We start from the raw sequence: 144,179 nt of genomic DNA, 5'->3' as shown, positions 1-144,179 counted from the left end.
AAATTTATCAAGCTGTCGGTATGAAAAAGTGGAGATGTTGCCTATAACAACCAATCAGATTCTAATTGTCATTGTGTAGATTATAACAAATAAACAACTTTGACAAGCCACACAGTGCATGAAACCTTCAGGAACCATGCCCTTTTCTGGTCAATATCATGGAATCAGAACACTGCATCCTGTCCTTATTAACTAAGAGTTGTGTGCTGACTTGCCTTTACTTCGAAGATCTTCATATTGCATGTGTCCTTCCTTAGAGTTATTGGAAAATGTAAGAGCCTAGACAGTTTCAGTCTCTACAGTGAACATGTTTGATAGACTTTTTTTCAGACAGGTTTCTCACAGTACATGTAGTACTTATTTTTGCTTTTTGGAAAGTGTTTGGACGGACACCACATCAGCTTTTCCATCTTCTGTGCCTAAAATGCTGCCATCAGGTTGAGAATTGTGTATAGAACAAGTCTCTGTGTTCTTTCTTTTTGTTACACTTCCCCACAAGGGTACATCCCCACTGCTGTTGTTGGTGTCTGAACCGAGCCCAGGGCCGGATTTCCCACTAGGCAACCTAGGCACCTGCCTAGGGCCTAGCGGCTCTCTGGGGGCCCAGATGGGGGGGACAAAACAGAAAAAAAATAAAATAATAATAATTTTTGGCCCCTCCCCCGACTTGCGACAAGATGCAGGGTTCCCCATTACGATGAACAGCGCTAATCGCGCTCACGAAGCAGGTCCTCAGTGATGGTACAATGCCGATTCGCGGGAGAGAGACGCCGTGCGTTCCACTTGTCATCGCCATAGGACTCATTGGACTCCATTTGACAGCTGGACTGTATGAGGTTGGTCTATGACTGTTCTCTAATTGGACCTCATTGCCCCATACTATGTTCCCTTGACCTGGTTGGACTGTAGCAGCCTCCACTGTTCCCCTTTACTTGGAACTCGCAGACCATGGCTGTTTGACCAATTACTATTGTAACAATTGCAGTGTCAGACTGCCATTCATATGGCAATTGTGGACATTCATTTGTATTATTTGTATGTAAACATTAAATGTTTTTTGTTTTAACCCCCATGCTGTCATTCCAACGTTATCACCCATCTTCTCTGCATATTCTTACCTAATTGCATTACAACTAATTATTTTCGTTATAAAACAATTTTGAGCGCTAATACTCTACCATATTACTACAGGGGGCATGTATTATGATGGAAGATGCAGGGCACAGGGGGCATGTGTGATGGAAGATGCAGGGCACAGGGGACATGTGTGATGAGAGGGACAGTAATGAGGGGCCGCATGGTGATGCAGGAGGAGCAGCGTGATGTGCGGCGGCACATAGCTTACCCTTCTACTTAACTATAGGAGTATATGCTGTGTTAAAAAAATATAGTGCTATGGATTGTTTTAGGGAGGCGGGGGGGCATGTGGGGGGCTCGGGGGCGCGTGTGCGGGGCTGAGGGGCGTGTGTGCGGGGCTGGGGGGGGACCCAAACCAATATATTGCCTAGGGCCCCATGAGGTGTAAATCCGGCTCTGACCGAGCCCCTCTGAAAGGGACATACTCAACATCACTGCTCTCTTGACTATAATCGGAGTCACTGCCAACACCTTTGACAATATCGTTACACCCCACTGGTCCTGTTTTCCTTTGGGCAGGAGAAGGCTGTGTTTTCTTCTGGCACACTGAAGATCCTGGTGGTTCTATGATGCAGAAGTGGACATATAACTGAATGTGTGTATGAGCCTTTCTATCCCTATGTCTCACTCCTCATTCCCTTTCTTCATCTTAATCCTCTATCCCACCGAAGCACATTCTGTATCTTCCATCTAACTCCTTATTGCCCATCTACTTAGCATCCTCATTGTCTCCCAAATCCCCTTCTCTATTTCCACCTTAAGCTCCTCTCCCTCCTAATCAGAGTAGTTTCACTTCCCTCTGCAAACCCCTCCATGCTCTTCCCCACCTCTGGTTTACATTCAATGACACACACACCCTCCCACCTCTCTACAACTACCACCATCCCCCAATTCTCACTTATCCCCTCAGCTGCAAATCTTCACACTGTCATTGTTGCAGCAGTTGTGGTGCCATCATTATGGAAGCCCAGAAGGCTCAAAAAAATTGCTTCTACGCAAGGTATTAGTATAATACTGGTGTGATGGAATCCTCTACTGATAATGCAGACAAGCACTTAAACGAATAACCCTGTGCTGCTTCTTGCATACTGGCATTTGGGGCCAGCACCAAGAAAACTGCAAAACCTGAGGGAGTGGGGTCCAGGGCATTTTCCAATGTAATATAAGGTGATACACAATTAGCTACAAGAAGTCATTAGTAGGGAAACCAGAGCACCCAGAGGAAAACAACACAAACATGGGGAGAAAATACAAACTCCACAAAGATATAGCCCAAAATATTACATAATGGATATTTTATGTAACTTTCTTACACCCCTACTTACACCAACTTGTGGCTGACATTAACAAGAAATCTTTTGCTCAATGAGTCCTATTAGTGTCTTTTTATTTTTAAATCTGGGATACAAATGGGATTTAAATTTTTTAGGCCTTTAAACCAATTTATTTTGAATCTAAATGAGGTAAAACTGAAATTGTGTAAGCATTTCCCATTTACCCTCTTAATTTGGATGATTCAGAAGTCTGAATTATCGGAAAATAAGTACAATTAGTTTAAGATGTTAGGTGGTAAAACACAGTAAAAAAATCACAGGGAAGAGTTTCAAGGAAAGAAGTACAAGTAAATCCTTTAGGGGGCAGTAGAGAGGAGGGAGGGCAAAGGAGAAGGTATAGGGCCTTTAAAGGTATAATGTTCCCAAGGCGGCCCCGATACAGTGAACTTGTATTGCTTTTTCATTTTTGCCTGATTATTGTTTTAGAGTATAAAATATATTGTAATAAAACAAATACAGTAAATAGTACAATCTAACAATTATGTTATAAATCTATGCTGCAACTTTCATGACACATAATATCTCTTCATGGCAAGACTAATGGTATTAAACCTTCAATTAACTTGTTAATTGAAGAAATCTTCAACTGTATTCAATTAATCTGTTAATTAGTGTAACCGTAGGTCGTTGCCAGGCCAAGAGGTCTCATCTCGGATGTACAAGGTTTAGATATATAAATTCCTTCTTTATTATCCAACCATATTTTCTGCTGTGATTTCTACATCATTTCTCCTCAAGCTATTTTCTCATGACATCTATTTTTATTATGTGACTTCTCTCACTCTTTGAAATCCCGCTTTACATATTTAATCATGTAGATTATATATTGCTTGTATCCTAATTATCAGGATTCCTCTTTAACAAAGACCTTATTTTCAGCCTGTCTTGGAAACACAATAAATGTACAATTTGTTGCATTTTCTTTTGAAACACAAATTGGGCTGTCAAGATTTTTTCCCCTACAATTGCAAATGTATTTTTTTATGCAGCTAAAGTATATTTTACAGCATATAATGTAGTATTTCAATCAATCATGTTTTACTTGAAAATACAGTTTATATTAGTAGGTTCAAACTGACATATTTAAAGTAAACAGAGAATTATATATTTTACTGAGGTTTTTAATGAAAACTCACCCATTAGTATCTTTGGAAAACATAAAAGCTCAAATAAAAGGTTGATACATAATTTTAACAAAATTCTGGTCAAATGTAAACATTTGAAATGACTCATCTGGATAAATTATTTCTAAGAAAAATATTCTTGTATGTATATGGTCTACTAAAATCCAGACAACACAGGCTCTATAGCCATAAATAAATATAAGTAAATATGACACTCATACATTCCTCTTTGAGACATCTTCTGAAAATATTATAATTTGCATAATTTCCCAAGTATATGGCTCTTTGGATTAAAAGATTTCCAGGAAAACTATAAATCAGGGAATCATGTTTGATTAGTCAAAGCAGTAACTACAGTAATTATAACTGCAATCTCGGGAGCTCATGCTGAGTTGGACGCATATGAGTCTAAAAGCCGGATGTAAAAATAGTGCATTTATGTCCATATGCTGAGTTGGAAGCATCCAAGATGGCTCCAGTCTTGCACAAGTAGCATATGTGTCAGATTTACATCAAACATACATCAGATACACTTACATCCAACTAGGTCTTAAGCACAAAAACAAATGTTTAACATTTGTTTTGATAGAGAAAAACACATTGGATATCAATGCTCTAATGTTTGATGTCTTTGCCGCAATCCACAAAACACCATTACATGTATAAACAATATTAAGAACATGGTAATAAATAATGACAGACAACCATTTTGCTTCTAGAAAAAATTGGAGGTCACAGTTTTATTAATTGATTGCTGCAGAAGAAATTGGTGGTAAGAATTATCAGAAGGTCAGTCAGCTAAAGCAGCTAACACTAAGAATAAATAGAGCTGGGCACATCCATGCTCTCCAATGCCTCCTAAGGCATGGAGCCGCTCCACCCCGTCCTTTGACTCAGTCAGAATCCCATGTAAAGCCCTGCATCTCTCCAAAAAGGCAAGTTCAACTCATATAGGTACTTTAATTAAGGTGGCAGTGCTCAGGAGCGCATCTCCTCTCAAGCCCTATGACACCAAAGTATTGGTTATTAAACACGGTTTTATCCCTCCAAATCAAGGTACACAAGCCAACCAAACTCTCTGAATATGGAGAAAAATTAGGCAAAGCCTTCTTGTCCCTGCTCAATGTGGCGAGTGAATAAACCTGGGTTAACTAACAGCAGGTAACAGTAAAGCTACAAAATCATTTATGAGGCCGAACATACTTTCTATAAGAATTGGAGCACCACCCCTACAATTGTTTTATAGCGTCCACTGAAAATCCCGCCTTTTCGATGGCCATAGTGGGCCCGATACATACAGAGTGAGTTCCCAAAGTCCAAAAGATTCAAGCCCAGATTTATTACGACTTTCTTAAACACTGCACCAAATTGGAACTACATAAAAGGGGAAGCGTTAGCCACACATGATCACCTGTGGGACAAATTTCCAAGTAAGCATAGCAGAATTTGTGTGTGCAGCCAATCGGACCCATCTCCCCTTACCCAATTGGTATGTTTTACACCTGTGAAACTTACAACTAATAGCAGACTCATGCAAAACCACATTCTTGTAAAATAGGCCAGATATAATCGAATTTCTAGAGGAAGCAACCAAAGCACCAGAGATAGCTATCACAAAGGCCCAGAAAAATGCAGTTTCAAAAATGCCGATGGCAGCACCCTCCAAACATGCCATAATATCAGACTCCCTGGACAAGGAGTCGGCTATAGAATTCTCAATACCTGGGGCAAACTTAGGCTGGAAAACAAAATTAAACCACAAACATCGCAGCAAGAGCCAATGCAGCACCCAAATTGCCGGCGGGGACAAGGCCCATTAATTGATGATAGCCCAAAGCCAATGTGCTCAGAGGCAGACAGTGACGACAATGGGAAAAAGCTTCAAAAATATCAAACAGCTGGTAAAGCCAGAGGAGACCCATTCAGAAGGCCGCGCTTCCATGCACCAATCACCTTCCAGGTAAGACCTAAACCCTCTGTAGCCAGCTAAAAGTTTCTTGCAGAAAAACCAGTTGAATGAAACCAACAGAGACTAATGTATGAAAGAGAGTCCCGCAATCACATCCGCAAGCTTCTTGTTACGTCTCGCGGGAGACGTCTATTAGTTACTGTTGACACAAGCCTTTCCAGGGCACGAAGTCTAACGGACCTCCCGTTCTCCACCGAGATCCCCCGCAAGGCGGGATGCGTTTTGCTGCCGGTGGCCAGCAGGTGGCGACCCCTAGGTTAGCCCTCTGACGTAATAGATGTGAAACCAGTAGATGGGAGATCCATCGGACAGACTCTGTGGTGTGTGGTGGTAAAGCTGGGAAGGATAATTAGATGAGAGTAACAGCACAGAATGAGGAGTCCTGACTTGTCTCAGTGAGGTTCAAGGTAGAGATGAGCGGGCTCGGGTATCTGAAATCCGAGCCCACCCGAACGTTGCCGATCCGAGCCGGATCCGAGACAGATCCGGGTATTCCCTCCAATTGCAAAACTGAAACCGAGGCTCTGAGTCATAATCCCGCTGTCGGATCTCGCGATACTCGTATTCTATAAATTCCCCGCTAGCCGCCGCCATCTTCACTCGGGCATTGATCAGGGTAGAGGGAGGTTGTGTTAGGTGGTCCTCTGTCCTGCTATATCTCGTGCTGTGCTGTGCTGTGTTCTGCTCAGTCCAGTGGTGCTGTGTCCTGTGCTCTGTTCTTCTGAGTTCAGTGGTGCTGCTGAGTCCTGTGCTGTATCCTGTTCAGTCCAGTGGTGCTGTGTCCTGTGCTCTGTCCTTCTAAGGGCATTGTTATTTCCCCATTATTCCCGAGTTATAAAAATTTTAAAAAAAAGTTATAAAAAAAAAAAAAAAATTATAAAAAAAAGAAATAAAAAAAAAATATCCAAAAACAATCCTGCAGTATAAGTCCATTGGTACTGCAATATTACAAAGTTCACTGATTCTGCAGTATAAGTCCATTGGTACTGCTATATTACAAAGTTCACTGATTCAGCAGTATAAGTGCAGTGGTACTCCAATATTACAAAGTTCACTGATTCTGCAGTATAAGTCCATTGATACTGCTATATTACAAAGTTCACTGATTCTGCAGTATAAGTCCATTGGTACTGCTATATTACAAAGTTCACTGAGTCAGCAGTATAAGTCCAGTGGTACTGCAATATTACAAAGTTCACTGATTCAGCAGTATAAGTCCAGTGGTACTGCTATATTACAAAGTTCACTGATTCTGCAGTATAAGTCCATTGGTACTGCTATATTACAAAGTTCACTGAGTAAGCAGTATAAGTCCAGTGGTACTGCAATATTACAAAGTTCACTGATTCAGCAGTATAAGTCCAGTGGTACTGCTATATTACAAAGTCCACTGATTCAGCAGTATAAGTCCAGTGGTACTCTCCTGTGCCACATATAATTTTTAAAGGCTTTGCCGAGTGTGTGTGGCTTAGGGGTATGCTCTCTTGTGCTACATATAATGGAAAACAAAAATTTGGAGGATAAAGTAGGGAAAGATCAAGACCCACTTCCTCCTAATGCTAAAGCTGCTGCCACTAGTCATGACATAGACGATGAAATGCCATCAACGTCGTCTGGCAAGCTCGATGCCCAATCTCCTAGTACAGTGCATGTAAAATCCAAAAAGCCCAAATTCTCAAAAAGTAGCAAAAAGAGAAACGTAAAATCATCTGAGGAGAAACGTAAAGTTTGCAATATGCCATTTACGACACGTAGTGGCAAGGAACAGCTTAGGCCCTGGCCCGTGTTCATGACTAGTGGTCCAGCTTCACCCAAGGATCTAAGCCCTCCTCCTCCCCCCCTACAAAAAATTTAAGAGAGTTATGCTGTCAGCAACAACAAAAATACAGCAAAGAACTCTGCCTTCTAAACAGATGACATCCTAAATCCCCAAGGCGAGTCCAAGGGTGTTGGTGGTTGTGAAGCCTGACCTTCCCATCACTGTACGGGAAGAGGTGACTCCATCCAGCATTTGCAGCACACCTTCTGCATATGTTGGAAGGATCACCCACAGTGTAGATCCAGATTTGGATAATCAAGGTGTCAATGTTGTACACCGGGAGGAGGCTATTGATGTAGCTGGCGCTGTGGAGGAACTTGATGATGAGGATGGTGATGTGGTTATTGTAAATGAGGCACCAGGGGGGGAAACAGCTGATGTCCATGGGATGAAAAAGCCCATCGTCATGCCTGGTCAGAACAACAAAAAATGCACCTCTTCGGTCTGGAGTTATTTTTATCCAAATCCGGACAACCAATGTATGGCCATATGTAGCTTATGTAAAGCTCAAATAAGCAGGGGTAAGGATCTTGCCCACCTACGGACATCCTCCCTTATACGTCACCTGAATAACCTTCATAGTTCAGTGGTTAGTTCAGGAACTGGGCCTAGGACCGTCATCAGTACAGGGACACCTAAATCTCTTGGTCCTGTTGTATACACACCACCAACACCCTCCTCGTCAACTTCCTCCACGATCTCCATCAGATTTAGTACTGCAGGCCATGTCACCAGCCAGACTGAGTCCTCTTCTATACGGGATTCATCCGAGGAATCCTGCAGCGGTACGCCTACTACTGCCACTGCTGCTGTTGCTGCTGTTAGTCGGTCATCTTCCCAGAGGGGAAGTCGTAAAACCGCTACGTCTTTCACAAAACAATTGACAACAGTCGTTTGCCATGACCACAAAATACGATAGTAGTCACCCTATTGCAAAGCGTATAACTGCGGCTGTAACTGCTATGTTGGTGTTAGACGTGCGCCCGGTGTCCGCCATCAGTGGAGTGGGATTTAGAGGGTTGATGGAGGTATTGTGTCCCCGGTACCAAATCCCGTCGAGATTCCACTTCACTAGGCAGGCAATACCAAAGATGTACAGAGAAGTACGAGCAAGTGTCCTCAGTGCTCTTAAAAATGCGGTTGTACCCACTGTCCACTTAACCACGGACATATGGACAAGTGGTTCTGGGCAAACGAAGGACTATATGACTGTGACAGCCCACTGGGTAGATGCATCCCCTTCCGCAGCAACAGCAGCAGCTGCATCAGTAGCAGCATCTACACAATGTCTGCTCATGCCAAGGCAGGCAACATTGTGTATTACAGGCTGTGAGGATACCACCCTTAGCTGGGATGGAAGTTACCCTCTGTGGGATTCAACTCACTCGGGTAGACCAGGATATATCCAAAATAAGACTTTATTACGACAGCACAACACCACAAGACGTTCACAAGTTACAGGGTAAATGGTAGCATGTATCCTCCAGCAATATTACCACTACCGTTTAGCAAAACAGTTATGGTGTCTCCTAGTCTGGGTTACTTGCTGCACCTTGTTATATTCTTGTAGCCGCCAGCACCTATCAATTCCCAGAGCCTCTGCGGGAAGTCTCGGTCTCCTGCTCCAGTAGCTACTCTGAGCCCTGCTGTCTAAGAGCCTTACCGACTGCCTTTCCCTGGTTGTCTGGGGTCCTGTCTGGCTACGCCTCCCCCTTCCCCAGTTCCCTTCTGCACTGGGATTACTCATTTCCCCAGTCTGCACCCGCTTATGCACAGGGTTCTTGCAGGAATCCTGCTGCACACTATCTCCTGCAGGGACTACTGAGAGTAACATCACGCAGTCATCAATGTCCTGCTTTCTATGCTGCCTTCTCCCCTCCTGTGTCCGAATGTCACTGTTGCAGCCCTGTCCTAACATATTCTTGCAGTCTGCACAGTTGGCTACGTAGCGGTCTACATCCCTCGCTAAACCTAACCACATGAACTGCTGTCTGAGCCTGGCTCGTGTTCTCCTTTTTCCTCTGTGATCGATACCCCCTTCCCCATGGGCCTGAGCTATAAACCGATCCCGATATTCGGGTGGGACTACCAACCTGTACTTATGATTTGGGCTGGACACCATATACAGTAACCCATCCAACCAAGCACAATTCTCTACCACCCCAGTCTTATACGACATATCTGCTAGTGCCCACATCCCTTCTAGATCTGGATCTAGTAGCTGGGCTTCTTGCAGTCTAGATTTATCCTCCTCCCCCAGGACTAACCCCCCCTCAGGATGGTCTTGGCTACTCACCCTCAGAGGCCCGGAGATGGTAAAGAGAGGTTGCTGATACCCGTTAGTTACTGGCGTGTAGAAGTGGTTGTTCTTCCTCTGCCTGGGGCTCACCTTTCTATGGGCTTTTCCAACAAAATACTTCCTGAGGTCTTGCCCCAAATCATTGCCCAAAATCACCTCATTGGACATTCCTGCCATAACTCCAACTTCCACCAGGTTGTTACAATGGCCCCAATGCAACTGGACTTGGGCTGCTGGAATCTCTGCCCATCGTCCATCCTCCATCCTAATTTTAAAGTACTTGTTGGGGATAATTCTTCTTGAATCCACCAACTCGGGGCGTACCAAGGTGATGGCTGCCCCACAGTCCCTAAATCCTTGGGCTTTTCTGCCATCCACCCATACAGGTTTCAAGTGCCTGTAAAGGTGTCCTCCTGTTGTTTGCCTCATGTCAGCCACAGCATTGCAAGTGGCCTTTACCCCCCTCGCCTCTGGCGCATCAGGGTGGTAGTGTTTGTTTTTCCGGGGGTGGCTCCTGCCAACAACCCCCGTGGGTGGTAATTGGTCTAATTGACCTCCTTTCCTGGGACACTGCTGTTGAAGATGTCCCTAGTATCCACATCGATGGCACCACTTCCAGACTTGTCCCAAGTGTGGTATTGCTTGTCCTTGGCTGCTGGGTCTCCTTGGGCCTTCACTCTGCCCCTTTTCTACTTTCTACCAGGACTGTGGGTTACACTTTGCCACCCAATCCTGAAGGCTGGGAAATATCTCAGTCAGCCCTGCTTTTACCAGCTCAAGCCTTTTTCTCCGGATCCACTGACCAAGGACATGCTGCAGCTCTTGACGAAGCTGACCATAGTCATAGCTTCCACTGTGCACTGCTGACTGGCCTGGGGTGGGGGATGTTTGTATTGTAGCTGCAATCTCCTGAATCCTTACTGGCTGTTTCTGGTCCTTATACAACTCCTTGGCTTTCAGGATTTCTGCAACATAAGTCTCAACTTGGGTGGCTTCCACTGCTGGGACGTCTGATATTTCCTTCCTGCCCGCATTATCGAGTAGGTACAGATCCCATTTGCGTAGTTTTTCCACTAGTTGTGGCCTGAAGTCATCCTGGGTAGTAGCAATTTCCCTTGTCTGGCATAATCCCCGGAGTTCATCCAGTTTTAGGGAGTTATACTTGTTCATGGTTCACGTTTCTTGCAACTCCTCTGATAGGCTTCCTCTGGGTGCTGTGTAGCCAGTGCTGTGCTGTACCTACAAGGCTCTTGGACCGCAACCGCATGCGTCCTTTGCAGCCTTCCCGGTTCTTGTGACAGCGGGCCGAGTGATCCCACTGCTGCCACAAAATGTGAGGATACCATCCTTAGCTGTGATGGAAGTTACCCTCTGTGGGATTCAACTTACTCGGGTAGACCAGGATATATCCAAAATAAGACTTTATTACGACAGCACAACACCACAAGACGTTCACAAGTTACAGGGTAAATGGTAGCATGTATCCTCCAGCAATATTACCACTACCGTTTAGCAAAACAGTTATGGTGTCTCCTAGCCTGGGTTACTAGCTCACACCAATCCTGTCCTGGTAGGGTTCCCTCCAGCGGCACCACAATGCCTGGCCCAGAGTCCTTTTCACTGATGTCTTCTACACCAGGATCCTCCAAACTAGCATAGCTCCCCTGGTATTCTCCTCGCCCTGTCTTATTTTCTGTATCCACAGGAAGTAGGGTCAAATGTCTCAAACCTCCCCTTTACAGAAGGGGTCTCCCAGTCAACAATTTAGCTACTAGACATACTGTCCCTGTTATCTTGATTAGAAAATAGAATGGCTTGACTCAATTAGCTGTTTTGGCTGGTTACACTACACATGGGGTTACAATAGTACATCAAGGAATGATACTGCACGCTTACATGGAACAATAAGACTTTTGACATATTATATCAGCAGTGTTACACAATATAAGTCTGTGATACCTTTTGATACAATTACATTTATATTGATACATTTCCCCATGCTATTTCAACCAATATATTACCGTGGAGGCACATTGCATGTCATTAGAAGTTCAAACCTCATTACCTATCAGGTTACCTGTTGACCTAGCTAATTAACATGGGCTGTCAACTAGTTAACTCAGACATTGTTCTGATTACAAACCACATCTCAGCTGCATCCCATACAATAGACATTTTAGACAAATAGTAATTACATTAGCTAGCACAAGCAAAATGACTGCTGCTGTTCTGATATTTTCACACAGTATGGCAATATTGTTTATATTTATACTACATACAATATCGCAGGTAATAATATGGGCAAAATGTATCTAATAACATGAAATAATAATACACATAATACACTGATGCTCTGGTGTATATACTTAGACTGGGCCAAGGATTAAAAAGTACCTTAAACCGTTAGAAATGGGTGATGAATACAAAGTTCTCAATCCAGTAGCAACCCGTTTCCTCACACATGCTTTAATAAGAGGCACAACGCTGACAACCTATTAGAGAAACTGAGGGAAATTATCTCCCAGTGGCTTACCCCACTTAGACTCTCATGGGGATTTGTGGTGTCAGACAATGCCAGTAACATTGTGCGGGCATTAAATATGGGCAATTTCCAGCACGTCCCATGTTTTGCCCACACCATTAATTTGGTGGTGCAGCATTACCTCAAGAGTGACAGGGGTGTGCAGGAGATGCTTGCGGTGGCGCGCAAAATTGCTGGACACTTTCGGCATTCAGCCAGTGCCTACCGCAGACTTGAGGCACATCAAAAAAGCATGAACCTGCCCTGCCATCACCTCAAACAAGAGGTTGTGACGCGCTGGAACTCCACCCTCTGTATGCTGCAGAGGATGGAGGAGCAGCAAAAGGCCATTCAGGCCTACACCGCCACCTACGACATAGGCAAAGGAGTGGGGATGCGCCTGAGTCAAGCGCAGTGGAGACTGATTTCCGTGCTGTGCAAGGTTCTCCAGCCGTTTGAACTTGCCACACGAGAAGTCAGTTCCGACACTGCCAGCTTGAGTCAGGTGATTCCCCTGATCAGGCTGTTGCAGAAGCAGCTGGAGAAAGTGAGGGAGGAGCTGGTAAACCATTGCGATTCCACCAAGCATGTAGCTCTTGAGGATGAAGCCCTTCGTACGCTTTGCCAGGATCCGAGGGTGGTCACTATTTTAAAGTCAGAGTCGGCGGACACAAGTCTACAGCGGTGCAAAGACCTGCTGGTCAGGAGATTGTCCTCTGAAGAGGACCGTGACATGCCAACAGCTCCACCCTCATTTTCTTCCATATCTGTGGCTGAGAGGAAAAATCTCAGTTTTCCTAAAAGACCCGCTGGGGGGGATGCTGATAACATCTGGTCCGGACTGAAGGACCTGCCAACCATTGCAGACATGTCTACTGTTGCTGCATTGGATGCTGTCACAATAGAAAAAACGGTGGAGGATTATTTTGCTGACACCATCCAAATAGACATGTCAGACAGTCCATATTGTTACTGGCAGGAAAAAAAGCCAGTTTGGAAGCCCCTGTACAAACTGGCTCTATTTTACCTGAGTTGTCCCCCCTCCAGTGTGTACTCGGAAAGAGTTTTTAGTGCAGCGGGGAACCTGGTCAGTGAGCGGCGAAGGAGGTTGCTTCCTCAGAACGTTGAAAAAATGATGTTCATAAAAATGAATTATCAATTCCTCAATCAAGTACAGCACTGCCCTCCAGATAGTACAGAGGGACCTGTGGTTGTGGAGTCCAGCGGGGACGAATTGATAATGTGTGAGGAGGAGGAAGTACACACTGTAGGGGGAGAGGAATCAGAGGTTGAGGATGAGGACGACATCTTGCCTCAGTAGAGCCTGTTTAGTTTATACAGGGAGAGATGAATAGCTTTTTTGGTGTGGGGGCCCAAACAAACCAATCATTTCAGCCAAAGTTGTTTGGTAGGCCCTGTCGCTGAAATGATTGGTTTGTTAAAGTGTGCATGTCCTATTTCAACAACATAAGGGTGGGTGGGAGGGCCCAAGGACAATTCCATCTTGCAACTCTTTTTTGCCATTATGTGACCATTCAACAGTCATTTGCCATGAGCACAAAGTAAAACAAAATTAAAACAAATTCAACAAATTTAACCAAAAGTAAAATGCCCTGTCATAATCAAAAACAAGAGGTATTGATATGCTAGAACTACTGTAGTGTTTCTAAGTTATAAACACTACACTTGAAAGCTTGAGCCTTTAAATGAAAAAGTCACTCTTCATTGCACGAATATTTGCAACAGGGACAGTTTTTTTGTTAACAAAGTCAACAAATAACACTTTGACGCTGTCTGTCTTTCACATACTTGATGGGATCTCAATGATGAATGCTCTGTACCATGGTCGTCTAAAACAAGAGTTATTGACGTGCTATAACTACTGTAGTTTTTATAAATTATAAACACTACACTTGAAAGTTGGAGGAGGTATTGTGGCCCCGGTACCAAATTGAGTACCGGGGCCACTCCACTATGCAGTCCAGATAGAGGCGTATCGGATATTAAACAACGTTGACTGTTGCTGCCAAATCATAAATTAATGAAAATGACCTTTAATCGTCAAAAAAACAATAGGTATTGACACGCTCGAACTACACCCTGTATATGCTGCAGAGGATGTAGGAGCAGGCAGCTGTGCAGTGTAATTCAGACCATTTGAAGGCGGACGTATTGTGGCCCCGGTACCAAATTGTGTATCGGGACCACTGCACTATGCAGTCCAGAAAGCTACCTCGGTGAAACGTTTTGGACTAAAAACAATATTGTGAGGTGTGAGTTGTTCAGAATAGACTGGGAATTAGTGGAAATGATTGTTATTGAATGTTATTGAGGTTAATAATAGCGTAGGAGTGAAAATAAACCAAAAAACTTGATTTTAACACTTTTTATGTTTTTTTCAAAATAAATCCGAATCCAAAACCTTAAATCCGAACCAAAACCTTTCGTCAAGTGTTTTGCGAAACAAATCCGAACCCAAAACCTCAAGCAAATCCGAATCCAAAACACAAAACACGAGACACCAAAAGTGGCAGGTGCACATCCCTAGTTCAAGGTCGAATACACTGAAGCTAACCACAGATAGGAGAGTGGCAGGGTTGGATACCCAGGAGCCGGGTTAGATACATGGGAACACGCTGAGAGAGTATAGGAAAAGCCGGGTCGGATACACAGTAATTTAGCCGGGTCGGATACACCAGGGAGTGAGCAGCAGAATGGTCAAAATGGATAGCCAGGTCGGATACACAGTAATTCAGCCGGGTTGGGTAAACCAGGGAGTGGGTAATTGAATGGTCAAAAGATAGCCGGGTCGGATGCACAAATGTCAGCCGGGTCGGATACACGGTGGACACAGGCAGCAGAATGGTTAAATAAACAGAGGAAATCAGCAGGAACAGCACAAGTACACAGAGAGGAGCCAGGTGCCAAGTAGCTACGCATTGCTCTGACACAGACAGTGTGTCAAAGCGTGCCAGAAATAGGAGAGGAGATTTCAAATTCCCCGTCTCCCGAGTCACATGATCGCAGCTGCGCACCTCCCGGAAGCACTGGGCATTGGCTGCGATCATGAGCAGTAATGAGGAGAGGTAAGTTCCTAACACTTCCTAAGCTTGTCGGTGGGTAACCAATACCCATCTGCTCATTTAAAATCCATTTAGCTGAAAGTGGAAGAATGGAGAAAGCAGAATCAATGTCCACCTTGGCCATCAACACTCCCTGCCAAAAATTACAGACTGAAAAATGTGCTGACTCAAATAACTAGAAATTGACCATTCTTATGGCGTCATTATCAGATCTGCCAATTGAATACAACAGGTGTTGCATCAACCAGAATTTATCCATGGCCCTCTTGGGCACTACTCTGACAGGCAAGACAAAAATATTGGGAAAATGTGGCTCGAGGAAAGGTCCACACATATGTCCCATTCTCTCCTCCGTGGCCACCTTCTAAGCCAAAACTTCAGGAAACTCAATGGCCGACTTTAGATTACCTGGGGACCCACACTTCAATACCTTACTGACAGGAAGATCAAAGCCATGTCAAAATACATCAAGCAAAAAGGCAGCAGTGTTCTCGATTGGGTACCATTTCTCCAATGGCTCGAATTTATTCGGGTATGGAGCATTGATTAGCAGACCAGTTAGAAGTCCAAAGCATCCATTTAATGCTAGTTAGGCCACAAAAGTAGTCCTGGCACAATGCTTGACAGGGCGGTTCCCTCCACAACGCATACAGTCGTTTCTGTACCTACAGGTGGTGCTCTTTGTGCACTGGGAACTATTGAATAAGAAACATACCCCTGCTAGGCTGTGTAACGTCTAACCACACCTTCACATCTTTGCATGCAAGTCAACACTACTAAACCTATCTTGCATTTTTTAATCAGTGATCATGTCATCTCCAAATAGCACCTTTGGATTTCTGATACATATCATTAATTAAGTGCAGGTATCACAAAAAATGAAAACATTCTGATAGCCTAGTCTCCAAGGAGCACGTGTCAAAAATGTAAGTGTCCCCAACCAATTCTTTTCGGACCTGTAAGTCTCCTCATTGGGTCTACCTGCCTCAGCCAGGGCCTTTTTCGCATGCTCTGTAATGGCGAATTCATGGTAATTCACGAAGACCACTCATGCAATCCTGTCTCTCCCTGTCTCCCTGATACCTCTCAAAATGGTGTGTTGGCACAGCGAATAAACTCAGACTTCTGAGACCCCTGGACCTCTGAGACCTGAGGGGCAATGGAGTAACTCCTCAACCAATGCTTTCCCTTCATGTGTAACTTGAGTAATCCTAGTAATTTACTAGGACATACCTTAGAAAAGCCCCCCTATAGCTAGATGTACCTGACCCAACAGACGTTTGTGAGCACAAATCAGACAGTTCATAATCATCGGTCCACCCTGGCAAGGACGAATCCAGAGTCATAGGGCTGGATCACAGTGCAATGAGACACCCACCACACATGCAAGTGAAACAGCTACTGAAAGCATATCTGCTTCTCAGTGGATCATGGGTCATTCTCAGTGTCCATTTATGCCATCCCATATCTCCAAAATTAAGGAGGTGGAACAATCAAATCTTCCTATAAACGTAGGAGTATGCATTTTATTTGTGAGCATGGGCAGTACAAATTTGTGTATTTTACTTGAAGCAAACGGACGTAAGCCCAACTTAGCATGAACCCACCAGTATTTAGGTAGAACTGTCAAAGTGATCTAATTCTTCAACAAGCACAGTAAATTGTAGAGATGAATGCAGTTGCGTTTGAATTTCGTGCAAACTGAATTTCACCTCAAAGCAGAGCATTTATAAAAGGAGCAAAGTTCAAGAGATGCAATCATCGAGATCAGTCTGCACTGTCCATGTAAAGTCTGCATTTTGCCGAATTCGTAGTACATACATAGACGGTGTCAGTTCCATCTGATCTCTAGAGTGATTGAAGTCCAAGTGGAACAAAGATGTTAGGGAAAATTCACCTGGAAAACTGTAGATCAAAGTCAACAGAAAATGTTCACTTCATTCCACGCCCAAATTCATAAAACAGTAAATTTGTGTTCACAGCTCACGATACAAACATACACATAGGAGATCTCTTTTAGAAAAATCTAAAAGCAATGACAATTTTTTTTATCACAACATTTTTAAAATTAAGGTTCTTAACCTTCTCTTACTGTGGAGGCCACTGTCTACTGAGTGAACTGCCATCTCTGAAGCCCTGGTGTTAATGACATTTCCGGGGGCTGGTCCTAAAGCCAGAAACTGTTTTGTTTTCTTTCTGACTCCATTAACACATCTCATTCTGAAAGAATGCTGGGCCTGATTCATTAAGGATCTTAAATGAAGAGGTATCTTATTTCAGTCTCTTGGACAAAACCATGTTACATTGCAAGGGGTGCAAACCAGTTTTCTGTTTTGCACATAAGTTAAATACTGACTGTTTTTTCATGTAGCACACAAATACTTGATAGCTTATTTCTACACTGAAATTTAAAGTTGATATTTGTGTGCTACATGAAAAAACAGTCAGCATTTAACTTGTGTGCAAAACAGAAATCTAGTTTGCACCCCTTGCAATGTAACATGGTTTTGTCCAGGAGACTGAAATGAGATACCTCTTCATTTAAGATCCTTAATGAATCAGGCCCGCTGTGTATTTCTAATGCAGAAGACACTTTGCTTCCACATTATAAAGAGAAACCCTTTGGACATTACATCATGAGATCCCCATTAGATCCAATTTTCATTCGATCAATAAGTGCCTAAAATAGTGCTTTTTTCTAGTTAAAACAAATAAAAAAATAAATACATATATATAGAGGAAAAGGTAAGAAAGTATAAACACAATCATACTCTTATTCCCCCATATATAGCTATATAAAAAATTGTATGCATATTAAAAAGGCACATATTTCTCATCCATGTACTTGATAAATCGAGTGTGGGGTAAATGAATTAGGTTGCCCTATTTTTATGAAAATAACAGTTGACAGAATTCAAAAACAGATGTTTTTTCCCTACATTTGCCCATGTTTCTCTGTATATTACAATAAAAATAAAACATATTTTTCACAAAGAAAGTTTTAAGTGTCCCACAAGACAATACAATTTTTGCTTGAGTAAAGTAAAATGTAAAAAAAAAAAATTTTCAGGCGAACCCTGAGCGCTGTTAATGAATGTGGTTCTGGCACTGAGACACATAATACCTGTAGTCATTCATGAGTTAAGATCAATACACAGTAATTGAAATGTAAAAATGTAGATGGTAGTACTAAGTGATATTATCAATTAAAGCAATAAAACTATTCCTATATGCATAGAATAATTATTTCCTATAAATGTTTACTTATTTTACAGTTTTAAGTATCACTGTTATATATATTGCAGGTTCCTAAAAAATACTTTGGAAAGTGCCATAGCTCATAATTTTCATCAATTACAATTTAACTAATTAGGACTAACCTTTATTGTAGATAGCCACACATTGCTTTTCTGATCCCTCTCTGCATGAATGAAAAGCTAGTGGATAATTACCGTATACTAAAAAATACAGGAAGACAGCCCAGTAAATTATAAACTATTTCCAAAATAATTTTATTGTGGTGCAAGGTAATTTCAAATGATATCACAAGCCATATAATTGATATTATATATTTTCTATAACTCTCTATAACTTTCTATATTCTCTGCCACGTGAACATGCATTATTTTTGCCAAATTTTGTGCAAATTTTGCAAGTTTTCTACTGTCAAATTACAATGCAGACACTATGTTTACACTATAAAACGCACTAAAAACTCCTATGCACTAAATAACTTGAATAGCAATATTCTTATCCCTCTAATATCAGACCTATTCTTATCCCCAATAAGGAGGGTATGCCGCCTCTCCTATTAAATCCCAGCACAAAAATAGCCAATTGGGGGGCAACAAAAATTATGTGGAATGAATAAATATGCTAATGTAGAATATGGTAGAAAAAGGATTTACTTCTATAGTACTCCTGGATTGCACAAATCAATATAATGATTTATTTAAAACATATAACATATGTAACATTCAAAAGCTTCAATAAAAATACAAATTTAGGTATATTGATTCTCTACAAAAAAAAAACTATTTCAAAACAATGCAGAGGTTCAAATTGAAATCTTAAGCTCTTACATTAAACTCCCAAAGTAAATGAATGTCTATAATTACAGCTGGCATTTATTGGAAGTCAACGGTGAGTTGCCAGCTCACCTAAATGCTCCAAAAAACAATCAATCCTCCCTCTTTTGCATAAGACCATAAAAACAAGTCTATTCAAATGATTGTACCTGGGTGGACCTACTGTCAAGCTGTAATGCGTATCCTGTCCATCTGGCATAGTGCTTTACTATGTATCAATATAGTAAAAGATTATTAAAAATTGTCAGAGTCAGGATGGGCCTCAAAGTCTTTGCTCAGGTGGATACTTCCCCCGGAGAGGCGCAAAGTCTAGCAAAAAAGAGGTTTCACCAGAGATCCCCGCGAAGGGATATGGGCTTAGTGGCTCTCTAACCACAGGTTGTGGTCCTCTAGGGGTCAATGAGCCTAGATGGATGGTCAGGAGATAAAGGTGGCAATGCAGATATGTTAGAGTGCTGAGGTGGGTCCAACAGGTAAGTGGTAGTTCTAGATAACAAGAGAGAGCAACAGTCTATGGGGTGTTGCTGCACCGAGGTTCTGGTGAACAGGATGGCACTGGAGTAGGATCTGAGGAGAGGCACACCGGTCTGCAGAGAGATAGCAGCGTCTAGACCACAGAAAAGGTGTGTCAGATATGCACAAAAGAGCAAGGCTGCAGGATGATGAAGTGCTGAGGTCCTGATGACCTGGATACCCTGGAGCAGGATCAGAGGTGAAGCACAACAATCTGCAGAGTGTCTGCAGCATCCTATCTGCAGAGGAGATATAGGTATACACAGGAGAGTAATAGGCTGCAGGATGGTGAAGCGCTGAGGTCTTGATGAGCTGGAAGCCCTGGAGCAGGATCAGAGGTGATGCGAATTGATCTGCAGAGTGGCAGCAGTGTCTTGACTACAGAGGTGATACAGAAGTACACAAGAGAGCAACAGGCTGCAGGATGGTGAAGCGCTGAGGTCTTGATGAGCTGGAAGCCCTGGAGCAGGATCAGAGGTGATGCACAACGATCTGCAGCGTGGTAGCTTTATCCAATGAATATCAAGGTAGAAGCAATAAACAGGAGCCAGAGGAAGAGACATCCTAACAGGTAAGGAGACACGAAGATCTGGCACCTTAGTAGGGAGGCAGGCGCTTTAAATAGACAGGGCTGACAGGCAATTACCCAATCAAGTGAATACAGGAAGTTTTGAAAAGACCAGGTGTGCGCATGCTCAGTTCAGACCAGCAAGTGAATGCAGGGAGTGAAAACCAAGGGAAACAGGTAAGAACAGTGACCAGAGTGAATGGTTAACTGGTGTGATGTGTGACAAAAATATTGTATATAAGAAAACAATTGCATATATGGAAACTCTCCTTTTAAAAATTTCTGTTGAATAGAATCCTAACTCAGCGATGAAGCAGGTCACTGATTAGGGAACTCTCATCCCCTTATTTTATTAATAAATCCCAATGTCTCTTGCTTTTATTAATATTCATATTACCGACACAGATTATTATTTGCAGGGAAGAAACAGGAGTTTATACCAGTGTATATTATTGTTCCAATCCCGTGCCCAATTACCGATGTGTGGATTATGTGTGTAATTATATCACTAGTCCACTGTAACATTGATGAAGGTTTTTTGGTGGATCAATATCTCAAACTGACGTGTTTCATTACTAACTGCTTCATCGCTGAGTGAGGATTCTGTTCATCAGATATTTTTCAAAGGAGAGGCCCTGTTCGCCTCTCAAATATCTTCTGTTGAGATAACCTCCTAGAAAATGATCTTATTTGTGATTGTTACAGGTAGCTCTTTTGTATAAACTACTTTGCGCTTCATAATTATCATTTATAAAAACAAATATAAATCAGCCTTTGCTATAGACTCTTATGCACAGCAGACACAGAATAAGTGTTTTAGACTTATGGGGAGGCACGTGCTTATGTAATAAATTTGTAATGTAAATGGGAGATATTCCATAACAATAGAGAAATCTGAACATGTTGGGCTTGATTAATTAAGGAGCGTCAATGGCGACGCATTGTGTATAATGTGCACAATTGCACTGTGCAAGCCCAGAACCGGACCATACGCCATAGAATACAACAACCTTCAATTCATCTTCAAGCACAAAGGACACTTACTACAGCCTATGATTTCAGGAGCGGAACGGGGAGGAGAATGGGCAGATGCACGTTGTCAATGTTCAGTAAGGGCATGCCAAGGTCGAGCGGAAGCAGCGGTGTTCGATTTAAGCTTTGGTTATCCCAAAGTTACGTGATTTTTAGTCATATCACTTGCACCAGCTACAGGTCTAATCTAAGTGCTGATTATTAGTGATAACAGTTGCATATACATGCTAGAACATGTGTTTGCAATCAACTGTAAAAAAGTATTGTATGGACAGTGGACATTAATTACATCCTAATAAATGTATTTCATAGAAAAAATGCAAACAAAAAATGAATGACTATATTGTTAACAGGTGACATTAATAGAATAGTTGTTTTTTTTATGACTTTATATTCCACATATGTATTGGACAAATCTTGCAGTGTCCTGTCTACTAGAGCAGAGCAGACCTCGACCCTTATTCATTACCAGACGTATCTTCTAGGGATGAGCGCACTCGGATTTATGAAATCCGAGCCCACCCGAACGTTGCGGATCCGAGTCGGATCCGAGACAGATCCGGGTATTGGCGCCAAATTCAAAAGTGAAACTGAGGCTCTGACTCATAATCCCGTTGTCGGATCTCGCGATACTCGGATCCTATAAATTCCCCGCTAGTCGCCGCCATCTTCACTCGGGCATTGATCAGGGTAGAGGGAGGGTGTGTTAGGTGGTCCTCTGTGCTGTTTAGTTCTGTGCTGTTTAGTTCTGTGCTGTTTAGTTCTGTGCTGTTTAGTTCTGTGCTGTTTAGTGCTGTGCTGTGCTGTGCTGTGCTGTGCAGTGCTGTGCTCTGCTGTGCTGTGCTGTGCTGTGTTCTGCAGTATCAGTCCAGTGGTGCTGTGTGCTGTGCTCTGTCCTTCTGAGGTCAGTGGTGCTGCTGGGTCCTGTGCTGTGTCCTGTTCAGTCCAGTGGTGCTGTGTCCTGTGCTCTGTGCTTCTAAGGGCATAGTTATTTCCCCATTATTCCCAAGTTTTTAAAAAATAAAAAAAAAGTAAAAAAAAATAAAAAATTTAAAAATAAAAATATAATAATTATAACCAAATTTGCAAAACCAATCCAGCAGTATAAGTCCATTGGTACTGCAATATTACCAAGTTCACACATTCTGCAGTATCAGTCCAGTGGGTCTGTGTCCTGTGCTCTGTCCTGCTGAGTTCCGTAGTGCTGCTGGGTCCTGTGCCGTGTCCTGTTCAGTCCAGTGGTGCTGTGTCCTGTGCTCTGTGCTTCTAAGGGCATAGTTATTTCCCCATTATTCCCAAGTTTTTAAAAAATAAAAAAAAAGTAAAAAAAAATAAAAAATTTAAAAAAAAAAAAATATATATAATAATTATAACCAAATTTGCAAAACCAATCCAGCAGTATAAGTCCATTGGTACTGCAATATTACCAAGTTCACACATTCTGCAGTATCAGTCCAGTGGTGCTGTGTCCTGTGCTCTGTCCTGCTGAGTTCCGTAGTGCTGCTGGGTCCTGTGCCGTGTCCTGTTCAGTCCAGTGGTGCTGTGTCCTGTGCTCTGTGCTTCTAAGGGCATAGTTTTTTCCCCACTATTCCCAAGTTTTTTAAAAATAAAAAAAAAGTAAAAAAAAAAAAAAAATTTAAAAAAAAAAAAATATACTAATTATAACCAAATTTGCAAAACCAATCCAGCAGTATAAGTCCATTGGTACTGCAATATTACCAAGTTCACACATTCTGCAGTATCTTGTGCTACATATAATGGAGACCAAAAATTTGGAGGATAAAGTAGGGAAAGATCAAGACCCACTTCCTCCTAATGCTGAAGCTGCTGCAACTAGTCATGACATAGACGATGAAATGCCATCAACGTCGTCTTCCAAGCCCGATGCCCAATCTCGTAGTACCGGGCATGTAAAATCCAAAAAGCCCAAGTTAAGAAAAAGTAGCAAAAAGAGAAACTTTAAATCATCTGAGGAGAAACGTAAAGTTGCCAATATGCCATTTACGACACGGAGTGGCAAGGAACGGCTTAGGCCCTGGCCCGTGTTCATGACTAGTGGTTCAGCTTCACCCACGGATCTTAGCCCTCCTCCTCCTCCCCCCCCTACAAAAAATTGAAGAGAGTTATGCTGTCAGCAACAAAACAGCAAACAACTCTGCCTTCTAAAGAGAAATTATCACAAATCCCCAAGGCGAGTCCAAGGGTGTTGGTGGTTGTCAAGCCTGACCTTCCCATCACTGTACGGGAAGAGGTGGCTCGGGAGGAGGCTATTGATGATGTAGCTGGCGCTGTGGAGGAACTTGATGATGAGGATGGTGATGTGGTTATTGTAAATGAGGCACCAGGGGGGGAAACAGCTGATGTCCATGGGATGAAAAAGCCCATCGTCATGCCTGGTCAGAAGACCAAAAAATGCACCTCTTCGGTCTGGAGTTATTTTTATCCAAATCCAGACAACCAATGTATGGCCATATGTAGCTTATGTAAAGCTCAAATAAGCAGGGGTAAGGATCTTGCCCACCTAGGAACATCCTCCCTTATACGTCACCTGAATAACCTTCATAGTTCAGTGGTTAGTTCAGGAACTGGGGCTAGGACCCTCATCGGTACAGGGACACCTAAATCCCGTGGTCCAGTTGGATACACACCAGCAACACCCTCCTCGTCAACTTCCTCCACAATCTCCATCAGATTCAGTCCTGCAGCCCAAGTCAGCAGCCAGACTGAGTCCTCCTCAATACGGGATTCATCCGAGGAATCCTGCAGCGGTACGCCTACTACTGCCACTGCTGCTGTTGCTGCTGTTAGTCGGTCATCTTCCCAGAGGGGAAGTCGTAAGACCGCTAAGTCTTTCACAAAACAATTGACCGTCCAACAGTCGTTTGCCATGACCACAAAATACGATAGTAGTCACCCTATTGCAAAGCGTATAACTGCGGCTGTAACTGCAATGTTGGTGTTAGACGTGCGCCCGGTGTCCGCCATCAGTGGAGTGGGATTTAGAGGGTTGATGGAGGTATTGTGTCCCCGGTACCAAATCCCCTCGAGATTCCACTTCACTAGGCAGGCGATACCAAAAATGTACAGAGAAGTACGATCAAGTGTCCTCAGTGCTCTTAAAAATGCGGTTGTACCCACTGTCCACTTAACCACGGACATGTGGACAAGTGGTTCTGGGCAAACGAAGGACTATATGACTGTGACAGCCCACTGGGTAGATGCATCCCCTTCCGCAGCAACAGCAACAGCTGCATCAGTAGCAGCATCTACAAAATGGCTGCTCATGCAAAGGCAGGCAACATTGTGCATTACAGGCTTTAATAAGAGGCACAACGCTGACAACATATTAGAGAAAATGAGGGAAATTATCTCCCAGTGGCTTACCCCACTTAGACTCTCATGGGGATTTGTGGTGTCAGACAATACCAGTAAGATTGTGCGGGCATTAAATATGGGCAATTTCCAGCACGTCCCATGTTTTGCCCACACCATTAATTTGGTGGTGCAGCATTACCTCAAGAGTGACAGGGGTGTGCAGGAGATGCTTGCGGTGGCGCGCAAAATTGCTGGACACTTTCGGCATTCAGCCAGTGCCTACCGCAGACTAGAGGCACATCAAAAAAGCATGAACCTGCCCTGCCATCACCTCAAACAAGAGGTTGTGACGCGCTGGAACTCCACCCTCTATATGCTGCAGAGGATGGAGGAGCAGCAAAAGGCCATTCAGGCCTACACAGCCACCTACGACATAGGCAAAGGAGTGGGGATGCGCCTCAGTCAAGCGCAGTGGAGACTGATTTCCGTGTTGTGCAAGGTTCTGCAGCCATTTGAACTTGCCACACGAGAAGTCAGTTCCGACACTGCCAGCTTGAGTCAGGTCATTCCCCTGATCAGGCTGTTGCAAAAGCAGCTGGAGAAAGTGAGGAAGGAGCTGGTAAGCCATTGCGATTACACCAAGCATGTAGCTCTTGTGGATGTAGCCCTTCGTACGCTTTGCCAGGATCCGAGGGTGGTCACTCTTTTAAAGTCAGAGGAATACATTCTGGCCACCGTGCTCGATCCTCGGTTTAAAGCGTATGTTGTGTCTCTGTTTCCGGCGGACACAAGTCTACAGCGGTGCAAAGACCTGCTGGTCAGGAGATTGTCCTCTGAAGAGGACCGTGACATGCCAACAGCTCCACCCTCATTTTCTTCCACATCTATGGCTGCGAGGAAAAAGCTCAGTTTTCCCAAAAGAGGCACTGGCGGGGATGCTGATAACATCTGGTCCGGACTGAAGGACCTGCCAACCATTGCAGACATGTCTACTCTCGCTGCATTGGATGCTGTCACAATAGAAAAAATTGTGGATGATTACTTTGCTGACACCATCCAAGTAGACATGTCAGACAGTCCATATTGTTACTGGCAGGAAAAAAAGGCAGTTTGGAAGCCCCTGTACAAACTGGCTCTATTTTACCTGAGTTGTCCCCCCTCCAGTGTGTACTCGGAAAGAGTTTTTAGTGCAGCGGGGAACCTGGTCAGTGAGCGGCGAAGGAGGTTGCTTCCTCATAACGTTGAAAAAATGATGTTTATAAAAATGAATAATCAATTCCTCAATGAAGTACAGCACTGCCCTCCAGATACTACAGAGGGACCTGTGGTTGTGGAGTCCAGCGGGGACGAATTGATAATGTGTGATGAGGAGGAAGTACACACTGTAGGGGGAGAGGAATCAGAGGTTGAGGATGAGGACGACATCTTGCCTCAGTAGAGCCTGTTTAGTCTGTACAGGGAGAGATGAATAGCTTTTTTGGTGTGGGGGCCCAAACAAACCAATCATTTCAGCCAAAGTTGTTTGGTAGGCCCTGTCGCTGAAATGATTGGTTTGTTAAAGTGTGCATGTCCTATTTCAACAACATAAGGGTGGGTGTGAGGGCCCAAGGACAATTCCATCTTGGAACTTTTTTTTTTGCATTATATGACCAATCAACAGTCGTTTGCCATGTTCAAAAAGTAAAACCAAATTTAAAAAAATACAAGAAATTAAACCAAAAGTAAAATGCCGTGTCATAATTTAAAACAAGAGGTATTGACGTGCTCTAAAACTACTGTATTGTTGTTTATATTTTATAAACACTACACTTGACAGCTTGAGTCTTTCAATAAAAAAGTAACTGTCCATTGCACGAATATTTGCAACAGGGACAATTTTAGGGTTAAGAAAGTCAACTAATAACACTTCGACGCTGTCTGTCTTTATAAACACTACACTTGGAAGTTGGAGGAGGTATTGTGGCCCCGGCACCAAATTTACTACCGGGGCCACTCCACTGTGCAGTCCATATTTAGGTGTATCAGATATTAAACAACGGTGACAGTTGATGCCCAATTTTTTAATTATATTGTGGCCTCGGTACCAAATTGTGTACCGGGGCCACCACACTACGCAGTCCAGATACTTGTTTGGTGGAATTCAGACCAGTTGAGGGTTTTATTATTATATTGTGTGGACCACTCTATCTATACCACACTACAACTCTATACCACTCTATTTCATACTTTAATTCTATTTCATACTTTAATTCTATTTCATACTTTAATTCTATTTCATACTTTAATTCTATTTCATACTTTAATTCTATGACTAATTACCATAAAGAGGAACAAAATAAACCAATTTTACCAAAAGTATAAAATGACTTAGACTTACAAACACTACACTTGAAAGATCGTGCCTTTAAATGAAAAAGTCAGTCTTCATTGCACGACTATGTGCAACAGGGACAGTTTTTTGGGTTTACAAAGTCAAACAATAACACTTTGACCCTGTCTGTCTGGGATCTCAATGACGAATTGTCTGTACCATGTTTGGAGGAGGTATTGTGGCCCCGGTATCAAATTGGGTACCGGGGCCACCCCACTATGCAGTCCAGATACTTGTTTGGTGGAATTCTGACACGTGGAGGGTTTTTTAATTATATTGTGGCCTCGGTACCAAATTGTGTACCGGGGCCACCACACTACGCAGTCAAGATAGATAGATGCGTATTGCGTATCATAGATAAAGTACATTCAGTGGTGTGGGGCAAATTGAAAAATATTCAAAATGCACTGACATTATCAAAAACAAGAGGTTGTCACACGCTAAAACTCCAACATGTATATGATGGAGAGGATGGAGGAGCAGCCGTATGTGTAGTGTAATGCAGATCTGTTGAAGGTTTTTTATATATTTTATTGTGGTGCCCAGTGCCCACTCCTCTACGCAGTCCAGGTACATTTATTGGTGCGAATCATAAAAGTTCAGGGTTTTTAATATATTGTGGTGACCCACTCCTCTACGCAGTCCAGGTACAATTATTGGTGCGAATCATAAAAGTTCGGGGTTTTTAATATATTGTGGTGACCCACTCCTCTACGCAGTCCAGGTACATTTATTGGTGCGAATCATAAAAGTTCAGGGTTTTTAATATATATTGTGGTGACCCACTCCTCTACGCAGTCCAGGTACATTTATTGGTGCGAATCATAAAAGTTCAGGGTTTTTAAGATATTGTGGTGACCCACTCCTCTACGCAGTCCAGGTACATTTATTGGTGCGAATCATAAAAGTTCAGGGTTTTTAATATATATTGTGGTGACCCACTCCTCTACGCAGTCCAGGTACATTTATTGGTGCGAATCATAAAAGTTCAGGGTTTTTAATATATTGTGGTGACCCACTCCTCTACGCAGTCCAGGTACAATTATTGGTGCGATTCATAAAAGTTCGGGGTTTTTAAGATATTGTGGTGACCCACTCCTCTACGCAGTCCAGGTACATTTATTGGTGCGATTCATAAAAGTTCAGGGTTTTTAAGATATTGTGGTGACCCACTCCTCTACGCAGTCCAGGTACATTTATTGGTGCGATTCATAAAAGTTCGGGGTTTTTAAGATATTGTGGTGACCCACTCCTCTACGCAGTCCAGGTACATTTATTGGTGCGAATCATAAAAGTTCAGGGTTTTTAATATATTGTGGTGACCCACTCCTCTACGCAGTCCAGGTACAATTATTGGTGCGAATCATAAAAGTTCAGGGTTTTTAATATATTGTGGTGACCCACTCCTCTACGCAGTCCAGGTACAATTATTGGTGCGATTCATAAAAGTTCGGGGTTTTTAAGATATTGTGGTGACCCACTCCTCTACGCAGTCCAGGTACATTTATTGGTGCGATTCATAAAAGTTCAGGGTTTTTAAGATATTGTGGTGACCCACTCCTCTACGCAGTCCAGGTACATTTATTGGTGCGAATCATAAAAGTTCAGGGTTTTTAATATATTGTGGTGACCCACTCCTCTACGCAGTCCAGGTACATTTATTGGTGCGAATCATAAAAGTTCAGGGTTTTTAATATATATTGTGGTGACCCACTCCTCTACGCAGTCCAGGTACATTTATTGGTGCGAATCATAAAAGTTCAGGGTTTTTAATATATTGTGGTGACCCACTCCTCTACGCAGTCCAGGTACAATTATTGGTGCGATTCATAAAAGTTCGGGGTTTTTAAGATATTGTGGTGACCCACTCCTCTACGCAGTCCAGGTACATTTATTGGTGCGAATCATAAAAGTTCAGGGTTTTTAAGATATTGTGGTGACCCACTCCTCTACGCAGTCCAGGTACATTTATTGGTGCGATTCATAAAAGTTCAGGGTTTTTAAGATATTGTGGTGACCCACTCCTCTACGCAGTCCAGGTACATTTATTGGTGCGATTCATAAAAGTTCGGGGTTTTTAAGATATTGTGGTGACCCACTCCTCTACGCAGTCCAGGTACATTTATTGGTGCGAATCATAAAAGTTCAGGGTTTTTAATATATATTGTGGTGACCCACTCCTCTACGCAGTCCAGGTACATTTATTAGTGCGAATCATAAAAGTTCAGGGTTTTTAATATATATTGTGGTGACCCACTCCTCTACGCAGTCCAGAAAGATACCTTGTTGCAACGTTTTGGACTAATAACTATATTATGAGGTGTTCAGAATACACTGTAAATTAGTGGAAATGCTTGTTATTGAATGTTATTGAGGTTAATAATAGCCTAGGAGTGAAAATAAGCCCAAAAACTTGATTTTTAAACTTTTTATGTTTTTTTCAAAAAAAATCCGAATCCAAAACTTTAAATCCGAACCGAGACCTTTCGTCAAGTGTTTTGCGAGACAAATCCGAACCTCAAAAATAACGAAAATCCGGATCCAAAACACAAAACACGAGACCTCAAAAGTCGCCGGTGCACATCCCTAGTATCTTCACATCCACTCCTTGTTGACTACGGACGTGCATATAACCGATGCACGAGAATTTTTTAAAAAAACACACATTACGTTCCATTTGGTTTAATAATGGATCAGGCCCTATGCCTTTGATGGAGCAACTGCACAATGCCTGACTGTATTCTATTAAAAAGCCTTTATTTAGTATTTAAAAAAAATTTACTTTTTGATAATTGTTTATAGCTTAAAGTAGTCAGTAGACAAGATACATTCATACTTTATTAAGGTAAAGTGCTGAATCTTAAAGACCTGATAGGGGTAAAAACAACCTTGGTACACTAGTATCTGCCAGATAAGCTCTGGGAACTATGAGGGAAAATATATCAAATGGTTCTCCAATCAAAGTGAAGCGCAGGGTAAATATGAGAGATTTAACCTTCAGGTTTATTCCTCTGAGGGAATATGTACATGTAAATGTGAGCACAATAATTGCACTGTTATGTGGTTATGTTGAGTTAAAACTTAAGATATGTGCAACTCAGCATAGTGTGTTACAATGGGACCGTGTCAAGATATGCTTAAAGCGCATCAAGAAGGATACTTGATATGTCTGAATACCTGATATGCCAGTCACCCCCCCCCTCGCATTAGCGTATATTACAATAAATGGTGATGATGATGATGATGATTGGCGGCAACCAGCCCAAGGCTGTGAGCGCTGTTGCTTAGGCCATATTTGGCAGGAGGAGTCATGCTGTTTTTAATTTATTTATTGTTTTAACAATGCAAAACTCGATGCTGAAGGACATCAACATCAGCTTGGATCCTTGCACCAGCCTGATAGGCATATATGTGCATCATTAGAAGAACATGTCCTTACTGTACTTGACCTACACTTGCCAGCTCCTTCCCTCCCCTTCTGACTCTCTAAGGCAAGGAGTCATAAATTTAAGATGCGATAGATTATACATATGGGTGTATGCAAACACATCTTTGGCGCACATGCGCAAATTGGAAATGTGTCTTTTATATTAAAAGAAAAATGCATCCAACTGTTGATGAGGCCCTCTATGGGGTAAGCAACAGCCATGATTAAGAACTAGCAGGCAGCTGCAAGTTCTTAATCTTTATACATTGCCCACATTATGCATTATACCCATGCAGCCCTGAACTTGTGAGGGGCATCAGCAGATTTTTATAAAATCAGTTATTTCTCTCAATACGCTATTCTGTAAAGGCTAGTACATAGGAAACCCCACTTCTTCCCATGCCACCATTTCTACCTGTGTAGCTAGGACAGGACTCTGTCATCTTCATCACTTGAGGCGAGTTGTGTTCAGTAGAGTGTGCGATATTTTGCACACCTTTTTTTATTCACCCTCTCATCACCATAGACTTCTATTACCCAGCAGTAATCACTTACCATGCTTTTAATTCAACTGTAAAATAAATAATAATCTTCTGACAATTTCAGCATTTTGAAGAGTAAAACAGTGATTTGCAAGACAGTCATGAAAATCTTCAAAAAATAATCTTACTGGTTTCAGGTATTCTAGATTGTTTGAAAACTGGAGAAATGAGTGAGATTTAAAATTAATTTCAATGAACAATGCATTCCAATGGGTGTAGAAAACAGATAGAAATGCATTGCCAATCGCAAGCGGTCGGTATGTAAACATTGCTTGTGATTGCCTTAGCTTAAAATTTATTTCTATGAGCAATGCAGTTTAAAAGGGATATTTGTGCACTTTGAAAATGCATTATCCATTCAAATGAAAGAGAGAAACACAGCTCTGCAGAGTAAACTTACATTTTAAAAATATGTTTTTTTAAAGATTGCATTGTTTGGAAAATTAATTGACAATTTATTTGTGATGTTTTTATGTAATTGTAACTTCTGAACTATATTGATAGATGTCTCCTCTCATTTAAAAAAATGTAACCTAATATTTATCAGGCACATAGTCTGGCATATCATTGTTCATAGCCTGTAGGGCAGAGCAATGGCCTTTATCACTCTAGGCCCACCCATCATTACACATACGAGGGGGTACCCGAAAGTAACCAGAATCATGTTCTAGAAGGCGGGGAACGTGTAGTATGGGCTTCCGCTGCTAGGTGAATGTTTGCAGAACACTTCTGAGCCAGGATGTCTGCCGACATTGCAGGAGGAAAGTAGCGTTTGGCTCCAGTGATTTTTTTTGTCAACGAGTTATTCAATATTTTGCCTATTTTTTGTGATGGCTGATTCACACGAACAACGTGCTGCTGTAAAATTTTGTTTTCTTTTTGGAAAAAATGCAGCAGAAATGGTTGTTGTGCTACAAACAGCATACAAGGAAGCTGTCATGAGTAAAACACAAGTTTCCGAATGGCTCTCCAGTTTCAAAAGAGGTGAAATGTCAATTGACCACCTGAACAGGGGTAAATGTTATGAAAATTCGTCAAGCCATTATGGAAGATCGCCGTCGGACCATCGATGAACTTGTGGAGTGGACTGGGATTTCATGGAGTTCCTGTCAGCGAATTTTAAACGAGGACTTGGGCATGAAATGAGTTGCAGCAAAATTCGTGCTCCGAGTGTTTGCCGTTAACCAGAGAGACTAACGCAGCTGCCCACACAGCGATGTGTCTTAAGCAATTTTTAGCCTAAAACAACATGATACCTTTGCTTCACCCACCGTAGTCACCCGATCTTGCCACCTGCGACCTTTTTTTTATTTCTTCGAATGAAAAAAGACCGTAAAGGGAAACGTTTTGCTGATATTGAAGAGGTGAATCAAAAAAATGTTTTGAGCAATGGAAAAACAATTTGGACAAATGCATTGATTCAAATGGAGAGTACTTTGCAGGTGACTAAAGTTTTAAAATGTACAAATAAATACACTATTTTTTTATAAATTGATTCTGGTTTCTTTTGGGTACCCCCTCGTATAGGGCCTGATTCACATTGGAATGCAAGCTGTAGTTTAATACTTGGAGTGTAGTTCAGACCGTATTCAAATCCAAGCGAATATCAAGATCCGCTTTAATCTGAATCTGGGTGTAAGTACGCTCGGCCTACATAAACCAAAATGTTCTTAATGCTTACTGAACATACAATACATTTTTATGGTCTATCTTACTTGCACACACATGTCATGTACTGTGTTAACTAGTGGCCCACATACAAGTATTTTCCAAGAAAAGGACCATTGGCGTAAGGTCCATATAGGAGAATGAACAGAGCTATTTCACGCAAGATACGGCATGTAAACGGACTTATGTTCGACCATGTAACAGGCCCATAGTTTGCAATGGTAGCAGTTGTGCCATGCAAAACCATGCGACTTTCTGTAAAATAGGTGCACAGCCCAAAAATATAGCTTAGTGACAACAGCAGCGAATGCATAGAACTCTGCACTTTCAGTTTATAAATGTCACCTAGTTCCTTTTTTATGGATGTGAGAAACATTTTACATCATTTTACTTTTTTAATTATACATGACATTAAATAGCTAAAGCAAGGTGGATTTATTCATATTTCGCTCCATATAATTCTGGGTTTTGATACTGTTACTTCATAGTATTTATCATTGAATATATACATAGAAATACATACATATATATTTGCATTTATTGCTCTTTTTCATGCACTATGTTATTGGTTTGCATGATGATATGGTATCCTGAAAATTGTTATAAATTTGCATGTTATTAATATGTTAATATTCAAGATACAGACATAAAAAAGAAACCAAGTTGATTGTGCTGTAGAACAAATAACCGGACTGTCAACTTATTTTCTAAGTTCATTTGAAATTACACAGCAATTGTATATACACAACATTGCATTCTTTTACATGCATCACCTTAATTTCTTTCTCTTTATCATTTCATAATGTAGATACCCAAGAAATATGCAAAATCCTCTGTGTCACCTTCATGCAAATCAGAAAGTATGAGCTATCCCTTGAACCGAAACAAAGTGATTGGATTGATTGATCCAATCTTCACTCTGAGCCACATTTGCTCCTCTTGTTTCAGCTGCGCACTCTTATTATTAGAATGTGAGCTCTTTAATGAGCAAGGCCCTCCATACCCTATGTTTTCATGTCTGCATTTATGTTGTCTACCTTGTATGGCCCTGTTTTATGTATGTACTGTATTCCCTACTGTGCAGCGCTGCGGAGCACTGTGGCAGCTTACAAATCTACAATAATAATAATAATAATAATAATATTAGGATGATGGTCAGCCTTGTGCTGTGTCACTTCTATTTGTGAGTGCACATGTATATGTGTTTCTTAAATACAATCTAACCCTTTCATGCAAATATGTGTGTGTTTGTTGGTTTTTGAAGGGTTTATGGGGCTAAAGGGATCATAAGGGGGGCATCCAAGAGACCCAGAAAATATACTGCAGCATCATGTGCTTTACAGGGCCGCTAGAAGGAATTTCAAGCCCTGGTACAGCCTCTGCTTGGGTCCCCTTCCATAACTGCCAAAGGTGGTGTTGCCACACTTGGCTGGTGGCTCCTCCCAATACATGGCCCCCAGACAGGCCCATGCCACGGTACTTTGTTCCCGCTCCCACCCCCATCTCGGTGCCCCTGATTCTATATTACAACATTTTGCTTGCAAAACTAATTGGGGCTGGACCTGAATCAATTGCAAATGCCAATAACCAAAGGTTGTCAGTGGCAAAATGGTTCCTGTGTGAGGGGCAAGTGATAAAAATGACTGCCCAGTACATACATGTATGACTGTCATCCGACACAGGTTAGGATTGTTTGGGCGTTTATATACAGCCGCTCATATACGTAAATTTAACAATAAAATCAATGATAAGAACAAATGGCTGAAGAAGAAAATTAGTGTTCTGCATGAATAAATACTTGCGATGAAGTGCAGGATACAGCTTCAGGGCTTAAGTCCATCAACTTCCTATTGTAACAAATAACTTAAAAGCTACTCAGTTTGCCATTAGCTCAAACAGCAGAAAACAATATATTGAAAAATCATTTTGTTATAATTTAGGCTTAATTTTTTTTTCCCTTTCAAATGTCAGTGAAAACAAACACTGAGATTCAATTTAGCACCATAATGTTACGTTGAGATTGAAAGTATAGACCATCACAGCTGTAGAAAAGAGAGGTAAGTTGTATATCTTCTGCTATTATTACAGCCCTACATTTCATTTTTAAATATATTCATTCTTAATTGCTCAATTGGAATGGTTACAATATCTTTTATATGTATGCAAACATACTGTAGCACTGGTTGTCTTTTCTTGCCTCTGGCCTCTGTCAAGGAGGCTTGCTAACTATGTCCCGTGAGAGAATAGGCATGCCATGGCTGTGTCTCCAGAACGGTATACTGGGATTCCCTTCAGTGACAAATACTACACGCTCCATATCCACTGCAGCTCATTTTACTCACATTGCCCTTAATTCAAAAGAAGTAAGATACAAGTCAAAGGACTAGCTCTAGAATAAAATGGAACTAAGGGACATTATTATCAGTGCAAAGATAATAACAATATAAATAGTTAGAGACTGTCCGTATTTTTTTTAAGTAACGCTGAAGAGGTAAGTAAAAAAAAAAAATAAGAACAAGAAAAAGCATAAAAGTTAAAATATATTAACAGCTATTTAGAGCATCTAAAGTTCTGTAATTGTTTCACATTTCATACAATTAAGTGCAGTATTCAGTTTATTAAATAATAATACAGTCCTTCATGGTTATTCATTATTATTCATATAACTATAACATTTTATACATATGTTCTTTTTTTACGGAATTAAATAAAACATGTATATTATATCATATTAATTGCATTCATTTTTGCTTTATTTGTAATAAATATTAATTAGAAACATATGGACAAGAAACTGTGCACAGATCATTTTACTTTTCTATAGTATGTATTTACTTAATAGTGCATAGCATAGGGAGATGTCTATGGACATAGCTGTATGCCACCTTCTACCCCTGTGCCTTAACTCTGTCATATTATCAGTTCTTTCCTGAACTGTACACACAACCAGTGATATCATACCATCCCTTAATGATTTCATATATAGCCCTTGCCACTAGGCCATTTCCCCAGTCTATTGTACCATGAAAGGATTATATCACCTTAATAACATTTACAAAGAAAGTCTGGGGAAAAATGTATGGGTTATGGGGAAGAGAAAGCAAACAATGGTTACTTTACTGAATGATAAGCTATGCAAGCCTACTTACAAACATAATCATAGAATCTAGGTAACATGGCATCACAAAAATATACATTCATTCCTGAGTATATATGTAACACCCCCTTATATGTTTGTTCCTGAATGACCCAGAACAAGACAGAGAAGAGTTTGTGATACCGCTGTAAGTCGCATTAAGTGCTTGGGAGGGGCAGCCAAGCCAAGGGCTGCCAGCCTGACTTGTCAGTGAGCTGAGTGTTAGGAGCATTGATTGAGTGGAGTGTGTGTTTAAACCAGTGTCGGACTGGGGCATGAAGGGTCCACTGGGGGACTGCAATGCTAGGGACCCACCAGAGGGGTTGTGGCCAGCCATCAAAGAGGGGAGACCAGACACTAGAGGGGGAGTGGTCAGCCCAGGAAGGACAGCTAGCACCATAGTGTAGTATATAAACAATGCAGTGTGTATATAAAGAATACACAGTGTTGACCTGCCCCTTAGCTTGGGCAGAACAGTCACCAGAAACCGGGATTGTCTCACTAGACTGAGAACATTTGACAGACTGTCCTACCTGTTCTTGTCACTTTCACCACCTGTGACTGCTGGTTTCTTTAGTTGTGGCTTGTCTGGATCCTGGAATGTTGGGGACCCTATTTTGAAAAAAAAAAATGTGTACATTTAGAAAGTTTCAACCAGCCCCGGAGTTAAATCAATAGGACCCACAATTAATACATAGGCCTCCAGCCCCCAACATTAAAGTAATAGTATTCCCATTTAATAAATAAACCTATTTCCCTCCCTCCAGACAGCCCCAGCAATAAATTAATAGCATTTAAGTTTAATAAATATACCTATTTCCCACAAATGTCACTGCCATTAAATAATTCATATTCACATAAATAGACCTAATGCTCCTCAAACTCAGCTCCGCATTCAATTAATAGCGGCCAAACCACCCCATCTTAAATTAGTATTCCCCACTATAAAATTAAATTGCCCCACCATCACCCCACAAACAAAATAGCACCCATTAGTTAACCACGACCTACCACACACACATTACATTACCACAAGCCCGCTGTGCCATCACACACACATTACTGTGCCCCTTCATCATCATGCTGTGCCTCCTTATGATCACACTGCGCCCTCCATGCTGCTTTTGCTCTCCCCCTTCACCGGGCACCCCTTCATCACCCTGTGCCATGCTGCTTTGGTCCTACTTCACATTCTGCCATGCTGCTTTGGCCCCCCTTCACACTCTGCCATGCTACTTTGGCCCCCCTTCACTCTTTGCCATGCTGCTTTGGCCCCCTTGCTTACGTTCTTGACTTACCTTTTCTATTGGCTTCTTTTTTTCTTCTCTTCTCTTCTTCTGTCTTCTTGCCGACTCCTCTTTGCACCGCTCTTCACTGAACGTTGGGCGTGATGACGTCATGCCCGACATTCAGTGCGAACGGAGCAGAGAGGAGTTGGGCAGCGCCGCGGTCACTTGAGTATTTTTGTTTGTTTTCAAGTTACCCCCTCCCCCCAACAACGAAGAGGACAGCGATCAGGTGTAAACATTATCCACCCATGAGCACTGTAAGAGGCATTGTACAGAAGCTAATGGGATGTGATACCCTGGAGTGATGTGAGAGCAGGGCAAGGGAAGTGACCCTAAATGCATTAAAAAAAATAAGGAAAAATATTTTTCAAAATGGGCACATACCCCAACAATTCAATAAACAGCTCCAGCACTAGACAGCCTGGATTGCTCATCACTATCATAACCATTAATAATCACTGGCGCTCGGTATATCCCATATTATATATGGTACTAGCTGCATGGCAATATAAATGCCCATATATGTATACAAAACAAAAACACATTTGCTGTCAGCACTTATAATTAACACTGTATATATGCCTGTATCTAGCAATAGGAGGTATTAGTTCATATTTTGATCAAAACATTTAAGCCTGCAACCCAGCATAAAGGGAACCTCATTGTATGTAGGTCCTATAATGACTTATATGCTTTAAGCACTATTAAATTGCAGTTGAAATCAGATGCACTCACCTCCCAAGTACAGGGGCTTGCATCTAGCTAGGGTTGGCTTGTGAGCCAGACCCAAAAGAGCCTTAAATAGTCCTGATAGACAGTTGTTAAGACAACATAATAACATAGCATAATGTTTATTGATTTACAAATCAGGGGCCGGCTTCATTTGGTTTAGGACTAGCAGCAAATAAATGGCTCACTTCACTTACCAATGAGACCCAGTAAACTAGCTATACAGCCATATAGATGCCCATGTAAATATGCACTGCCAAGTGCACTAATTGCAGCACTGAATGATGCTCATGCAGTCCCATCATATTGAAGGGACATTATGCTTATTCATTTGACCAGAGAGTTCCCCACTTCACGACCAAGCAAATTTTAAGCTTTGGGGTGCATCCACTTCATCGCGGGAAAAATGACTTATTATTTACCTAAGTGAATTTTGTGCTGCAGGGCGTACTTTTGGTATTGTATGGAAAAAGTATATTTTTACTTTCAACCAAATAGATGCAACATTAAGGAAAACATACACCTTCTCAAGATGTTGCTGAACAGTTAGTGCAAGTTCATTATTTTACATACACATGTTAGCAATAAGGTCGCCTTACTATAGAGATAAATGTGTTAAGTTGAGTAGCCACTACATGGGCAAAAGACAAATGGTTAATGAGTAGTCTGCTTTGTAGTCTGTATTTCTCAACATTTTTTGTTTTACAGAAAGATCTATTTAAAATGTTATTTTTGGGGCTACAAATATTAGTTACAAATGTTTCATCACTAACAGGGTCACAAGATTTTGCTAGGATTCAAAAATCCATCAAAGACCATTGGGAAATTCTGGTTACAGAAGAAACACGACCAGATTGTTTTAAGAGACCTCCAATTGGGTGATGTTTATAAAAACAGTGTTTGGTGTTATAGCCTGGGGACAAGGCGTTTTCAAACTTACCATAAATATACATTGTGTGACTAATAACTATTTTCTTTTGGGACTTTCAGGTTACACTTCTTCACCATACTTGACAATATTTTCACCTGGAAAATCATTGCAAAATAGGCCACATGTCCAGTCCACTAAAAATACTCCAGTTGTAGATGAGATTACACCAATTTTCCAACATGTCACACCACTTTTGGTCACGGGAAACTAGAATTGGCGTCGGTTATTCCGATGTTGTTCTATTTCATTAAGTAGGGCTTCACTTTGTGGTTCTAATTCTTATCCATTGTACTACCTGTCTTCCCCCCACTGACAGCTTGTTGGTGGGTGTTGTGTCTGTTGCCACGGTGAATAAAGTCTGCAACCCAATTATATGTATTATACATATATGCCTGCTCATATACTGTATATATAATATAAGAGAGAGAGAATTGAATTTCAATTGATTGAATTGTGTTGGTAGTCATTGGCATGCCCCTTACAACTATATTTGTTGTCTAGATCTCCTGCTGCATTAGGACAACAAGAGACATTTTTAACAGAAACATTAGAACCAATGGATAGGCAAGTTATACACAAATAATTATGATGCAGCAAATGAGTACTCATGAAGTTGAATTTTTACCAAATATATCAATTTACATGACATCTCCATAAATTACATCTTGAATCTTAATATTTCAAATGCAAATATATATTTTTTTATTTTTGAAAGAGTTATCTCTCGGTGAACTGTTGACTGGCTTCAATGAAGTGTCTCACAACTGTCAGTTTCCAAGCTATCTTAACAGCTCTCCCTCATTAGGGTTTGAAGGAAAAAAAACCACCTGAAGTAATTATGAAGAGACCACTGATTTAACTTTTTTTCGCAGAACAATTTAGAAGGATTTAATAGATTCAGACAAGCCAGCCAGAGGCAATATATTTTTCCAGCTTTTGAAAACTACTTTACTGTTATTTCATTTCTGAAAAAAATTTGCTAAACCTTAAGTGGTTCGTTCTAAGAAATATATATTTTTAAAATAACTTGAGCACCAATGTCTTCTAAAATAACTACTAAAATACAGTGTTGGCAAAATTACAGATTTACTAGAACAAACTGGTTGTAAGTAAATAATAAATATGTAACACCCCCAGACACTCTTTCACCTCTGACTTCAGGCACAGTGCCTCCACCCGAGTCTTCTCTGCAGCTTGTGGTATGTGAAAGAAGTTCACTTCCACCTGTGGACGACTTGAGAGACCTTTTGTACCCAAGAGTAAGCTACCCTTATAGGGAACCACAGACTGATATAATGTTTCTTTAAAACCACTTTGGTGTATTTATACTGCATACATGTGGTACTATAAGTACTACCTTGCCAATCAGAAGGTATAAAAAACCTGGTGTTTTTGATTAAACCATTTAATATACCAGCCTCAAACTGTCCTATCGTTAATGTGGTGCTTTGAAGCACTAAAACACAGGCGAAAAATATGCTCATTCAGCCTCCCCTTAACTTACCTTCCGATCCCTTCTCTTCTTTTTTCTGAGTCCTCGCTCCGTGCTGCGCTCCTCCATGCTCGTATCGAATGTCGGCGTGGAAGAGGGGACCAGGGAGGGAGCCGGATCGCCACATGACCTGACCACCTGACCTTAAAGGTCAGGTGACAGCAAACGGTACGTTTTTTTTAAACAGGATTTTTTATTTTCGTCCTGCCTAGGGCCCTCTTTCTTGCTGGGCCCCCGGGCTCCTGCCCATCGAGCCCAGTTTGAAAGACGGCCCTGCGGCTGTTTGAAGCCACGGTCCAACGCAATTTATTCGTAAATCTACTCGTTAATCTCTAATAAACAACTTCACTTATTAAGCAGGAGCACATTTAACTGTCAGTGCTGAGAGATCATAATGATGATATGCTACAACTGTCTCCTTCATCAGACCTCCTCACATGACATTCACCAAGATCAGGAATCTCCCTCTTTTCCCTTTCAGAGTCTCTCTACCACAGTTCATAACTTCTCCTTTCCTGTGCTCTTCTCCTTTCGTTCTGCTCCTCACTAACAAACACCTCGTTCTCTACTCTTAGCCCATGCGGCACTGCCTTGCCAATATCACTGCAGTCGTAATGTTACTGCTCCCTTACTGCACAGGGTCACAAGGCAGGGTCCTAGTGCCGGGATTACAAATATAGATATATATATATATATATATATATATATATATATATATATATAAAATGGAGGGTTTTAGTCTACAAATTCAAAATTAAATTTGACAGTGGAAGGATTGTTGATGCCACATGCGGTGTTTGAGTATCTCCATTTCACACACAACAGTGTCTGGAGGTTACAGAGAATGGTGCAAAAAACAAAGATCATCCAGTGATAGCCAGTTCTGTGCCTTGTTAATCAGAGAGATCAGAGGACGATTGCCATACAGGTTCAAGCTGACAGGATGGTGACAGTACAACAAATGATTGTGTGTTAAATAATTGGTATGCAGAAGATCACTTCTAACACACATCACATTGAACCTTGTAGTGGAGAAGCTAAAGTAGCAGAAGACCACACGGGGTTCTTCTTCTGTCAGCTATGAACAGGCTACAGTGGGCACAGGCTCATTAGAACCTCTCATCACATGGAACTGTGGAATAATTATTGCACAAGATTGAAATGTGGGCCACTGGATTTTTGTTTTGTTTTTTCATTGTTCTATTTACTTAAGCATAAAACAATTTACTTTTTAGAGAAATTAATATATTATAATAAGAAGAAAGAAGGGAGAGGAAATTAAGAGGATTACACTATTAATTTAAGTATTATACCTTGTATTCTTTTATTAACTTCTTTGGGAACACTAATAGCATTCGGATATACTTCTTTATAATTTATTATTATTGTATTCTTTTGAAATTTGTGTGTGATTTCTATAAGAAATTTGAACAGCAATTGAGTTTATCACTGTGATCATTTATAAACTTCCATTTTTTTAAATTCACCAAAGCTGGATATTGGAAGATTGAACAAACATCACCTGGTCTGATGAATCTCAAAATTTGTAGAAGGTAGGGTCAGATTTTGATGAATACAACATTACTCCATGGATCTATCTATGCCTTGGGTCAATGGTGTAGGTTGGTGGTGTAATGGTGTGAGGATCGTTTTCTTGGCACATATTAGTATCAATATCAATTGAGCATTTTTTAAGTGCCACAGCCTACATGTATTTTTGATGGCCATGTGTCTACCCACCTTCTGATGACTACTTCCAGCAGGATAACGCGCCATGTCACAAATCACACATTGTCTCAAGCTGGTTCTGCGAACACGACAATGAGTTCACTGTATTCCAATGCCTCCACAGTCACCAGATCTTAATCCTATAGTGCAGCTTTAGGATGTGGTGGGAGAAGAGCTTAAGTATGAATGTGCAACCAAAAAATCTGTGTCAACTGCGTGATGTTATCATGTCAAAATGGAACAGAATCTCTAAGGAATGTTTCTAGCACTTTGTAGAATCTGTACTACAAAGTCAGGCTATTCTGAAGGTAAAGGGAGATCCAATACTAGAAAGGTGAACCTAAAAAAGTGGCCACCCACTGTTTGCCTTTCTTAACAAATTGTATGCCCTTTGAAACTAAACTAGGTTAGACTGATTAATTAGTTTACAAAAATCTCTGTATGTTGCTTAAATATATAGTAGCATCCACACATATCTGCAACTATGGAACCCAATTTAATTTTAGAGATGGTTTTACCTCTAGGTAGTCCCTGCACCACAGAGTTTTAATGTGTAACTGAAGGCCAGAAAGGTGGTAAATCTTATAGGTTGAGTGACCTCACATTTTCTCATTTTCTCAAACACAGTCCCTCCATCCGAGTCGTGTTTTCTCTTTGGGGTTACAGATCTTGGCAATGAGAAAACCCTGCCAAACTCCGTATAAATGACAGGTGACGACTCACATACAAACACCCCAGGAAAGGGGGAAAGGTCATGTAGCACATTTATTAAATGGCCATGTAGCTTAAAGTTCCATAATCTAATAAAGGATAAAAGGCAAAACACTTTGTTTCTGACCAGGATGAAGTGAATGAGATCAATGTAACCATGAAATGTAAATTACATGTAATGACACAAGATTAATGATAAGGATAAACATAAGGATAGTAACCCCTTGAAAAAGTATAAACATATGTGTGTGTAAAACATGAGGGGAAAAGTAGTCCCGGCAACAGTGGACAGTTCAAAGGCAGATCTCTAGCTCAGGTGACCTGCAGTACTACTAGTTAGCCCAGTGTGTGGTGCTATGCAGGTTACTCTCACTTTCCATGGACACTGACCAGTTCTGGAAACCTTTAGTAGCACCAGCACCTGGAACAATTGAAATGGAACAGGATATTCAACACTCCCTCTTGATCTGGACTCTCTTTGGACCTCTGGACTGGACCTGGTGTCTCCCTTACAGATCTTTTAGCAGGACTGTCAGCTTTCTCCATAAGTTTGGCATCTCTTTCAGTCAAACATGCAGCCTTCTCTGTAAGACTTGCAGCTCCATCTAAGGGATTGGTAGGCTTCTTAATGTCTCTAGTATCTTTGTAATGGTGTTTCCCTTTCTGTATTTGGCACCCACAATACTCACTCTCACAGTGCCTTCTCTTTTTTTACAGGTTCAGGGGACTCAGCTGTAATGTTCTCCTTCTCTCATCTGCTCTGCTTAGTATCGCAGCATTCCCATCAATGGCTGGGCCTACCTTCTCTATGGCTGCATTCCCATGCTTCTCCTCTTCTTCCTCCTCAGTGATACCAATCTCCTTGCATTTGCCAGGGTCTGACCTAACTTACTCCTTTATCATTCCTCAGACATGCAATTGCAAGCGGCCAAGGCTGCATTAGACAGTTCCCCTCTGCTGGTCACTTATCTCCCGGAATTCAGCCTCTTTAAACAGGTAAGTGCTGAGTCCAGGGTTTACATTTAAATTAATATATAATGTTTCTTTATTTTTATACCATTTTTCTGTTTTGTTTTTATTGTACTTTTAAATGTATCTGCTGTCATATATCCATGAAAGATAGACATGACTAGGAACTGCTCAGTGAAAGATTAATTGCATCATAAAACTTGTGCAACCCTTAATTTATCCCTATGATTGTAAGATACAAGAAATCCTACAACAACCAATGGAATATATAGTAATGAAAGCAAAGATGTGACTGATCTTATCTTTGACAAACATCTATCATTGTATGCAGTTCTTATAAAGTGATTGAAAACATTTAAAATGGGGTTTTCTGTTTGTTAAGCAATAATTTAACTACAGATAGGAATTCTACAGTGATGGACAGATTAATCTTGTATTTGTAAAAAAAAAACTAAAAAAAAAAAACTCCAAACAGTGGCTGAAAATAACAACAAATCTGAGGCTTTTTTAAACCTTTAGGTATATTTTTAATTTTCATCCTCTATCTACCAAGGAATGGAAAGAGAAATTTGCCCTGTCACTGAAGAAAAGAGATTACTCCTCATTAGCAGAGCATGAAAAAAGTCAGAATGAAGGTGCCTATGGGTTATGCTGGCTCTGATTTAGAGACTGACAACTGGAGATGATGAAGAATAACATTAACACAAAAGAAAGCCTGCGGGCAAATTGAGCAAAGACCTCGCAGTTAGGGTGAAGGTGACAGCCCCATTGTTCACTTATCACCTTCCACTGGCCATCTTCCCGCACTGTGTTTGACATCTGATTTCCCCAGAGTATTTTGCACCCTATCCAAAATGCACACACAGGTAATTTAATCCAGGAACATGTGAACACGGAAAACATATAGGTATTTATATGCATAGAAGATGAAGAAACTCTACACTGAATGCTCAGAATAATTTCTTCTTTGTACAGTGAGATTATTTATGTGCCATATTATTACTAAAGTCTGTGATTTATTTTAATTCCTGAACTTCATCATTTGAGAAAATTAATGTACTGTAAACATTTATCTTTCTTTCCAAATCTAACTTGTAAGAGCTACCGAAATTAATACATATATATTCAATTTAGATGTATACAGAAATGAAAATTTGATCCATTCTATAAGAAAGTAAATTGTATGTTTGTAGGGGAAGCTCCCACCAGGGTCCATCAGCCCCCCAGGGCAATGTGCTCTCATGCTGTAACTTGGTCCAGTTATACGGTGCAATACCATGCACTCAGTGCAATCTTGCAAGAGTTATTCTTATTTTTATTCTTACTTTTATTCCTGTGGATTCACAATTTTTACAATTGATTCTGTCTATGGGGTGTTAAATAAGAAGAGTCAGCAATACATTACAATTGTATATGTTCTTCATGTTCTTAGCATGTACTGTCCACCTGTTTTTATCCATACATAGTGGCACAATCTGCATGTGATGATATGGTTACTCATGTTTGCCTATTTTATATGTGCACTTTTATCTATTGCTGTACTTGTCCTATTTATTGACAGTAATAAAAATGTCCCCTTTTATCTGCTTTATGATCCAGAATTGTGTACTCCTGTTTGTTTTTGCTATCCTACTCCTCATTGCGGCACTTCCCCCACTCTTAGCTCTTGGTGACTACTCACAAGCATTTTGTCTGACCCTAGATACACACTTTCAAATTTCATTTTATTTCATTTTCTTTTTAACTTTCAAAAGAAGTTACAGCTGTTTGGCACCAACTTGCTATCAAAGTCCTGGCCCAAAATCTGTGATTTTCCCAATTTTAACAGTCTAATAAAGGGCGTTCTGTTGTGTTTGTTTGTCATATGTTTGTTTATACAGGCTATTGATTATTCTGTTTGCTCAGTTACAGGATGGTTCTGTTGCTGTTTAGTCCGAATTGGTGCCTACCCAACCTGTCCATGTCACTACAATCTCTCACTATCTGAAGACTAACATTTATCACCTACCTAGATTGTGATTGCTGAATATTCTAATGCCTAACCAGGTGGATTCCAAACTTTTTCAGTTCAAGGCACCTTTAGAGCCTCCATAGTTTTTTCAAGGCACCCCTAAGCCAAAATAATAACCAAGTAGCCCCCGCCTTGCTTACCACTGGCCCTGGCTGAGGCACCCTTGTTAGATCGCCGAGGCACCCCAAGGAGCCACTGGCCTAACCTGTGAGGAAACGAAGCTCTGTGGTTAGTAGTATGACTCGTTGTCCAGACAGTAGAGATTTATTAAACCACTGAATTATCTTTCTGGTTCACAGCAGACTGCTTGACTCTTTATTTGTAATTACAATATTCAAATATGAATAAACATATATTTCATTGTGAATCTTGATCTAACTGGAGCATATTTGGGTTTGTTGCCCTATAATTGTTGTTGTTTAGCTTATTTTTATATACTTATAGTAAAAAAAAAGTATAATTAGGTTTATGTAACACAGCTTAAAGAGCAAAAAAAAAAACTATTTACATTAATATATATCTGAGACTAAATATTACTGAGTAGATGTCAGTGAATTAAAATGAGTGAACTAATTTACAAATCCCTCACAATCGCTGATTCTCCAGTGAATATATATAAACACCCACTGGAGAATCAGGCAACACTGTACTTGTTTAAAAAGCAGCAGTGAACATCAAGAGTCTATTGCTGGAACACTGCTTCCATTATTTCCGATGTGGTCTGGCCCTGCAGCAATAAGGTGGCCTACTTCTGTGGGATTGCTGGTCTGACTGTAAATGTGCATGGAGGAAATAGGGAATACGTCATCAAAGTCCTGATTACCAGCACTTTAGGTCTATCTCCCTCAATAATTTGAATGTTTTCGTCTTTCTCCTAAAATACTGCTTGATTTAGTTTTACGTATGCCTAAAAGAGGTCATGAGAGTGAACGGCATCACAACTGTTTCCATCTGGGACCACCCGCAAAACAGGTAACTCTCTCCTAAATGCTCCTCCTTCACCCCTTAAACCTCATTCAAAAAATCTAATCAAGCTAAATTATTATTAACATTTTTTTTATATATTTTTTTTTTCATTTTCATAAATAACCTATATTAACAGAAAAATGCAATGTTAAACCTGTCACGGAACCTAATTTGGGCCTGTATTTTGATTTCTGTCAGTATTTCTCCTAATGGTTTAAACTTAAAAGAGTTCATGGAGATCAATGCATTTTAAAGTAAATATGCAAATAAATAGCATATATTACGTTTTTGGTTTGGACTGTGCAATCGTAAAATCAGCATTAACTTTTACAATAACATTAAAGATTAAAAACAAATATTTAGACATTTTTACATTTTAAGCCAAGGTTAGTACTTAGATTAGATTAACTTTGTATTTGATTTAACTGGTATTAATATTAGAGAAAGACAAACATGAATACCTATTCTGCAAAGACTCACCTCTCTGTTCATCCTCTGATGATGTCATTCAGGACTCCTTCAGAAATGGAAACATATCTAAGCAGATTATTTATCCAAAATCACGGTCTCACTCCTGCTCTCAGTACAGGACCGTGGTTCTTTACTTGAATGACTTACGACTGTTTGTATTCCGAAACCTCCACTCACAATCTCGTCTATTCTTTCCTATAGCCAGAACCCTACGAGCAACATCCGCATTCTCTCCACAGAAACCTACAAGCAACAGCCTACTGGGACCTGGATCTAAAGGAACTAGCAAATAATATCCAGCCACCATTTGCATCAATATTAACACAACAACCAAAAAGAACACATCACTCAGGTGAGCACCTACCCCAGCCTCCTCTTCTCCCATTTATTACAAGCACATGACACCCACACCTTCAGAAGCACTGCACAAAATAACCTAACTGTGTCAAACAGCATCCAGAGATCCTCCAATCACAAGCGCAGATGGTCCATAAACCTTCTCTTCCACTATATCTCCAGAAACATAATAGCACTCATATATTACCTAGTTGTCTCAACTCCGTATTCAGCAACCTGCCCAGTCAGAAATACAGTTTCAATCTCCTTATAATTTTAATTCATATAGGGGTTATCTAACTAAGACAAAATTAGGGGTAGGTATTTAGTAATTTTAAATGCTCTGTGGACTTGATGCCAGTAAACACAATTCAAGTGAATATAGGCATGAAATGTTTCACTTAATGATATTGATAAATAGGAGAGATAAGTTGAGTTCAATTGATATTGAAATGAGAAAAAAAATTAAACTCAAGTAGATTTTATATATGTATATATATATATATATATATATATATATATATATTGTAAATATACAAATAAATAAGGAGAGAGAAGTAGAATAACCACAAATTTGGTTGAGACTTGTACTCAAAGCTTACGACCTTGCCCTCTCAGATCACTGGGAATGTGAAGACAGCATTCATGGAATTTATGCGTTTGTCATTTGTACATGAATGTATTTAAAGAATTCTCCAAAGGGATTACCATGAAACATTTGCTGGATTCCCCAATGACCTCTATATTGTCTTCAATCTGACAGAATCTCAGTTATGCAAGTAAAGATCCAGTTTAATACTCTATTTATATCCAGTAGTTATACTATGTCTACATGTTTCATATCCATATTTATCCATTGTCCATAGATAAGAGAGGATTTCACATTACTAATACGTATATTAACTTTACACATGGATAAATAGCTAGAGATAATCAATAATTGAGATGTGAATTGTTTATGACAAATATATTACACTGAAAATGTCGTGATGTGTTCATTAATTTCATGGTAATTTTAAATTGTATATTTTATACACATAAATCACCCAGAAATATTTAGATAATTCCAAAGTATATTTTAAGATTCATTTTCTGATGGATTTTCACTATTGAACTGCAGCATCTACCAGTGTTTATGGCTAGCTTGGGTTATGCTATTTACTGGTATGATTTTGGGTTTTACAGTGGCCTTACAGAAATCATGACCAGCACCGGGTGAACTTCCCTTATGCTCCAAGTTGCTATCAAAGATCTGAAAGAAGCTCCAAATAGGCTCCTAAAGAAACTTGGTAACTTTAATAAATCCTGCACAGATGGAACCCAAAAATAATTAAATATAAATAATAATTAATTATTCACTTACTTTTTATTACTTTAAATGGTACACATTTTTTTTTTGTTTGGGGGGGAGGGGGTTATGGGTCCATTTGCGCCAGATTGTTTCACAATGGCCTACCTGATATCTGATGGATAGGGTTCCTTTCCTTAAAATAGCATACCACCCAACTTTTTAAGGTGGGGAACTGGAATAAGGCGGGTGCCACGGAAGGGGAATGGTCATGCATCATGGGCATGAGGACGTGGTCATGCATCACATGGCATTTGTTTGGGTCAGAACCCTTAAAGCAGGACTAGCTCACCTAAATCGAGACAATTGGATGGTGCGAGATGTAGCACCGCGTCAAAAATTTATTACATTTGAATGTCTGAAATCTCTTGATAGTGGGTTTTTGGATAAGGGTTCACATACATACACATTGCCACACATTTATGTTTACAGAATTCCACCAAAAAGTAAAGATAATAGTAAATCATAAAGTAATAAACAATAAAAATCTGAGATATTATCAATAAGCATTCAGTCCCGTGGGTCAATGCTAGTTGAAACACATCTTGCACTATTATAGACAGCAGTCTTTTTAGGTCTTCTTGTCTGGCAACTAAGTTGAGGGTAGTGGCCTGCTCTATGTGTGGCTAGGCGTAAACCCCCTCTCCTTCCTGACCACCCCTTTCCTTGGCCAGAACTATTAATATATTAGTGATGTGATGGTAAGACTATTTAATGTATGTAATATAATAATGGTGTCTTAAGTGCATCATAAATAAAGATGAGTTAATTACTGTCTCTGCTATTTATACAATAATAATTCATACATGTTTTTATTGGATTTATCCCTGACATGTTTACTCAGTTTCTGTAATATCTCCTTTATACATTTGCAATTTTTTTTATTTATTAAGAATAATATACAACTGCTTTTTTCCACACCATTATTTGCTTGTACTATTTATTTAAGAGACACAGTCTCTTTCTAGCCACAACTGTTTATCCTTTTTAATTTTTTTTTAGCACCACTATGGTATATTCTTTTTAATTTATCATGGCATCATAGTGGTGCATTTTAATTTAAGGTGGGACCATAGGAATTATTAATTTAATGCTGAGGTGGTTTGGGAGCTATTAAATGAATGTGGGGCTAAGTTTGGGGAGAAGGAGGGCTATTTATTAAATGTGAATACTAATAATTTAATGTTGAGACTGTTTGGAGAGGTTTGTTTATTTAATTGTGAATATTATTAATTTAATGCCAGGAATGAATGGGGGAAATATGTCTATTTATTTATTTATTAATCTAATGGTGGGGGAAAGAGGTCTATTTATTAAACGTAAATGCCATTAATTTAATGCTGGAATTGTTTGCAAGGAGAGAAGCCTAAATTTAAAAGTGGGTGCTACTGATTTAACATTGGGGCTGGTTGGAGTCAAGGAGGCCTAGAGTGTTCACTCATTGCTAACCGTTCTATGTTTCTATTCCATTGAGCTCCGAGGAATGTTTAATGTCTTGTACCCTTTCCCATATGTATGTCTCTCTGACTTAAATTTAGCATTCTTTATCTTCATTTTTATGCTGTAGGACTTCTCAGAGAGAAGTAAATTTATATTTACAAAATAATTGACAACAGTTTATCCACTAATTTATAACACAAGTTGTTTCACTTAACAGATTGAGGTAATGTATTAGACTGATTTAAATTTAAGCTTACAATTACAAGGTATATGAATAATTGTGAAGTACAGTTATTTCTCTTTTCATTTGTAGTAATTTGTGGAAAGTGTGGCTATACAGTGCAGTTTAAATTAAGGGGCAAAAGGGGTAAATGCTATGGGCTCCCAAGACAGATGGCCAATCAATACACCTCCTAGTAACGGCATGCGGAGGTCCTAAGAGCATATATATTACCTCTCTGGTGTGCTAGGAAGACAACAGAAACCCTATTACCAAAAAGGAAGCCCCACCTTTCAAGCTAAATGTAAAATGAAAAACTTAAAGCTAAAAATAATACAAAAAATAAATACTATAATCTTATATTGCCCTAACATAAGGTCAAGTTTTAAGTATAAATTTACAATACATCTTAACCTTAAACCTACAGCAACCCCAAGTCTGACCATAAATCTAGCTAGAGCTTCAAAATGTATCCTGAGCCATTATATCTCTCACTTTGCCAATCCACGTGAGGGTACGTGGTTGTCTTTTACCTTTCCAGATAAGGTTTTTTTCTCATAATTTGGAGCACCATGCTTATAATAATTACATTTGAAAATCCATTAATATAATTAATGAATAATATAATATATAAATTAATATTACAAACTATTAATATATTTATTACATTTGAAAATAACAATTTTCCTATACATCCTCCGTTATACTCCTCTTCATTAAATAGTTTAGCATTAGTCTACATATAGACTCTAGGTGGATGCAATTGGTGAGTACGTCTGTGTCTATCATATTATCAATGAACAGGAACATTTATTTATATTTATTTTTATTTATTATCTAGCTCTTATTACTCTCTGGATATTGGATTCCCATACCTATATTTGATATATATATGAATGCATTTATATATAAATAAATAAATATATATATATATATATATATATATATATACACCCATTACATATATATATATATATATATATATATATATATATATATATATATACATACACACACATGCGCGTGCTATATATATATATATGTTTAGAAATATGTGTTTATTTATAGAATTCTGCCTGTATCACAATGATAGTAAATATCATAATAATTGGGGTGATCCTTACACCTAAGTGTGCTCCCCTCTCTCTAACAATGGCCAGCTACTCCAGTTTTGTTCACTCCGCTGACTCTATAATATAGATGTAAATACATATATTTTCATTAACCTTCAGGTTCTTCACAAGATTTATGAAACCCTATTGAGCTATTAGTTGGACCTCTTTCTTTGATCCTCGTCTACAGCTGCTTAGAATACAGCAGGATAAGTTGCAGTCAGCTGTTCCTAGCAAAAGCACATGTCTTCACCTCAGTTTGTGATCAAACTTCCAGTAGGAGACAGAAATCAGTGGGACACTTGAAAGCAGCAAAAGTACATTCAGACCTTTTTTAAAGCTGGTACATGAGTAAATAATCCCTTTATTAACTACTTGGATATTATTAGAAAATATAATAGACTGACAAAATATGGAAATAATTAGTGTACCCATCTTTCTCAGAGTTTTCACTCATCACATCAACACATCATTCAGGATTCAAATCCAGTACATCCACAAGGTATTTGATCAGATTTCCTCATATTTCTGACTGAACTGACCTTTGCTCAATTTATAGCTCAAAGTGAAAGTTTTGTTTTAAATTATTGTTTTAATTGACTGATTCCAGTTAAATATGTCAGTACTAAGCAGACTAATATGTCCTGTATTAAATTGGTCAGGTTGTGCATTATTGTACCTAATGTTTAATATTCAAAAATTTTTCTTATGCTTAATGTTTCTTGACTGGAGTAATTTTGCCTCTTAATGTCATCATCATCATCATCATTTATATAGCGCCACTAATTCCGCAGCGCTGTACAGAGAACTCATTCACATCAGTCCCTGCCCCATTGGAGCTTACAGTCTAAATTCCCTAATATAGACACACACTCACAGACACAGACAGAGAGGGAGACAGACAGAGACTAAGGTCAATTTTTGATATGAGCCAATTAACCTACCAGTATGTTTTTGGAGTGTGGGAGGAAACCGAAGCACCCGGAGGAAACCCACGCAAACACAGGGAGAACATACAAACTCCACAGATAAGGCCATGGTCGGGAATCAAACTCATGACCCCAGTGCTGTGAGGCAGGAGTGCTAACCACTAGGCCACTGTGCTGCCTGTCCTGTCCAATATTTGCATTATATCTATGTGCTGATTGCTGATTGAATAGAGGATACCAAATATAAGAATTTATACAAGGGCTGGAGTAGTTATATGCTCTTGAAACAAAGGCATATTTTTGCATTCAGTGGGCATTTTCCACAGTTCTTCGGGCTCCATGCTGTCATTGCTGCAGCCTTGTAGGGCCAGAACACTTAAAATATCCCCACAATGCCTCCATCATGGTATTTTAGATCTCCCAAAAAAATTATCTGGGGGTACATTGAAATTGCACTTTTTCGTCTATTCTGCTTCACTGCTGTGGTATGTTTTTCACACCCAAAACCAGCAATAGTAAAAACACTGTATATTCAGTTACGTGTCTCACCTACAGGGGCACCACATGTGTTTCTCTTCTTTGTCTGCATATGACATAGGCTCTATGAACTACATTATGCACAATTACTACAAGAATATCTATAGTGACTAATCTGGCCAACCCGCTATTGATATAATGTGACAATATTATTTTCGCTAATGCTAAAAAGTCAATTTATTTTATTAAATGTTATCAAAGAATAAACAGAATAAATATACGTTGTCCGTATCCTTCTTTCCAAGAAAATAACTGTGATGACCACAAATGTATCTTACCTCAGGGGTAGAATATCCCCAAAGAAGTAATGAAAGGGATCAGGACAAGCTGGCTGCTAAAGGACAGAGGTGTACACTGTGTAGATCAGGCCTGTCCAACCTGCGGCCCTCCAGATGTTGTGAAACTACAAGCCCCAGCATGCTTTGCCAATAGACAACCTGTTGATTGCTAGAAGGGCATGCTGGGACTTGTAGTTTCACAACATCTGGAGGGCCGCAGGTTGGACAGGCCTGGTGTAGATGATAGGGATTACACACTTTAGAACGGCTCCAAGGTCGGTGCCACCTCATTGAGTTTTAGAGAAACTTGGCGATGTTGTTGACAGGTACCACAACCAGATCAGCCCGTCCTGTTCAAACCGGGAGCCTTTATTTTGTTGTTGGAAATGTATTTTCAATGTTTTCTATTTTTACGTGAGCAATGCTGTGTACAGTGACTGACATCCCATTAGCTGTTAAAAAGAAGTGATCTGGAGTGAAAATGTAAATGTGTCCTATAGATTTTTATTCCTCAAAGACCAATGAAATGAGTGGGTCCCCACTATCATGAATCAAAAGCTGCAACAGGTAGATCTACCACTTATCAAAAAGGAACCATGTTTTAAACAGCCTCTAAAACATAAATGAGAGGATAAAATGACTAGTCTAGTTTGTGTTAGATACCACCTGTAAGTGATCATATGGATTTATTTTCTTCATGGTCACACAGATAGACGTCTTGCCTGTCATCTCCTAGATGCACTGACAGGATTTGTCAGTGAATTAAAAAGCAATCCTCAGCTTGTGTAGCAGATATGTTTCTGTAGAGGTGGTTGATGAGGTGCTGATTTGCTGTTTTCTCTTGATGCAAATAGTTCCAAAGCCCTGTTTGTATCTATTTATTGTTTGGGGGGGAGAGGGTACTTCATTTTTGAATTTTGCTATTTGTTTTTTCTTAAATATTTTAGATCTAAGTCTTAATAATTGCCATCATTTTGACCCATGTAGTCTTGAAGTTTTATATTTTATAAGTCCCCACTATAACTGCTGGTAGACAATTCAACTGATCAGGTAATAAGTTCATCCTCATGTTACCATTCAGTCTTCCACCCTTAAATTTCCAAGTGACAGTAATTTCAAAGTGTGTCCAATTTTTGAGAAATCAGCCTAATTATTTTTAAAAATAATGACTTCTTGAATTCTATCAATAGCTTTCATATATGCTTCTATCATATAACCTCTGTCATTTCTTTCTCTATAATATAAAGTAGCTGTACATGTTCAGATTTGGAAGCCTTGCTTGATCATTTTTGGTACGCAGCCCATGGACCCTTTTAGTAGCCCTTTTGTGATTTTTTTCTTATTTAATCTTTTTGTAGATAGAGCTTCCAGAACTGCTCACAGTGGGCAAATAACCTCCCTCTTCCTTATATTTGCACCATTTGAAAACACTGTTTGCTTAACTTCATATCTTCTGAACCTATAACTCCAAGGTCCCTTTCCTCTGTTGCTATTACATAACCATTCATTCAGTATTCTGAACTTTTGTTCCTCGTATGCAATATTTTACATTTTGATGTATTTAATTTAAGATTAAATGCATCAAATACTGTTATATCCCTCTTTTTCTCTAAATCACGAGGCATTTGATTTACCCATTGTAAGGTATCAACCCCATTACTAATCTATATATCACCTACAAAAAGGCATACCTGCTCTTGCAGACAACAAGTAATATCACTAATTAAACAATACATATTGCAGGACACAGGACAGCCTTTCCAGTGAGCTTACGCTGGTTCTGAATTAATTCATTATAGTTTCTGAATTAATTAATTGTGGGATAAAATTTAAGAAAACTATATCCGCTAATCCATTACCCAGAACTTCCACTCTAGTTACAAAGTCAAACTATTCAGCTAGATTTGTTTAGCATGATTTCCCACCACAAAATCCATGCTACAGTGGATCTTTAATTTGTTTAATTTGTAGAAATACATTTGCAATTCTCAAGTGACCTACGAGATTGTGAGTGCAAAATATGTCCCATTATGAGTTCCGCAGCATGGTGGTCCTGAACCCCGTGGAGTGTGTCATGGTCTGGAGAGTCTGAGGAAAAGTCAAGGGCCAAAAATTGTCTCTCAATTCTAGTGAGTAAACAAAGAGTTCGTTAAAGAAAGTCAAAGCATGATCCTTGATTCCCTGCAACCATTGCTGCCAGTTTACTACCACTATAGACATTGGGGACACCCAAGCCAGCAAAGAGATTTTGGTTGCAGCATAATCTTGTTTAATACTAGGACACCTATTGTTCCATCTGAAGGGCATTATGTGTAGTTGAAAGTGATGTAATTTTTTTTCTTAAAGAAAATTGACCATGATGAGAACAGATATAATATATACTGGAGTAGGGTTAGTTTGACAGCTACGATTTTTCCAAACCATGACAGCTTGTAGGTTTTCCAAAGCCTGGCTCACATTGGAACATAATTCTTAGAACAGAGGTATTTTCTAGCTCTAAAAAGGTACATTAATATCCTTGTATTTCCATTTAATGTTAATGTTTAGCTTTAAAGTTTCAGTTCTTTCTGAGGTAGGGTCATATTGTACATAAACAAAGCAAGTTTGCGATGTGTAACCCCCCCTTCCCCCCTATTGATGCCTTGAATATCTGGATTGCATGTTAGGATATTCACAAGTGGTTCAATCGAGATAGTGAAGAGTAGGGGTGAGAGTTGACATACTTGTCAGTCAGTGCCAAATACAGCTGAGGGAGGTGAATGAGGAGGAAATATTAAAGTCGTTTAACATCTGGAACATATAAGTACAGTTTACACTATCAAAATCTTTTAGGCATCTTGTGCCAGGCGCATGAATGGGATCCCAGACAACTTGGCTATGGATATGAGGCTGATTATCTTGCAGGCATTGTTGTATGTCTGCCTGCCAGATATACAAACTGGTTAAAATGCAACACATGATGAAGAAGAGGACTAAAGATGGTTAGCTGGAAATTTAGCAAATATCTTGAGATCTTTATAAAACAGGGAGATAGGTTGACAGCTATTACAATTTGGAAGACGTTTCTTGTTTTTAATTAATCAAATTTATGGTTGTACATTATGACCAGTAAATCCTTCTGGACCAGTTCCATTTCCTTATTTTGGTCACTATCCTAATTTATCAAAAGTGGTTTAAGGGGTCAGACATTCATTAAAACAATTACCTATATTGTTTTAGGTGTCCCATGTTATCAATATTCAATTTATGGGCTAAAAGTGTAAGGCAACTCGTGTACAGATAAAAAGTGTTTTTAGTCGTGTTGAGGGAATATGTTTCTTGGATACTCTCAGATCTTTGATAGCTAATAGGATGTCTGGTGTGGAACATAGTTTCTATTATTCAGAAAGTTAATGTAGTCTGGTGAAGAGTCTATTTAAAGTAGTGGATTTGTCCTATTTAATCTGAAAACATGAGCAAACATTAGTCCCTTTCTCGCTGGCTTATGTGTATCCTACCAGGTCATTTCAGAGGTTTTTTTTAAGAGAAATTGTCATGTCACTCATACTGCACTGCAGAACGTTGTAGAAAGAAGTCATGAAGATTCCAGTATCCATGGCCTATTTTCACACTCCTAGGGCTAGATTTACTAAGCTGCGGGTTTGAAAAAGTGGGGATGTTGCCTATAGCAACCAATCAGATTCTAGCTTTCATTTATTTAGCACCTTCTACAAAATGACAGCTAGAATCTGATTGGTTGCTATTGGCAACATCCCCACTTTTTCAAACCCGCAGCTTAGTAAATCTAGCCCCTAAAGTCTGCAATATTGTTAAATAATGTAATAACTGGATTAAACGTGAGAGTCTTAGTACACAATTGTGAATGCCGATCTACCATAGCAAAGTGACCTCAGTCAGATGAGTACATACACTAATAATTTTATTCTGAACTGGCTAAACTTTCTTTGGAATTTGCCTGCATACCACAAACAATGGTGGTAGGAGACGTGATTACTGAACGCAATGTGCTTTTTTGTAAAATGCACTTAATCAGGCATACGTATGGCCAAATTCAACAAGGAGCGGATCTGAAGATAAGTGTGGTGAGGAATATGGGTATAGATCTGCTCTGCTCTACTAGACAAGACACTGCTGGATATGTCCAATACCTACGCGGAATATAAACTCACAAAATAACACACATAAAAAAACTATTCTAGACATTCATAACTATATAGTTATGAATGTCTAAGTACATAAAATGCAATTTTACAATTGCTTCTGATTGCAAACACATGTCCTAGAATACATACTCAGTCATCATCACTAGTAATCAGCTCTTAGGCTAGACTTGTAGCTGGAGGAAGAAATATGGCTGAAAGTCAAGTACCCGATAGATGCCCAGAGCTTGAATCGGACGCTGCTGCGTGTGCTCGAGCTTAGCACACCCTTACTGTACGTTGAATATAGGTATACCCATACTTCCCAGCTCCATTCTCTCCCTGAAATCGCAGTAAGTGGCCTTTGCGCTCAAAGATTAATTGAATATTGCTGTGTTCTGTGGCGTATGGATCAGTTCTGGGCATGCACAGAGTAAATGTGTGGATATTACACACAAAATTGCCATTTACGGACCCTGATGAATCAAGCCCAATGGGGGCAATTTATATTTATACCCATAATGACTAATAAATTGAAAAAAAAGGGAAAAGAAGACACAAAAACAAAAATGCTATTAAAATGCCCTATACCAAGGTCAAAAGCAAATAATGTAAAAGTAACAAAATTTGGCATATCACCAGCTGCAAGAAACAAAAGGATTGGGAGGTAGAGATGATTGTAAGATTTAAAAGGTCTTTTTCTGTGCCGACTAGTTGAGGATATTACAATAAAGGAATGGAAATAGAAAAGGTGTTCATTAGTATTAATAAGCAGGCAGTGAAGTGCTGAGGAGGCAATATGGATTAAGGGATGTGATAGAGGGGAACAAAGGATGTAGTGATTTTAAGTATAAGGTGAAATCGTAAGAAAGAAAGTTTGTTATGCATTGTGAGATTGGATAGAGGTTTCTGCTGGTGAAAGGGGACTAAGGAAAATAAACAAATAGAAGTGGTGGAAAACCAGCAGGTTACATTGTCCAGGGCTGTGAGATGTGAATGCAGTTTCTGGATATAGCAGATGAAGATTGTTTAATGCTTGTTCAACTGTCTTATTTAACTAGCAGTGACAGCTGGTTCAGGAGATCCAGCAGCTGAGCAGAGAGTTACATTAATGACAGTTGGTTCAGGAGATTCAGCAGCTGAGCTGATAGTCATATGACCAATGCAACGGAACCTTAGCATTTCACTGATCACTCCAGAGATAAAAAAAATGGTTCATTATATGTGTCTAGAAGGGATAAAACCTTCAAGATTTGTTGGTTCAACAAATAGCTGATTATTTCAAGTTCTCAAATAAGGTCAGATGTTTTAAACCTCACTCATATAATGTGTCCATTTCTTTCATTTGAAATATATTTTGCCACCCATACAGTGTATTAATTATTTTTACTCATCAATTGTTGAAATATAACAATTATGTGAATTCTATTGATCATTTAAGAGGAGATTAAAAACACCAAAGTGACATTAAATAGCTATTTGAATGGTGTGCAAATAATGAGAGATATCAATAAAGTTTCTGTGCATTATGTGACTGTTTGGCATCAAGTTCATGAACTAATAGTTACAGTGATTGTGCACATTAATAAACCACCATGTGAAGGTGACAGTGCCATAATGCTATTGCTTACTGGATTCATATGTTTGATACAGTTTATCCTAAAAGACTCAACTCTTTTTGCCTTTCCTGTTTTTGGATCAGATAACGACAGATTTCATTTGGACTAGATACGTAATGTAATGGCTGCTGATTAATTATCAGCACAATAATGTCTCTATTTTAACATGTATGTTCTCTTTGCTGTTACTTTATTGCTCTAAAGCTATGGTATTTCATAAGAGACATATTATACAGTACCATTATGATTGTCAATCAAGTTGTCCATCATATAGGGCCTGCATTTATAATTTATTTGTAAATGGCAAAGTTTTTTCTCTTGTGTTTTCAATGCACTGTTCCTGTCTCCATTTACACCATCTGATCTATTAAACTAATTCAATCAGAATGTCCAAGTTAAAACATCAGACAATAAAGTCATTTGCTATATTTATTAAGCAGGCTTCAAATCTCGCAAGATTCCAACTGTATATTGAAAATACTTTTTACCTCGTTTTCAGAGATGGGAGGATGATGGGCAATCTCAAGTCAATCTGAGGCTCTAATATGTAAAACTCTGATATGTCAGATAAACCAGACTGTAAACTGCTAATCTCGAATTACAACCTAACACTTACAAAACTAGTAATTATAACTATTAACGTAATAAATATGTTAAAATCTATGTAACTAAATCCTATAACACAATTAACAAACTAAGAATTTTTGTCAAAAACTGCCCTACCTAACACCTACCTAAATAAAACTACCACTACATTACTAATTAACTAACACACTAACTAAAAATATCTGACCTATCGCTAACACGATAATAACTCACCTCAAACAATTTATAATATAGGGAGCAGAAGATTAGCAGAAAATAATTTTTCTAAATATTTTTCTGCAAAAAATACTCATTCACTAATAATAATAATAATAATAATAATATTTCAGTTTCTGTATCTCTCTGAGCACTAAAATTAATTTAGCTCGACAGGAAGAAGTTTTATAAACTTTAATATGTCACATGGTTACTCATTGTGCAGAATATGTTGATGCTATATAAATCAAGGGTGATAGTGATAACAATAAGAAGAATTGTATGCAACTTACAAGGGATAATTTTAATTATATATAATTCTTTTTTTTTTTTTTACCACCCTGCCCTGTCATGACCCTTTTGACTGAAGGCAGTCACTGGTAATGTCTATGTATTTCTTCCCAAACTGCGTGAGTGGGGGAGGAAGGTTGGGCAAACTACAGAGGCAGTCGGGAAGTGGTTAAATACTTTTGTTATATCAATTATACATTTTCCGCTGAACCGCACTATGTGCAGTATGCTCTATACTGCAAACGCCGCGCTATCCGTGATGTTTTTACAGTGCATGCCAGTGAAGCATTAATGTGCTTTGTGCACCACATTAACTTAACCCTTTATTTTTTCTGTGTGAGCGCCCAGGAGCCCACAGTATAAAAAAAAGTCATATTAACAGGTCTGGGTTGTTAGTTTTAGTCAAAACGATCCTAGTTTCAGATGGATATTCATTATGCAGGTATTCTGATGCTGGCATTTAACCATTGCATTTCCATGTCTAGTTTATGGGCTTGGAAATTCTTCATAAATGGTTTTTAAATGACATGGAATTGCATTGTATGTCCTGACCTATTATAAGTTTAATTATATGTCCTTGCAGTTTACTTAATAAAAGGCTAAGATAAAATTCAGTGTTACACTTACCTGAGGTGCTGCCCTCTCCTGATGAGGTAGTTACTGGGGCCGCCACACTCCAGGTAAATAAGACCGTATTTTATCTTAGTGAACCCCACCCAAAGCAAAATGCAAGGTTTTTTTTATTAATTTGTATTACAAGGAGTTCAAACACTCAATAGTGCATTTCAGTTAGTGCTCAAAGTTTGTAAGTGAATAATGGAGGTAACTACTTTAATAGTAACTAAAAAGTTACATTCCCCTATAACCAGCAAAATAAATCAGATAGATTGGGTGTCCATCTTCTGCCTCATGCATCACAAAGGACTATGGGTGACTGCACTTCCGGGTATAGTAAGATGTAGGTCACGTCTCCTACTCTGTCACTAGTGTTAAAGTACACACATTTGTGTTATAGAGAAATTTAGGACTGTGTTAACTATCAAAAACAAAGTGTAAAAAAAACCTTAATGTTAAAAATCAGTATATTCACTTTACATGTATATTTTATTATATTATACATGTGTAGACCAAACATCCAATAGAGTACATGTATTTGAGACCATTGCAAGCATTAGGAGCTGGAAAATAAATTTAGGTTAATATTTTGAAGTTGAGTTATTTTTGTGATGCATTTTTAAACATTTTGTAATTTTTTTTATTCTAAAATACCTGTAATAAATTAATATCTTTAAATACTAAAGTACTATCAACTATTATGCCAAATGGGTTGTATCTGCTCTGAAAACAGAATAACATTTGCAAGGATAGAGTAAAAAAAAATATTTAAAACAAGTTAACAAATCCCACATTGAAAAATGGTTAATGGAAAAGGCAATGTTGCTTCTATCCCACCCTTGGTTTGCAGATTCAAGTATAAGGTTTTTCTGTCTATTGTAATCAGCCTCTTGCTCCTACTTGATCCTCTTGAATATGTAACAGTAAAACTATAGCAAAAAAATTAAATGAACTTGCCAAAGTCTGGTGGTAAATTGTTGCGCGTTGTTTTTATAACTTCTTTGGAACCAAAAAATGTGTGACCACATTTTAATAAATGTAAGCTGATATACATACAAGTGGGCACATAATATGCCACATATTGTAAAGAATAAAAGAACTACCACCAGGAATATGCTGGGATTATAAAGCAGCCCTGGCTTACAAAGCACATATACAACAGGCACTTGCACAGAAACTTTGCTAGGAGGGGATGTCCATCGCATGTTATGTATTTTTCATTTAATCTGTGCCATATGCTTAATTAATATGTTTGAATTTAGAATTTAAATAGTTTGATCAACAGTGGAGGGCTGGTGTGATTTGCAGTGAAATGCCTGTATAAAATACTGCATAATTATCTCATCTATTCGTATTAGACAGCTAAATTCAATCTGCAATTATAGTACATAGCCCCTCCCATTACGCAAAGCTGGAAGTCGTGTCGCGCACAGGACGGCTCTTTAGAAGAGAGTCCTTCTGCTTTGTGTGCTAACAGCGCAATCCAGTTATTAGCAGTTTCTAGCTTCAGGTAAATGGAGAGATTCTGGGTGAGTGACCGCTCCATTGCCCTATTTGCTGCATGACAGATGCACATCAGAAACAGGGGCATTGTCCACAACTGGATATTGTTTTTAAAGCTAAGATTATCATTGATTTATTTTTTAACAGTTGTTCAGTAAACAAAAGGGTATACAGTATGTTATTGTGTACAGATAACATACACACAGTGTTAGTGGGGAATTATCATGAAAATATAAATAATCTTTGCATTGGTTTTGAAAAGCAATAATACACTTTGTTTAAGAGATCATTCAGTTAACCATCCCTTTACATGAAACAAAAGCGCATCCATACCAATGGAAGCATAATAACAATGAGCACTACACATTTCAGTATTTAAAATGCATCCTCACTGTTTACATTCACAACTGGGGCTGATTAACACCAGAAAACTTTCTGAAGTACAAGGCAAATCCACCAATTTTCCACTGTTTTTCCACATCATGTAATTATACATTTGGGGTCACCCCTCTAGTATCACTGTTGATCTCTCAATTGTTTGGACCTAATATCTGCTTGATACAAGAAGAACAAACTACTGCACTGACAAGAGATTGTTTACTCAGCAGCTGACATTTCAGTCTAATGTTTATAACATTTCCAGGAGGTGACAGAGGAGAAGGATAAGGGGAAGCAGCCATTGAGCCATTAAAGAGATGTTGAATCTTCTTAGAACTTTTAGGAGTGGGGTCTCAAGTCACGATGTCAGATATAGAAGGATCTTGGTACAATGAGTCCAGAAGAGGAGCCCATTATGCCAATAGAAAATAGTGCTATTAACAACCAGGGAGTGGAGTCTCATGGGAACTACAGTGGGGTTTAACTAGGAGACCTTTAGCAACATTTTAAAGGGGCCCCATCGTCTTGTCACCTCACCAGATAACATAGCTCTGTCTCTCTCTATGTACACACCTGTATCTCCTCTGGTAAGCAGAACAAAAAAAAAGATTTCTGTTTTGGTTTGAAATACTTGTTAATCTTTATACAATACACTGCGCAAAGCCAGTCTTACAGCAAGCAGCATAAACAAGACTATGTTATGAGATAGTATTTTAAGGTGATGTAAAGCTTATGATGGTGATTTACAGATCACCAAGAATGATCTTGGGCCCTGGTGCTGATACTTCTTGCCACCTACCCCTGAGGCTGTGCATGCAGCCTCAGTATTTGTGTTCGAGCAGATCCAGGCTTCATACGCAGCTTCAGCAAAAGGCTGAATAGGAAACTGTTGGTCTGCATGATCACTTTTTCAATGGTAATGTGGTTCATCCTGGCCCTTGGAGACTCTATCCCAATCAGCTCCCACAATAATCTGCCACAACCAAGCCCCAAGGGGACCTGGGTGCTTTGTACCCATCCCACTCCCCTCATTGCACATGGTTATCTAGTACCAGTATCACTGTTTCTGCTGCTTAGCAGCTGTTTGACAGGTTGACATTCATGCTTGTGTCTATGGAAGAGGTCACTGGCATAAGGTGACTCTGCTTAAAGAGAGATTTATTCAAATACAGAAAATGATATCTGATGTAAAGTAAAATATTTAAATATCTATATTTAAATCAAGCTGCCCCTTTAACAAGAGCCTTTGAATAAAGTGGACAATTGAATGAGAGTCCCTAAGCAAACCTTTTGTCAAAGAATGTGGCCATCATCATTAACAAACCTTAGTATGTTTCAGCAAGGTAAAGTTATCAAAATTAGCATCTCTATCAATCTATCATCATCAACATTTATTTATATAGCGCCAGCAAATTCCATAGCGCTCTACAATTGGGAACAAACATTAAAAAAACAATACTGGGTAATACATACAGACAGAGAGGTAAGAGAACCCTGCTCGCAAGCTTACAATCTATCTATCTATCTATCTATCTATCTATCTATCTATCTATCTATCTATCTATCTATCTATCCATCCATATAGCTAGCTAGCTATCTATACATATATACATATATATATATATATATATATATATATATATATATATATATATATTTATATATATATATATATATATATATATATATATATATATATATATGTCTTAAACTCTACAAGATAAAATATTTTTGTTATTATAATAACACCAGTGACTTTCTGGAATGTATTACTTATGCGTAATTTGAGACGTCTTTTGACTATCTGCTAGTTTCTTTCTTCCGACATAAATGTATTTCTTATTATATTTAGCACATGTTCTTCTGTAATTTTTGAGTCTGATGAGTTTAATGAAACGTTTACATAAATTGAATTGCAGTGGCTATTTTGCTATGTTATGTGGAATTCACATATTGCAAGTTTCCGGCTATATGCTGTATTTAGCAAAGAGGTAAAATAAGGTATGATGTGGTTTGCAAGGAAATAAATGAAAGCCATGTAAGTTCCTCACTATGTGGTTAATAACACCAGGATTGTAATTATTTGCAGTTGTACTTGGCTTCTTTCTGTACAGGTGTAAATTGATGTCTTGGTCATGAAGCAGGAGAAGTATGAAGGGGCCACACAGATAGGACCACCCACAAAGTCCCAGTTCTAAATGTCAGATGGATGGCAGCAAATACCTTCCTATGCAGAGAATATTCAGTTCTTGGGCCGAGAGTAGATTGCTGTGTTTGGTATCACTGCTGGTTTCATCTCCTGGTCAACTGAACTTCAACTGAAGTTAAATCCTGGATAGTGACAATAAGCAAGCATATAAAACATCAATTTTGCTAAGCATTCCTTACATTAACCATATTTAAATACAATCAGTTGTATCTTATTAACTACATTTACATTTGCTTTAATAGGTAGACATATTTTTAAGTTTTCAGCAGATATATATTTGATTTACTTATAAGCATATCCATGTTTAAATGTCATATGTTCTATTGACGCAAAGAAGTGTTGCAGTTCTAGTAGAAACAGCTTGAAATTAAAATTGGTGTTTCTTAAGTAATTTACAGTGTTTCATGATGTAATTAATGGTATAAGATCTGGACCGTATAACTAGGGCCAGGCAGATAGAACAAAGGCAGCTTCATTAGGTGCAGCTGACTCCCCTATACAATACACATTAAACTATAGGCTCTGTATTGAGCTCTATTTACTAAAGAATGGGCTCTGTGTTGTCTTGTACATTATCTACCAGAGAATGGTGGCCGTGGTACTAGGATACTTTCCAAACCCAATAACCGAATCAAATAAATTAAATGTATAGTGGACCTAGATCTCTGACCAATTCCTCACCCCAATGAATACTGGTCAGGAACCACAAGACCACTAGTATACAATTCACTCAAGCAAGACAATATATAAGTAAATAATATATAAGTAAATAACAATACCTCTCAGTCCTAAAATAATTTATATTAAAACCGAAATCCAGTTCCCTCATCCAATGTGAATTTAGGTCTATTGCCACTGGATTCCACTGGTTATCACAGCAGAAAAATACCGTTCTAGTGATCTGGGTTGGGTACTAAACCCCGATTCTGGAGAACCCAACAAGACTCACCGCAACATCTTCAGTGCGAATCGTCAGCAGCCTGACATATTCATATTCACGACTGTTTACCAAAGTGACTTGGAGTGAATGCGATGAATTAACAGCCCGCCAGCACAGAATGTCGTTGATGTGCACGGCGACACTAATCTTTCTACACTTAAGGGGGCAATTGAAAGAGACGCCGCCTTTAGAATGTTTTTTAGTATGCTTATATAATGTAGCCTTAAGCTATTCTAGAACTGCCCCCTTAACTGTAGAAAGATTACTGTCGCCGTTCACATCAACGTCATTCTGTGGTGGCGGGCTGTTAATTCATTGCATTCACTACAAGTCACTTTGGTAAACAGTCGTGATTAAGAATATGTCAGGCTGCTGAGGATTCGCAGTTGTCGGAGTCTCCAGCATCGGGAATAAGATTACCACCGGGTGGGGCCGGGTGGTCTATTAGCTCATTAAGTTGTAATTGGAGAAGACCCTTGTATAGGATCCAACTCTTGGTTCTGAATGACTGGCCTGCCAACTAACCAGATACAAAAGAAATGGTTTAAAATGATTCTCACTATTTACTTTATGTGTGATTGAGTGGTCAAGCCCAACAGTTGGAGCTTGGAACTCTCTACTGGGTGATGGTTAGAGATAAGCAAATCTTCCGGATAAGTTTTATTTCAGTTAATAAATTCACAAATATTTTATTAATGGCTCAAGTGTTTAAAAATACCTTTTATTTAAAAGCCATTTTCATGTTGATTGTTAAGTAATTTGAAAATTTCAAAACTAACTTTATAACAAACATTACATCTTAAAATACAATTTTGACAATATCAGTCATTGTGGAAGAAAGCTGATATAAAAAAAAAAGATTGTGGGAAAAGATAGTATACAAGAAAGGAAAATCTAGAAGAAAAATAGAAAGGGGCTTCCAAAAAGTAACACAGGTATAAGATGCTAAATCAGTGGAAAGTGGCATTTCTTACTAGTTCCATTTGTGAATGTGATACAAGCCGAGGCAGAAACAACAGGAGTTCAAAAGAAAGATGGAGTTTCATTTTGCCAATAGAAAACAAATCAGAGTTTTTACTGCAACACATGAGCAAATGTTCACTGTCTTACACAATCAGGTCTGGGGGAGCACACGCCCACTCTTCCACTCCTTCCTCCTGCAATAGCAATTCTCTTAAGAAAAGTGATGGGATATTACAGTTATACAAAGCAGGAAGGAAAAAGACTTCATGCAATTTCAAGCAGAACTTCAATATCTGTCTCTGTTTCTGAGCCAAATCTCGAAGCCTATTTGTCATCTTGACATGAGGCTCGTTAGCATTGAATTTATTACTGTAGTCACCCAACTATTGGATTAGCATCACTTGTTATCACTTTCTCTTTTTAACTCTACCTTCATCAAATTCAGTGCAGCATTTCTGCTATTCACAGCCTTGTATTTACTTTATAAAATAAATATTTCTTGCTACTCACCTGCACTTAGCACTATTCGTAGCGGTTACTCTTGATAAAGTTATGTTTGTTTGAATACCATGTGACATTTGCAGAATACTGAGTATGTGCATTAGCAGCTGTGCAAAACAGCAAAACTTCATCTTAAGCTGTTTAAAAACCTATGTCTGTCTTCTTTATCCTGCTATTATGCATGGCTTTTGCTCCTGGTTATGGGCCCAGCGCACTGAAAAACATATAAGCAATTACCTGTATTGCGATTACCAAGAAAGTTTGTCCCACAGAGATTTTTCTTAAAAAGACAAGCGAGATGAGTCACGCAGTGGTAAATGGCAGCTCCGGCATGAACTTTGTGACACTGGCAGGCTCAGAGTATTATGCTACCTGGAAGTTTGCCATGGAGATGCACCAAGTGTGGATGAGAACCTTTGGGTTGACTCTACAGCTACACATCTAATGGATCATCCTTGGCAAGTCACAGCAAAGGAGATGTAGTTGGATTTCAAAATGCGTATGAGGATAAGTGTTTAATGAGGCGAATTAACCTAGACCAGAAATTGCATGGAACACAAACTACTGAGTCAAAGGACATGAATGACTACATAAATAAAATGTTATCAGTGTCACAGCAGATAGTGCCCATTGGAGTTACCGTACATGACAGAGAGGTAGTTATGGTAATGTTGCAGAACCTGACTCCAGAATTAGACTTTTTGGTACTCGCATTGGAGTCCAACATTACCAAGCTGTCTACAGAGACAGTGCAGACAAGGTTAATGCAGTTCCAGGAAAGGATACCTACTGACAGTCCTGCAGAATGATCAGCTCTGGTTAAGAAAGGTAATATACATAAAATGTATAAGCGCAAGCATTAGAAGTGCAACAAGATAGGCCACAAAGCTTTAGAATGTATGCTAAATGAATCAAGTAACAGTGGTTCATATAAAAGAGAGAAAAGAGACAAATCTGCATTATGTGCAGCGTCAGCAAGCAGCCTTGCTGTATTATCTTGGTATATGAACTCACGTACAACTAGACATTTTATTTGCAACAAGAATCAGATTAAATTACTGAAGAAGTGTGACCCTAACAAATGGTATAGGAAATAAGAGCCTAGTTGGAACACAAGAAGGAACTGTAGCAGTACGCTTGATATAAAAGACCAATTTGTAATAACAGACAGAAAATGTCCTGTATGTACCATAATTGAAGACAAATTTAATTGCAAAAGTATCCTGGAAAAAGAGGATTCAAAATTAAGTTTGCAGAATGTAAATTTTTAGTGCAAAACAACCATAGTACGGTTATAGCTACTGTAACCAGATGTCAGCAACTTATAACCTGGATATTGACAAGTGTTTTGCAATGATTGCAGTAAATGAGACCCCTCTTATTGAACTCTGACATCAGCAATTTGTTTATTTGGAATATACACACTCCAAAAACTGATTAATGGCATGGTGAAATACATTACAGTAAGCAGACATGAAGAACCAAAATGTGTGAGTTGTAAAAAAAACAGGATCGCTGCCCATTCCCAAATTCGGGTAAAAAAGCTAAGCAACCCCTATCCCTTGTGTATACTGATTTATGTGAACCCATGGAAGTGGAGCCATTCAGTGGATCAAGGTATTTTATGACTCTAATTGATGATGCAACCAGGAAAAACACATGTATACTTTCTAAAGCAAAAACCTTGTAGAGAGAGAGAGAGATAGAGAGAGAGAGAGAGAGAGAGAGAGAGAGAGAGAGAGAGAGACTTAAGCATGTCTTAAACTGAAAGTACTACATACTGATAGTGGTGGTAAATATAATAATGCCGCATTATCAACCTTACAAAAGAAGTATGAGATTCATCATCAGGTAACCATTGCCTATACACGTTAGCAAAATGGAGACAGTGGAAGAGCTAACAGAACCACGGTGGAAAGGGCATAAGCAATGCTGTATGATGCTGGCCTGGAAAATCATTTCTGGGTGGAGGCAATATCTACCTCAGGAATCGTAGCACTGACTCTACCAGTAAAAGGGATGATGCCAGAGGAAGCCTAAAAAGGTCAAAAGCTAAATGTTGAGCATCTATATGTATTTGGATGTAAGACCCATGCCCACATACCAAAGAAAAGAAACATAAACTAGACCCAATAGCCCTACCCTGTTTATTCCTGGGGTACTGTGAAGAAAGTAAAGGTTACTGGCTTTGAGACATCGAAGGGAAGAACCTAATTAAAGTGAGAGATGTCATTTTCCATGAGACCATGACACATGTAACAAATGACAAAGTTCCAAGAGTGGCCACCATCACTGAAACATGACTGTGTTACGTTAAACCTGGCGTCTGAAGATAAATTTATATGTGAGGAGCTGAGTGAGTGTCAGGCTAAACAAGCTCAACCTACAAATAAGACGCAAATGCAAGTGAGGACATCAGCTTGATAGAATAAAAGAATTCCATCGCTGAAGTATAGTGATGAATTTGCAAACATTGTTTTGTCTGAGCCCTAATCCCTAAGAGACGGTAAGAAATGGAAAAGTGCAATTGACAAGGAGTTAGTCGCACTGAAAGACAATGGAGAAATGGAAAAGTGCAATTGACAAGAAGTTAGTCGCACTGAGTGGGTATTTTTCAAAAAGTCTAATACAGATGGATCCTTGGCAAGATACAAGGCAAGGCTTGTGCCAAAAGGTTGCACTCATCGAAATGGAATAGGTTATGGAGAAGTTTTCTCGCCAGTTACAAGGTACTTTATGGCTTGTAATGGCCAGATCTGCTTTTCATGATCCTGAACTGCATCATTTGGACTTTGATTCGGCTTTCTTGAATAGTGATGTAAGAGAAAATGTATATGTAATTTCCAGTTCATTATAGCAACACTGAATTTCCAGGAGGAAAAGTTTGTTTATTGGAAAAGGCATTGTATGCTTTGAAATAGATTGGACGTGAATGTAATTTTTCTATTTCAACTAAGTGAAATAGAAAAAGTGAAAGAATCACTTAGTATACAGTTCAAATTAAAGGACTTGGTACCTGCTCGCCATATCCTAGGACTGAGTCATACAAAACAGACAAGCTGAAACAATTTCAATTGATCATTAGAATTTTACTCAAGGTATGCTCACAATATTTGGAATGGATGACTCAAAACTAGTCAATACACGTGTTAAAGTAAGTAAATAAATAAAGGAATGTGTTCTACGGCACCAGCTGAAATGAAAAAAAAAGGAAAGATATCCATACCAAAGTGCAGTTGGGATATTGATGATTGAAGCCATGTACAAGGCCAGATATAATGCATGCTATAAGCAAAGTCAGTCAGTTTTCTGTAAACCTTGGATAACCACATTGGATTGTGGATTTTGAGATATTTAAAGGGTGCCACAACAAAACTTGTGTTTTCAAAACATGGAAACTCTAAATTGGGAGCATATTGTGATGTTGATTGGGTTTTGGATGAATATGATCGACGGTCCTATACAGCATATACGTATATGTTGGAAAATGTAGCAGTCAGCTGAGCAAGTAGAAAACAGCCTACAAATGCATTATCTACCACTGAGGCTGAATACATGGCTTTAACAGAAAGTGCAAAGGAGGCCATGTGGATCAAGAAAATCTTGTAGGAACTTAATCTTCATGACACAGATGAGGTGATTGCACTTGCATGTGACAATCATGGTTCTCTTTCCAAAAATGCAAAACACCATGAAAGATCACAGTTAAAGCCATAATGAAGGCAGTGTTGCTCCCCCACCAGGCGGGCACAAGGCCCGGTGGGGGAGCAACACCGCCTCCCTGTTACATATCACATCCCCACCAATGAAATGGCAATCTAGTCCTGGCACTACCACAGGACTACTTTGCCCTTTGAAACACAGCTACGGGCCAGCGCAAGGAGGAGGGTGCTGGCTTCCTGCTCCTGCAGCGTCCTGACAAACAAATATTGATGTCAGGACGCTGTCAGAACACAGGCGATGAGGAGCCGGCACAGAAGGAAGAAAGACACAGGAAAAACATAACAGAAAGAAAAAGAGAAGCTCAGGTAAGTAAAATACTGCAGGGGCTTTTAAGAAAAGCGGGCTGCAGAGAATGGGATAAGAAGTCTGGAGAGGACAGGAGCAAGGGCTGGAGAGGAAGATGTCTGGAGTGAATCGGGGGGTCTGGAGAGAAGGAGTGAGGGGTCTGGTGAGGAGGGTGTCTGGAGAGAAGGGGTGAGGGGTCTGGTGAGGAGAGTGTCTGGAATGAATGGGGGATCTGGAGAGAAGGAGTGAGAGGTCTGGTGAGGAGGGTGTCTGGAGTGAATGGGGGGGGGTTTGGAGAGAAGAGAATATATGAATTATATAATAATAATTACTATTAAATGTGGGGAAATTTGTAAGCCATAATTTGATTGTGGGGCTGGTGGGGGAAATAGGCATTTATATTAAATGGAAATGTTAATAATTTTATGCCAGGGCTGGTGAGAGTCTGTTTGTTAAATGTTGGGAATGGTGAGGAATAATTTGGTTTATTAAATGGTAATGCTGTTAATTTAATGGTGGTGGCTGGTGAGGGTATGAAGTAGGTCTATTAATTAGATGGGAATGCTACTAATTTAATGTATGGGCTGATGCGTGGGGTATGTCTGTTTATTAAATGGGAATGTTATTAATTTAATGTCAGAACTGGTTAGGGGAGGCTTATTTATTAAATATGGGTGCTATTAATTTGATGTCTGGGCTATATGGAGGGAAATATATATTAACTGTAAATGCTATGAATTAAATTCTGGAGCTGATTGGGTGGAAGGAGGCTTGTTTTTAAACAGAAAAAGCTACTGATTTAATGTCTGTCTGGTTTTGGGGAGGGAGACGTAGATTCTTCACTCACTGCTCAACTTTCTAGGAGGTAAGTAATAACTATCTCTTTTACAAACAGGACCCCAATATTCCAGGATCCGTCTAAGCAGGAACGGAGTATACGACACCAGCAGGCAGAAGACACCAGCGATGCTTAACCTCTGAGAGGCAGCATCTACTCCCATAAAGGTACATTGTGGGGAATGGGGGGACCATTGTTCTTTTTTGCCCAGGGAACTAATATGTCTAGTTACGGCTCTGATCAAAGCACATTGCTATAAAGCATCAGGAATTTGGTTAATGAAGGGGAAGCTGTTGTTGACTATATCGCAACAGAGAAGAATTTTACGGAGGTATTAACCAAAGGACTCAGTTAAATTAATGAAGCAAAAGAAAACAGATAAATTATTGCTTAATCCTAGAATGTCACATAGTAATATAAGCATTTATTAATGTGTTTTAAATGTTTATATTAATGCCTGAGAGCTACAAACAAGGGTGGTGGGGTGATAAATTTAGCTTTGTTTGAATACCATGTGACGTTTGCAGGTTTCTCAGTGTACTAAGCAAGTGTCAGTTACTAGAGGCAGTGCATAAAACCCTTAAACTGTTATCAATAACAAAAGCCAAAAAGTGCTTCACCATGTTAACACCAGCAATCGTATGGGTGTAACAAATGTGGCTGCCACTTTTGCAGATATATTAAGGACCACAACAGAAGACACATGTTTTTCTGCTTCTGTAAAGCTTATTATGGACTACAAGAGGATTGAAAATGCCTTTAAACAATTTTACAATTCCTTATATAATCTAAACTGAACAAATCTCTTCCTATAACATGATAATATAAAGTCATACCTAGCCCTTGCACTACTACCTATTAGGAAATTGACATTAGCCAAACAGGAATCTATAGCTGGCCCAATAATTCAGAAAGAGGTGAGCAAGGCTTTCAAAGATGCCACACAAGGCAAGGGCCCTGGGCCTGAAGACTTTAGCACAGGCCTGTCCAACCTGTGGCCCTCCAGGTGTTGTGAAACTACAAGCAACATGCTTTGCCGGTAGACAACTAGCAGATAGCTGGAAGGGCATGCTGGGACTTGTAGTTTCACAACACCTGGAGGGCCACATGTTGGACAGGCCTGCTATAGCATATGCTACTATTGAAAACCAAAGCCTTTAACTCTTTACCTCTAGAGGATGGAAGCTATATCGTCTGACATTATAAACCCAGGAGAGTTTTACACTGATGAGGGAAGAAAACATCTGAAGTTATTAATCTTTTAGAGGAAGCCTTAACATCCCCGTGATCCAGAATTCCATAGATGCAGATTTGCATTAGATGTTATCTAATGCAAAGTTTATTAATAAGGATATACATGGAGTGAGAGTGGGGGAATAGGAACATAAATTACCCACATTCATGGATAGGAATTATAACACAACCTGAAAAACCTCAAAATGTACTAATTATGGAGTTAAATGCATTTAGTGGTGTCCTTATTCAAAGTGGATGAGTCTAAAGCCGAAAATGTGAATTATCTATGAATATTTCTTCCACTAGACTCTGTTAGCTTCTTAGCATCTCCATACCCAGTGGTCAGCAACACACTTTAGCTACCCAGGGATCAAGCATAACCTTTATTTTCTAGATTGTTTCAAGTCAATTATCCCAAGTCACAAAATATTTTTTTAGTAGTCTCTTTATTTCTTGGGTGGGGTCCACTAATTTAGTTAAAATGTAACTTGTCTTAAAATTTCTAGGACTTTTTCAAACTGCTTTGGAACAATGATTTGTGTTCCAAAAACTTTTTTGAAATGTACCGTATTTCCCCATGTATAAGACGCACCTTCAAATTTCGGGCGTTTATCTGGATGAGGAACCTTCCTTTTATTAAAAGGGCAACTACATGTGTATTGAATATTTTATAAGACTTTGACATTTTGATAACTGGATATTTAACATCAGAAGAGGACAGTTTAAGAGAATAAGATTTGTTTAACTTTATTTTATTTTGAAAAGTAAAGTGCTAATCTGACATTTACCCTGTGGTGGTTTCAGTCATTGTGGAACCTGCTATTCGTATGAATTGACTACAAGATAAGCTAGAATTGATTATTTTATTTCTATCTCAACAATATAACATATTAAAATCAGATGGGATTGAACATGCCGCTCTGAGAAATTTGTGTTTTCTAGTATAGCTACCGCAAACAATATATGTGACACACTAAAAGGATTGGAGGGAGATTGTAGAGATATCCTCACTAAAAATACAACTATTTTATTATCCAGAAACATTTTGTAAAATGATTTGAAAAATGTTGTTCACTATCATGCAATCATGCAATTGCATCCCCTGTTTCGTTTGCTCTTTTTCAGCCTGCACTACTGTCTGATGGGCTCCTGCTGGAAGTTGAAGACCCGGATGCTACAACGATTTATCCCACTCCACGTGAAAGCCAGCTAACGGCAGACAGGCAAGATGCGACCCAAGGTGATACACCAGCAAAAATAAATCAGAAGCGAAAGAGACGCAGAATACATGAAATACCAGAGAGTGATGCACTAGCAGAAAGGATGCTTGATTGCGCTAACAGTCTGCTAACACCAAGAAAGGAACAGGACACATTTGAGTTACTCGCATCAACTTTAGCAGGCAAAATGAGAAGTAGTAGCAAGCGCATACAAACTAAAATGGAGTGGCTGCTGCCATGTGTAGGGCTTCCACTGAAGATTTGTGGCCGGACACATGTCTTTCCTCAACTAACCATAGACACCAACAAGCATACACATTTCAGACCATGGGTGGACAAAGCGGCATGTCTCAACCTTGTATGACATCCACCCCATTACCATCAGTAAGGATGCCACATTACTTTGGGGACACACCTGGTATGGACACAAGCGAAATTTTGCACTACCAACATTTATAAACTGTTGCACTGGTCCTAACAATTTATGATTTGCACATTCCAAGTTAAATGTATTTTTACAATGTTAAATATGTTTATATGTAAAACGATATTTTTACAATAAATACTGTTGCTTTTCACAAACCTTCATATACTGGTCACTGAGAACTTCAATGATAGCATCACAGGTGTCAGGTATTATCATGCCAAGAGCTTGAGGTGAAATAGCCGTGCTGTATTTCAGATCTGCCAGTGTTCTCCCTGTTGCTTAAAAATGTAGTGTTGCCACCAGTCTTTGCTCTGGCGGTATGGGTCTCCTTAAATGGGTGTTCTCCCTCTGGATGAGAGGGGTTACAAGTTGGAGCAGTTCCTGAAAAGTTGAATCATTCATACAAAGAAAATTCTTGAAATCATCAGGGTTGTTGTCCCGTATCTCCTGTAGCAGGGGCATATGGCAGAACGTGTCTCTCCTCTTGAACCACTCTTTGCTCCAACAAGATCTATTCTTTCTCCTTCTTTCTCTTCGGTTCCGTACCAGCAGTCTTCTTGCCACAGTAAGCATGAGAAGTGCAGCTGCTTGTTCTTGTTTTCAAGAGAATTGATTCAATTATCAAGAATTCAATTATCAAAAACTTGTTATTTCGGGAGGGGACTAATCTCTGGTGTGTGTGTGAATGTTTTGAATGAGAGCCCATAACTAGTAATAGAGGGACTCTTAGATCAGTCTACATGATAACCTCAGCAAACAGTTAGGACTTAATTAGCTTGACAGACTGCTTTCACTGAATGCTCAGATGTGAGCCTCCATAATAGAGGGACACATAGATCAGTCCTATTCTAATCTCAATTATAGCTTATAGTTAGGGCAGGATTTAGCCTGACTAATGCTTCAATAACAATCATAATGAAATATATAATCTTTGATGTTGAAAACAACATCTTATAGTGTGGTAATCTGTGGCTTATACATATTATGTTGCCAACAATTATGAGATAATATATCTACTCATACAGCACTCCTAAGTCTGATTTATAGCGATAAGACTGCCACTGCCAGAGTTCTTGTCCTATTAAACGGAGGTTACGTGATTATGGAATATGAAGGATCTATTATTTTGATATATATCCCTATAATAACTATTCCATTACAATAAGGGAACAACTTTGTCTATACTACCATTACTCCGTTAATGATGACTTATTATATATTCATGACATCTCCCGTTTAGGACCAAAAAAAATTTCAATGGTCCTCCATATTTATGGATTTATAGACAGCTACTAAATATCTTGTGATTTATTATAAGATCTTATTGAAGACTTATTGGCTGTCTCATTACACTGCGAGGCTTGGCGGTGTTCTCTGCCATTTTAAAATTTATATTTTTGTTTATTTCACAATTTTTTTGTTTTTTATTTCGCAACTGGTGTCACAGGCACTACATTGGGACTCATTATTATTTTAATAAAACTAATAAAATGTAAGTTTTAAATTACTCCATCATCATAGAGTGCCCCTATGTTACATGATTTTCTTCTCTGCACTTGTTAATTTATTGTTCTTGTTTTGTAGCCATTGTACGTTTACAAATGGGAATGAATGAAGGGACAGTGTAGCCTTCTGTTTTTATCTGTTTTGGGAGTTAACTATAGTGCAGAGTCCACCCCTTTATGCTAATGTCTTCGGTATCTCGTACATTTCCCCGCAAATGACGCTGCAGTGTGTACGAAATTAAAATCACTGCTCACGACAACATGGCTGTAAAAAGTTGCTAAAGGGGCATCCGCTCTTCCCTTTATCGTTCTAAACAAGGCTAGTGTGTATACAGTCCATGGACCGAGCGATCGGACCATCGATCGCATGTAAAATCACTCGGCATAAAAAGTTGGTCGAAATTTCTGTAGTGTGTAACCAGCTTAAAGATCCCATCCAGCTTGATGGAACTTGAGCAATACTGTGAAAAAGAAGGAAGTAAATTGTAGTGCAACGATAGTAGGGGATTGCCCAAATAGACTTACAGCTGTTACAGAAGGCAAATGTGCTTCTAAAAAGTATGAGGACGTAATTAAATTTGTAATTATTTAAGAAAGGCTTTGGCGTTATTTTTTTATTTGACACTACAATTCATTTTGTTTTGTTTTCATTGGTGGCAAGAATTTGTAAATAAATCCATTTTGATGCCATGATGTGATAAAATAAAATGTGAAAAATGTCATAGGAGTGGCTAAATACTTTTTAGCCACTGTAGATATGTCACATTCCTTCACTTTGGCATGATCGTGGATAATTAGCGTAAATTTAAATGAATTCTATTTATCAAATGTGAAGAGGATGAGTTAGAAATTAGGTGAATACAGGAAAAACGTCTGGGCTCCAAAACTGAATGGAAACCAATGCAAACTTATGTTTCAATAACTTTCAATATGTTCTAACTTGATCTTGCTTATCTACAGTGAAATAATACATTTAGGCAGTATTATGTTCTTGATTTGGGTTAATTAATTAATTTATTTCAAGTTTGGGTATTCAATAGATGTGGGTAGGTTTATACTACTTAAATCATGGGCAATGTTACTCCATCCAATAAAATGGCAACATTTTAAGTAAGTACTATGAATAAAATTGATTAGAGTATAATTTAATAATATGCATTCTTTTATTTTATTATCTATGTCCTAATTGTCTCAGATTTTTAAACCTTATTTATGTTGTGCTCTGTCAGCACCTTATCTTCCATTCCATAGGATGAACAGATCCTGGATTAGGTTGTTTACTAAACATCACTCAGTGGTTGCAATATCCCAGCTTATGATTTAATTTTTAAGCGTGGAAATAGATTTCTTCTTTATGATATATATTTACTGACATTGAATATATGATACTTTATACAATATCATACATTTACATTTTTTAGCTTTGAATGGATTTAGGGAAATACTAAGTTTTTAAGTTTTTGATTTAAAGGAAAAAAATTATATATATATATATATTTGTATATACACCGAATATATTTGGCAGCAAGTTCTTGAAGTTGATGTGTTGGAAGCAGGCAAAATGGGCAAGCGTATATGGTTCTGAGGGAAATTGACAGGGGCCAAATTGTGGTGGCTAGACGATTGGGTCAGAGCATCTCGAAAACGGCAGGTCTTGTGGGGTGTTACCGATATTCAGTGGTTAGTACGTACCAAAAGTGGTCTAAGGAAGGACAACTGGTGAACCGGCAACAGGGTCATGGACGCCCAAGGCTCATTGATGCGCATGGGGAGCGATGGCTAGCCCATCTGGTCCAATTCCATAGGAGAGCTACTGTAGCACAAATTGCTGAAAAAGTTAATGCTGGCTATAATAGAAAGGTGTTAGAACAAATAGTGCATTGCAGCTTGCTGCATGTGGGGCTGTGTAGCTGCAGATCATGGAACAATGGAAGAAGTTGGCCTGGTCTGATCAATCCTGTTTTCTTTAACATCATGTAAATGGCCGCCTTTGTATGCATCGCTTACCTGGGGAAGAGATGGCACCAGGAGGCACTATGGGAAGAAGGGAAAAATGCAAGCCGGGGAGACCGTGTGATGCTCGAGGAAATTTTCTGCTGGGAAACCTTGGCTCCTGGCATGTGGATGTTACCACCTACCTAAACATTATTGCAGACCAAGCACACCCCTTTATGGCAACGGTATTCCCTGGTGGCAGAGGCAAGATTATATGCCCTGCCAAAATGCAAATATTGTTCAGGAATGGTTTGAGGAACATAGCAAAGAGTTCAAGGTGTTGACTTGTACCTTTAAATTCCCCAGATCTCAATCCAATCTAGCATCTGTGGGATGTCCTGGATAAACAAGTCTGAGCCTTAAAGGCACACTTCACAACTTACAAGACTTAAAGGATTTGCTGCTAATGTCTTGGTGCCAGATACCAAAGGACACCTTCAGAGGTCTTGCGGAGTCCATGCCTCAACGGGTCAGAGCTGTCTTGAAGGCATGAGGGGGACCTACTCAATGTTGTGGCTGATCGGTATATATATATATATATATATATATATATATATATATATATATATATATATATTGTTTTATATATAAAACAGCATATATATCCGGTTATACCATGGACCCGGAGGCATTGATATTTTTAAGGTTGTACACACAATGCAAGTGCCGACCGTTACAGTGTCAGAAAAATGTACCCTACTCATTTCCAAAATGTGTTGGATGTGATTTTGTTTAAGGGGATCTAAAAATTTTAGTCACAAAAGTGATTGTACTCAGCTTAACCACATATATGTGTTCATTTTGTCAAGTAAGCCATAGAAGCATTTCACAACATAATTGACTTGCTAGATTAGGCCTGTTGGTTGGTATTTACCATAACCACCATTTTTGAGTACTTTCTACTGGTGGTAGTCAGCATATCGATGCTGACTACACCAACACCACTTACCCCGACATGTGTACACCGAAGTGCTGCTTGCCGATGAGGATCGAGCATGACTGGTGCTGGAAGCGACTTGAACCAATGGCAAGGAACCCGGCTTGACTTGATGACGTCACTCAGATCCGCAACGCTTTTATCGCTGCTGTTAAGCAGGTAATTTAAGTATGCGGCCATTTACAACACTTTCTAAAGTACATTGTATATGGCCAAATACTTACATTACGCCTTTAACAGCAGGGATAACAGCATTGCGGGTCTGAGTGATGTCATCAAGTCAAGTCGTGTTATTGCTTCATCGCCATTCGTTCAAGTCGCGTCCAACACCAGTCATCCTCGATCCACGCTGGCAAGCAGCGCTTCGGTGTACACATGTCGGGGTAAGTGATGTCTATTTAATCAGCTTCATTATACCGTACCCCACCATCTTTCTACTAATACCTGCTATGGGGTTGAGTTTGACTGATTTACAAATTAATTTTTAATAGTTAATCTTTGGAACACATCAAAAAATGTGCAAATATTATTGTGAAGAATTGATTATTTGGTCAAATTGGTTTTCATAAATTGTTTTTCATAAACAAATCCACTTTATCTAAGCATAAAAATATTCTTATTAATTTATACCGGCTTGCAAATATTGTGAATGGAAGTGTGCGAGCAATTTTCAAGGTTACAGTTCTAGTGACTGAAAGCTATTTACTTGCTGTGCTGTTTTAATGTACTTGTTGTACAAATATTTTATCTGGTGCAATTGACACTTTTCTTTATCGCACATCAGATAAATCTTAGCTGTTTTTTTAAAAACCCATTTGATAGGTATATTTATCTCTTATTATGTTATCTCTTATTATGTTTTTGTATTATATATAATTTGTTACCTTCTGTAGTGATCTTGAAAGAAAGTATTTTAATTACATACTTTTTAAAATTCATGTTACATTTATGTTATATTTATGTTAAACTAAGTTATTTTACTGTATTGTGCTCTAGTTTGCAATAGGGAGAATGGCTATTACTTTTGATGTCACAAATAGTAATGTATTTATTAAAGGCAATATGTTGAATCTTGATATTTGCCAGGACTTTTTTTCAATGTATGACATACACATTATGTAAATATATCCAAGATGGTAGTGCCCTACCCACCTGCAACACATGCTGTAGAAGAACTATTTAAGCACTTATTTAAAATATTAGTTATTGTTAGATGGGGTTAAAACTAAGTACAAACAGAAAACCTATAGTAAAATAGAGTATGTGAGCAAAGCAAGGAGAGTGATATATGCACACTGAAAATACTTCAGCTCTATATATTGACAAATCATAGACTCTCATTAGAATCTTACTCTTAGGGGGGAATTCAATTGTCAAAATATCCGTACGAGGTGCCTCTGGAACGGGCGCGAGACATCTGACGTGGATTTTTATTTACAGAAGTTTTTGCTCGCGCCCCTTATAGGTATGAGCAAAAATGAGTGTTATTTTTTACCGTAGTAACGGTAAATAACGTCTGCGATGTTCTTAAGAACATCACGGACAATTGAATTCACCTCTTATAGGGCCTAGGGCCTGATTTATTAAGGATCTTAACTTGAGAAACTTCTTATTTCAGTCTCCTGGACAAAACCATGTTACAATGCAAGGGGTGCAAATTAGCATTCTGTTTTGCCCATAAGTTAAATACTGACTGTTTTTTCATGTAGCACACAAATATCTACTTTACATTTCAGTGTACAAATAAACTATCAAGTATTTGTGTACTACATGAAAAAACAGTCAGTATTTAGCTTATGGGCAAAACAGAATGCTAATTTGCACCCCTTGCATTGTAACATGGTTTTGTCCAGGAGACTGAAATAAGAAGTTTCTCGAGTGAAGATCCTTAATGAATCAGGCCCACTGTCTCTTATTATCTCATAAATTGTGCACCCCAGAATAAATATTACATACTGAGAAAAGTATTCTGATTGGGAACACTCCGGAGTACAGAATACTTTTTTTTTTTCTTACTAAAATATAGCATGTATTGTGTGATCATTTTATATTCTGGTGAAAGGTCCTTATTATAAAATAATTTGCTTTTTTGTTGTTTTTTTATCACCATTATTGCACTTTCCTGCTTTTAAATTCCCAAATAATCAGACAAGGTGAAATGCATGAAGTGGTATTTGACACAGATATTTAAGGTACTGTAATGTATGCATATAGTAGGATTATTAGTCTGCCCTGTGGTTGTACTGTTGGTTAACTGTCTCGGCTTTGGTAGGCCACCCAACGTGTTTACTATCTAAAAGGTCAGAGTAATGGTAGAAGGACCGTACAGGACTAAGTGTCCTTTATATGCTAACAGCTCAGTTAACTTTAGAGCTTAAGAAGAAATTAATTTGTTTCACGTAAACCAAATTTGGTTGCACTCTATGCTTATAGGATTTGTGATGCTAAATGTGTCATCAGAGTTACTAGTTTTAGCTTCTCAAACTTTTAGCTTTTGTCATAATTCATATTTATATTCATTAAAATATATAAGAACAAGGAAAAAAGTTTTAACTGCTGTGAAATGTGATGTGCTACAAAACCAGAATTAGAAGTGATAATTGAATAATTTCCACTGTGAAAAATAGAGCTCACTCAACAGTTGTATATGGTGTGAATAGACACACACACATACACACAACATAAATCAAGCCAGGTTCAAATAGTCTGATTGCTGCACTGAGATCGAAATAGTGAGTTATTTAAAGATATAAATGTAGCGATCCTTATTGATAGTATGTCAGGTCAAATGAACAGAAAATATGATGAAAGAATATTAAAAATATATTTTATTTTATTTTATTTTTTTTTAAAAAAAAGAAAAGTCCCATAGAAATAACATTTTAATGTAACTATTTCACAGGATATTTTGTTGACAAGACTGTATAATCCTCTTTCATGATATATACACAGGACATTACTTTTTACACACTGTTGAGATGTAAGAAACATTACTGCCAATGTACAGTAGCTAAACCACATGTTTATAAAACCATGATCCTTGTTAATCCTGATTTTAGTGACAAGTAATTGCATTAACCCAAGAAAACCCTGGTAGGAGGATAATGTTTACTGCAAATTACAATATGGTGAGTTACATGAGCTGAATTCATTTGACAAGATAGTAGAAATGTGGTGACATACAGATTAACGGGATTAATATCTGAAACTGTTTTATGCAGTGGCCAAGTAAAAACGAAACAGTTCACAACATAACCAAGCTTAACAAAATAAATTTTGATTATGAAAATAATTAATTTTATCTGTGGCTATCACACACGGAAACAAGTAACGGTACACAAAGAATTTATTGCAGACTTTACAACTGAAATCACAGAGGATAGCAATTGTAACATGATCAAGTCTGATGATTCTTCAAATAATAGAAGTATCCCTTAAGGGGTTAGAACACAGGGTGCATCACAAAACTGCAGGAGAGGGGACCAGAATAAGAGAGTCCAAAAAACCTCCACTGAAAAAGAGGACCTAATTGTGGGCAGCATGGTTGCTTAGTGGATAGCGCTTTTGCCTTATAGGACTGGGGTCATGAGTTTGATTCCCAACCATGGCCTTATCTGTGTGGAGTTTGGATTACCTCCCTGTGTTTTGCTGAGGTTTTCCAGAAGTGTTAAGTCTGGATATTGTTTCTACAGTACCATTTTGCTGGTTTTCCCATTGATACTGTATGTTACTCCATAAAAACAAATAAATATAACTGGCAGCAGGTAAAAGAAAAGTCAAGATACGACTGTTACGAGTCACGGCGGTGCCGAGTCACCGTGACTCAGTGTTTGCTACCTGGCTGCATTCTCGCATCACCATGATGACTGGGCCATAACTTCCTCTTCCTCTTTTGTCCTGGCTGTCACCCAGGCAATGGCTGGGACACTCTCTGAACTGCACCGCATCCTGACATTAGGGAGCAGCCAGGCGTGTGCACAAATATAATTTATTTATTTATATACTCGCGGGGTTAATTACTGCCTCCTGTACCCCTGCTTTCCTATTGGCCAGACATAGTACAGGCTATAGTGTTCCTGTGCTGTAGAACTTACTGACCAGCTTCCCTGTTCTTGTGAATATCCTGCTATTACTGATCTGATTGCCCATTGTGACCTTTGACTTTTCCTAGGACCTTCTAGAACTCTTGTGACCCTTGACCTCAGTCTGTATCTTGGATTTCCAGGTTTACAACCTGCCCTGATCCTTTTGACCTTTTTATTGGTGTCCCTGCTTGCTACAGATTCAAGATTTCTGACCTGCTCCCGATAGCAGCTTCCAGTATTAAGGTTTCCTCCACCTTGCGCTACGATTAGTTTGTGATAAGCTTTTACTACTATAGAGCTAAGTCCTCGGGGCATCCGAGTACTTCCGAACAAACCAGTTCTACAGGAAAGGCAACTGCTATAGGTGAAGATCTCTAACCGTTCTAGAAGCTTATCTAAACAGCCGATAGCCCTATCAATGTCCTGGAATGATTACCACAAAAGCAGGAATGCGTGGAGCCCCTGCAAAGTGGCAAGTAGCACCAGGCTATGCCATGTTGGACTGGTCATGCTAAAACAGCGAGTCCCACAGCATAGGGTTCCCCATCATACTTTTCCAGCCAGGTTGTTTCCAAAAACCATAAGGTGGACATATGCCTTGGAATGTACTTGCTAAACTAGACACACTGGTGCTAATATAAAAGCAGTGAAGGCATTTTATGTGTTTCATTTGGTAAGGTGTCTAAAGGATTGAGACTGTACACGAGGTACATAGAGGTATTGTCTGCCTGAAACCTATCACTAGTAATATATAAAGCTCTAGTTAGAAGGAATCAATTGATAAGTGGTAAAAAAAAACTGACTGTCCCTGCTTTTAAAAAAATATTAAATACCTGAAGAACCTAAGGGCCTTCTCAATTACCATGTTGTAATGCTTCAGGCATGAAAACTAAAAGAAATTTTGATAATGCCATTGAAGTCTTAACATATTCACATTAATATGAAAGCATAAGGCAAGACCGAAAAGTTCTATTAGATTAATTGGACATATTTATTTTGATTGCATGTAATAAAATGTTATCAACTTACTCTGCTTCTTAAATTTTGTAAGGTGAAAAGATTCAGAAATAACGGGACTCAAGTACAAACGTGCTTGAATCACACTGTATTCTATAAGTAGTGTATATTTTATATTAAATAGACCCTAAAAACCCTAAAAATCAAGCAAATATATATTCAATACTGTTTCCTAATTAGTCTCTCCCATGACCAAGAGACTCATTTTCTGCTCAACCATTCACACGTGTTTTCCCACACTGGTCACTTTTCATTGGTTAATGGCTAAAGGACATCCCATCAATTCATGTCATAGTCATTCAGCGGTGGGCACTCATAGCGTGCAGTTGCACAAGCTTTTATGTTTTTTTACACCCTTTGTATTACAAAGACAGAATAATTTGCCATTAAATTACAAAGACGTTGCCAGCTGTAACTCTTTGTTGCTATATGATAAAGCAAGAAAAGCTCATTCACTGGTCAACACACTCGTTTTTCACGTCAATAGGGCTTTTGACTTGGCCCAGTTATGTGGAACAGTACAAGTCACTTTATAAATTCTATATAGGTGATGACCATACCTCTACTACGCAATTTTGTTACATAGTTGAAAAATCAATTAGATTTCTTTTACAAGAGCTTCCCTCAGCAAACCCACAAGTCTTGGACTTTCCTAGTTGCTTTTTGAGGGACAGCAAATCTACTTTTCAGCTCTGATTTATTTTCCTTCTCAGTTCTTAGACTGGACAGTGAATTATGTCTGGTAATATTATATTGGCATGTAAAGTATTCTTGCAATATCCCATGCATTTAGTAAGGGGTTCAGTGATTTGTAGTTACACCCTTTTTGGGTTGCTAATATGTTTTCTTTTTAACAACTTTAATATGTGTTTTATAGAACAAGATCTAACTGCTGACATGGATTATGTAGAAATTTTTGAAACATTTAGGGCCAGATTTGCTAAACTGCGGGTTTGAAAAAGTGGAGATGTTGCCTATAGCAACCAATCAGATTCTAATTCTCATTTATTTAGTACATTCTACAAAATGACAGCTAGAATCTGATTGGTTGTTATAGGCAACATCTCCACTTTTTCAAGCCCGCAGTTTAGTAAATATACCCCTAAGAGTTCAGTCTTATTCTAATTGACTGGTGCAGATCAAAACACTATAAGCCATGGTCAAGCAATATAGTATAATTCCTGACTATTTTTCATGTGATTTTGGTGTAATTGAGGGCATCATAGGAGGAATAAATGATAACATAAATACTGCCTCGCAAGTTTTGTTCTCCAAAAATTCCATCCAAGTTGTTCACAGAAAAAAAAATAATTTTGAAAGAATTCTTGAGAACTTAGAAAATAACTTCTCCAAATAAAAATTAAGTAATGACGATTGTGAAGAAGGCATTTTGTTTTGATTATACCATAACTATGTATTAAAGCAGGGTTGTGACATATGCAAATGAAGTGTATTCAAAAGCATTCAGTAAAAATATATTTAAAATGATTATTTTCTGATCTGTTCAGATACACTATTCAGAGTGAACTATGCATAGAAAAAAGTACATGGGAGAATTTCGATTATTCTGCAAGCACAGCTGCAACTTGTTCTGCAAAACGAGAGCTTCAGCTGGTGACAAGGAAGTATGGAACTTGACACCTCTGCTGGCGCTAATCCAAAACTGTAGAATGTTTTAGTCAGCCCATGGCATGTGATATATATCATAATTGTTGATAACATATAATTAGGACAATCTAAGTCTGCTTTAATGAATGCAATAAGTTACACTAAAAAGCGTGACTATACTTGGATAGATTTTGTTATTCTTGGATACCTAAACTATAAAATTACATTTTACAAACAGTACAAAATGGAATCTTACATTTGCAAGCTATAAGAGTGAAATTTCAGTTGGCATATTAAACCACAGAATAAATTCACTTGCCTGTATAAATGTTTGGTGACAATATATCTTTAATAAGATTCCATTAACAACTCCTTAAGTACCATATGCATCATTGTAAAGCAGATGTAAACAGCCACAAGATCACCCAATCAACCCAATCAAGTAAAGATGATGTTCATAAAAAAGCTCAAAACTACGCAATAGTTTGTACAGTGAAGATTAATGACGCAACCCAGAAATTATCAGAATGCGGCTCGGTGACCAAACGGTTGCTAGATAGTTAGGAATATATGCATCTCACTGTGCCTATACTACCAATATGAGAACGGTATAAAACTCACAGCCTCCATTGTTACACCATGGGTCTAAAGGTAGAAAATGTAGGTATATAAATAAATGATATCAAACCACACAATATAACAGGCTGGGCAATTCCCGCTGCCAAATGGGGGAATGTGAACTCTCCAAAATACAAAACAATGAAAAGGAAAAGAAGTACAGCATTAGGAGTTATCCCTATCCTAAATCACAGATATAACATACACATATAAACAATGTATCAAATAATTTATTGCAAAACCATAAATAAAACATACATATGGCATGTATGTGAAACATGTGACCCAACTTTTATCTTATGCAATAGCTGTAATATATCTAAATATATCTCACATTGGGCCTGAGTCATTAAGGAAAGTAAGGCAAAAAAAGGAGCAAATGTTCTCCTGGACAAACCATATTACGATGCAAGGGGTGCAAATTAGTTAATTATTTTGCACAAGTTAAATAGTGGCTGTTTTTTCATGTAGCACACAAACACTTGATAGCTTTATTTTTACACTGAAAGTTGATCTAGGACATGCCCTATCCCCAACTATCAATCTGTTCACAAATTTTACATTTATCTCCCCCTCCAATGCAATATGGTTTTGCCCAGCTGAAAAGTTACTCCTTTTTTATGCTTTGCTCTCCTTAATGACTCAGTGCCCATTATGTTTTTGTTTCTAATGTTGTCCACACAATGTCTCCACTATGTGCCCTATAAACCTACTTCCAACATTTGAAATGCCCAAATCAGGGCATGGCCACACCTCCCCCAAAATCGGGTGTGATTATGTCATGTTAGGGGCGTGCCCATGACACAGCCCTGAAAAACCCAGGTATGTGCCTAGTGCTTCTGAAGCACTACCCTGACCTCTTCCTCTTCCCTTAAGCACACCCTTGAATTGCTGCATGTAACTGCTGATTGCTTTTCTATCCCACAGAATTTCATAATCTCACCATGCTCATTCTTCCATATCTCAGACTCATTGTGCACCCACATTAACAGGATGGGAGGATGGATTCCTAAATTTTCATGGTTTAATGAGGCTGATTTTATGACCTGAACGAGGTTCAGATACCACTGGTGTCACAATTTTTAACATAAAAAATATTAGAGCCCTAGCAAGGTTTTCAATAAAATACATCCCCCACTATGGGTTTGTGGCAGGCTAAGTCAATGAACAGCCACCCAGACCAATGTTTGGACTCTGCAATGGTAAGAACTAGGTCTAAATCCACAGTATCTCCAGAGGTGGCATTAAATGCCACAGTCATGGTCCTCCCAACCCCTTATGCCTTGGGGGATTAGCTACATACTGTATATACAAAAAAACTCTAGCAAAATTTGTTGTCGATAATCTACTTTATTTTAACAGTCTATGTATTTGTATGCAAATTGCACATTACATTTTCAAAAGAATAAAACATTGTTGTATTTAAAATATCAACTTCTTTTACCTCTATATGTTTCTTTATTGTTGAGAGATTTAATATTTTTAATTTATGTTTATATAATTTGTATAATAATAATAACAAAACAAGCAAACTCTGCAGATATAATTGCTGTAAAAATAAACTATATGTAAAATCATAAAGTCCACATAAGAAAAATAATAATAATATCGGCAAGCAAAATTAATATTTATTACTTGACAACTCCATCTTTGTCTAAAATAAACAAGATTTGATGTAAACAGTATTTTCATGAACTAATTTAATATCTGCAAGGGAACTAAGAAAATAATATAGTCTGTGTCATCAATACTGAGAAAGCCTTAATATTTGACCTGTTATTTTATTCTAAAAAGCTGCTCTATGAGGGGTGGTTTCAGGGCCCCTAAGGAAAAGAACCACATCCAAATTTAGAAATGGTCAATTAAAGTAAATATTTCAGTTTCAATTTCCGGCTACTAGTTATGAAAAATAGCCAAAAGCTCTCCGCTTGCTAGACCTAGGCAAATTTGCATACCTATGTATATATTATGAAAATAGCAATACGTGCACGTTTATATATATTGCTTTAAATTTATCAAATGGAGCAGGATTAAAATAACATTTTTATTTGATGTAGCATTGTTTTGTTGTTCTAGAAAAAATAAAATAAAATTATAAAGAAATTAAAATGTTTTTCAGAAAGTTTTGTAGAAGGCAACGACCTCATTTTGCACTCACCCAATGTTTTAGTCATTTCTATGTACTCATAGAAACCGGTATCACCCCATTCTTGGCATATGATGCTCTTATGAGCAGGGCACTCTCTACCCTCAAGTCATGTCTACACCTTCTTTGTCTGGCATGTATGTTCTGGTTCTTTTTTTATGTATGACTTGTTTTATGTATGATTTATTATGCTGACTGACTAGCACTGATGGTTGCTAAGCCTAGACAATGATAGACGGTATAGTAGTATCCTCTTACTTCAGTAGATGAGCGACAGCTAATAGGGAATATATACATTTGCATTTTAACATTGCCTTGGCTGTCAGAGAAGGCGAGTTGTAATTTATGAGTTTGGCAGGGCAAGAAACTGCCACATCTGAGGAAAGGGTTAACTCCCTGGTAGTCAGGAGGAAATCCCACCGATTCCTCATAGGAAAGGAGTTTAGGCCTATTTAAGGGCTCAAATTCAGTCAAGCCTTGGCTGGTGTCCCGGGAAGGTGGAAATATTACACCTCCCTCCTGGAGGAGCCAATATACCCTGAACTTTGTGCAAGGATCTGATTTGCTGTTCACGTGTTGTGCTGTGGATACTCACAATAAAGCTCCTGTTTGACCACGGCGCAAGAATATCATTGTTGTGTTGCAGACCTCTTTTTTGTGATTATGATATCATAAGTACATCTATACATTTCCTACATGCAACCTAGCAAATAATGCCCATGCATATATTATACTAAGGAAAGATAAAATAAACCAAAACATATTTGGTAATAATAGGCAAACATTTTAAATATAAGGAGATTTGTAAATACAAATATGTCTGACATGGAAGTGGAGGACATTGACAGGCAGTGAAATAATGGTGTATCTGCTATAGAGATAAGCACTGCGAAACATTTGTCTATTTCCACATTTGCCTGCAGAATTTGCCTGCAAATGTTTAACATGGAATTTCCCTTATAATAGGTTTGAAATGTTGACAATTAAAATGTTGACAGTCAGAATATGGTCAATATAATGTTGACATTCAGAATGTCTACATGTTAATTAGGTCTACTGGATTAAAATGTTGACATTGTGAGTGTCGACATAAAGCACTGAATTTTATGCTTTGTGTCGACATTGTGACTGTCGACATTTTAATCTTGTCGGCCTAATGAACATCATTCTGAATGTCAGCATTTTGGTGTCCACATTCTGAATGTCAACATGCCCTTATAATTGTTGTTCTGGCTATATTTTTCATATATTGTTTGCGCTACTTCTGCATCATCACGTACAGTGTCGGACTGGGGCTTGAAGGGCATACAGGAGGAATACAATGGTAGAGGCCCACCAGAGGGGGTGTGGCCAGCCACTAAAAAGGCAACCAAACCACTAGAGGGTGTGTGGTAAGCCCACCAAGGACAGCTAGCACCATAGTGTAGTATATAAAGAATGCAGGGCCTGATTCATTAAGGATCTTAAATGAAGAGGATCCTTATTTCAGTCTCCTGGACAAAACCATGTTAAATGCAAGGGGTGCAAATGAGTGTTCTATTTTGCACATAATTTAAATACTGACTGTTTTTTCATCTAACACACAAATACTTGATAGTTTATTTGTACACTGAAATTTAAAGTTGATATGTGTGTGTGTTACATGAAAAAACAGTCAGTACTTAACTTATGTGCAAAACAGAACACTCATTTGCACCCCTTGCATTTAATATGGTTTTGTCCAGGAGACTGAAATAAGGATCCTCTTCATTTAAGATCCTTAATGAACCAGGCCCGCAGTGTGTATATAAATTAGAGATGCTCAGACTCGGTTCCCAGAGAACCGAACACACCCGAACTTAGCAGATCCGAGCCGACTCTGTACTTTCGCGCTATTGGAATTGAAAACGAGGCAAAAGGTCATCGTTATGTCGTTGGATCTCAGATCTCGCAAGTTTTGGATTCTATAAGTACCGCCCTACACGGCAATCTAGCGCCATTTCACAGAGGGAAACAAAAGGGTTAGCACAGTCTGTAGAGCATTTGGGCAGTGTCATAGGTAGAATAGAAAGAGGAGCGGGTTGCACTTTTCTTCAAAATCTACAGTGACATTCAGGAGAGCTCCATTGCTCCATTGCTAATTGTCATTGCTGAAATACAAATACTAGTGCTGGCAGGCTTGGTCTTCTGAATTTGCATTCAAATTGTAAGGTGTTATACAGGTAAAACACAAAATGGAGAGCTCCATTGCTAATTGTGATTGCTGAAATAGAAATAATAGGGCTGGCAGTCTTGGTCTAAATCTGCAGTTACATTTTACTGTACCATAGCTCACTCAGAAACAGGGAGGTGGCAGGGTTCAGTGCTGAAACAGAAATTGTAGTAATAGGGCTGTCAGTGTTCTTACAAGTCTCCAGTAACATTCTACTTTGCCATAGCTCATACAGAAACAGGAAAGGTGACATTGTTGTTGTCACTCTCCAGTCTCAGTCATGATGATACTAATCCCTCTACCTCATGTGCTAAAGTCTATGTTCAACTGCATAGTGGTTTTAAGTCAGGGAAACAAAATGTAAATTTAAAGCTTGTACCTTTGAAAAGAAAAAAACTCCTCTCTAATAAAGGTGAAAGTTTACTGTAGAAAAACATAAAATTGCCAGCATGCCATTCTACCCAAAATATTGTCAAGCATACCAGCATCAGCTAGCTCCCTTCTCTCAGCTAGATCTCAGTACCTGCATTCTACACTGTCATCATATTCACCATCATCAGTGTGTACATCATCCTCAAACAATACTAATTCATCCCCACTGGAATCCACCATCACAGAAGTATGTGTAGTTTGATGCAATTGCCGGTAATGGCCTTCCTCATGGAATTTGTAGCTCATTTTATGGAAGAGCTGTCACGATTTTTGAGCAATTCTTTTAGACCAGATCAAATGTCAAAATATTGTGCAGACTCATCTGCATCATCACTGGGTGTCTTGGGAAAGGTAAGTTTTTTCCTAACAGCAATTTCCAGAGAAACTGAAGGAGGAGACGTCATTGTGCCATGTACCACTTGAGCTTGAGCTTGCTGACCAGGAGCTCATTGCATCTCTTGAGATCTGGGTCAGTTGGAAAGAAAGAAAAGACATAACTCTTAAACCTAGTATCAAGCACAGTTGATAAAATGTAATGATGTAATGATGTTGATAGCTCTAGGATCCTGGCAAAGCGAATAAAGGACTTAATCTACAAATCTAACATAATTAGCGAATTGCTTTGTTTCATTTCCTCCTTCAATTTCTCTTGCTGCTTTTCAAAAAGTCTAATTAGGGGAATCACTTGACTCAAGCTAACAGTGTCTGCACAGATGACTACTTCTTTTATGTATGTCTTGTTTTATGTATGTCCTTGTCTTCCCTACTGTACGGTGCTGTGGAGCACTGTGGTGCCTTACAAATCTACAATGATAATAATAATAATAATAATAATAATAATAATAATAATAATAATATGCCTCTTAGTGAAGTAGATGATACACAGAGTAGCCTGCTTCTGAAAAATGTGACATACTTGGGTACATGCTGGTAGCAGTGGGCCTAACACTTAAGGATTCTTCGGAGGAGTCCTGAATAGGGGAGGAGTCATCTCACATTAGCAACTTGGATGTAGAACTAACTCCCATCACTTGTGATTATATTGATGATGAAGATGTTGGGGGTGTAGATTGCAGGTGCTGAGATCTAGATGAGAGAAGGGAGGTAGCTGATGCTGGACTACTTGTTATTTTGTTAGCATAAGTTCTGATTTTCCCAAGAGCTTTCCATAAACTCGCTTCAAATGACGTTACATGGATGAGGATCCTAGATGGTTAAGGTCCCTACCTCTACTGACTGTGGCTTTGCAATGCAACAAATGGCTAGATAACTGTTGTCAGAATTTGTGTAAAAATAATTCCACACATAAGAGGTGGATTTTTTGATCTTATGCCTAGGCTTTCTTATCAATGGCAAGAACTGCTGCATTCTTTGTTTGAAAGTGTATGAAAATAATATTGGGACCTGTGAGGTGGTCAAATTTGACTGCAAATGACTTGAAATTAGTGTTATTGAGGTTAATAATAATGTAGGAACAAAAAGCAAGCAAAATTTTGTGATTTTAGCATATTTTATCTATTTTTCAAAAAAATACAGATCAAAACCAAAACCAAAACCAAAACACGAAGTTACTCTCGATCCAAAACCAAAAGAAGAACACAGGGGTCAGTGAACATCCCTAAAATAAAGAGTACACAGTCTTGAGCTGACCCTTAGATTGGGCAGAACAGTCACCAAAAATGGGTATTGTCCCACTAGAATCAGAACATTTGACACACTATCCTGCTCTCTCATACCTGTTCTTGTCACTTTCACCACCTGTGGCTGCTGATATCGTTAGTTGCGGCTTGTCTGGATCCTGAAGTGTTGGGGGCCCTATTTTGAAAAAAAAATGGGTACATTTAGAAAATTCCAAACAGCTCTGGCGTTAAGTCAACAGGACCCACAATTAATACTTAGGCCTTCCTCCGGCCCCAACATTAAATAATATTATTCCCATTTAATAAATAGGGGCCTGGTTCATTAAAGATCTTATCTTGAGAAACTTCTTATTTCAGTCTCCTGGACAAAACCATGTTACAGCAAGGGGTGCAAATTAGGTTTCTGTTTTGCACATAATTATTATTATTATTATTATTATTATTATTATTTATTTATAGGGCGCCACTAGGTATCCGTAGCGCCGTACAGGGACAGACAGAAATACAGTACAGGGTGAGACATCACGGAACAGTTAACAAAAAGCACAGTAACTCAGAAGCTCAAAGTACAGCTAGATTAACATAAGTTAAATACTGTTTTTTTTTATGTAGCAAACACTTGGAGAATGTTTGTTTGGCAATTGAAAGGGCAGTGTTGTAAGATGAAAGGTTAGATTTATAGAGGAGAAAATTGGAATAGGAACAAAATTTCCTCCAGAGGTGTTCTGCAGTGAGCGAGTACTTTTGCAGGTAGCGGGTCTGTTTGGTGTGCCATGTTTGGGGTTTGAATCGTTGGAGACTGTATATGGTAGCTGGTGCTGCATTGTCTATGGCTGAAGTAAGGGTTTTGTTGTAGAAATAGGGGGCCTAATTAGGACAGGACAATGAAAAAATATGAGAAAATAGTTGTTTTAATGAAAATGAGAAGTGGATTGAATCAATAGTACTTAGATATCGTTAGGAATGTGTGGATTTGGTTGCAGGGTTGGGGGGTATAAGGTAAGGTGAGGCTTAAGGAAAGGAGGTTGTTTTCAGAGAGTGGGAATGCTAAGTTGGTGAAACTAGATATGAAGCAATAGCAGGAGAAGACAAGATCAAAGGAGTGTCCGTCACCGTGGGTGGGAGATGAGGTCCACTGAGAGAGACCGAAGGAGGAAGTACGTGAAAGAAATTTAGTGGTAGAAAAGACAGTTAGATTATCAATGGGAATGTTGAAATCGCCTAGTATGATTGTAGTCATGTCAAAGGATAGGAAATAAGTGAGTCAGTCTGCAAAGTTGTCAAAGAATTGGGAAAATTGACCTGAGGGGCAATAAATGACAGCAACATGAAGGTGGAGAGGATAAAATAAATTGATAGTGTGGACTTAAAAGGAAGTGGATGAGAGTGGGGCTTCAGAAGGTATGACTTGGAAGGTGCAATGTGGAGAAAGTAGAATGCCTACTCCACTACCTTGTCTGTTTCCAGGTCTGGGGGGTATGGCTGAGGGAGAGTCCCCCGTAGGAGATAGCTGCATGAGATGTAGTGTCATAGGAGGCGAGCCAAGTTTATGTAATAACAAGGAGGTTGAGGAATTTAGATATGAATAGATCATGAATAGATGCAAATATGTTTTAAACATATCAGGCATTTCATAGTGCACAGGAGAAGGAAAGAGAGGGTAGAGGAGATATGTGGATGAGGTTGGTGGGATTGCAAGAACAGGATGGATGGAAAGTTTTGCGATGAGCGTGGAGCGTGAGCAGAGAGTGGGTATTGTACGGGGTCCAGGGTTAGGTGAGATGTCACCAGCAGTCATGAGGTAGGTACAGGGTGAGGAAAAGGACATGAAAGGAGGATTTGTGGTTGTGAGGTTTTTTTTTCTGTTTATGTAGCCTGGTGAGTGTGTTGGGTTCAGGAGACAGAACAGTTCATTGTACAGACTGGTGAGGAGGGAAGTAGTGAAGGAGCAATCATAATAGGAGAGGGAGAAATAGGATGATGGAGAAAAAAGAGGAGTTTAAATCGAAGTGTGGTGACAGTGATTAGGAGAGAGTGTAAATTGAGTAGATGCATGATGGTAAGATGTGAGAGATGTGAATGAATGTGTGTTAGTTAGGGTAGGTATTGAGAGAGTGGAAAGCAACAATTGATCCAAATTGTGCAGGACAATGAAAGAAGTGAAGTATACTCTACCACAACCTTGTCTGGGGTTATTAGAGTAGGCAGTTTTTGCAGCTCTAACACAGGGGTCAGGGAACTTTTTTACATTTTACCCCAAAATATACATACCCCCTACGTTACCCCCATGATTTGAAAGGAATGAAATTATATCTTATTAATTATTGGAATTCAAAATTTTATTGAATCTATTCAAAATTTCTTTGAAAGCTTCAACTTCAAAACTTCAGGTTTTGGAAAAATTATGTTGCTTCATTTTTTTATACGTGAGCATCAATATTGGGGCATTTTGCTGTCAGAGCAATTTGGATACAGTCTTCAGCGCCCAATCAATTTCTCTGCTTTGTTTTTATGATCGTTAGAGTAGAAAATCCTTGTTTGCAAAGGTAGGTTGTTGCAAAAGGCAGCAACTTTTTGACTGCCTCTTCATGTGCAATTTTGAATGCCTTTGAACTGTTGACATCCAAAAATATGACAGATCTGCTTTGTTTTCAAATGCAATACGGGCTTCATTATTGCATCAAAGCTCAAGAAGTGCCTCTGCCAAGCCTTGAGGCTCTTCTGGTACAACAGCAATTTCACATTTAAAGGGGTCTACAATTCAACTGACAGCATGTGAATTGGCAGCATTACCCCCAGGATTTTCATTTTTACCTCATTTGGGGTAATTTACCCCTGTTTCCTGACCACTGCTCTAACACAACGAGGTCCAGGATACTGACAGTTGAGTGCAAAGGGTCCAGCAGCCAAACTGAGATTGCAACAGCAATCACAATTGAGCTCAGTGGGCAGCTGAACAGATGTTAAAATAGCAATGTCAGTTGAGCTCTGTGGGTCCCGCAGCTGAACAGAAATGCTAGTTCAGTAGCTTCTAAAACAGCCTATTTTTTCCGGTATGAAATCGATCCTCAGTGCTGCTGTGATGTTTGCTAACAGTATTTAGAAGTATCCAATGCTTTATATTTGTGAGAATTAGGAAAAGAGGGAGCTTGGGCAAAGACCTGAGCCAGTGTACAGCTTACTTCAAATGCCATCCGCATACCACCAGTGAGCTTGATTTAAAGCAACAAGTTGGGGCAGAGTGCAGCTCGGCAGAGGGTTTCCCTAAACCTCACTTGCAGTGGTTGCTGTTCCTAGAAGTAGCGCAGTTTTATCGGGTGGGCTCCAGGATTAATAGCTAACAAAGCAATTTTTAGCCCAATAAGCAAATTAACTGTGCCAATGTCAATTGTGGCTGATGTGATCATGCTATTTGACATATTTGCCCCTGTTATTGAGATAAAGTGTGGTGGGCATGAAATAGAAGCCCACTCCAGAAGGTGAAGTTTTGTCTCCCAGCGAGGCTGTTGCGGCTGCTGTTGCTTCTAAGCCAAGTGACACATTAGGCCTCTATTCCCATTGAAACTAGCATTGTTTCTGGTGCTGCAGGATTGTCATTAACACCTCAGCACAGAATAATGTGTTTAGTTCCTAGACTGGCCTTGTTTATCTTGAACCTGAATCATGATAAAGGTGAATATTTCTGGGCACCACTCAAAAGTAAACCACTGTGAGGATTGTCATTCAGGATAACTACTGCCAACATCTTGATATCAGATACCTCTCATGTACTTTCATGCTGTTGGACTGCAGACTTGGGTGCAGGTGATGGAGTCGCTAGTACCGGGAGCTGGCATGTGGTGGCATTGCTGAGCCATCCAATACTTGAAGACATTTCCTGCACACTCAGAAGCTTCTGGCATCATCATTGGCGCCAGGTGTAGTTAGCCACTATATCTACCCTGTGCTTTGAGCATCGAGTTGCCAAATTATTGTGTACTTGTTCACCGGTGTCTAGTGTTATACTTGCTCCCAATGTATTCCTGTGTAGCAGAACTTTGGATTGTTTTGGGTCACTAGTATAGGTTCTCCACACTGCTTACTTTCCCAGTATTTATGTCCTATGTGTGCTGATCAATGCTATCTTGCTGGCAATAACCATTAAAAATGGGACTAATGTTTTGACTACATTTCTTCATATTATCCTGATTGCTTGGCATAACAGACATGACCACGATTATTGATAACCCCTGGGCATTAGCCATAAGCACTTTTTTCTGCATTATTGAGTATATCTTATTGAGGAAAGTGATCCCCATTTGTGGCACCCATTTCCTAACACTAACTACATTATGGACTACCACATTTAATCTTAACTCCAGATGACACTGTCTGGGATATCTTTTTTTGTTTGTACACTAGAACACTACTGCACATTATATTTGCAGCAATCTTTATAGCATATTTATGTTATAATATTGTGTTGGATATTAATTCCTACCCCTCCTTACTAAATACCTAACACTCATTGCCGTAACTCCAATCCAGCTGGTTCTCTGAATCCAAGTTTTTAGATCCACAGATGTACAGCTTTCCCTATATATGGAATTGGTATTACTGGAATTACTGTAACCCCATAACATCACTACATCCCCCATAAAACATAAATACACCCTCCCATCCCCAGATAACATTAATATATCCCCTTCCCTCCAGAAAATGCAAGGGCACAAAGGGTTATATTCTCTCAGTTGAAACAAAAAGCTCCTTTATTGTGCAATGCCTGGGAGGAAAAGAAATTCACCCAGTCTCTTTCTATGCTGTTGATCCAGGTTCCTGCAGTGCTATACAGGTCTCAGCTAGGGATGAGCGCACTCGGATTTATGAAATCCGAGCCCACCCGAACGTTGCGGATCCGAGTCGGATCCGAGACAGATCCGGGTATTGGCGCCAAATTCAAATGTGAAACTGAGGCTCTGACTCATAATCCCGTTGTCGGATCTCGCGATACTCGGATCCTATAAATTCCCCGCTAGTCGCCGCCATCTTCACTCGGGCATTGATCAGGGTAGAGGGAGGGTGTGTTAGGTGGTCCTCTGTCCTGGTAGATCTCGTGCTGTGCTGTTTAGTTCTGTGCTGTGCTGTTTAGTTCTGTGCTGTGCTGTGCTGTGCTGTGCTGTGTTCTGCAGTATCAGTCCAGTGGTGCTGTGTGCTGTGCTCTGTCCTTCTGAGGTCAGTGGTGCTGCTGGGTCCTGTGCTGTGTCCTGTTCAGTCCAGTGGTGCTGTGTCCTGTGCTCTGTGCTTCTAAGGGCATAGTTATTTCCCCAATATTCCCCTGTGTTTAAAAAAATAAAAAAAAGTTTTTTAAAAAAATACCAAAAACTACTTTAATTTTTTTTAATTACCACAAAATTTGCACAACCAATCCTGCAGTATAAGCCCATTGGTACTGCAATATTACCAAGTTCACACATTCAGCAGTAAAAGTCCAGTGGTACTGCAATATTACAAAGTTTACACATTCTGCAGTATCAGTCCAGTGGTGCTGTGTCCTGTGCTCTGTCCTGCTGAGTTCCGTAGTGCTGCTGGGTCCTGTGCCGTGTCCTGTTCAGTCCAGTGGTGCTGTGTCCTGTGCTCTGTGCTTCTAAGGGCATAGTTATTTCCCCATTATTCCCAAGTTTTTAAAAAATAAAAAAAAAGTAAAAAAAAAATACAGTGTGTACTCGGAAAGAGTTTTTAGTGCAGCGGGGAACCTGGTCAGTGAGCGGCGAAGGAGGTTGCTTCCTCACAACGTTGAAAAAATGATGTTTATAAAAATGAATAATCAATTCCTCAATGAAGTACAGCACTGCCCTCCAGATAGTACAGAGGGACCTGTGGTTGTGGAGTCCAGCGGGGACGAATTGATAATGTGTGATGAGGAGGAAGTACACACTGTAGGGGGAGAGGAATCAGAGGTTGAGGATGAGGACGACATCTTGCCTCAGTAGAGCCTGTTTAGTTTGTACAGGGAGAGATGAATAGCTTTTTTGGTGTGGGGGCCCAAACAAACCAATCATTTCAGCCAAAGTTGTTTGGTAGGCCCTGTCGCTGAAATGATTGGTTTGTTAAAGTGTGCATGTCCTATTTCAACAACATAAGGGTGGGTGTGAGGGCCCAAGGACAATTCCATCTTGGACCTTTTTTTTTTGCATTATATGACCAATCAACAGTCGTTTGCCATGTTCAAAAAGTAAAACCAAATTTAAAAAAATTCAAGAAATTAAACCAAAAGTAAAATGCCGTGTCATAATTTAAAACAAGAGGTATTGACGTGCTCTAAAACTACTGTATTGTTGTTTATATTTTATAAACACTACACTTGAAAGCTTGAGTCTTTCAATAAAAAAGTAACTGTCCATTGCACGAATATTTGCAACAGGGACAATTTTAGGGTTAAAGTCAACTAATAACACTTCGACGCTGTCTGTCTTTATAAACACTACACTTGGAAGTTGGAGGAGGTATTGTGGCCCCGGCACCAAATTTACTACCGGGGCCACTCCACTGTGCAGTCCATATTTAGGTGTATCAGATATTAAACAACGGTGACAGTTGATGCCCAATTTTTTAATTATATTGTGGCCTCGGTACCAAATTGTGTATCGGGGCCACCACACTACGCAGTCAAGATAGATAGATGCGTATCATAGATAAAGTACATTCAGTGGTGTGGGGCAAATTGAAAAATATTCAAAATGCACTGACATTATCAAAAACAAGAGGTTGTCACACGCTAAAACTCCAACATGTATATGATGGAAAGGATGGAGGAGCAGCCGTATGTGTAGTGTAATGCAGACCTGTTGAAGGTTTTTTATATATTTTATTGTGGTGCCCAGTGCCCACTCCTCTAGGCAGTCCAGGTACATTTATTGGTGCGATTCATAAAAGTTCAGGGTTTTTAATATATTGTGGTGACCCACTCCTCTACGCAGTCCAGGTACATTTATTGGTACGATTCATAAAAGTTCAGGGTTTTTAATATATTGTGGTGACCCACTCCTCTACGCAGTCCAGGTACATTTATTGGTGCGATTCATAAAAGTTCAGGGTTTTTAATATATTGTGGTGACCCACTCCTCTACGCAGTCCAGGTACATTTATTGGTGCGATTCATAAAAGTTCAGGGTTTTTAATATATTGTGGTGACCCACTCCTCTACGCAGTCCAGGTACATTTATTGGTGCGAATCAAACAAGTTGATGGTTTTCTTATTATATATATTGTGGTGACCCACTCCTCTACGCAGTCCAGGTACATTTATTGGTGCGAATCAAACAAGTTGATGGTTTTCTTATTATATATATTGTGGTGACCCACTCCTCTACGCAGTCCAGGTACATTTATTGGTGCGATTCATAAAAGTTCAGGGTTTTTAATATATTGTGGTGACCCACTCCTCTACGCAGTCCAGGTACATTTATTGGTGCGATTCATAAAAGTTCAGGGTTTTTAATATATTGTGGTGACCCACTCCTCTACGCAGTCCAGGTACATTTATTGGTGCGATTCATAAAAGTTCAGGGTTTTTAATATATTGTGGTGACCCACTCCTCTACGCAGTCCAGGTACATTTATTGGTGCGATTCATAAAAGTTCAGGGTTTTTAATATATTGTGGTGACCCACTCCTCTACGCAGTCCAGGTACATTTATTGGTGCGAATCAAACAAGTTGATGGTTTTCTTATTATATATATTGTGGTGACCCACTCCTCTACGCAGTCCAGGTACATTTATTGGTGCGATTCATAAAAGTTCAGGGTTTTTAATATATTGTGGTGACCCACTCCTCTACGCAGTCCAGGTACATTTATTGGTGCGATTCATAAAAGTTCAGGGTTTTTAATATATTGTGGTGACCCACTCCTCTACGCAGTCCAGGTACATTTATTGGTGCGAATCAAACAAGTTGATGGTTTTCTTATTATATATATTGTGGTGACCCACTCCTCTACGCAGTCCAGGTACATTTATTGGTGCGATTCATAAAAGTTCAGGGTTTTTAATATATTGTGGTGACCCACTCCTCTACGCAGTCCAGGTACATTTATTGGTGCGATTCATAAAAGTTCAGGGTTTTTAATATATTGTGGTGACCCACTCCTCTACGCAGTCCAGGTACATTTATTGGTGCGATTCATAAAAGTTCAGGGTTTTTAATATATTGTGGTGACCCACTCCTCTACGCAGTCCAGGTACATTTATTGGTGCGAATCAAACAAGTTGATGGTTTTCTTATTATATATATTGTGGTGACCCACTCCTCTACGCAGTCCAGGTACATTTATTGGTGCGATTCATAAAAGTTCAGGGTTTTTAATATATATTGTGGTGACCCACTCCTCTAGGCAGTCCAGGTACATTTATTGGTGCGAATCATAAAAGTTCAGGGTTTTTAATATATATTGTGGTGACCCACTCCTCTACGCAGTCCAGGTACATTTATTGGTGCGATTCATAAAAGATCAGGGTTTTTAATATATATTGTGGTGACCCACTCCTCTACGCAGTCCAGGTACATTTATTGGTGCGAATCATAAAAGTTCAGGGTTTTTAATATATATTGTGGTGACCCACTTCTCTACGCAGTCCAGAAAGATACCTTGTTGCAACGTTTTGGACTAATAACTATATTGTGAGGTGTTCAGAATACACTGTAAATTAGTGGAAATGCTTGTTATTGAATGTTATTGAGGTTAATAATAGCCTAGGAGTGAAAATAAGCCCAAAAACTTGATTTTTAAACTTTTTATGTTTTTTTCAAAAAAAATCCGAATCCAAAACCTTAAATCCGAACCGAGACCTTTCGTCAAGTGTTTTGCGAGACAAATCCGAACCCCAAAAATAACGAAAATCCGGATCCAAAACACAAAACACGAGACCTCAAAAGTCGCCGGTGCACATCCCTAGTCTCAGCATTCATTCCTAAGCAGTGCAGGAATCCATCTGCAGTCATATGTGGTTTCTTCTTGTTCTCCTGCTTCTGCTCTAGTAAGTTGGGAGCAAATTCAAACGCAGGAAGATCTGAAGGGGATTTCCTGCATGCTTGCTATGGACAAATGCTGAGCCCACATGAAGTCCGTGTCTTTGATTCAAGGTACAGTGATTTGTGCCTGGAAATGCTGTTTGGTTATGTATTCCATAATAGGCACAGGCCCTACACCGACCAACCTGGGACTGGTTTTCATTATAGCCGGGGAACCTACATTCAGTCTTCTTATTATAATGTATACCAGCAAAGGATTATGTGTTGGGAGAGGGTGGATTACACTGTGCGACATTTTATATATTTATCTATTATTGGGTTTTTCCTATTTATTTTAATGGATCATTCAACACCTGGTGGTAGGAAAAGGATAATATATGTTAAATAAAGGTAATTGAAATGTTTGCAAACCTAACTTTTGCGATGAAATGTGTTTCCTGATAGAGCCAAAGTGCATTGCATGCAAGTTTTTATCATATTTGCCTACTCTCCCAGAATTCCCGGGAGGTTCCTGAATTTCGAGGAGTCCTCTCGGACTCCCGGTGAGTAGGAAAATTCACGGCATTGAATGGCGGGGGCATGGCTTAATCCTGTCATTAAGCCCTGTCCCCACTATTCATCATCATCATCATCATCATCATCATCATTTATTTATATAGCGCCAACATATTCCGTAGCACTTTACAATTGGGGACAAACGTAATAAACTAATAAACAAACTGGGTAAAACAGACAAAGAGGTGAGAAGGCCCTGCTCGCAAGCTTACAATCTATGGGACAATGGGAGATTGACACATGAGGTTAAGTATACATTTTGCATCTTGGCCCAGCTAGACTGCAAAGGTAAGGTAACTCATAAGCTAAATGATCCTGTCACACAACAATGTTGGTCCGGGGGTAGTTGTCTTGTGTGAAATTGTGTAACAGGCTAAAGGTAGTGAGGTTAAGATGGTGGTTGAGGAATATTATAAGCTTGTCTGAATAGGTAGGTTTTCAGAGAACGCTTGAAAGTTTGTAGAACAGAGGAGAGTCTTATTGTGCGAGGGAGAGAGTTCCATAGAGTGGGTGCAGCCCGAAAAAAGTCCTGTAACCGGGAATGGGAGGATGTAATGAGGGTGGATGAGAGACGCAGATCTTTTGCAGAACGGAGTTGCCGAGTTGGGAGATATTTTGAGACAAGAGAGGAGATGTATGTTGGTGCAGCTTTGTTGATGGCCTTGTAGGTTAGTAAAAGTATTTTATATTGGATTCGGTAGAAGACAGGCAGCCAGTGTAGAGACATACAGAGTGATTCAACAGAGGAATAGCTATTTGCAAGGAAAATCAGTCTTGCCGAAGCATGCAAAATAGATTTTAGGGGTTTGAGTCTGTTTTTGGGAAGACCAGTAAGGAGGGAATTGCAATTAGTGCATGAATTAAGGTTTTAGCAGTGTCTTGTGTGAGATATGTGCAGATTCTGGAAATGTTCTTTAGATGTATGTAACATGATTTAGATATAGAGTCAATGTGGGGAACAAAGGATAGGCGTGAATCAAGGATTACACCTAGGCAGCGAGCTTGTGGGGAGGGATTTATGGTCATGTTATCAACATAGATAGAAATGTCAGGTATGCTCTTGTTGGCGGGTGGGAATATTATTAACTCTGTTTTAGAAAGATTAAGTTTGAGTTGACGAGAGGACATCCAAGATGAAATGGCAGAAAGACAGTCAGTTACACGGGACAACACAGATGTCGAGATATCAGGAGAGGATAGATAGATTTGGGTATCATCCGCATAGAGATGATACTGAAAGCCAAAGGAACTTATTAGATTTCCAAGAGAAGCGGTATAGATAGAGAACAGCAGAGGACCTAGCACCGAGCCTTGTGGTACTCCAACTGATAGGGGAAGCGGAGCAGAGGTGGCTCCAGAGAAATTAACAGTGAAAGAGCGATTAGAGAGGTAAGATGAGAACCAGGATAGAACTGTGTCTTGAAGACCTAGGGATTGCAGCGTTTGTATGAGAAGAGAGTGGTCAACGGTGTCAAATGCAGCCGAGAGATCAAGGAGAATTAGGAGAGAGTAATGGCGTTCAGTCTTAGCAGTGATCAGATCATTAACAACCTTGGTCAGTTATTCAACGCCGTGAATTTCACCAGTTTATAGTGAGAGCGAGTCTATGGTGACGCCACAACGTCACTACGTCCCCTCCTACCGCCTGTCACATGACTTCTTCCCAAGGATCTCCTGGGTGAGGAGTTTTGAAAGTTGGCATGTATGAGTTTAATGCTTGTTACATTATTATTATTATTATTATTATTATTGTTTTCCTTTATTTATATGGTGCCATTCAGTCCACAGTGCCATACAAAAGGCAAACAACAAGACAGTACATGGTATAAGAGTACAATACAGTAAACAAATAACACTACAACTCTCAACACAGCTACTGGGATGCAAGGGGTATATTAAAAATACATCTGTACTTTTATAGCTACTGTATAATAAAAAAAAGGCAAAGTATATCCTTGTTATAAATAAATATAGGTCTGGAAATGCAACCTTGCTAATGAATTTTCAGAACACTACTAAAACATATATTATAAAGTTGTATTGACTATAAAGCAACCACATTTATCCAGAGAATTACATTTTTTGATCCTACTTTCCAGGGCACCCACACAAGGTGACTTACTTCTTTGTATGTGTTAAACCAACAACTTTGCTATTGATTTGGATATGGTAGTACTTGCCTTACTTTGTGAAATACATTCTTGTTTTTGCTTTCTACTTTTAAATATTGCATTCGATAGGTTCTTGTTTCAACAACATTCAGTTTTTGCAGTTACAGCAGAACTTTATCTCTGCTGATCCCATGTTATCTTCTCTATAGATTAAGATGTCATCAGTCATCACTATATAATTACTAATACTTGACTTGACTGAGTCTGACTTTTCACCACCAGAAATATAATGACTTATTTTAAGGCTAGCTGATTCATCATTGTCATCATCCATAGTGGCACTCGGCAGGAAATGCAACAGCGGTAATAATATCATCATCAGCGTTATGACCCAAACAAAACTGTGTTGGGGGAGCGTAGAAGCACTTTATGTTGGGGGCATGGGGGAGGATGTCAGACTTGTTTATAATGACTGGATAGGGAATAGCAAACTAATTGATCTATTATCACAATCACCACATCCCAAATTTCAACATTAATATGTTTAGCATCAGAATCAGGGCCTTGCAATAGCTGTTGAGAATTGTGTAATTGTACACTATCAACTGCCAATAATGTCAACTTTTTTAAATCAATGATAAGTGCATTTTGTCTAGATGAGTGACATCAAGAATTAAATGTATTGCATTTAGACCAAAGGCTGCAGATATTGGTGCCTCTGAGTTTGTGTTATCATCAATACTTGCCTACTCTCCCATAATTTCCGGGAGGCTCACGAATTTCAGGGAGTCCACCCGGACTCTCTAAAGAGTAGGCAATTTCCCAATTTCCTGGACTGTTGAGGAGGTTGGGCGTAATGACGCAATCGCACCATATTTCATAGCAGGGGCGGGGTCATGGTGACGCAAAGTATCACCGCGCCCCCCCCCCCCCTCCTGCAGTGGTCAATATTTCAGTCATGTAGCCTCCTGAGTGGGACGTGATCATTGGAGAGAGAATAGGTGTTAATTAAATAGCAGGAACTAGTGATCAGCCTAAAGTTTATATTGGCTTTATATTGTCAGATGCATATTTACTATAATATTGGAAAACCCATTACAGCAAAGAAGAAGGTTAAAAAATAAATAAGGATGACATGAGGGGGTGGCTTCTAAGTGACTGAAGCTCACCTCAAGTTTTTTATTTATTTCATTTTTATTTTTATTGGAATTTTTGTTTTAATCAGACGGGAGGGTGTGGCTGCCCGCTCTCTTCACCTAAGTAGCTATTGGAGCTGGTCCTGATAATACTTTGTGTGTAGTGTTTTTTCCTGTTCAGTGACAGTCCTCTGGGATCTGGGTCTTGTGAGAGGAGGTAATCCTTATTTCACAAAACTAAGAGCTTTCCTGCACATTTAAGCATGACAAGCAACTCTGTCGGTCAACATAGTTGAGAACACAGTGTAAAAAACTTCAAACACAGAGGGGATAGCAGGCTTGAAGCTCAATGTCATGTGGGTGGGAGTGGCAGGCTGGCAGTATGATGTAGACATGACTGGGTTTGGCTGCATGATATGGTTTGTGGAAGCACTGGCAACATGATGTTGTTGGGGTGGCAATGGCAGAATTATGTGGCAAGGGGATGGCAGGTTCACAGCAAATATAGGTGTGGCTGGGGGTGGCAGCATGATATGACTGGGTGTAGCATGATGTGGCTGGGTGTGGCATGATGTGGCTGGGGAGGGCATGATAAGGCTGGGGAGGACATGATGTGGCTGGGGAGGACATGATGTGGCTGGGGAGGACATGATGTGGCTGGGGAGGGCATGATGAGGCTGGGGAAGACATGATGTGGCTGGGGAGGGCATGATGAGGCTGGGGAGGGCATGATGTGGCTGGGGAGGGCATGATGAGACTGGGGAGGACATGATGTGGCTGGGGAGGACATGATGAGGCTGGGGAGGGCATGATGTGGCTGGTAGGAAGGCATTATCATCATCATCATCATCATTATCAACATCGTCATCAGCTAATTATATAGCACCACTAATTCTCTCACATCAGTCCCTATCCCATTGGAGCTTACAGTCTAAATTCCCTACCACACACAGACCAAAAGAGATTAAGATGCTGTATACTACACATATGGGGCTAAAAGACTATGTATTGGATTATAGCTCTATGACGTAACAATTTTTCATATATTTTATTGGCTATATATAACTACACACACTTTAGACAAAACACATCTACACAGTTTTCTTCATGTTCCATTTTTCTGGTGCTTTAGCATTGGCATAAGAGCCTGGGTCTCTTTCTTATGCTTGCAATCCCCTACCAGTCAACCAGCAGCCACATTTCTTCTCTGAGACTTATACAGACTGTGTGTGATAAATGGGTTACACTGCAATGTATGTATTGTATACTGTGTGATCTGTGTTATGTACTGTGTTCACTTATTGCTTGGCTTTCCATATTTCATGTACCTATACACTTTCCAAACAGGCCCAAATATTCCAGAATCCAGACAAGAAACCAGTGGCAGGTTGTGAAAGCTGCAATAACAGGTAGAGAGCAACATATTTCACTAAAACTCTCATCCTTTCTTGTTTTCCAACCTTTCTTATACTCTCTGGGCCAGATTCATCAAGTAGACGCAGCCCTCTCTGCACCTTCTTCGCATGAAAAAGACACTTACTATAGCCTACGGTTTTGGAGAACGGGGCAAGTAAAGGTCGTTTGGCCTTAGTCAATTTACAGTATGCATGTGTCAAACTCAAGTGCATGCAGCCACGACCGAAACAAGCTCTATACATTTTAAAGTTACTTGCTTTTCTGCCGTATATAGCTTGCACCAGCTACAGGGCTAATCTAAGGTTTGTATGCATGCTAAATGTGTTTGCAATCAGGAGCAGCTGTAAATATATATTTTATGATCAATAGATATTAAGAACATCCTAATGAATTATTTTTATGGGGGATGGGGGAACACTTTTTTTCTTTACTGTTTTATCATTAATGCCTATATTATTAACAGGTGACATTAATTTAATATATATTTTTTTCTGTGCGTTCTTATGCAGATTTATAGACCTCATAGGTAATGGAGTATCCTACAGTGTCTTGTGTATTAGAGCACAGCAGACCTACACCCAACATCAGCAGTGCATGTATCTTGAGATCCGTGCCGAAATATATGTGTTTTAAACCAAACGCAGGTTGCACTGACTTTGCCTGTCATGATGAATCAGCCCTCTGTCTCTTATGCTCTTTATCTCCCCATCTCCTTTGCGTCCTCTATCTCTCCCATTCCTCAATGTTCTTCTCTACCTTCCATCCTGCTCGCCTCCTCCCCACCTCCACCAGCACATTGTGACCACACCCATTTGGTAGGTACACACAAACTCTGTCCTAATCATCTATGGAGGTGCCCCAAGAAGGTGCTGTTCCTGTTTATCTTGGTGTTTCTGAAAAAATGGATTTGTAAAACAAAAAGTTCCATTAGTTGCTGAAGGACAAATATTGCTTGTAACCCAGCTTTTGGCATACAGAGGCCAGCTTCAGAAATGGAAGCGGTTAAACTGCAGATAGATACTGTACATGATGCTGATGAAAAAGTTAGAAAAAATAGCAGGATGAAAAATGTTTTCATCGATGTGTATCTTAAAATTTATGCTCTGTATGGAAGACTTGTGGTAGCTTAGTAAATTTACTGTTTAGAAATCTGACCTCAAATGTTGTTTGCTCATATTATACATAAACTATCATTCTGACATAAAAATACCAGTTGCAAACAGTTTAAAATTAAATCCTTACAAATAGAAGCTGGAGCCAATAATGCGGTATGAAATGGGAGTGATTTCAGCCTAGACCAACATCTATTGGTTCTCATTTTGAGCATTAAATGGGCACTGTTGTGGGGGTTTATAGTCGAAGACTGTGTGGTGTCACAGCACGTACCTGTGTGGGCAGCCAGAATCTAGCAAGGACAAACAAACTCCACCCATACCATGGACTAATACCACATACTGACCACAATTCCTGAGGGGAGAAAAGATTTACTCACTAAAATTATGTCTCCATACTGTCACATATCACTAGCCAATCACGGCTGGACCGAAGGTAGCAGAAGCAAATGTTCCAGATTATACATATGTTTCAAATAAAAGAAACTATTGTTTCTTTGAGATGCTTTCTTTGTTTTTCAAAAGCAAGTAACTAAGAACAATCAGGCTGAATATTTTAGCCAAATATAGTCTCTTTTATTCCTTTTTGTTTAAAAGGCTGATGTTGCTGAACAAAAAAGTTTGCATTCCATGATTCTGCAGTCTCAAAAACTCATTTTAGTAAACATGCAGATTTAAAATGCAGGAACAACAAATCTTTATTTATGGAATACATAAATTATTATATATATACAGCAATAGCAAAAAGTCTATTGCACTAGATTAAACTATCTTTACATTAAGCTTTGGTAAGTGAAGGCCTCATCTAGGGCTAGACTTACTGAACTGAGGGTTTGGAAAAGTGGAGATGTTGCCTATAGCAACCAATCAGATCCTAGCTTTCAATTATTTAGTGCATGCTACAAAATGACAGCTGGAATCTGATTGGTTGCTATAGGCAACATCTTCACTTATTCAAACCCACAGTTTAGTAAATATATCCCCGAGAGTTAGGAGCAAAGTAAAAATAAAAGGAGCAAATTTGCTCCTGCACAATGCATGGGGTGCACATGCATTTATTTTTTCATATGCAGGGTAAATACTGTTTGCTTTTGAATTTAGCACACTAATGCTGGAGATCTTTATTTTTCCATTGCAATGTAGAATTGACCTAGGACACCACATTCTTCTGCCCGCACATTTTTAATTTGCCTCCCTTGACGTGCAATATAGTTTTGCCAAGATGCAAATGTGCTCCTTATTTGCTTTACCCTACCTCTAAATCATTCTTGACTACCCTCCTGCAATGTCCATGAACTGGGTGGGCCGTAATGATGACATCCAATGTGAATTACATTTCCATAGACCAACCCCCCACTTCACAAGGATGCAAATTATGTTGCTGCAGAATGAGGTGCAAGGTCATGATCAATGTCAGATGGGAGCATGAAGGGCCCACCAGGGCAGGGCCGGATTTACCACTAGGCAACCTAGGCCCAGATGGGGGGGACACGAGTCCACCCCCTGCAGGGAGGGGGGGTCACGAGTTGGGGGAGGGGCTGCTTCAGCTTAGCTACCTTCCCAGGTCACTCTGACATCACAAGGTCATGTGGCAGCGGTCACATGATACACAGTGTTAGGCGGGCTGCGCTGGATGTCTATGGTAGTCAGTGTGCAGGAGCTGCAGCTGTTCCTGGAGTCACAGATAAAGGTAAGAGGAAGGGGTACTGTGATGGAGAGCTAGTGTGTGTGAGATTGAAGCTGCAGTGTAAGAGGGGGGCATGTGTGAAAGTGCTGGGCACAGAGAGGGGACATGTGTGAAGATGCTGGGCACAGAGAGGGGGCATGTGTGAAGGTGCTGGGCACAGAGAGGGGGCATGTGTGAAGGTGCTGGGCACAGAGAGGGGGCATGTGTGAAGGTGCTGGGCACAGAGAGGGGGCATGTGTGAAGGTGCTGGGCACAGAGAGGGGGCATGTGTGAAGGTGCTGGGCACAGAGAGGGGGCAAGTGTGTAGGTGCTAGGCACAGAGAGGAGGCAAGTGTGAAGGTGTTGGGCACAGAGAGGGGGCAAGTGTGAAGGTGCTGGGCACAGAGAGGGGGCAAGTCTGAAGGTGCTGGGCACAGAAAGGGCATGTGTGAAGGTGCTGAGCAGAGAAGGGGCGAAGGTGCTGGGCACAGAAAGGGCATGTGTGAAGGTGCTGGGCAGAGTAGGGGCATGTGTGAAAGTGCTGAGCAGAGAGGGGGCAAAGGTGCTGGGCACAGAAAGGGCATGTGTGAAGGTGCTGGGCAGAGTAGAGGCATGTGTGAAGGTGCTGGGCGCAGAAAGGGCATGTGTGAAGGTGCTGGGCAGAGAGGGCGCAGTGTGATGAGAGGGACAATAATGAGGGGCCGCATAGTGATGCAGGAGGAGCAGTGTGATGTGCGGCAGCACATAGCTTACCCTTCTACTTAACTATAGGAGTATATGCTACGCTAAAATATAGTACTATGGATTGTTTCAGGGGGATCATCCAAACCAATATCTTGCCTAGGGCCCCATGAGGTCTAAATCCGGCTTTGCACCAGGGGAATGCAATTGTAGGGGCTCACCTGTGATGGGGTGCGGCCAGCCATCAGGGAGTGGGACATAGTGTTGTGTATGAAACCAAATAATTAAATTCAGATGATTGTGCATGTACAAAATTAGAGACAGACACACAAAGATGGGGACAGAGACACAGATGAGGAGGCAGAGGGAAATAGACCGCACAGACTGGAGAAAGGAAGACAGATAGAACACATGCAGTATAAGGAGAGAGACTGGTGCACACAGAGGAGGGGCAGTGAGGCTGCCACAGATGGGAAAGGGCAGAGAAGCTTACACAGAGGAAAGAGATGAGAGGCTGGTGCAGAGAGGGAGAGGGCAGAGGGTCTGGCATAGACAAAGGAGGGGCAGTGAGGCTGGCAGAGATGGGGAACGGCAGAGAGGTTGGCGCAGATGGGAGAATTGCACGGAAACTGGCACAGATGGGAAGGTCAGAGGGGCTGGTGTAGACAGAGGGTAGAGCAGAAGGCCTGGCCCAGACAGGTAGGGCAGATAAGCTGGCACAGACAGTGGCAGGCCAGAGTGGCTGGTGCAGACAGGGAAAGGGCAGACAGGCTGGCACAAACAGTGGGAGGGCAGAGGGACTGGAGCAGATAGCGGACGGGCAGCATGGGTGGCACAGATGAGGGAAGGGCATAGAGACTGTTGCAGATAGAAAGGGCAAAAAGGCTAGCATAGATAGGGGAAGGGCAGAGAGGCTGGTATAGATAGGGGAAGGGCAGAGAGGCTGGCATAAATAGGGGAAGGGTAGAGAGGCTGGCATAGATAGGGGAAGGGAAGAGAGGCTAGTATAGATAGGGGGAGGGCAGAGAGGCTGGCATAGATAGAGGAAGGGCAGAGAGGCTGGCATAGATAGGGGAAGGAAAGAGAGGCTGGCATAGATAGGGGAAAGAAAGAGAGGCTAGTATAGATAGGGGAAGAGAAGAGAGGCTAGTATAGATAGGGGCAGGGCAGAGAGGCTGGCATATATAGGGGAAGTGCAGAGAGGCTAGTATAGATAGGGGAAGGGCAGAGAGGCTGGCATAGAGAGGGGGAAGAGAAGAGAGGCTAGCATAGATAGGGGCAGGGCAGAGAGGCTAGTATAGATAGGGGAAGGGCAGAGAGGCTAGTATAGATAGGGGAAGGGCAGAGAGGCTGGCATAGATAGGAGAAGGGCAGAGAGCCTAGTATAGATAGGGGAAGGGCAGAGAGGCTAGCATAGATAGGGGAAGGGCAAAGCATGATATGCCATAGAAAAAACATGAAGGTGTTTATCAAGACATATTTGCTTTCAGGGTTGGGGGTCAGTTAATCATGTGGCGCTGGTCTGGATTAAGTACACAGTAAAACATGGCAGCAGAAGCAGAGCTGAGGGTCAGGCTGGAGTTCCCAGCAAATTATGTGGCGCTGGCTATATCCTGACCGCCCCTCCAGATGAAGAGCGCCGGAAAAATGGCACCGACATGAAACTTGGCAAATCCATACCAGCCCTTATATAGTGTTTTTTATTTTATTTTGTGTCATCATTGGGTAGTGGGAGGTGACATTGGACAGTAGGAACAACTAGGATTTTTTTGGTACCCCGGTGTGCCAGTCTAACACTGGTCATGATAAATGGTACTGGCGCGCCACCAGCACTTGTCCCTTGAAAGTATAAAAACTAGGCAAGTATTCTCTAAATGAAGCCTTGAATGACTAGCTTTTGGTACTGAACAGTCAACAATATTATTGGCAGTTGTACAAATATCTAGAAGTCTATGTATTAATGCAAATATGTAACACAGAGTGCCACATTTCATATCTGAATCCTCTCTGCCAATTTGCGAGGACATCCACTGGTTCCCAGAGAAAGAGATGTGCCGGTGCGAGGGCAAAAACATGTTAATGAGGCTAATCATTACCACGTGATGTGTTGCTCTCTTCCTCCCTCCACCAATATGCTCTATCAGCTCTAAGATGATGGAGGTCAGCACTGCTCCATTTTTGAGCACAGCTGTATAATACTATATGTAATAACTAAATATTACAGCATGCCCAACCCCTGGCAGTCATGGGTATGCTGGAGATTGTAGTATTATAGCAGCATGCCCAACCCCTGGCAGTCATGGGTATGCTGGAGATTGTAGTATTATAGCAGCATACCCAACCCCTGGCAGTCATGGGTATCCTGTATCTTGTAGTAATATAGCCACAAACACTTATTGGCAGCCTGGGAATGCTGGGACCTCTAATTCAGAATGGACAAATTATAATTTTTATAGCTATTTTTTACTTATTAAACTACACAGATTGAACAGTAGGGTGGGAATAGCCTATTGCTATTCAGCATAGATTTAATTAGTCCAAAGGTTGGGGCCTGTATTTTCTTTGTTTTACAAGCAAGTCCTGTTCTGTCCAGCTTAGGGCTGGTTGTCACAATGACGGAGGGTTTTAACATATTGCGTATTTCCCTGCTTTTATGTCACCAGCCCAAGCTGGCATAGCCTAGTAATGGTATCGCTTTTGTCCCCCCAATTTCACCTATACCAACTTAGACTGGCAGTACTAGGGCTGGTTTGGGGGGGACAGGCTTGTTCTTTTTTTATTTATTTAATTGTCAGGCTTACGGCCTATGGTGTATGATACACTTGCAGCTACTAATCAGGCGCTTAAAGATAACTGCAGCTCTAAACTATGTATTTTAAAAGAACGCAATTTATGCTTACGTATTTACACGTAAATTGCATCCAGCTCTACATAAGGCTCATTGGGTTATTGCAGTGATCTGTCCCCCCAACATTGATTACTCAGTATCTATATGAGTCATGAATTTAGGGTTTGAATGGTGTAAAAAAGATGTACAAATATGTTACATTGGAAAAAAGTTCACAGCTCTTGTCAATCCCCCTATAGTAAATATTAATTCAACTATTAGGGCTCTGGAACCGAATATCCTGTTACTTGTGTTTTTCCATATCTTTCATTTTTATTTTTATATATATATCTAATCACAGGAGCAAATAAACACAATTCTTAGATTGTAAGCTTATTTGTGCAGGACTATATCAACCTTCTCTTTTATGTCAGTGTATGGACGATGTTTGTGTCATAATACCCTCAATGTACAGCGCTGCATAATATGTCAGGGCTTTATAAATAAAGGATAATAATTATTATAATGAGCATGTTCAGTGTATTTCATATATCTCCAGCACAATCCTTCCCTAATTAGAGGGATCTCCTGATACCCAGAATACCCCACCCACTACACCATTGTGTTATTCATACATGTATGAAGCGGACCTGAGACTGCAGCACTGTCTCATTGGGGCGCTGTATGACTGCTCATAGAAGACATCAGGAGGAAGTGTGAGTGTAATAAGCAGCATAATGCATACATGGAAACCTCCTTTATAAATAGGGAAACCCCCCTCTCTGATACCCAGTGCTTGGCCCTGCCTATGTATTGCTCATAGTTGTCTACTCTCCCGGAATGTCCGGGAGACTCCCGAATTTGTAGGTGTTCTACTGGACTCCAGAGAGAGCAGGCAAAAATCCCGAATCCAGATTTCGGCGTTGTTGAAGATGGCGGGGTGTGTGGCTAAATGCGTCATTGTGGCCCCGCCCCCTGCTGCGATTGGCTAAAATTGCCTAAGATTGCCATGGGTCAGAGCCTAATGGTGCCCCCCTCGACGGACACCCTCCTGGAAAGCTGCCTGCAAAAGTAGGCAAGTATGGTATTGCTGTAAAATAAAAAATGTTGCAATGCCTGCAGCTCTGTATGATTTAATGCAGTGTGTGTGTATATATATCAAAAGCTTACATAAACTTTCACTTTAAAATGTTGGAAACTCGTTCAAAATTATGCTAATATTGCATTATAAACGATTACGTGATAAAGTGTGCAGCCATTGCTTATCCAGCAAGACACTCCAACACTATCTAAGAAACATTGCACATAAGAAAACAAGGCCGATGACCACATCCTCTGGATAACAAAGCAGCGCTGCTATTTGGACTCTGCTTTCATAAACAATTCATTCTAAGTATTATGTTACAATGCGATGAAATGTCTTATTATATTGTGAGACCTTAACAAAGGATGCTTTTATAAATGGAGAAAATGCTGTCCAATGGCCATTGCCATTATATGTATATATATATATATATATATATATATATATATATATATATATATATATATATATATACATATATGCACATACACTTGTGTACTACTAATGCTGTCATGTATATTTACATTTGCTATTTGTCGGTCTTAATAAGCAGTTATAGTCAGATTCCAGTAAAAATCCAGTAGAGAGGGATTCAATACAAGATACTTATTTCAAAGCTGGAACAAACGTTGTTTACAAATAGCAGCACCTATTACATTGACATACATAAAATAATCTACCAATATTATTTGTATGTGCACTCACATTGATACTATGAGGCAGATTCAATTGTAAAACAAACTTGCTGCTTAGTGTCCCGGGACAGGCGTGAGCCACTGTGCGGAAAATTTTTTTGCGAAATGTCCACTCACTTTTGCTCGCGCCCCATAGAGATGCAAGCAAAAGTGAGCGTTACTTTTTACCGTATAAACGGAACTTCACGTCTGATTGAATCTGTCCCTATGGAGGCAATTTAATTAGTCACGAATGCAACGTGATTCAGTTCACGTTTTTCACACTTATTCATACATTCGCATTTCATATATGACACTTTAACTCTAAACAGGCTCCCCAGTTGGGTCAGGAAGAGCCTCAGTGTTCAGCACGGGCTGGTTTTCCCTGAAGGAGGCAGTATTTTTTTGTGGGACCATTACACCTGTATAAGTGAGCCCAGTTCTGACCAGGCTGGAGCTCGTTCACATTATTACATGGAGACCCCATGCTGTAGCCTGATCCTGGTTCTGGCTGTTGTGGGAGTATCCACTCTGTCCCTCCCCGCACCCGGCATTAGCAGTAACCAGTCCAGGCTACAAGTAGCAGTGGTGGGTACAACTTATTTGGGGGGGGATGCTTTTTTTTACTTATTTCTTTATGTTTTTTACTTAAGCATGAAGGAAAGAAAGTAGATTATTTAGTGCAGCACTATTTATGTACAATTGAATATTTCATTTTATTATTCTTTGTTTAGAGTGTCAGTTGTTCCTTAGTGTCATTGTTTTACCCACGCCACTCTCATGCTTCTTTCCCCAATCTATCCTCCTACCCCATCCTGTACGACTTTATCTTCTCCTCCCAAATGTGCGACTTCCTCATGCTGGCTCTCTGTTCCACAGTGAGACAAGTGACATTAGGAAATGGTGTGGGAAAGCCTGAACCAACATGGTTGTCACTGCGATTACCAACCACAGCCTTCTGGTACCCTGCACAAGTGTAGTGCAGGATAAACACATGGTCCACACTCCTCAGTCCTCTCCTATCAGATTGTACGGCATAAAAGAAGAACTATAGATGCATGGAATGCTCCGGTGACATTTGTAGGAATGTTTTCAGCCCTGAGTAGAGATGAGCAAACCTAACACAGTTTGTTTCACTGTAATATTAGCAGCATTGGGGCAGTACGTCTTTTTACATTGAAACATCTTCAAATATTTTATTAGGTCAGACAAATTCAATTTAAATGACTTTTGAGGTTAAAAAAAATGCTGCTTTTAAGGTTTTGTACATAGTTATATGAGTAGTTGTTTTATTAGTTTTTATAGAGCTTAATTCCTAAAAGGACATTTCAAACAACAATTTAATACAATTTTAAGTGACTCCAATAAGTAATCTGGTATAATCACAAATTGATATAACACCCTTGAAATGCTGATATTACAACACAATACTTGTCAAATTGTTTCAAAAATTCACCTGGAGTCCAAACTACTGATCCCACTCCTGGGAGTAAATTTATCCAGCTGCGAGTTTGAAAAAAATGGAGATGTTGCCTATAGCAACCAATCAGAATCTAGCTGTCATTTTGTAGAAAGTACTAAATTAATAATAGCTAGAATCTGGTTGGTTGCTATGGGCAACATCTCCATTTTTCCAAACCCACAGATTGATAAATTTACCCCCCGGAATCTTTATATTTAAAGCGAAATGCGGAATTGTGAAGGTGTGACCCCGTAAGTAAATCCTAGATGTAGTAGGGCGCAGGCGCAACACACGTCAAAAGAGGGCTAAAACTGTATTCAGCTAGCTGCATGAAATGATCGCAGCTCGGTAGGGTATTACTAGTGGGATGCAACTGGGGTTGCAGGCTACTCGTAATACCCTACCAAACTGCGGCACACTCCCATTCCTACACGTCTTAGACGCACATTGCATCTGACTCTAGATGAGGTCCTAAATGATTTAAATCCATGATTTAAGTCCATTACAGCACCTGCATATATTCTCATGCTCTCCTCCATCACTCCTGTGTCTCTCCTCCATCTATTGGAAGAAAATTGATTAAAACTAACCATGTGCATTTCAGAACATGTCAATAAAGGATCAAAATAGTTTGTATTGTCAATTATATTCACTTAAAACCACCAACATAATTTTGAAATTTTAAAAGCATCACGGTTATGCTTCCACATAATCATTTGAGACCATCAAATCCCCAATGCAATGGTATATGTATAATCGCTTGCGACACTAATGCCGCCACTACAGGGCCCAGAGATGAGGTGTGCCGGCAGTGAACTACAGACAACTACTGTGGAACTAAATGTCTCAGCATTCTCTGGCAGGCATTGTTGACCCACATGCCACAGATGCTGTTTCAGACCATGGGCCATTAAGGAGAGCAAAGCATAAAAATTTATAACTTTGCACCTTGGCAAAACCATGCTACATCAGAGGGGGAGGTAAATTTAAAATGTGGGGACAGGTTTATAGTTGGGATAGGACATGCTTTAGATTAACTTTAAATTTTAGTGTAAAAATAAAGTAGTTGTGTGCTACATGAAAAAGCAGCAAGTATTTTCTCTATTTACAAAATAATAAACTAATCTGTACCCCTTGCATTGCAACATGGTATGTCCAGGATCAAATTTACTCCTTTTTTTTGCCTCTCTCTCCTTAATGACTATGGACCTCATTTAGAGTTGGACGCAAAATCCATGTAAGAAGTGTAGGAGTGGGAGTGTGCCGCAGCTTGGTAGGGTATTACGAGTGGCAAGCAACCTCAGTCACGTCCCACTCGTAATACCCTTTCGAGCTGCGAGCAGTTCCTGCGGCTAGCTAACCGCTTGTGCCACCTACTACCTGCCGCACAGCTTTAGCCCTTTTTTGACATGTGTTGCGTCTGCGCCTCACTGCGACTAGGATGTATTTACATGGTCAAGTCTTCACAATTCCGCGTTCCGCCCATTCTCTCGTAGTGAGCCGCAAGCTGTCGCAAGTCCAAGATGCAGGCGGATATGGTGCTTTCTGCACATGCGTGATAGTGTTTTTTTGTTGGATGCTACTAAAACGAACTTTGCGTCCGACTCTAAATGAGGTCCTATGTGTGCATAGATCTTTTATTACATACCTCAGAGTGTCCAGGGAAAAACCGCTATTCTGCTAAAGAGCAACATGGAGGCATAAATGTATCCCATTAAAGTATAGTACAAGAACCTAAGACCACCAGGTCTAAGCTGAGGCAAAACAGAAGTATTTTTGCAGTATAGAAAGTCACCTGTAAAATGTGCCCTCTCCATCCGTTCCTTAATCACACAGTGCAATGTAATTTTGCTTCTGCACTACTCAAATTAAGGCACATCGATGTGTCTGCTCCATGCCAGTAGGAACATCCTTACTCCACCCAGTCTGGGAAGATTGCTGCTCCTCTGCAAAATGAGGCCTCTCCTCTGCAATGTCCTCTGCTATGGGTGTCCCTGGGCAATTGATCTTATATCATGGGTTGATCTTGGTGCAGCAGGTGCCATACACCGGAACCCATGGAGATAATGGGGCCACTGCATGGCAGATGCAGAGGGTCGGGGGCCCCAGTTCCCTCTTCCCTGCCTCACTGCACCACTCTACCGTTTTGTAAAGAGTAAAAGAAATCTAAACATGTATGTAATGTATTAAAGTTTTAACGATATAATGGTGAACACACATATATTGGTTACTTAGTGCCGGCATGAGATGTGTAACTATCACCATTTATCTACTACTATCACTAGTTTTGATACAAAGTGCTGTATTAAAATAGAAAAAATAGATTGCTTAAGTTGTTTGTTAATACAATAAACAAGGATCATCTCTCTTTTTAAAGTGCTAGAAACTGTTGTTGAAGTTGAACTTCTCCTACCGCCTTCATTGTATAACTATCAAATTCCATTCACTTCCATTCCCATTACATTTTTCATACCACCACTTCTGGATTTCCACTTTGACCACTGGATAGAACGCTAATGAATTTAGCTCCTCCCTTTACTTTCCATACTGCATTCACAGACATTAAGGAGGAGATGGTAAAAAATAATTGACAGAAAAAGGAAGCATTTTTCAACAAATGTTTGACATAGTCATGACATGGAATGTTCTACAAGGAGAGGTGATTATGGCCAATTTATAAATAAATGGGGATGTCCCACTGTCTAAGGGGCGTGTCTGGCCCCACCTGTGAGCATATCTACTGTTGTCCGTTGCAGTGCACACCACCACCTGGTGGAGCCTATATTATTGTGCGCAGTATGCCGCCAGAAGGGATTTGTGCATGGGTGGCACACCACCAGGGGCTGTATAAAGTAACAAGGCTGAAAGGAAAGTTATTTTTATTCTACTATAAAATTTATGGACCGCCAGTGATGACCAAGCAGTGCAGCAGTGAAATTACCACTGCACTGCTTGCTAAATAATAAGACCATGTAGAAGTATGAGGGCACAATAGCTTGTGATAATGGGGTGAATAAATAGAGCAACACAAGAAAATGCCCATCATTGCAATAAACATTTTATACTGTTTATAAGGTTTGATAAATAGACCCTAAATTGGTAAACTATCAAAAACCTCACAATCAAACATTTAACAAAAACAATTTGGACTGCTAATAAATTATTAAATAAATATATAAAAGAACAATGAAAAATGTCTTACTTGTAATACAAGCCTTGAGTCGCGAGGATCATCATCATCATCATCATTATCAGCGTTTATTTATAGGGAACCACAGTCTCTAACAATTATTACAGATATGATATACTTGAGTACACTAAGCATGAGCAGAGGCATGATCCCAGATAAGCATAATAAGAAACACATGAATATAATACAAGACTCTAATTCTTCTTGCTGATGCCTGATGTACGCACAAACTGACCAGTGTTTCCGTGCACACGGTGTTAAGCCCTACATTGCATCATCAAGTGAGTGATGTTGCATCATCACATACACACACACACATGCACACGCAGTTTGGGAGGCACAGCGGGGATCTGAGAGACTAGCCTACCTTTCCAGGCATACATGGCACACTCAATATTCTAGAAGTCTCCTGAACATTCTAGAAGAGGCAACTTTGATTTCACAGGCATACCTGTTCTATTATAGCCATCTCAGGATGGTGATAACACAAAAAAATAAATGGGGAAAAAATGCTTTATTATTTGACTAAAGCATTTTTTTTCTCAATGGTCAATGATCAATTATTATTTTATAATATTTTGATTTTATTCTACATATTTTTCTATTTTTAAAATTTTAAATCTGGGCGTCAGTTCACATGCATGAGTCGGCTACCCGGCTCACTCATGCACATTTCTGCAGATACTGGCCCGGCGGTCCACTCCTACCGCACCAGGGCTGTATCATCAGGGCTGCTGAGTATCGCTCTGTTGCCTCAGCAACTTTTTCTTAATCAATTACAGCGATAAGTAATTTCTTCAGGGCGATTAAAAAAATCTGCCTTGTTTCCGCATCTTTCTAAATCGACCCCTAAATAGGCAATTGCCTCACTGGAAGTTTTGTTTTACCTTACTGTGGGTCCAAACTGCTAAAATTTAGAAAAGGTTTAGTTAGATAGACTTCTGTCTTTTTTTCAACCTCTCTAACTAAGTAACTATGATATATTGGTGTTTTGCTACTACTTCTGTCGAATTTGAAAATTAGCATATGACAAGAGCACTTAAAAACATTTTATTGCCATTTTAATGTACATTGTTATATATTCTATTTTTCTATCTGGTAAAAGTAGCTGGTGAGGTAGAGGTAGTGTATGCGGGAAACCAAAAGCTCTAGTGGTGCCCTGCATGGCCCATGCTTTATAACTCCTTGCCCATTGAAATTGAACAGGAAAACTCTTTATAATTTACCCTAACTTGGAAAATGTCTCACAGAGCTCCACAAAAGATGTTTATTTAAACTTTTTTTTCATATGATTTCAAGCAAGTGTGCACAGCTAGATCAGAACACATGGTTTCATATGAAGTTCCCTCTAAACCACTTAAAAACAACCAAAGAGTTTTAAAAACCTCAATAGTGCAGTTATCCTGCTGTCATCTTTTGGCTGGAGTTTTGACACCACTAACTACTGCATCACCCTCCCTGTAATCAAAGATGAAAAGCACTTCCCCTGACTTTGAGGTTCATTAGAAGTTTTGCAATGGTAGTATTGTCATTCTGTAATTGATGGTATGTGATATATACAGTAGTACCGAAACATCCACAGCAAATAAGACATGGCTGGATCTGCTGATTGCAGACTATGGTAATCATGATGTAAATTTAGATCTAGTTTACAAAACTATCTAGTACTTGTATGTAGTAAACTTTGTTTTGTTTGATTTTTATGGGATTTTATTTAATGCTTGTGTATTTTGTGTGTTTTGTGCAATTGTGAATGCAAATTGTTTTATTTTGTAAATATATAGAATTAAATCCTTTGCTACCTAAGAAATGATATTTCAGTTTTGCTTTGTTATAAAATATACACATAATAAAGCTGCACTAGCACCTAGTAAAAGTCTATTACTAAGGTGCACCTCTCCCCCAGCCAGAGCCCCAGGAACTGCTCCATGTATTCATTTTTCCCATAGGTCTTCCATTCCCATTAATACCGTTGGTTTGAGGTTTGAGAGCTGGAGGACCAATTAAAAGCTGCAATCAAGAAAAAACAAACAATACAAAAAACCCACCAAATCTGGGGGTATATTTACCAAACTGCGGGTTTGAAAAAGTGGAGATGTTGCCTATAGCAATCATTCAGATTCTAGCTGTCATTTTGTAGAATGTACTAAATAAATGATAACTAGAATCTGATTGGTTGCTATAGGCAACATCTCCACTTTTTCAAACCCGCAGTTTAGTAAATATACGCCATGATTTGTAATCAAGAACTTAGTGACAAATTTATATAAAATGAAATGATTATTATTGAAATAAAACAAAGGAAGTAGATATTTATATTTTGGATATTTTATTGTAAATGTTTCTGTTTCCTTATTTATTTACAGTGTGGGTCTATTTATTATCACAACCCCGGTGATTTTTATATCACCATTTTTTTGTGTGGCAATAAAGCATCTATTCTTGTTAGTATTTATGAAAAAATTGCCAAGGTCACTGAGTAATACTGGCCCAGAGCTGTAAGCTGATAAATGGGCTTTGAGTTCCACTGCGCATTGGCGAGTCAGCTGGCATGCACGACCCCTGAGATTGGCCACATGAAACGGTAAATTTACCCTTACCACTCCTGGCCAGTATCACAATATTCAGCTGCCCCAGCAATATTTTATTGATAATCAGCAATGAAACAAATCACCATTATCATGATCAGGTCAGTGGGTCCTATAGTTATGTAATAGCTTCATGTTTGTACAGTGGTGGTCTAAGCAGGGCCGGTGCAAGGTCTCTAGGCACCCTAGGCAAACTTACAGCCAACCGCCCCCCCCCCCCCCCCCACCCCATACTCTGGCGGTCTAAAACAAACAATATATAAATAAATATGTCAGTATTTGGTTCAAGGTGGAGTGTAAAAAGTATAACAACTCTTACCTTCTCCTGGCTGGCAAGGCTGCAGTCCAGATGCACTGATGCCTGATGCTTTCAACACTGTCCAAGCTCCACTTCTGCCCGATGGCAAGTTACTGCAGTAACAGCTGTAATTTATTTAAAATTACTTACTGATATAATAATATATATTGTAATTTAAGCTATGACTTCTATTTTTGGCCACATCATTCTTTTGTATTGTTGTGTAGCTGGTAGCCTTAAAAATACAGGTGTAACCTATACAAATTTCTCTCACTGTAGGGAAGAAATATAAGAGCCCTTGGCTACACCTGTATTTTTTGCACAGCAATAGAAGCTAACTATGTGGAGAAAAATAGAAGTCATAGCTTATGAATATGAAAATGACAAATTTTCTATTTCCTGTACTTTACGCAACACACACTATATAAATTTGTATTTTTAAACACATATAAACCCGGTGCTGGAAGTGGGCTGGAGGATGACAAGAGGAATAGGGGAGAAGATGGTGCAGGGAAGTAGATGAGAATGTCAGGGGAGAAGAGTGCGCAGGGGTGGGTATATGAGAGGGTCAGGGGAGAAGGCGGCACAGGGGGGTCGATGAGAGGGTCATGGGAGAAGGTGGCACAGGGGGGTAGATGATAGGGTCAGGGGAAAAGGTGGCACAGGGGGGTAGATGATAGAGTCAGGGGAGAAGGTGGCACAGGGGGGAGTTGATGATAGGGTCAGGGGAGAAGGTGGCATGGGGGGGTAGATGATAGGGTCAGGGGAAAAGGTGACACGGGGGTAGATGATAGGGTCAGGGGAGAATGTGACACGGGGGGTAGATAGGGTCAGGGGAGAAGGTGGCACAGGGGGGTAGATAGGGTCAGGGGAGAAGGTGGCACAGTGGGGTAGATGAGAGGGACTGGGGAGAAGGTGGCACAGGGGGTAGATGAGAGGGACTGGGGAGAAGGTGGCACAGGGGGTAGATGAGAGGGCCTGGGGAGAAGGTGGCACAGGGGGTAAATGAGAGTGCCTGGGAAGAAGGTGGCACAGGGGGTAGATGAGAGGGCCTGGGGATAAGGTGACACAGGGGGGTAGATGAGAGGGCCTAGGGAGAAGGTGGCACAGGGGGTAGATGAGAGGGCCTGGGGAGAAGGTGGCACAGGGGGGTAGATGAGAGGGACTAGGCAGAGTACATAAATACAATACAAAAAATAATCATTATACTCCCTCCCCTTCCCCCAAATAGCTTTTACTTCCCCACTACACTTCCTCAGTTTCTGCTCCTGGATGGTGCACCCTATTTCCTAAGTTTTTAAAAAATATATATTTTAATTACAAAATAACATTCACTTACCTATTTTTCTTCCCTTCTGGATGATCAACTCAGCATGGAGCAATGGCACCTCACCTTCTTCTCAGAGGGGAGGTGGAGCAGAGCACAGCATGCTGGAAGGGGAGGGGGCAGGTCCTGACAATAACTTTATACACACTGTCTGTCACTGTCTGTCACTGAGAGACAGTGTGATCATTGCTTTGCATTGGCCAGCAGATTTTTCAATGTGCCGGCAGTGTCTCTCTCTCACAGACAGGCTGACATCTCTAACAGTCTGTCAGTGAGAGAGAGACACTGCCGGCACATTGAAACAGCTGTCGGCCGCCGCAAAACAATGAAGAAAGTCTATTAGACTTGTTTCATTTAAAAAACTGGTCTGCGGCGCCCTCCAGGTCCCGGCGCCCTAGACAGCTGCCTAATGCTGCCTAATGGAAGCACCGGGCCTGGGTCTAAGGAATTTTGTAGTTTGTGGCAATTTTCTTAATGTTTATTGAATTATTCCTTTTCCTTTCCATGTAAACAATTAATTAGCCCAAATAACAGTTTTACATTGTTTTGACTTTATATTTTTGACATAGATATTTATATATTTTTTTTATTTTATTTTCCCTACTATTTCAAGAATTGTTTATTATGACTATGTTGTGAATTTGTCTTTGCAGGAAAGGGAAGTTTTTATTTTATTTATCTAATTAATGTTAATTAGGAGATTGTCAAGAAATCATTGGTTTTAATGTAACCTTTTATCTGTATATTTACGCGTATTTTTTGGAGCACTGAATAAAACAACAGTATTATCTTTTATATTGCTTGCTGTGCATTCTAGTGAGTGTTTCTTTTTTACTGTGTACTGTTTTCTTTTGTTAGTCATTCATTTTTATACTCAGGTGGATGCACAGTTATCCATTTTTAAAATGTAGCATTTATAACATCATACAATACTTTTCAACATATTTCTATATCTTTTTGTCTAATTTCTGTACTTTACAGTGTAGTATTTATATCATACACAGCATTGAATGCTATGAAATCCAGAGTCCACCTTCTAGGTCTATTTATACATTTTTCCACATATTTACACAGCAATTAAAAAAAATCCCTTATCACCATCATTTATCAAAGAACTGTCCGCTCGGGCAGCTGAATAATAGTCATGCTCTTGTCGAAAAAAAAGTTTAAAAAAATAGATTTAAAATACTTTTTTAAATAAATAAATAAATAAATATTTTAAACTTGTTTCCATTAAAACATGGTTTATTCAAATAATAAAATATTGTTTTAGTGATTTTCATATGAACAGGTTATGCAGCAGAACAAGTAGAGCCACAATACTTGTTAAACAAGCTTCCCCATGAAGATTTATGGGTAGGCCGACGAAAGACAATGAATCTTACTGCTGTTGGGGGTTGTCACCAGGGCCGGATTAAGGGAATGGAGCTAAGGGGGCCTCCATTCCCCCGTGAGGGCCCCCCCTTCTGTGATCCGAGCTGCCCGCCACCCCCCCCCCCCCTCCCCCCGGCACTTACCTTCTTCTCCGGCGCATTGTACGCTCTTTACTGAGGAGATCTCGTGAGTCTCACTCTCACGAGATCTCCTCAGTAAGGAGACTACAGCTCGCCGGGGAAGGACCGCAGTGAAAGTGCTCAGCAGCACTGATCGCGCCGGGGGCACCCCGCCCCCGACCAATCAATAATGCTGCTGAGCACTTTCAAGTGCCCCCTGGATGCCATAGGCCCCTGGGCTGTAGCCCAGTTAGCCCTATGGTTAATTCGGCCCTGGTTGTCACCAGCAGCAACCATTACGGTATCCATTATGGCCATGTCTGCCAGGTGTTGTGAAACTAAAAGTCCTAGCTTGCCCTACCAGCTGTCATCTGACTATTGGCAAAGCATGGCGGAGAGCCACAGACTGGCTAGGCCTGCATTATGGTTTAGGACAAAATTTACAAAAGCCCTATTGTTTTTACCATAATTTCGGCCCTTTCATAAATCAGCCCTTTTGTGCAATTTCCCAAATATAAATGTTAAAAAATATATATTAAAATTATTATTAACATTATTATTATTATTATTATTATTAATAATAATAAAATTATATAAAGACATGGCTGAAAAATGCAGCAAGAAACTAAAAATAAAAAGCAATGTGTTTAGTAAAAATTGTAGGATTGTTTGTATAAGACAATAAATTAAACTCATCTTCTCTTACCTCTCCTCATGACATACTAGTCTCTACTGTGACGGAAGAAAAATACATAGACAGTAATTAATATATATATATATATATATATATATATATATATATATATATATATATAATTTTTTTGTCTATTTTAATACATAATATTGGCCACTACTCAAGAATTCCAGAAGACGTTTCCTTATTTAATCATGTTATGTAACTACCCTCTATGCTCCAGTCATTACATGTGATATTCTGACACAAGCTTCTATCATTTTATGAGAATAGAAAATCATTTTCTTTGTGTCTTGTTAACATACTGTAAGTAGACTTTTATTTCACATTTGCAGACATGAAAGGGTTAATTGATTGCTTTTTTTTTTTTTTTTAGTCTGAAGTTTTCATCTTCATAGTGATAAACGGAGGCAGGAAAAAAAAATGACACAGTTGAATGAACTGTAAGGAAATAAAGTGCACAATGTGTGATAATGCCATGACTTTGTGTTATTACACAGTTCTGGGCTGAAAAGATATGGCTTGATGGGTAATTTGTCATGCTGTGCAATAGAGAACAACAGTAGAAAGACTTCAGACAGAAGAAAATTACACAAATAGTAGGGTGGAAAGGTATAATTGAAGATGGCAAAGGGCTGAATGAAAGACATTTAAAATTACTGTACTGACTATGACCTGCTAAGTGTACTTGGGTGTGGAATCTTGGCCTCACAAGAAGTTGCATTAAATGGCTGGGGGCTGTAACACTGCAAGAGAAATGTCAATCTTGTGAACGTGTATAAAAGAAACAGTAAAAAAAAATTATTGGCTGAACCAATTCCAGTTGTGCTGCAAGGAAACGTATATAACTAAAAGGTGCATGTGATGACCCCTAAAATGACCCAATAACAAAAGCTTTTTATTTTATTATTAGTAGTAGTATTTTTATTATTATGACTGTCATTACATTTTTGACAACAGCCTTTTACAGAGTTTATGCAAGATACACAAAGACGATTTTAGAAGAATCAATGTGAGCACATTTCCATTCTACTTACCTTCACATTTGTCTGTTCATTCAACAGAAAATGTTTTTGATGCTATTGTAGATTGATGGCAAAATAGCACAAGGGGATTTATCATATCATGGAATGCAATATGCACAAATGTACTGTAACCCAAGTCACCAGATTCTAACTTTTATGTATTCTTGTACAGCTTACAAAATGGATCCATACATCTGACAGGTTGCTATGGGTTACAGTATATTTGTACCAATAAGCACCATATTATTAAATAATCCCTAGATATGGTCTCTGGTTAACAAATGCACTTTTCAATCCATCTAAAAGTGTCCTCGATAAAGTTTTTAGCAAAGTTGAGCGATGTAGAGTGTTGATGTCATTTGTGGGGTACAAGGCACTATTAGTGTAATTGTGTGAGAAAGCTGAGCACTGCTGGTTTAATAATGTGTGGTAGAGTTTACTGTTGGTATAATGGTGGAGGAAGACTGTTGGGAGCTTAAATTAATCAGAGTGATAGGACAATGAGACAGCACCCAGTAGAAATCAGCTGGCGGGTTATAATGGCTGACGGGAGCCGCTCGGCTGGTTTTAGAGCAAGGAACATCTCATTGGTCAGGAGTAGAAACTGCAAGAATTCCACTGTAGAGGAAGTAGGCAGAAGTATTGTCTTATTAATGTTTGTTCCCAATTGTAAAGCACTACGGAATTTGCTGGCGCTATTTAAATAAATGTTGATGATGATGATGATGATGAAGTATCAGGGATGTTAAGGAGCCCTACATCATAAGTGGTTAATGAGAGAGAAGGGAAAAAGGGGTTTGAGCAGTGTAATGTCACAGGGGTATATAAAATCAGAAGACACACTCACCCACCTCTTTCCAGCAGAACTTGTGAAGGTAACACCACCCTACCCACTTAATTAGGGGGTAGGAAGTAGGAAAAGGTTGAATTGTTATTAAATTGTATCAGTAAGCTTATATTGTATAGTATTATGTGAATTGTGTTATGGGTTGTTGGGTTTTTTTTCAAAAAGAAAAAAGAGACCGGGAGACAATAACTAAGCTATATCTATGCTTACATTAAAAACGTTTTTTAAAAAAATAATGAAAAAACTACATATATATATAAAAAAGAAAAGAATGGTGATTTATATATTGAATATATGAAGTTGAGGTGTGTCCCATCCTGTGTTGCAGTTAAGGGGAGGGGTCTTCTTACTTTCCGCTGGAAAAAAGTGGAATTGTACAGTTATATCTTGGGGGAGGGGGGGTCCTGAAGGGCTCCTGTCCCACCAAATGGTTAATACTCGGCGTTTACGGTTGTCATCTGGGCAGATCGACAGGTGACCAGTTATGGCACACATGATCATTCCATTTTGGCTGCCAAATGCCATATATGTGCCCCATTTGTTGGCATTTGGTTGTATCATACACCCCTCTCCTTAAAGTAAAATTGGAAATAAAATGCTGTGGCCATATTCTCACCACTGCTTTGTTTTGTGTAATTTATTAAGGGTGCTATTTTGATGAGTAATGACGGCACGGAATGGAGGGTCAGGAACCTTCCTTTCTTGTTTTTGTACACGTGGCCTTTTTTTGCGTGCAAAGCTTTTCATTACATTGCTTGGAATGCACTTCTACACTGAACTACAACTGGAAGGAGCAGAATCCGCCCCATTAAGTGTATGAGATGAGACCCAAAGACAACAGCTCTTAAGCTCTTAACTAGTGCAAATGTCAAGTCATTTTGCAGAGTGAAAATTGCCATGTGACCCTCCTCACATAGGGAACAACCCTTAGGGCTAGATTTACTAAGCTGCGGGTTTGAAAAAGTGGGGATGTTGCCTATAGCAACCAATCAGATTCTAGCTGTCATTTATTTAGTGCCTTCTACAAAATGACAGCTAGAATCTGATTGGTTGCTATAGGCAACATCCCCACTTTTTCAAACCCACAGTTTAGTAAATCTAGCCCTTAATCTCATTTCAGTAATCTCATAAAATGGATAACGTGCAAAATAATGCCATAATTGGGGAATTGTGACATCACAGCTCACAGATTATAAATGAATTTTGTACAGAAAACACACGTAAAAAATGTAAGTTTACAGTTTTCTTTCTCTCCTGCCAGCCTAAATTTTGCTCTTCAGTCGTTGTAAATGTTATCTTTCTGTTTACCTTCCTAGGCTATTAACCCCTGGGTCTCCCCTAAAATGAACACAAGCACAGCAGGTGGTAAAAAGAAATTCTAGATAAATAACTGAAAATTATAGCAGAAAATACTGTGTATTATTCACATTCATCTCACGCTAAACTACAATGATGCATGCCATGCCTGATGTATTTTAGTATTATCAGAGATCAATGCATACTTACTGTGTGTTGTGGCAAAATGCCATTAAAAATGAACTTCACCACTAGTATGAAATGACCATGAGGAGATGACCCTGGTAAGTACTTTCAGTATCCATTGTGAATGTGTTGGAGCTAATAATGTTGAGCTAAGATGTATAGTTCCTTTACAGTCTTTGATGTGTGCTAGCGTCTTGTTAAAGGCCAACTCCACACTGACCTCTCTCTTAAGCAATTCTTCTGTTGCTGAACCAAGTCAGGCAATAATATTAACAAGTGTAAAAAATCATAGAAAATTGAATGTACTGTATAGAATCTGTGATACTATGTAAGAGCTCTCAGGGGTTACAATGCCCCAGTAAAACTAGTCATCAATTTTAGAAGTAAAACCTTGACCAATTTTAACATAAACGCTCTGTTAGATGGAAAGAAGTTAACCTTTTTTTTTACAATCATCTTTTTTACATGTTTGCAATTAAAAGGAAAAGTTAGAGAATTCGGAGACAAGCTTGTACATGTTAGCTTCCAATTTGCAGTGTTCTTTACCAATGTACACATGGAATTACTGTCATTTGTCGCCATGATAGACCTGAGAACAAATCTACAGAGGTAATGATGATACAAGGGATAGCTGTTTCCCCTGCCGCCCTAGTACCAGTCCTATGTGGCCGATCTGCCTTTATTTAGTTACCCTGGAAGTTGAAATCAGATTCAGTGCTCATCAAAATAGTAATTGATGGATCATTATGACAAACACTTCTCTGTACTTGTAGCAATTTTAACAAAAGCCGGAACATTGTTATTGATATGATCACTGGTTTGACAAGCACGAATGCTGCGTTTAGATTTTTTACAGTGTAAAGTAACGCACCACAGGCTGATGTTACATCATCTAAGCATGGATTGTACAGATTTGCTCAGTTGCAATTGTTGTAAAGATATTCATTGTTTAGTTTCTATGTTACAGTAAAACATTTGATTTGGCATTTTAGCTACTAAGATCTACATTTTTAAATCTATGCACAATGACAATAGCTGTTTAACGTTTATCCAGTAGATTTGAGCCATACAGATCATACGCAGACTTACCCAGAGTCAGGGGCAGGCTAGACTGGGGAGCAGGGGGCATCTGCCAGTCCCATAGTGGGCTATCTTGGGCTGGTTTACTGGGCCACCTGTATTTTTTTTCCTTTAAAATGTTGAGTCTTGTCCCCCGGGCTAAAATTTGCCAGCTCTTCCCTCCCCAGAGACATCCATTGAACTGAAGCCCTTAGGTAAGTGAAACTAAGGCACTTAGAGTGCCTGTGTGTTTTATCACCACTAGCTAGGTCTTATCAGACACTTTTTTTATAGCAGGTTAGAAAATGGTTTAAGTTAACTATATTTAAATGGCAACAGGGATGTTTGTGGGGGGACCAATTACAAGCCGCTTGTGATTGTGATGTGTTTTATGATTGGTCCACCCACTCAGAGAAACGGAGGTGTCCTAGGAAAATCAGCTGCATGCTAGAAGAGAGAGGTATATTGGTAAAGTATTTTCTCAGGTGGTAGTGCAAAGTTAAAACAAGATTTCCATTAGAATATTTCACTTCTTAATTTTATTTTACACAAATAATGTGGTAGAGGTCAGGGCCCGGAATCTCTACAGTGAAGGGAACGAGAAAATGGGTAAAAAAAATTATAGAGGCAAATGCATTCATTCCAGGCCTGATTGTTTTATTCATGGTATATTAATAAAGTGCATGTGTTTTCTGTACGTGTTTTTTTTACAGTTTATTGCCTATTTCACATATTCAATTTTTATTCCACTTTTATACCTGACACATAGTAAAAACTGCAGATGTTCCACATTCATATGAACTAATTGCCATGCATGTGTATTTTATAATGTGACGTTTTATATGGCTATCCTGGTTTAATTGTAAACAGCATTTGCAACTCCCATTCTTGAAATGAAACAGAGAAATCTGGAGTATAATGTGGAGTTCTGGAAGAGTGATATAATTAGTATGATGGACTTCTCATATCACCATTTTATTTCACTGTCATATATTTTTCCCTGTAGTGGAACCATTGGAAAGCGATATAGTTGGATGAGCTCATCAATGATCAGGCTATGGTCGTTGTCACAATAACTAAATGAAGTCTGTCACGAACACACTCCCAGCATTCCCAGGGTTAACTTGGTCAAGCTATATTCTTCCTAACAGACTAATGGATTCATTAGAGTATCAAGGACGCCACTTACTAAATTAATAGATTTAGTATACAAAGGTACAGGGCATTCAAATATAAAAAAATAATTAATAAACAATTGACATAACATATACAAGCAAAGCAGATTAAAATAAAAGGGGTTACATTCAGAGTATAACCTGCATGAGTTGTATAATCTGTGCCATGGGAAATTGGCTAGGAAGATAGACAGCTTATCAATGTGGATTGATTTTCCCAAAAGACTGACAATTTGTTTTAACTGGTCTCAGATTTTATAAGACACCTTTACACCTTTCCCCACCTCCCGTGAAGGGTTGTGGTCTGTGACACTTTTCAATCACCATTTGCATGTTGCCTGATTTACTACCCAATTCTACTATGTGACCTAACTTTTCTGTGGAGCATCACACAGACACAATATTATTATTTATAAATCTCCTATGAATCTACCCATCTATTGATACCAAACAGGCCTAGGTACAGTGTATTAATAGAGCTTGTACTCATTTCCTCAACTTCTCTGTGTGGCAGAATTCTTAATTTGACTTATGAGCTGTCCTTCATCATGCTATTGAGGAATTTGTGGTTGATCACTACTTTTATTGATTTTAAGTGGCATATTTTAAAACTGAATTATTCTTGTCTATATACTATAGCCAAGTCAACACCTGGTCTCTTTGAGCCAGATACCATGCTGAGCGGTTCCTAAAAGTCTATTCAGGGTTTAAAACTTCATCCCAGACAAGGATATAGCTCACCGCAGAGGCCTTTGAAGCTGCTACAGGTGACACTGCTATCTTTTAACACTGGGATGTGCATAGGATGTGCAGAGCCACCGTATACACACACACACAGACTCTCTGGCTTCACATTTTACACTTTAGTAGCTCATCTTATTATTGGATTCATTTTATCTACCATATTGACACTGCAGTTATGATGTAGGCCTTATTCCCCACCATTATATAATGAGTTAACCCTTATAAATTATTATAAGTTCTATATGTTCACGGCAAAGTCATTAGTAACAGTGTAGACTGTCTCCTATGGATTATTATAATAGCAGCTATGAACTGATCTGTAGAGGAAACGTCAGTAAATCCTACTGTTCCTGATTTTCCCGGTTAATATAGAAACTAAACAATGCAGCAGGATGTTGTGGGTATATTGAAGGACTGGGTTAGTATATACTTGCCAACCTTTTCAAGTTGGCCTCCGGGAGCTCTGGGAAAAAAGGTGGGCGTGTGAGGGTGGGGCTTGACAAATTGCGTAATTTTGACCCGCGCCACCTGCTTTGAAATTCACAGCATTACATAGTGGGGGCGAGGCTTAATGACCCAATCGCGTCATTAAGCTCCACCCCAATAACAATCCAGGAGGATGCCTACTCTTCCAGAAGTCAGGAAGGACTCCCCGAAATTCGGGAGCCTACCATAAAATTTCCGGAGAGTAGGCAAATATGGGTTATCCATAGATTACAAAAACCAATAAAAAATGGAGAGGTATAGCAGGCGTTACACTTTCTAAATGAAAGTGTAAACACCATGTGAACTTAGTGTATTTAGGATGCTGAGATTGAATTACATATTTCACCCCTCCCCTTCTGCACACAGCACAGGCAGGGCCTGGTTAAGGGAATGGAGGCCCCCGGGCTAAGGGTACTGTGAGGGCAACCCCTGTGAGCCCCCTCCCCTGTGAGCCCCCACCCCGTGAGCCCTGTGAGCCCACCCCCCCTCTTACCTCCTACTCCTCCTATTCCTGATCCGTCCTGGCTGCAGGCCTTCTTCCTTTCCCTGTAGTGCTTTTGCGGTGTGCAGTAATTTCCTTACTGAGGAGATCTCGTGAGAGTGAGACTATGAGTCATAGTCTCACTCTCACGAGATCTCCTCAGTAAGGAGATTACTGCTCGCCACAGAAGGACTTCAGTGACAGCAGGCAGCTAACAGCATAACATTTCCTGTTAGCTGCCTGCCATTCTCCGTGGTCAGCTGACAGTCGGAGCCCCCCAGCCCACTGAATAATGCTGCCAGCCGAGCTACAACTGAGCAGCTGTAAAGAAAAAAAAAGCCCTTTCAAGGGCCCCCCAGATGCCCGAACCCCCTGGGCTCTAGTCCAGTTAGACCTCGGGTTAATCTGGCCCTGAGCATAGGACAGTGCCAGAGCTTTTGGGCAATGGGAACCACACCCCTATCCCTAAGTGCACCCTCTTGGCAAACAGCTTGTTGTGGAAATAACTTATTTTGTTGATAGGACAGATTTGTTTATGTTACAAAAGTAATTTTGTGTAACATAATAATGCTATCATCTCTATAGTAGCATTCATTGGACGCAGTTGATTTAATGTCAGCTATCTTTATTTTGTAAACGTTTTATTATTTTGTTATGACGTTACAGTAGATTGACAGAATGAATTTTATGGTGAAAAATATAATTTGCTTCTGTAATACTGAGCTTAGAGCCTATGTCCAAATTTTGTCCATTAGAAATCATTAAGCCCTGGACTTGTGGTAGGTGCAGCAGGATCCTCCTCTTCCCCCATGCACAGACAATATGTGGACCGACACTTCAACCCCCACAGCTCCCATCAGTCTAGTTCTACCCTGAACCCAATCCCAAGTGACTAAAGAATATCACTGGCAGCTAACTGTATCCATATGAATCTGTAACAGAAATCCAGGCTGGTGGTGGCACATTTTAAAATTTGATTTGCTCTACTAGCAACAGCAGTTAATCAACACTTAAGTAATTTGTATAATATATTGACAAAGAAACCTTTTAACCAAAACTATTCAGATTTCGCAGATTTTTTATAAAAAAACAACTTTGCAAACATGAAAACTGCAGCAGAAAACTGCAAATTAAACTGAACTTGTATAAAACAGTGCAAGTGAAAGCAACCTTATAAAATACAAAGTGGTTGGGGGCTAGAATTTTGAAGAGGAGGCTGAAAGGGGGGTAGCTCCTTGTTCTATGAAGGATTCTGGGGTACTTGGGGTTAGGTAACTTTTTTCTTCTTGGTCTAGAGTCCTCACATCCTGGTCCTCAGTCTGGAGAATGAGCAGTTGTGGCCTGGTGACCAGCGGCAGAATAAGGTAACTAGGTCAGCAGAGATCTATGCAATGCTGGTGGAGGGTAGAGCCTGATGATAGACAAGAACTGGTGCGTACTAGCCCGGTAGGCCCCGACCCTGATTGCTCCCTTCTTCATTGGTGGGGGAAAGCAAAAACTTTAAAAAAAAAAAACCATACTCACGTGATTGTAGCCCCAGCGCCCCTCCGCCCTCCTCTCTGATATGTCCGCACTGAATGTTGGGTGTGACGTCATCATGCCCCACATTCAGTGAAGACCGGCGCAGAGAGGTGTCGCAATTAGAAAGAAGACAGAAGAAGAGAAGAAAAGAGAAGAAAGAAGCCGATAGAAAAGGTAAGTGAAGGAACGGAAGCAAGGGGGAGCAAAGACAGCATAGGCAGCATAGCAGAGTGTTAAGGGGGAGCAAAGGTAGCATGGCAGAAAGTGAAGGGGGAGCAAAGGCAGTATGACACAGTGTGAAGAGGGGCAAAGGCAGCATGGCACAGTGTGAAGGGGGGGCCAAAGCAGCATGGCAGAGTGTGAAGGGGGGCCAAAGCCAGCATGGCAGAGTATGAATGGGGCCAAATCAGCATGGCATAGTGTGAAAGGGGGCCAAAGCAGCATGTCAGAGTGTGAAGGGTGCCAAAGCAGCATGGCAGATTGTGAAGGGGGGGCAAATCAGCATGGCACAGTGTGATAAAAGGGGGCCAGAAGACGGGGGGGGGCAAAAGCAGCATGGAGGGTGCAGTGTGATCACAAGGAGGCACAGCATGGTGATGAAGGGGCACAGTAATGTGTGTGTGATGGCACAGTGGGCTTGTGGCAATGTAATGTGTGTGTGTGGTAGGTGGTGGCTAACTAATGGGTGATATTTTGTTTGTGGGGTGAAGGAGGGGCAATTTAATTTTATAGTGGGGAACTCTAATTTAAGATGGGGTGGTTTGGGGGCTATTAATTGAATGTGGGGCTGAGTTTGAGGAGAATGAGGTCTATTTATTAAATGTGAATATGAATAATTTAATGGCAGTGACAGTTGCGGGAAATAGGTTTATTATGCATAAATGCTATTAATCTATTGCTGGGGCTGTTTTGATGGAGGGAAATAGGTTTATTTATTAAATAGGAATACTATTACTTTAATGTTGGGGCTGGAGGAAGGCCTAGGAATTAATCATGGGTCTTATTGATTCAACGCCGGGGCTGGTTGGAATTTTCTAAATGTACCCATTTTTTTACCCAAATAGGGCCCCCAACATTCCAGGATCCAGACAAGCCGCAACTAAAGAAACCAGCAGCCACAGGTGGTGAAAATGACAACAACAGGTAGGACAGTCTGTCAAATGTTCTGATTTTAGTGAGACAATCCCGATTTTTGGTGACTGTTCTGCCCAATCTAAGGGGCAGGTCAAGACTGTCTACTCTTTATATACCCACTGCATTCTTTAGATACTACACTATGGTGCTAGCTGTCCTTCGTGGGCTGACCACTCCCCCTCTAGTGTTTGGTCTCGCCTCTATGATGGCTGGCCACACCCCCTCTGGCGGGTCCCTAGCTTTGCAGTCCCCCAGTGGGCCCTTTATGCCCCAGTCCGACACCGGACAAGGAGACAGTCTGCTCACCCTGGACAGCTTAGGGGCCTTAGCTGAGTACCAGGACCTCATGAAGGTGATGTTAGGAGTCCTTCTGTGGTCGCTGACATTAACACTTCTCACTTTTAGTTCTACGAGAGCTACAAGGTATGCACCCCATTAGTGGCATATGGGTATGTTCATGGTACACTACCTGATACCAGTTGGCACACTGGAGAAGCAAAGAGGAGACTATTATATTCATGTACATTTACCAGACACTGCCTTTCTGGGACCTCTGAAATATATAGAACTGCTAAGAGCCACTGTATATCCTGCGCTGCAATAGCTTCTCCGTCACTTTGGCATTTGCACAAAAATTATCTCATACAGGAAAGTGTTTTAGCATATTTGGGCCCTTCTAAGCTTCTAATACACTTTACACAAGTAATAATGTGGAAAAAAGAATGTATATATTTAAAATGTTGACAAAGTTTTTCTATTATTGCCATATAAATAAGGCATATTTATTTTAAAATGATAACAAAATGAATCAATACCTGTCATAAAAAGTAAACAATTGCCTGGATACCTAACAAATAGACACATTAGTCTCAGTAAAAAAAATAGCAAATAGTAAAGTGCTGCAATTCATCTGTTCATTAAAGTATGAATGTATAAATCTATTTATACAGAGTTTAGAGTAAAAATTTATTTGCCCTATGGCAATTGTTTTTGACACAAGAGGGCGCTATTTACAATGAGTGAAAAATGTGTGTATTAGCGCATCCAGTTATAATATGCGTCTAAGGGAAAATGGACTCTGTCTAAACTGTGCTATATAAGACAGATACAGGACTTCATATTTGAAGTGTATGACTTTAAAAAACTCATAGATATAATAAAAAATGTTTCCATGTAACAGGGGAAAACATTAATCCAGTACTTTTCTAGTATGAATTTCAGTGTGTCCAGGGCCTGATCAACCATGGCTGATCAGGTCCCTAGGGGGCGCAGCGCCGACACAATTAACAAGGATTTAAAAAACTAAACTGTCGGCGCTGCCTCCTCCGTGATCGTCCGCCCTTGGTCTCAAGGGGAGGTTCCGGCTGTCAGTGTATTCAATTACACTGATGCAGACAGCTAACAGCAAATCTGATGCTGTTAGCTGCCCTGTCAGTGCAGCTGCGGTGCTAAGCTTAATGTGGTCATGTGAGATGATCCCATGACCACACTTGCTGCACTGATAGGGCAGCTAACAGCATGGGATGTGCTGTTAACTGCCTGTCAATAAGACAGTAGTGCCGGAGAGAAGTGGAGCAGAAGACTTCAAGGTAAGTTCTACTTGTTAAATATCAAATATCAAGGGGGCGATGACTGGGGGGGGGGTGATTAACTGGAAACTGCTTGCTGGTTGGGGGGAGGGGGTTAAGGAAGTAGCTAGGGGGGTTAATGATTTGACTGGGTGGGGAGGCTTATGATTTGACTGGGGGATAAATGAAGTGACTGGGAGGGGGGATAATGAAGTGACAGGGAGGGGTTAATGAAATAATTGAAGGGGGTAAATGAAGTGACTGGGAGGGGGGGTTAATGAAGTGACTGAGGGGGGGTTAAGGAAGTGACTGAGGGGGGTTAATGAAGTGACTGAGGGGCGGGAGGGGTTAATGAAGTGACTGAACATGGGTTAATGAAGTGACTGAGGGAGGGTTAATGAATTGACTGGAGGGTGATAAAATGAGTGGTTGAGTGAGTGATGAAATGGATGGTGGGGGTCATAAACCTTCTGGTGGGGGTTGATAAAAATGGCTGGGGGGAGTTAATGAAATAGCTTGTGGGAGCCATGATCTCTGTATTGTGTGGTGGTGACTAGAATGCTGAATACTAGACAGTTGTTAGTATGTGATTGTAAATAATTGTCATATATTTTATTGTCTATGTCTGAACTAGGGGGTTGTTTTATATGGTGATAATGGAATGTTGTGTTTGAATCATGCAGGTTTATTTAAAGTTTGCACTATTTTAAATACAGGATTCCAAGTTTCCAGAAGCCATCTATATATATATATATATATATATATTTATATATATATATATTTATATATATATATATATATTTATATGTATAATCACACACAGATTGGTGGTGGGGGGTGGGGTGGGAAGCAACAAGGTGAGGGGGGGGGGGCGCCAACCAGTATATTAGCCTAGGGCGGCTGCGACCCTTAATCAGGCCCTGAGTGTGATATCTTGCGATAAATAGCAGACTATTACTCAAAATAACAAAGCATGAATTTTTGCTTTTGAAATGTTACCTTTATTTCAAATGTGTGGCTGCTGTGTTATTACATATTAATTATAAGATTTGTTGAAGTTGCATTTCCTCCTGACTTCATGCAGATGCACCGTGATTCATTGAATAGTCAATGACTATCAGGGTGTGCCAGTGAACAGAATCCCCAGCACAAATGTAGTCTAGTGACGGTATGAAAGTTCATGGGTTTTTTCTCAATTGCAATTTTGAAGTGTTCTGCTAACGAGCCACACAACTAATTGTGATTATTGCTATACATGGAATTGTATTATTCTTGTGCCCATCCAGACTACTCAGGTGTCATCATGGTGGTAGGTACAATCATTTCATCTCTTTCTACCTGTATCACCATCTTTGTCTTGTAAGTCATTCTTTACCAGGCCCCATGGCACTTGTATTAGTTTTTAGCTGTCTGATGGTGCTCATACACTTCTCAATTTAACTGCCACACTGGACATTAAAGACCTAATTGGCTGCTTTCTTTCAGCGGCTATAGACCTAAAAAGACTGCAGAACCAGATCAACATCTCTTCTGGATTTATCAGATGTCAATCAGAATAACCGGTAAATATGGAAGTCTGAAGACCACATCTGATTGATCATCAGCTCACCACGGTATTGGTGCCCTATCAGATGTCTCAGGTTAAATGTGAAAGACATTCAGCCACTAATCTATTGGATGAATAATGTTTCTTCTGTTTTTATGTTATCTGCTAAAAAGATATAATGTGATATACAAAAAGATTTAGTAATACATCTAAATGAATACACTATATTGAAACAAAGAACAAATATGAAGGTAGCAAAAAAGGTAAAACAATACAATTCAATATGGCTTTTTTTAAATGGGAAAAAATGTAAGAAATAAAAAAGATTATATTCAACAATAAAAATGTATCCTAATGCACTGTTACTGGTGAAGCTCATACAATTTGTCTCCACTTCTGTGAGGTCTTGCAGAGCTTGAATAACATGGGGGCTGATGGAGCTAAGGCTCCAGGCCTTTTTGTTAAATAGGTCCTTGGCCGAATATTACCACTCCAAGGTGCAGAGCCCCTAGGCTACACATCATTCATCTGACGCCCATGCACAGAACCACATATTGGACACTGTCTATTGACAGCAATGGTTACAGCCAAATCTTGCCATCATTTCTGCTTTCATGGCCTGATGGTGCTTGGAATCATTACTGCCATGCATTATGTCATACACAAATGAGGCTCAAACACACAATATATCAGGGAAAAACGATTCACGTTAATGAAGAGGTTTGTCCACATGTGATAGCAGGCAGCACATGAGATGCAGAATAGAAGGACGTGAGCCTCCTTATGCAATGTGCAGTGAAACTGGCACAACATTTGCTCTGCTGCTGTTCCTTTCAGCTGCAAATGTGTTATGCTCCTAGGGGTTCTCTCAGCCAGATCTCTAGGAAAGTATCAACATTATTTATACGAATATGATTTTGGACAGCCGCAGCTCTTTGTGTCAGATAAGAACATGACAGTTCACTAAGAGGAAATTTGCTCTCAGGGGAGTGAAGCTGGCTACTACAACGTACTATTCACTCTGGTGTCCTGTCAGAATTATACTCTAGTGACAACGGAAGACAACAACAGCAGTGGGGATGCTTCAGGCTGCATTCTTTACTATATTTCAATGTACTAATCTCTTTCCCAGTGGTCACGTAGGAGTTGTCAGATATCCAAAAATACAGCACAAAAATTATGAAAACGACTTAAGGTGGAAAATTTCTTAAGGAGTAATTTGATCAACTTGCCGGTTTTCTACAATTTTTTGGTTTTAGTTACAAACCGTCTAATTTAATATAGGCTAACGCACTGTAAAACTGCCAGAAAGTCGTAATTTTCAAACATGACTCACTGCACATCGCCATTTCAATTTTTAACATTGTCTGTATACACCCCGCGGATATATGAAGCTGTGGTCTATAAAATCACTGGGAAACACGCCGAAAACACACCAAACAAATAAAGGTGCCTCTGGCATGCGGTATGGCTCAAATTGCCCATCTGTGACCTATTAGTATTCACGAACACTATAAAAAAAACTACCCAATAGATCTTGCAATTCTTGCTGGAGAAAGATGGTGAATTTTGGCAATATTTGTGTCACAATTCTGAATGAAGAGTAGCTGCTAACGTTGACGCAGCTCAAGTAGAGGGTGCGGAGTCTAGCGTGTCCCCTGGTCTTCTCCAGGAACCCCCTCAAGGAGGTATGGGTTTTGCTGCTGGGGGCGCGCAGGTCGCGGTCCCTTACTGAGCCATATAGCCAGGTACAAGAAGGGTAGTCAGGTAAGCCGGTCTGGTAACGTGCAGGGGAAATCCAGAAGAATGGTCAGAGAGGCCGGGTCGGTAACTGGTAATGCACAGGGAGGATCCCAGAAGTATAGTCAGACAAACTGGGTCAAATAGAAACACAGAGAAGTGGTATGTAGTCAAATAAGCCAAGCCAAGGAAACACACTGAAACACTGGAGCAAGGAAGACCTAATACTCTGGCACCAGCATGGTGTCAGAGTCTGTCCTAAATACTACTAGTAGCCAATGATATGCCAGCGGTGTGAGTCATCGGCCACCGTTGGCGATCCGAGTAGCATCCAGTTGCCTGGAAACGGGATGCGCCTGCGTAGTAGGGCCGGCAGTTCGGCTAGAAGTAGCCAGGCAACCAGACGCGGCGGGGAAGATAGAAGGAGTGAAGGGACGGTGCCTGACAGTTTTTGGGAGATCCATTACCGAAGTCCTCTGCCTAACTGAGGAGAGGCATGACCCACATTGTGCATGGTTTTAGAGGTCGCTTGCCCCTGGACTCCCTTCTCTGAGCAGGAGGTCATGCGGATGTTCTGCCTGAATCACACTAGCCTCTTGAACATTTATGAGATGGTAAGAGTTGATTTAGAGCCATTAACATCAAGGACGTATGCAGTGGCTTGGTGGCACAATTTAATGGGTGTCCTACAGTATGCGAGTTCAAAAGTGTTAGGGATTACACAGGTGACATTTTTAATCCAAATTTTAAGTGTCCTAAAAAATGTTGGCGCACATATACTAAATTATATGCTTCCCAGGAGTCAGAGTGGCATGAACTGAATTTAGCATTTGGCAAGGTCTCTGGGCTACCTATTTTCCTGGGTACCTCACTTGAGGTCAGAGGTTTATGTCAACAAAAATTATAACAAGCACACAACACTCACAAACAAATTAAACTGGGAACAGTAAAGTAAATAAGAGGAGCATAAATAATTTTCGGGCAGACAAAAAAACAAGATGTTAGAAAGACATAATTCACAGCACTCAATCAAATCAATATAAACTAACAAACCAATACAACACCAATCAACTCCCTACTCTCTCTCCACTCTACTGGCCCTAATTCCTGCATCCCTATGAAGTAAGCATAAACGATAGGCAGGCTTATATAGTACAGGTGAGGCTGAAATCTCACAATTTGAGTGTTTTAAAATCAGCCAAAAAGAATCCAGCTTTGTTTTCAAATTACACCATTTCTATAAAGTCGTTCAATTTCATTGTTTAGGCAGTGATTTGTGGCGTCATGTTTCAATTACAAACACGCCAGAAAAAAAGACTTTGATACATTTACCCAATAGAGCCAGACCAATGACACACGCATTCAGGACTTGAGCCAACTATTAAGACATTTTAAACTCCACATATAGAATATTGGAGCTACTAATTTTCTATGAAATTATTATATAACCCTCTAAAAGTACATACAGTATATTCAATATGAGTAAAAACAATTAATTAGCATCCTGTGGTCAATAAGAGCTACTTCAAAAAGTGCAGACATAACTAAAACATTAGCATAAATATTGGCTTGGCCCACATAATGACTGCCTCTACTCAATGTGTACAATTAACAGCCAGAGCTATAGTAGATAACAATATACTGTAGTTGTTATTTTGGGACAGTGCTCTGTAAATAGCTGGGAGTTACCATTACATTTTAATGAATAGACCTCTAAAAGAAATGTATTGTTGGAATTCTGTGTGGACATGGAAAGTACCTGTTTGCACAGCAAAGACAAACTTCTTTTATATTGAAGCTGATCATGAATGTGCTATTTTTTGTACTTCAAGTCTTACTTTCCTTTTCTGAATTGTTGTTGGGACTTTAGATGCAAGACATCACTGCCATCTTCCATAAATACACATAATTGGGCTGAAGTTGGAAGCACACCTATTTTATTAGCTGAAAATGTGATCATTTGCACTGCACATGTCCACACACTGCAGCATAAGCATATGCCCATATGCAGAGTTGGTACCATAAGATACTTGAGCCTCTTTATGACTGAAGAGGTGTATTGGAGGAGGGAGTGCAAAAGTTAAGGGGCGTGCAAACGCAGGCTGAATACTATAAAGGCATATTCCATAATTGAAAATGATGTAGACTTGCAGGGACATGCAAAAGCGCCTGTCAGTTCGTCATATGTTTTGCGGATGACTGACGGCTGGTGGAACAATCCATGAAGAAGAGACCATGTCAGTTTCTAATCGACCAATCAGAGTGGGTTTACTCTGATTGGTCAGAACATGGGGAATCCTCTCTATATTGGTTAATAGTGGTGATATATAACTAACTGCAATAAACTATATTGTATAATTGAAGTTCACTGAAGTTAATTGAGTTTATGAATATATTTTGATTCACCACATAGGCAAACCGAGGGGGGAGGGGGTTTACTAGTGCCTGGAAACCCCCTCCTCCCAGCCTAGGGTACTGTATGCTTGAGGTGGCTGGACCCTGCACTGGGCCCTTTGCAGCTTGTATGCAGATCATTTCTGTCTGCACTGTTTACAGCCATCTCTCCCCAACAAGTATTGAAAGCAGAAAGAACAGGTAGGAGAGAGCAGGACAGTCTGTCAACTGTTCTGACACACTCAATTAGGACTTTGTCCTGATTGTTGGGACAGTTTGGAGGTATGTCCCGCTTCACACAGTTCTGCTTAAAAGGGAGAGCTGTGTGCCCCTAACAGTAGTGCATGCAG

The 144,179-nt window shown here is 39.7% G+C and overlaps 1 long non-coding RNA gene across 1 annotated transcript; it reads right to left on the bottom strand.

The window, feature by feature from the left end:
* Positions 1 to 64,601: 64,601 nt before the first annotated feature.
* On the bottom strand, positions 64,602 to 124,520 carry LOC142109157 (uncharacterized). Its single transcript, XR_012680297.1, has 3 exons — positions 124,453 to 124,520; positions 123,135 to 123,238; positions 64,602 to 65,120 (listed from the first exon to the last, which is right to left on the bottom strand). It is a non-coding gene; the product is annotated as an uncharacterized LOC142109157 (long non-coding RNA).
* Positions 124,521 to 144,179: the final 19,659 nt, after the last annotated feature.

The sequence above is a fragment of the Mixophyes fleayi genome, chromosome 1, assembly GCF_038048845.1.
Source record: "Mixophyes fleayi isolate aMixFle1 chromosome 1, aMixFle1.hap1, whole genome shotgun sequence".
Classification (NCBI taxonomy): Eukaryota; Metazoa; Chordata; class Amphibia; order Anura; family Limnodynastidae; genus Mixophyes; species Mixophyes fleayi.
This window is presented reverse-complemented; position numbering and strand designations above follow the sequence as displayed.